The 144,179-nt window shown below is 43.2% G+C and overlaps 2 protein-coding genes across 4 annotated transcripts; both read right to left on the bottom strand.

The window, feature by feature from the left end:
* Window positions 1-15,402: 15,402 nt before the first annotated feature.
* CD101 (CD101 molecule) lies at window positions 15,403-35,983 on the bottom strand. Of its 2 annotated transcripts, none has more exons than XM_082220477.1 (9): window positions 35,858-35,983; window positions 34,004-34,381; window positions 32,809-33,225; window positions 29,775-30,164; window positions 26,884-27,264; window positions 25,647-26,063; window positions 22,419-22,832; window positions 18,625-19,020; window positions 15,403-17,321 (listed from the first exon to the last, which is right to left on the bottom strand). In XM_082220477.1, the coding sequence occupies exons 1-9, from the start codon at window positions 35,916-35,918 to the stop codon at window positions 17,044-17,046; spliced, it is 3,132 nt and encodes a 1,043-aa protein (XP_082076603.1). In that variant the 5' UTR covers window positions 35,919-35,983; the 3' UTR covers window positions 15,403-17,043. The 2 variants fall into 2 exon arrangements, with proteins under 2 accessions (XP_082076603.1, XP_082076604.1); XM_082220478.1 differs by lacking the exon at window positions 35,858-35,983 and adding an exon at window positions 35,305-35,376.
* A 16,516-nt stretch (window positions 35,984-52,499) lies between these two features.
* Window positions 52,500-130,810, bottom strand: PTGFRN (prostaglandin F2 receptor inhibitor). Of its 2 annotated transcripts, XM_082220479.1 has the most exons (9): window positions 130,679-130,810; window positions 103,986-104,363; window positions 102,954-103,373; window positions 101,259-101,642; window positions 96,604-97,029; window positions 73,642-74,061; window positions 62,436-62,543; window positions 56,313-56,618; window positions 52,500-55,544 (listed from the first exon to the last, which is right to left on the bottom strand). In XM_082220479.1, the coding sequence occupies exons 1-9, from the start codon at window positions 130,731-130,733 to the stop codon at window positions 55,378-55,380; spliced, it is 2,664 nt and encodes an 887-aa protein (XP_082076605.1). In that variant the 5' UTR covers window positions 130,734-130,810; the 3' UTR covers window positions 52,500-55,377. The 2 variants fall into 2 exon arrangements, with proteins under 2 accessions (XP_082076605.1, XP_082076606.1); XM_082220480.1 differs by lacking the exon at window positions 73,642-74,061.
* Window positions 130,811-144,179: the final 13,369 nt, after the last annotated feature.

Here is a 144,179-nt window from a genome sequence, read left to right as displayed (position 1 = left end):
CCACTACCTCATCCTGAGCTCTATCGGGGTGAAGGCGGTCCAATCTGATTGCAAGGCGCCGACCCATTAGTAGTTCAGCGGGGCTCCGGCCAGTCGTTGAGCTGGGGGTGCTGTGCTGTGCCAGGAGGAATGTGGCAAGGCGGTACTCCCAATCCCCTTGCGTCATGTGGCGAAGGGTGTCCTTGGTGGTCCGCACCATGCGTTCTGCTTGGCCATTGGTGGCAGGGTGGAATGGCGCCGAACGGATGTGGCGGATGGCGTTCTGCGCTGTGAAGGTTTGGAATTCTCCTGACGTAAATGCAGTCCCGTTGTCTGAGACGAGAGTGTCAGGGAGCCCGTGGGTTGCAAACAGCCTGCGTAGTACCCGGATGGCTGCGGATGTAGAAGTGGACGGTACCAGTGCGACTTCCAGCCATTTGGTGTAGGAGTCCACCACTATGAAGAATGTTTTCCCCTGAAAGGGGCCAGCGAAGTCCACATGCAGGCGTGACCATGGTGCTCGGGCGGACTCCCAGGACTGGACTGGGGCCCTTGGGGGATCTGGGCGGGATTCTTGGCAGGCCTGGCAGTGTTTGACCCAGGCCTCTATCTCTCCGTCGATCCCTGGCCACCAGACATAACTCCTGGCAAGGGCCTTCATTCTTACTACCCCTGGGTGTGTCTCGTGTAGGGCTGTGAGGACCCTTTTGCGGAGGGGCTGGGGAACAACGACCCTGCTTCCCCATAACAGGCACCCCTTGTGGGCCGACAGTTCATGTTTGCGGGTTGTGTAGCCAGCGAATTCTGGCCCAGGGCTGCTGCTGGGCCATCCCCTCCACACCCAGTCCAGGACCCGGGAGATGACCCTATCTTTCTTGGAATGGTGTGCAACTTCTTGTGCCTGGATGGGGCGGTCGGGAAGCAGCTCCAGGCTCATAACCTCTTGTGCAGGTGCTGGGTCAGGGCCTGTTTCCGGTAGTGGTAGCCTGCTGAGGGCGTCCGCATGGCCCATTGCCTTCCCTGGGCGGTGAATCAGTGCATACTGGTAGCTGGCAAGGAAAATTGACCACCTGAGGACGCGAGGAGACAGCACTTGGGGGGTCTGCTTTTCGGGGGCAAACAAGCCAAGCAATGGCTTGTGGTCAGTCACCACGGTGAAGGGCCGCCCGTACAAGAAATCATGGAATTTTTTTACTCCCTTCACGATTGCCAGACCCTCCTTGTCGATTTGCGAGTAGTTCCGCTCGGTTGCATTGAGTGTCTGGGAAAAGTATGCCACTGGTACCTCTCTTCCATCCGGGAGTTGGTGTCCCAGGACAGCGCCAATGCCATAGGGTGAGGCGTCGCATGCTAGCACCACTGGCAGCCTCTCGTCGAAGTGTGCCAAGACTGAGTTTGAGACAAGCAAGTCCTTGACTGCCTGGAATGCAGCCTCCTGGCGCTGGCCCCACACCCAAGTGGCCCGCTTGTCCAGGAGTCTGTGTAGGGGCTCTGCTACCGCTGCCTTGTGGGGAAGGAAGGAATGGTAAAAGTTCAATAGTCCCAAGAAGGCCTGAAGTTCAGTCTTGCTCTTGGGCGCTGGGGCATCACAAATGGCCCGTACCTTGTCCCCAGTCGGGTGGACCCCTTCTGCGTCCACCATAAATCCCAGAAAGTCCACCTGAGGCACTCCTAGTAGACATTTTTCCCGCTTCACCTTGAGACCCGCCGTCTGGAAACGGTGCAGAACGGTGCGGAGGCGGTCCTCAAACTCCTCTGGTGTGGGCCCGGCAATCAACACATCATCGAAGAAGGGGGTGACGCCAGGAATCCCTTTAAGGAGCGAGTCCATTAGATTCTGGAATATGCCTGGTGCCACACTGACACCGAATTGCAGCCGCTTTACCCTGAACGCTCCTCTGTGCGTCACAATCGTCTGTGCCTCTGCTGTGGCCTCGTCTACTGGCAGCTGTTGATATGCTTGGGCCAAGTCCAGCTTGCCAAAAATTTTTGACCCAGCCAGGGTGGCAAGGACATGGCTGACCACTGGCACTGGGTATGCGTGGGCCGTGAGGGCCTTGTTTATGGTACATTTGTAGTCTGCGCAGATGCGGACCGAACCATTAGGCTTGACGGGTGTGACGATTGGGGTTTCCCAGGGGGCATTAGGCACTGGCTCCAGCACTCCTTGCTCCACGAGTCGGTCCAATTCCTCGTCTATACGGGGTTTCAAGGCGAACGGGACTCGGCGGGCCTTGAGCCTGACCGGTCGTACTGCGGGGTCAAGCTGTAGCGCAATGGGGGGGCCCGTATACTGTCCCAATTTCCCGTCGAAAACCCCTGGAAATTCCTTGCATATGGCGTCCACGTCCACTTGTAAGCTAGTGTGGTTCACCCCGGTGACAGCTAGCCCCAGTGGTCCAAACCATGCCAATCCCAGTAAGCTAATGTAGGGGCCCTTGACTACGAGCAAGTCCAGTTGCCGCGTCCGCCCTCGGTATTGCACCCTGAAGGTCCCCACCCCCATTGTGGGGACCTTACGTTTCTGGAAGTCCCGGAGGGTGAATGGGGCCGGCCTGAGTTTGGGACCCCCAGTAGGACACAGTTTCCTTAAGGTCCTTGCCGAGATTATGGATAGAGTTGAACCTGTGTCAAGCTCCATGCGGCATGGGGCCCCCTCTATCTGTACCTCTACATAAATTTTCTCTACGTTGGGGTGGGGCAACTGGTATACCTGGAAGTCCGTGAGCTCCGTAGAGTTGCCTTGGTGCGTTGGGCCCCAGGACCTGGGGCTCTTGGATTGGTCATCTGATGCCTGGCGTCGGGTGGGCCGAGCTCGACACACCCGGGCGATGTGTCCCAATTTTCTGCACTGCCTGCACTCTGCGTTGCGGAAACGGCAGGTCCTCCTCTCGTGACTCTCCCCGCAGCTTGCGCAGTTTCCTCCTTCTCGTCGAGGCAGCTGTGGTCTGTGCGCTGCTTGAGTGCGCTGCTGTACTCGGTGCACCTCCTCCCTGTCAGATCCTGAGTCGTCGGTGAGGTCTTCATGGTGGACCATCGGTTGGGGTGGCAGGCTTGGCCGTGCCTCTTGCGTCGACCTCTCGGCAGCTTCCGTTGCCAGGGCCTCCTCCAGAGCGACCTGGAACGTTAGGTCCTTCTTGGCGTAGAGGCGTCGTTGCAGCTTCTCATCCTTCAGGCCACCGACGAGGCGGTCACGAAGCATGTTCTCCAGCTCTGAGAAGTTGCAGAACCGGGCAGCTTGGCGGAGAGAGGTCACAAACCCAGTTATGGTTTCCCCAGGGGCTTGCCGCTTTGCGTAGAAGGCATTACGACGAGCCACCACTGAGGGCTGTGGCGAAAAGTGCCCCTTCAGCTGTTCCATTATTGTTTTGTATGGAACAGTAGCGACGTCTTCAGGTGCAAGGAGAGCCCGGGCGATTTCAAATGTCTCCTCTCCGCAGATGCTGAAGAATATTGCCCTCTTCTTGGCGTCTTCTTCATCGGTGACCCCTTTGGCTTCTAGAAGGAAGGTGAAACGGGAGGCGTACGCTTCCCAGTCTCCAGATGCTGGGTTGAACGGCGAGAAGCTGCTGTCGGTTGCCATTCTGAGTTCCTTGTGTCCCGGAGCTGAAGCCTGGATACACGGTGCGAGGCAGCGGTGCGTCAGGTGGCGGTGCTGCGGTGCTGTGTGTGGCAGTCAGCTCAGCGGGATCCCACCTTCGTCGCCAGTGAAATATACTCAGAGTCGCAAAGTGATTTCATGCTCTTTATTCAGCTCATAGTGGTGAGGAGGAATGAATGGAAGTCCCCTCAAAGTATCTGCTTATATACATTATTTACACAATGGGCTGCACATGATTGGTTAATTCTGGAATTCTACTGTAAGCCAATCAGGTTGTGGATTCACTTATATCTGGAGCATGATTGGGTGGTTCCTGCCAACCAATCATACTGCTGCATTGTTCTTGGACCAATCAGACTGCTGCATTCTGAATCCTATTGTTCTAGGACCAATCAGACTGCTGCAATTTGGATCCTATTGTTCTAGGACCAATCAGACTGCTGCAGTTTGGATCCTAGTCAACTCAGTACATAACAGAAAGTGTCCATTTTCGGTAATTATTATGTTTATAAATTTCAAAAGCAGACTGCAGAGGAATTTTCAGTGAGCAGCCAAAGCACACAAGATCAATATCCCGAAGTCCCGACTCTCGCATTAACACACTCGATAATCAGCTCTGCTCTCTCTGCTTCTTTGATTATTATTTCAGCATGGAGCAGCTGCCTTGCAAGTGTTATGGCCTCTGATGCACTGAGGGACTTGGTTAAATGCAGATTATTGACCTGTGAGAACACAAGACCGTACTTGAATACACTATCATTTTCTCTCACAAATCCATACCAAGGACATTTCTCGTCCCAAGGGAATGCTCCACATTACTTTTGAAGCTTTGAAAAGCCTTCTCCCCCCCCCGCTCTGTCTGTTTCATCACACACACACATGTCCATTTTTAAAATACATTTTATATCAATAAGTCATTCCTGAGTTTTGGATTTTTTATGTTCTGTCACATTTCCCTGGCTATACATAAGATTATGTAAAGGCAAATTCACCATACTTATGCTTCAGCTCTATCTAACATTTCTGCTCAGTCCTAATGGGTTTATTACAATTTGAAAAATAAATGTAATTTTTTTAAAGCACTCTCTTGCTGTTATTTTGGCTATGGCCCACAGCTTAGATGTTATATTGCATAAATATGTCCTGCTTTTTAAATGGGACCCAGGGCTAAAATATTGGGCCCTCATTCCATTAGTGCAAGGATTTATGTTTGTGGAACAGATCTTCCCCCATTTCCCCCACATGCTCCCCACAACCCCTAAATCTGCTCTGAAGGGTTGGGGGAAACCCTAGAACATATTTTGGAGCCACGCAGGGGGAGGACAGGGGAAGTTCTTTTGTACAAGCATAAATCCTGGCACTACTGGAATGAGTCACTTAGATCACATCCGCACCAGACATTTAAAGCAGTTTTGTCCCACTTTCATAGCCAAGGCTTCCCCTCACAGAGCCACAATTCCCAGCACCGCGTGCCCACAGAATCATAAAATTGTAGCTTTGGAAGGGTTCCTGGTTGCTCTACAGAGCCCTCTGGTGTCACATTTCAAAAAACACATTATGAACATTACAAGCAGAACGTACTGTTTCCCTCTGCATTATGATAACCTTTCCTTAACCTTTCCTTAACGTCACAAACCGCGAGTGTAAATCCGCCCTAAGAAATGTCTCTATTTTCGTCAGAGGAATGTTGGAGGGTATGCCTGCAGATCTTTATTGGTGGCTTAAGTTTATGTAGATCTCAGAGTGATGAATGGTTTAATGATCATGTTGTAAACAAGTCTACCCAGTTGTGTGGAATGTTGACAAGTGTTTTAATCTGTTTTTAGCTTATCATTGGTTTTTTAAGTATTTTTGGATGTTATATATGCTTTAAACTGGTTTATTGTTATCCTTATTGTTTTGTTAAACGGAAATAAACAAATAAACAACATGTGGAGGCCAGGGACACAACATCTTCTCTCTCTACTGCCCTGCAGTGTTTAGAGAGGGGCGGGTCTCTCTTCCAAGACAGGAGCTTAAAAATGCAAGTCTATCCTTCCATGACCTCATCAGGAAAAGTGCATATTCTACATACCACATCCCATATTGCCTATCAGTCAGGAACAGCCTGCCTCCTCCTCCTCCTCCTCCTCCTCCTCCTCCTCCTCCTCCTCCTCCTCTCCCTTTTAAATTGCATGTAAGCAGGACTATCTACATCCCAGAATTTCATTCCATTTAAGCTGGGATTCCTAGACAATCTGTCCTAGTTCTTCATAGGACAAGCCGTTCTATCTCAGTCAAGTCTGCATTCTTTGCCACACATCTCCTCCCGCCTCCAGCATTTAACAACCCATTTAAATCTTATTCTGTAGTACTTATTTTCTTAGCAACACATTCAGGCAGAAATAGATGTCACACCTCCGGATCATTTGAGGGGGTGGAATATAATTAGAAGGGGGAAATGTCTAAGAAGAAGAAGAGATCAATGAAGTCTGAAGGTGTAATATCCTCACGCAAATATTGGGTCTTTTGCATCCAGCACAACCAAGGCTTCTTGGTTAACTACGAAATGTCTACGAAATGAAAGATCACTGAGGTGTGTGTGGAGGGAATGCACAACTGACTCATCCTTGATTGTTGAAACAAAACCTGATCCCCACCAAATGGTGAACTGTTGACACCAGGGGTCTAGGAAAACTGGCCCTTCCATAGACAGCATTCTTGCATGCATCTCAATCTCCAAGCAGCGAGAAAGTCCAGGGATCCCAGGGAATACCCAGGGTTTGGTTTCCTTGAAATGCAGGTAAATAGAGATTGTGGTGTCCTTAGGATATATGAACACAAACAAACAAACAAACAAACACAGCATGGGATGGAGGTGCTCACAACATTAACACACCCCATTAGGATCCCAGGGAGATGTCTAAGCCATAGCTTTGGGTCCAGCACAGAGCAAGGTAAACCTCTGTGTCTCCAGCTTCCAGCATCAGCCAAAACTCACTCCCTCTTGCACACAGCCTATTGTTCTCCATCCTGAGATGACTTTGCCTCCAGCCAGTTGAGATAGGAGAAGCCCACCTGTTTGTCTCTACACCGACAGAGCTCGCTCTTGATGTGCTAGTGACTGGTACCATAATTAGCTGAGTGGATAAGGCCATTGCATTTGCAAAGGATCACAGGCTCGATAGGTATCCTCTTGTCGATTCTAATGTCACAGATAAAGGATCACAGGCTGGAAGGAACCCACGGATATTATCCAGACTGACTCCTTCAAAGGTAGAGAAATATCCATACAGCCTAGCACAGTGCTGGTTTAAATCAGAGGTAAACCACACAGAGTCCAGAGTCTTCAGGTAAATATTGTGATAGCTCCTGCTGGACCAGGTCAGTGGTCCATGTAGTCCAGCATCCTGTTCTCACAGTGGCCAACCAGATGCCTGTGGGAAACAGGATCCAAGCAAGCAGGATCCAAGTACAAGACCACTACCCCCTCCTGTGGCTTCCAGCAACTGCTAAACAGAAGCCTGCAGTGAAGGCAGAACATCTCCATCAGGGCCAGTAGTCAACACCATGAGGGGTAAACTACAGTTCCCAGAATTCTTTGGCAAAATCATTCACTTTAAATGTATAGGAAGAACGCAGCCATTATCTATGGCCTTTGAAACAAAGAAGGCTTAAAGGCTATCTTGAGGAACGAAGATGATGGGGGAACACAACGCATCATCCTTTCCCTGCCCTCCATTTCCCCATTCAAGTGGCTCCCCATCCCCAAGACTGCTTCTAATTATCATTTTTGAAAACCATCAGGCAGAAGCTGCATGCATCAAGGTGCAATGTCAGGTCTGGTTCTCACTGTTGCTCAGCCAAGAATTTCTCATGTCCTTCCTACTACAGTATGGAAATGAAGTGTGCACTTCCTGACATCAAGACCCAAAGGCAATCCTGCAGGAAGGGATGGATAAATTGATTAAAGAAACCATGCAAAACATTTCTCTCCTCATGAATTTCTTAAGCTTCCTGAAGCTGGCAATCTTGCAGGACCCTTTGGGGGATTAGAAAATAAAAGATGGGAGGAGGGAGACTCTGGACTTCTGTTGGTGGAGAAGCCACACACACACACACACACACACACGCATGCACATGCAGGAGGGAACAGAGAAATATTGTCATGCTGCTGGTAGCAGAAGCCCTCCAAACTTGAACAAAGGAAAGATGTCCGCAGTTAAAGCTTCAAGGACAGTATTCTTTTGTTGAGCATCTTGAGCTACTCAGATTGAGGGTCTCTCCCTCCCTTTCTACCCTGGCCCAAACTGGATGCAAATGTGTGCTCACCACTTGGATCACAACCACACATATATTTCAAACATATTTCTAGCACTTTAATGGCTCCCCAGTTTACCCTTCAGGACTCTTTAAAAAAGCTACAGTTACCTGGAGAATTCGGGGGAAGCTATGATCTTTAAATATACAGTATGGATGTGACCTTTGTTCTGTTCTTTAGGAACTGATTTCCCTTCTTTAACCTTTCCCATCATACCACTTTTCATAGTTGGTAAGACTGAGGGAAAGATTCCTTTTTCAGTATTTTTCAAATTGATGTGGGCCTCTTTGGGAGATGTCCTTGTCCCTGAAGCAAATAAGATTGGAGAAGTGCCATTGCCACTTTTGTGAATTTTTTTAGGGTAGGTGTAGCCACTGCATCGTCCTCCACAGGTTATTGGACTCCACCATCCATCTTCTCTGGCCACTGGCTGGTCTGATGTGAACCATAGTACAAGTGAAACAAAAAGTGATTCCCCATACTTGGTTTAAAAATGCAAATATATAACACAAGAGAGAACAGTAGGGTATCTAGCAAACTATGAAACTCAGAATAAGGTAGTCCCCATGCACCTTCAAAAACCTGTCTAGAAATCTGACCTGCCAGGATGCAAGCAAACTGAAAAAGGTTTTAACAATGGAAGATGAAAAATATGACCTTATTTATCTCTATGGCCTGGAAGACATCCAGAATGATCAAATGGCAAAGCTCCCAGTGTTTGACAGATGAAAACAGCGGGATGCGCATGTTACACCGAGCGAATGATTCTAGTGCAGCAGAGAGTAAATATGTTTTTTCAGGGGAGTCTAGCAGCATGAGTCAAAATCTTCATTTTAAAGCATGTCACTTCCTCCAGCACACAAGCTGCCTTTTAACACTGAGAGGCCAGGAAACATATGATTGCTCTAGGATTTTAGACAGAAGGAGCCCCTGCTAGAATTGTGGTAAGAGATTACAAGCATCGCCCCAGTTTTGAGATACTGACCTAAAGCCTCATCTGCACTAGACATTTATATCAATTCTATACCACTTTTGACAGTCATGGTTTCCTCAAAGAACCCTGGGATTCTGCAGCTTTTCAAGAGTGCAGTGAATTCTCAGGAGACTCCTATTCCCCCTCACAGAACTACAGCCCCCAGAGTTCTCTGGGAAGAGGGAATGATTGTTAAACCAGCTTAAGTCTGTGGTGTGGATGTGCCCTTAGAGCAGGGGTCAGCAAGGTTTATCTTGCCTGGGCCAGATCAGTCCCGCAGAGATCCCTTTGTGGCCGGATCGCATGCGCACTCACAATTTTCGGCGTCTGCACATGCGCAGATGCGATTTTCAGCATCTGCATCTGTGTAGATGCAATTTTCAGTGCTGAGGAAGTGAGTCCCCGTGCTGTGCTGCGCTGGTTTAGCGCAGCATGTGAGCAGGCAGCTCGGTTCGGAGGTGGCTCGTTGGCCAGTCAAACGACCTCTGTAGGCCTCTTCCGGCCCATGGGCCTTAGGTTGGTGACCCCTGCCTTAGAGGATACAAGTACCGAGACTGGGCTATGATTTGGAGAAGAGGAGAAGCCTTGCCTGATGTTTGGCTGTTTTGTAAGCATTACAAATTACGCACATTTCAGCAGCCAGCATGCCTAGGCAACAGATGCGACACCTGGAACACAGGAGAGATAAAGGAGAAGTTTGGAAGAGGAATAATCTTTAAATAAGATTATGCCGACATGGGGCTTCTGAGGACAACACAATGAATTTGGATAGTTTCCCCACAGCCACCTTGCTGACATGGTTATCTCCTATTTATCCTTAGTAAGTTTCAAATGATGATGGCCTAGGGCAGCTTTCTGGGGCGATGGGAGTTCTGGTTCCAAACACCTGGGAAGGCATCAGACTGGCAAAGGCTGGCCTAGAAGGATGGCTGCGGCAGCATGATAAGGAAGGGGCAGAGAACCGCTTTTTCCTCAGGCCTGCATGGCAGCTGGTAGCCTTCCTCAAAGGGAAAATTTCCCACTCCCCCCCCCAAGCTTTTGGGCATCACATACCAGTGGTGGGCAGAGCCACAGGCAAAAGTTGAGATGGCTAGTGGTCCAAATGGGCAGAGCAACAGGTAAGAATGTTAGGCTGCATACACACCACAAAGCACCCCCTTCCCAAGAATTCCGAGTTAATGGTTCGAGTTGCGGTGGGGAGCCACAGGCCCCCATGGGCCAGTTGAAAACTGGAGGGCAAAAGAGCAGCGTGGGGCTATTTGAAAGTCCTTTCAGAAATGGCCAGCACTGAATTAGTTGGCACACTGGATGCCAGGCAGAAAAGCCTCATCACATCAATCCTACCTTATGTCCTTTATGTGGATGTGGAGAGTGGGTCTCTCCTCTCCATTTGTGGTGGGAGTGTAAATATGTTGTCAAATTCTGGTCTAAAGTATTCTCCACCATGTGGAGTCTTTTCATTCAAGGTTTCCTGAGAGGCACATGGTTCAAAATGGAGATCCTGTTTTGCAGGAAGGGGTGGGATCTGGACTACAGGACTCTCTCATGAAAATGCATCCGAAATCCAATTTGTTAGCAATAATATGGAGAGTGTGGGAAAAAATCCCTAGAAATATAGGAGCTCTCTGCCAAGTGTGTGTCTTTCATGTCCAGACCCTGGGTGAATACATATGATTGCACCAAATAGCAGCTTCTTACTTCAGAAATCCATCCACATGTACAGTTTCTGCTGATGTGATGATTAGAATTTTACCACACACCATTTAGAAAACAGAGCGTCTGAGGTCTAGTTCAGGCAAACAGCAGGGGTGAGGTGATAAAACTGTTCCTGGATTGTATCCACTTCTGACTGAAGTGTGTGCGCACATTGTTGAGGATGATCATTGAACACTCTTCCATGTCACATGCTCCTTTTGCTTACCAGGTATCACTGAAAAGAGTTCTAGAATCTCTTACTCCGCAAATGTCAGTTTCGCACATGCGATGACCCCACTTTCTGGGAATTTTACCCATGTGGCTCCTCCTATGTGGTCTGAAGCGGAATTGGTTAGGAACAGTTTTACCACCTTGTCTGCAGTTGCACAAAATTGGCCAGTGTGTGCCCTCCACTGCTTGGCCAACATTCAGTTGTATCTATCCAGAGTAGCCACCAAAAGCCATAATAATATCTTCATCCATCATGAATGACCTGGAGGCCATTGGAGTCTGTCAGGATGCCAGATGTGTTGAATAGGTGCGCTTGCACTTTTCTTCCTAGCACCTTGTGCAGATGCATCCAAGGACGATCCATTTGCCTTCTCCCAGCTCTATGATTCTGACATTTTGCTTCATAAGTACAGCTATTTAAAGCAAAATGACTTGACCCTCCAGCCCTGATACAACAACTCAAAGAGGTAAACAACTCTGGCTCCAACCTAATAATCCATGCAAATATTTCAGCCGAGTAGAAACAGTCCAAGAGAGAATCATAAAAAATAAATAAATCCAACATAAAACAGACATAAGCAGATCCAAGAAAAGCAATTATTTACAGGCGCAGAGACCTAGTAAAAGCAATTAGGAGGCTTGATATTAAGAACTGATTCCATCTTTAAAATGTTGGTGGGCTATAAAGAGATGGAAGCAAGAGGGACCCTTTAGGATGGAACCTTGTCTCCTCTTAAGGCTATCAATTCTCCAGTTAATTATCTGATAATCACCACTGCATTCATCTGCAAAATAAATACCCCATGTAAATTTAAATCTGCATGTAAATAGAGTAAGAGTTAATTAACACAACAATAAACTACCCAGCCACCTGAGTATTCCCAGCAACTACACTGGCCATTAATGAGAAGAGTCTATTACCGGTTGGTGCTCGCTGATTGAAATATCCTAGCCTAATGCATTTGTTGCAAAGGAGAAATTATCATCGCCATGATCCAAGGAGCAAGTCGGCCAGTGATCAGGTAACTCAGGCAAATGTAGGTCTTTTTTTCTTTTTAAAAATGAAGTGTGAACCCAAACACTTGGTTAATTTTAAACCTGCGCTTACGTCTGCATTTACTTCAATGAGCTTTATGGATATCCTTAAATATGTTGATATAATTTGCTGCACTAAGGCAAAGAGAGACTCCTCCCCCACCAAAAAAAAAATGTTTGACACTCTGTAGTTCCAACCTAAGAATTGGAAATCGGAGGCCTCATGGCCAAGCTTGGCAAGCCTGAAAAGCACCAACTGGCCTCCAATTGCCAACCCAAAGACAAAGAGGATCAGTAGACAATCCCCAGCTTCATCAGGTAGAGCTGGGAGAGACTCTTGCCTTCTGCCAATCAGGTTAGACAAGGAATGAGGAACTGAATCTGGTCAGCAGGCTGGATCCTCATCTCTCCCATGGCTCAAGTTGGGAGGTGAGCAGAACCGCCTACCTGTCAAGTACCTGAGGTTATAGTCAGCTGGTTTGGACTTGCAAAGCGCCATGCAAAGAGCTATGCAACCCCTGACAATCAGCTGATCGTTGGCATTTATATCACTCTGTAGATCACCTGAAAACTGCATAGTGCCATTCAGAGAGCTGAGCAAGCCCCAACAACCAGCTGATTGCACAGCTCTGTATGTCTGTCCTAGATCCCTTAGACCAATGAGCTGCCCTTGTGTGTGATGGTGTGCCCTGTCACAGCAGGGGTGAAGTAAGAGTCAGTTGACAGCCCAGAGCTGTCTTCTTCTTTGCCTCAGGTAGCAAAATGTATTCAACCTGCCCAGCCTGTGCTTTCTAATTCTCATCAGTCAATGTCCTCTAGGGTCCATTTGTACCTCACTTAGGTTTACTTTCAAGTTCTGGAACCCCAGCTTTAAAAAGTCAGAGAATCATTTGCAAGAGAGAACCTCTGTGCCCTGGAAGGGCTGTGGTTCCCACTTCCATTGCAGATTATAATAATAATAATATATTTATTATTTATACCCCACCCATCTGGCTGGGCTTCCTCAGCCACTCTGGGCGGCTTCCAAAAGAATATTAAAATACTGTGATACATCAAACATTAAAAGCTTCCCGAAACAGGGCTGCCGTCAGATGTCTTCTAAAAGTCTGGTAGTTGTTGTTCTCTTTGACATCTGGTGGGAGGGCGTTCCACAGGGCGGGCGCCACTACCGAGAAGGCCATCTGCCTGGTTCCCTGTAACTTGGCTTCTCGCAATGAGGGAACTGCCAGAAGGCCCTCGGTGCTGGACCTCAGTGTCCGGGCTGAACGATGGGGGTGGAGACGCTCCTTCAGATATATTGGACCGAGGCCGTTTAGGGCTTTAAAGGTCAGCACCAACACTTTGAATTGTGCTCGGAAACGTACTGGGAGCCAATGTAGGTCTTTCAAGACCGGTGTTATTTGGTCTCTGCGGCCGCTCCCAGTCACCAGTCTAGCTGCTGCATTCTGGATTAGTTGTAGTTTCCGGGTCACCTTCAAAGGTAGCCCCCAGTTCCTACTACAAGGTTGGAAATTCCTTCCTGATGCCCATTAGAGCACCCAAGTCGCTTCCTTATTCCAAAAAAGTCTGATATTTGGGGCCGGTGGGTTTCTTTCACAAGAGCTCCAAAGCAGCTTCAATTGCATAGCCTGAATGTGTCAGGATATGATTGAATCCCACCCCAAAATAGTGCCCACTGTCAGGGGCTGAGCATCAGCACATCTAACCCCCCCCCCCGAAGTATCAGTGGGCAGAACTTCTCCTCACCCCAAAAGCATCTCAGGTTGCAGATAAGACTATATACATTGGTACCTCGGGTTAAGTACTTAATTTGTTCCGGAGGTCCGTTCTTAACCTGAAACTGTTCTTAACCTGAAGCACTTTAGCTAATGGGGCCTCCTGCTGCTGCCACACCGCCGGAGCATGATTTCTGTTCTCATCCTGAAGCAAAGTTCTTAACCCGAGGTACTATTTCTGCCTTAGTGGAGTCTGTAACCTGAAGTGTATGTAACCTGAAGCGTATGTAACCCAAGGTACCATTGTACATTGCTCCCCTTTATCTTCACAGGAGATGTTTCTCCCAGTGAACAAGGTGCTTCCAGATGGTTGTAAATTTGGGGTGGGCAATCAGGTTGCCCCAATTCTAGCTGATTGGGTGGGGCGTGTCTTGCACAGCTGCTTCCTCAAAAGATCAGGGTTTTGTTTGCTTGCTTGCTTGCTTGTTGCTTGTTGTTTGGTAATGAAACTGATGGGGAATTCCCTGGATTATCCAGGCTAGCACTTTCACCCAACCTCACCACGAACAAATTAGGATGAATGCTCCTTAAACAGGCAATCGTCTTGTCTCCCTGCAATCAAATCAGGGTGACTGTTCAAGAAATAGGTCCTCCGGAAATCACCCTTTCCCTTGCACCCCTGGTCATCGCCTTGCAAGCGTGGCCTCCGATAAGAACTACCCTGCCCAGTCCTCGCTTTTGCCTCTGCGCCAAAACGCACACCTTATTCCCCGAGTCCTTCCGTAATCCTGCTTCTGAATTCCTGCCTCTCAGAATATTATCTGACTCGAGCGTATGCCCCACTTCATTAAGCCCGTAAGCCACTGGCTGGATGGTATCTTCCTTGTATCCGTTTGCAATTTAAAACAGGCACTCGCTTTAGATCAAAGAAGAGGCAGCAACAGCGGGAAGAGAAATTAGAATCTCATGGCATTTCCCTTCGATTTCATTGCCACTGTGCCGTCTCACTCATTAGCAAGAGAATGAAATCTGTTACAGTTCAGGCTGTCGCTGCCTTTTATCCTGTGGCCGCCGCATGACACATTATTGCCACATTTAACACCGATTGGTCATGGTCCTTCTCTTCCAAATTGGACAGTGCTCCACACGCTGGTATTAAAGCCCCATCAGAGGGGGAACAAAGCAGTCTCGCTGCGACCCCCACCCCCTTTGGGTGTTTTCCCATCCTTCTCTTGTTATTACCAGTTCGTTTTCATGTGCCTTTTTTATTTTTTAAGTAAAATAAGGGAATGCTTTCCCCCTGACTGTGAATTTTCATACCGGATTGACAGCCCCAGAGACTAAGGCTCTCTCTGTCTTTCCCTTTCTTCTTTTTATCTGCACAAATGCACAGCAAAGAAACAAAGCAAAAAAACACACACCCAACCCCATACTCCTATCAGCCCCTTTTTGGCTACTCTGTCTTGCCACTGACCGGGCAGGAATCCCCTTTGATGGGAGGCCATCTGAATCTCCCACTCAGTCATCCATTTAGTCCAGGGTTCACCAGAGTCTAGCCAGAGTTTCCCAAACTTGGGTCTCCAGCTGTTTTTGAAGTACAACTCCCACCATCCCTAGCTAACAGGACTAGTGGTAAGAGATGATGGGAACCGTAGTCCAAAAACAGCTGGAGACCCTGGATAGTGCAAAATCTTGGAGGACCTCCTGACAATAGTACTCCTGGTCAGGGTTCCTGCCTGCCACTGATGTTCTCCTCCAAGATACAATAAACTGGAAGGAGCATGGCTGGCATCTCTCTCTCTCTCTCTCTCTCTCTCTCACACACACACACACACTTTCAGTTTTTCTTTTCCATAACAATGTACAATAAAAATGATTAAAACACCATATAATTACTGAATCATAAAACACAGAACAAATGACCAACACAAATCAAATTAATTCTCTAAAAACACTTGGTGAAACAAATGATTTCAGCAGGAGATGAAATATCAGCATTTGTAGGTGCATGCCTGATTTCAGTAGGATCACTGATCCAAAAGCTTCATGCCACTAGGCTAAAAAGCCTCAGCTCTCATCGAAATCTGCATTGCAAGTACCTTTATATATGCATGTGCGCACATGTGTTTTCTAGGTACTTAATTCCTTGACCGTGTAATGCACATTGCGATTTGATCTATAGTGCCTCTGCTCTTGGGGATGCCACTAGGTGTTTAAAAGGGTGCAGGCCTATGACACAGACTTGCATACAATTTGAACGTGGTAATTTATAGAGAGAAGGGAACTTAGGTCTCTGATCAAATTAAGATAATGGGTGCTTGGGGTCTCAGCAACACTGTGCCTTGAAAATGCTCAGCAGTCCTGTAAGCAAAAAATAAATAAATATTAAGTTTAAATAGAAAAGAAAAACAAGGAGAAGGGGCTGGAAACCTGGGGCAACAGATTCTTAGGGCTACCAGGTAACAGCGCCCCCTGCTGCTTTGCAAATTTTTTTGCATGGAATTGATTCGTTGATCCCCCTTGGGACTAGTCTCAAGATTGTGTTACCTTCTATATAGTTGGCATTTTAAAAAATTAAAATGCATTTTTATCCCACCTTTTTCTCCAAGGAGCTCAAAGTGGTGTGCATTGTTCTCCCCTCCCTCATGTAATTTCCACAACACCCTGTGAGGTGGGTTAGGCTGAGAAGCAGTCAACTGGCCCGGGCCACCAGTGAGCTTCCTCATGACCAAGTGGGAATCTGAGTCATGGTGTCCCAGGCCCTAGTCCAACTCTCTAACCGCGACAAAATGCTGATAAAGTGTGTATTCAGTTCTTCTGGAATATGTCTCAGTGTGTCCATGAAAGAGATTAAGAGGGGATATTTGTGTGTCTCTGCTGTCTTGAGTCTTGTTTAAAAACCCACAGTGAATCACCTTAAATCTGAGCTTCATAAAACTGTGCAGGGTCAGCAGAGAATAGAATTAGAATGGGAGAAAGGCAGCGGGAATTTAAGTGCTAACCATCTTTAAATTTAATGCTGAAATACATCCATGGCATTATTGCTTTATTATGTCTTTTTATGAAAGGTTAAAAGTGCCTCTCTGCATGGTTAAAAAAAGTACCGTGTTGAGTTCGTGCCCCACGAGTAACAATTTCATTTAAAAGAAGCACTGAGCCAGGAATTCATTCCCATGCGCTGCCTGAGAAGGAACAGAGTTCACTTCGCACTATCTAGAGGCAAGTTCTAGATTGTCGAATAAAACTTCCTGCTGCTAAATACTGTACCTGTTTGTGAAGATCTGCAGAGTCAAAAAGTATAGGAAGAAGAAGAAGAAGAAAAGAGGGGAGGGAGCTGTAAGTCAAACCAACAATGAGAATGGTGATAGCCTCCAACATCAGTTGTTGACAACTGTCTGTCTCGGGAGAACCCAAATTGCCATTTGCCCTGATTGAGTGCTAAAGAGAAGTCTCCCCCAAAGTCATCAGAATTCAATGCAGCACAAAATGCCTCTGTTCACTCTTCAACAAATGGTCAATCCTCTTCGTTATCCTTGAGACGATTGGTTTCTTCCTCCGCTATGTCATTGTGGTTTTCGGAACTGAGCTTGGAATGGGATGGTGCCACCATCTCAGCAGCTTCAACAGATGTCTTCTCTTCCCACTGATTCAGTTTGTTCTTCTGAGCACATTTCTTTTTGAAGTGCCAGATGAGGAAGGCAGCCACCAGGATAGCAAACAGGACCAGAGGGTAGAATACAAGGAAACGGAACAGAGGCGGAGAAGAACAGATCTGGGTGGAACTGGGTGACACTGCAGGGAGGGAAACAGGGTGAAAACATAGCTGTTCATTCTTGAATTTCATGCATCTATGCAGGCTGCAAAAAGGTTGAATACATCTTTTAAAAACCATGCATTTTAATATATGTTGAATACATCTTTAAAAAAATATTTTCAGAATCTTCATTATCACCCATTCTAACAGATATGCAAAAGTGAAACGTCTGTGACTGAGTAGTTATATTTAGATCGTGTACATAATACACAGTATGGATTGTCACCTTTCCATTCTCGGAATGTGTCTGCACAGCCATTTTAGCACTGTTTTAGAATTTGCCTTTAACTGCAAGCAATGTGCTTCTCCCATTTTCATAGGCCAGGTAAAAATCTGTGTGAGATCGTATAAACGGAGACACAAACCACTAGGATAGCATTTCAGTCTCCTAAGACATTAATGGGCAGAACTTAAAGTTACCATACTGCACTAAAAATCATGAACTGGAATTTATTAGCCAATTTGACACCATGGGACTGTTATAAGAGGACTCAGCAGAGACTGGAAGCGGCTATAGAAAGGTATTGCCTCTCTTTTGGTATTTATTTACACTGTTCATTTTTCTACATCTATTCATTCTCAGTGTGTGATAGGGGGAAGTTGATTGCTCCAACACTCATTGGATCTTCCACTTATTGATTGCTTGGTCTTTTGGTCTCACTTTATTACAACAATAGTAGCAAAACAAACCTTCTGCCTCCTTTCTGTGCTCCAAATGTGTAAGGCTTGTCTACCTACTATGTTGAGCAATCAAAAGGGGTCACCAAGGGGCACCAGCAGTTACTAAAGTCCCTGCAGAGGCCTTTCCTGACACCCATAGGATCTCTAACCTGCCACTGAAATTCGGCTTAAAAGAAGAGAGTACTGCTGTGCTCAGATTCTGCTGTCTGGCTTCCCTTAGACACCTGATTGGTCACTGTGAGAAAAGAATGCTGGACTAGATGGACCATTGGCCTCACCAGAAGGTTCTTCTAATGTTCTTACAGAAGAACCCATTACTACTACTCTTCTTCCTATTGCCTTGCCACATCCCAACTCCATAATTAAGCCCTCCTGTTCCTTCTTGGTCCCCCGTGTTTGGTGACCCCTTTTTGATTCCACAAGATGGAAAGTGAATGGAATAAGTGTGAAGGGGTGGAGCTAGTGTGCCCAAATGCTTCCTCTTATGTCTTTACTTTCCCCAATCTGAACTGTCTAAAGAGGGTAAGGATCGCCTTTAAACCAGGTATAAGGCTGGAGAGTTCAGCACTGACATGCGCCCAGGAGTCAGCTCAGCATTACCTGAAGGGAGTACAACTAGCTTGCTGAATCCCGATTCACCCCATTCATGTTTTGCTCCTTCAGCACTGCAGTCGACAGCCTTGAACTCTTCCACCCGGCAGTAGAACAGCCCAGCATCATCCTTCTCCACATTCTGCAGGATCAGAAGAAAATCGCCCACAGAAGGGCAGTGGGGGTGCAGCCTCCTTGCCATTGTGCCATTACCGTAGTCAATGATGCCATTGCCTTTCATATGCACCAGGGTTTCCGTATTGGACTGTTCTGACACTCTGAACCAACTGATGGAGAAGTGGGAGGTGGGCTGGAATGGCCTCTGCAGGGTACAGTTCAAGGTCACGTCCTCATTTTCGGTGACAGTGATGCTGTAGTTCGTTCTTTCAACGAGCGGCTTATTTTCTGGGGGAGAACCAAAATAAGAAAGAAAAAGAAAATGTTATTTGGCATATTACGTCACACCTCTAATCACTCTGATTGGCACTATGCATTCCCCAATCCTAGGAATTGTCCCGGGACATACTAGAAATAGCTGGTCCAAGCTACACTTTGTGGGCCCCTCCAGACAGCTTTTTGTGTGTGCATTCATGATGATTTGCACACATGATGCTCTTGGGGCAGTCTTAGGAGCAGCAAGGCAAAACAAGAAGTGCTGCCCTACCCTACCACTGCCGCCAGACCTGGTGCCACCAGTGCTGCTTCTCTGCCTATGCTACCGGCTCAGTCGCTGGTGGAGAAGCAGCATCAGCATCAGCGCCAATTATGAGTGAGACCTTGTCCAAATCCTACACGCCACAAGTTCTCATCACATGATTTTGGCCGATACCAACGCCACTTCTGCCCAGCTGGCAGGGCAGGCAGGATGCCCGTGGGGCTGGCGCCTCAAGAACCTCAGCAACCTCAGTCTGCCCAATTGCTGAGATGGTTCTGGATGGTCTAATGCAATTCCACTATCAATACTGTTTGTCCAGATATCTTGGACTTAGAAGGTTTCAATAACGCATTCGGTTGGCATGCATATTTATGGTATGACAAAATCAAAGTGCATAGTGCCTTTAAAAATCACATTGTAAGGAAAGCGTTGTTCAAGGTTTGGATGAGATATAAAGACTTGTTGGAAAACAAAACCCCTAGATGGTTGTCACCCTTAGAGGCGAAGGCCCATAAGAAAGTTAATATGGAGGTCGGATGGCCAAAGTATTGTGAGATTTTAGAACAGGATGGAGAGAAACTGAAATTAAAGAGCCATGAAAAACTAAAACCCAAAGTACAAGATTGGCTCCACTATTATCAAATAACGGAGGTTTTCAAACAAGACAGGAAAATTGGCTTCCAGGTGGAAAAATCAAAACTCGAGACAGAACTGCTAGAACCCAATACTAAGAATTTGTCAAGAATGTATAACTTGCTGTTGAAATGGAACACACAAGATGAGATAGTTAAATCAGCTATGATTAAGTGGGCACAGGACATTGGTCATAATATTATGTCTGCTGACTGGGAAAGGTTGTGGAACACCGGAATTAAATTTACGGCATGTAGTGCCTTAAAGGAAAATGTGATGAAAATGGTATACAGGTGGTACATGACCCCAGTTAAGCTAGCAAAAATTTACCATTTGCCTGACAATAAATGCTGGAAATGTAAGGAAACTGAAGGTACTTTTTATCATCTTTGGTGGACATGCCCGAAGATTAAGGTCTTCTGGGAGATGATATATAATGAAATGAAAAAGGTATTTAAATATACCTTTCTTAAGAAACCAGAGGCCTTTCTCTTGGGCATTGTCGGCCAATTGGTGCAAAAAAAGGATAGAACTTTCTTTATGTACGCAACAACAGCAGCAAGAATACTGATCGCAAAGTATTGGAAGACACAAGATCTACCCACCGTGGAAGAATGGCAGATGAAAGTGATTGACTATATGACATTGGCGGAAATGACGAGCAGAATTCGAGACCAGGGAAAGGAGACTGCGGAAGAAGATTGGAAGAAATTCAAGATTTATCTTAAGGACTACTATAAACTTGATGAAGTTTAGAATGTCGAGATTCTATAGAGAGAAAGGGTTGCAGTAATATAAGATTAGAATAAGAAAGGACTATGACGAATTAGAGTTGGAAAAAACATTTATAAGTTGCTATAAAATTTGGACATGAGGATGCAGAAAGGGGAGGTATGGGGAAGTCCGAGGAAAGAAGTTTATGAAATGACATTATGAAATTATACTTGTTTGTTTGTTTGTTTTCCTTTTTGTGTTTGTCTGTTATAAAAACTTTTGTAAAACTAATAAAAAATATTATAAAAAAAAAAAGAACCTCAGCAACCTCAGTCTGCCCAATTGCTGAGATGGTTCTGGATGGTCTAATGCAATTCCACTATCAATACTGTTTGCACCTGCAAAAGTTTTGGAGCTTCACTTCCAGTCAGTGGAGATCCTGTAGCTTCCTGCTGAAATCCCACAATTTATTTTTAATATATTACAAATGTTCTGGTTTGTTTTTATCCTGCTTTTGTTGTGCTATAACCTCTCCAGACAGCAATAATGAGGTAGCAATGGTTTGCAGAACAAACCAAAGCAGAATGAATCCACTGCCAATGGACTGGTATTACATCACAAAGATGCTGCAGAATACACACACAATCAAACACCAGTCTGGAAGAGGCCCTGCGTGTCTTGCTGGAGTCAGAGATATTGAGGGGTAAGTCATCACCTTTTTAAAGGGTTCATAACTCCCCTACAATGTCTAGACAAAGATTTGGATGTACTCGTGAATAAGTCTGCTCAAATATTGGAGTGGCTGTTTATAACAACAAATTATTAGGCCATATACCTGGGAGATCTATCATTTCAAAAAGCAGGTGGAGACCTACTTGCAAGCAGGCATCTCAGCATGCTGTTTGTCTGTATCTAACAACAACAATGCCTGGGGCATGCAATGTTAATGCAAAAGGTAGAACAAAGGTGAATGCACTAAATTGGGGGATTTAAGAGTATTGACTTTGGGGATCTTTACTGGAGGCAATTGTGTACACACAAACACAATTGCATTGACGATAGTAATGCCCTGCTTATTTGTGGGATTTGAAACAGACCAATACTGAACCAATGTTACTGTCTCTGCTCCAGAGAGCCGGCGATATCCACATGACTCTTGTGATGGTGATGTTAATTTAAAAAAGAATCAAGTTTTAAAGGCAGTAATGTGCCAAAAAAGACTCAAAAGCAATAAAAATGGCTTTGTAGCTTGGGATACCAGTACAGAGACCAGCAGAGTTGATTAAATGGTTGAAGCAGGCTTCCTCAACCTCGGCCCTCCAGATGTTTGGAGACTACAATTCCCATCATCCCTGACCACTGGTCCTGCTAGCTAGGGATCATGGGAGTTATAGGCCAAAAACATCTGGAGGGCCGAGGCTGAGGAAGCCTGGGTTAAAGTAAATGTTTAAAGCCAGTTTAAAATGCACCTGCTGGTTTCATGGGCAGACACTCTCCATTGTGACCTTATTCCCTGTGCCCTCCTCAGAGAGTGGCACTGAGGTCCCCAGCATGCCACCAAAGAGCTAAGCCAGGAGTAGGCAGAGACAAGCACAGTGATGAGTGGTCTAATCTTCTCAGGCAGCCCAATGTTTTGTGCCAGTCCTCCCATTTCTGCAATGGTGCCCAGCTCAGCTGAACCACCCTGAGGGCGGGGAGAGAGAATGGCAGAATCTCTTGTCATTTTAGTGCGAAAACATCCCAAATGCACCATGTTGGCTACTCTCATCTAAAAGATCCATGAATAAATAAAGTCGGTTACCTGAAAACTTGAAATTTAGCGTGGTTTTTCCAGATTCCATCGTTCCAAGTTTGTACCAGCCCCCATCTGTTAACCAGATCCACTCATCTACTACGCAGTAATATTTGCCATGGGCATCATAACCCCCTGACAGAATAAGCAGCTGGTACAGGTGGTTGGAGACCCTCTTGTTATGAAACCTGGATTTCTGATGCAGAGAACTGAACGCCTCCCCATATTCCAATATGTTAGTGTAATTCGTTCTTATAATCAGCAGTGGAACTGAATTCGTGGGAGAAAATGGGAGAAAATACCAGGCAACTCCTAACCGAGAATTCTCATTGGTCCATGACCTGATTCTGCAATCAATTCTTACATCTTCATTGCTAGTGATTTCCAAAGACTTTACATCCATGCTGAGTCTTAGATTGCTTTCTAGAATAAAAGGCAAAGAATAGTAGTTACTAGCTAATATTGACACCATTATTAAAATATGGAATAATAACAATATAATAAGTAATCATAGCAATTTTGCTTACTTTTGAATGTAGAATTATATCATACTTTTATGCTGTTTTTTTGTTCTAAACCATTTAAAATGTATATTGAAATATGAAATAGTATTTAAATTAACTGAATATATTACAAAAAACAATCTAATCAAATATAAATTTTGTGGAACACAAGCCAAACAATTTTGTTCAAGCTCTTATGAAGACCATGATTCATTCATATCCTAAAAAAAAAAAAAAAAAGAGTGAGTTCCCATCTGGGTTTCAGGATTCCAGCACATTTTAATTTGCTGCACTTCTCTTTACATTTTAGAACCTCTTTTAACACGCATATCTGCTCCACAGAAAGCTTTAGAAATCAGCACTTTATTCAGAGGTACTAGAAAGAAAGTAATGCCCCCCATCCTTAAACCTTTAGCAATGATTATATAATGTGGGCTAGGCTCGCCCAAAAAGTCAAATCATAAAAGGAATTATATGCATATCATAAATTGTTGCAAATTCCTGCTGAATGTAACTCTGCCTCCACTTTAGTTTTTGCTCTGTTGAGATTTTAAAACTATCTGACATAAATGGGAGAGTTCTGACTGGATGGAAAGGAAGATGTTCAGAGAGATCTGGAAAATAACTGAGCACTATCTTCACTATTATCCATTTTACGATCTTCTCTCATTCAGAGCAGCTGCCTGTCCATCTCCTTATTCCTCCTTCCTTCCTGCCTTTCATTTTAATCCTAATCTTGCCCGTCACATTCCTGCAAAAGGATTTACAGCTGCCTAAGTGAAATGACCAGAGAAGGTATGTTGGGTGCTTCCAAGCCTTATGAGAAGTGCTTGAGGGAGGGAGTTGGGTATGTTTAGCCTGGAAAAGAGGAGAGTGAGAGGTGAAATGAGAGCCATCTTCAAATATCTCAAGGGCTTCCACACGGAAGATGATGATTTATTATTTATACCCCGCCCATCTGGCTGGGTTTCCCCAGCCACTCTGGGCGGCTTCCAACAAAAGATTAAAATACAATAATTCATCGAACAAGCTTTCTGCTGCTCCAGAGAGTAGGACCTGAACCAATGGATTCAAACAGCAAAAAATGAGAAACCGATTAAATATTAGGAAGAACTTTTTGACAGTAAGAGCTGATCGATAGTGGAATGGTCTCCCTCAGGAGGTTGTGAACTCTTCTGCCTTGGCTGTTTTAAAGCAGAGATTGAATGGCCATCTGTCATGGATGCTTTAGTTGTGATTCTGGCATTGCAGGGGGTTGGACTAGATGACCCTTGGAGCCCAACTCTACAATTCTATGATTTGGCTTGTTAACCTTTCCAGCAAGTGGAAATAGCATCTTAATGGTTTTCACATTGTGCCTCATCAGCAATGAAGACGTTGTAGACTATAGCAAAAGGAAAACCCACAAGGGATTGTGGAAAGGACTGCACGGGTTGTTGGCTTCTCTCAAGGAAGTATCACGGATAGTGTCTGAATCACTTCCAAGAGAAAGGACTCTTGGAAAAGGCTGTAATAAGGGCATCCTTTCCTGCTTCCAATATTCTCATTAGATCTCAGAGCTCTGTACTTGATTTTCATCCGAAGATGCCGATTACAAAAACCTGCTATAGTTTCCCCCCCAAAGCAGATCTTGCTAAGGATAGCCAAGCTCTTTCTTTTAAGTTTCTTGTCACCCACAGTGGCCTTGCCAAAGACAGATGACTTGAAAGGAGAAATCAGAACCCACTTCAATTTAATTAACTGAGCACAATCTCCAAGTTCCTTCTCTTGCTTTGAACCCGGCTGCTGACAGTGCAGTCTCTTCTCTCTGCGGTGGCAAGTGAAGTATGCAAAAGAACCCAGCAGCTGCTTCCCATTATACGCGCAGGCTGTCAACGGGTGCATTTCTGCAAAAACTATTGTCTACCCACTGTGGGTGCAAAACCCCCAGTATGAGTCATTTCAAAACGTCTCCCCTTTCCACAGCACTGGTCAGACGTATGGTAAGAAGTTATCAGCTTCCTCTAGCATCTTAACTTATTGCCTGTTGTTGGCAAACAGAAGAAAAGGGGGGGGGTTGCTTTCACAAAAGAGGCTTTATTTTATTTTTGTTTATTTTATTAAATGTATATTCTGTCCTTCTTTCTAAAGGAGCCCATGGCGGCAGAACCATCACTGATAGGTGACAATTAAAAACAAAATCAGAACATGTTTAAAGCATTTAAAAACAACTCAAAGTAATCTATAAAAACATTTAAAAACAATAAACACATTTAGCAAATTTGAGAACAGAAGTAACCGAATCACTGAGATGGGAATAGTGGCTTGTTTCCATTACTTGTGCTACTCAGAGTGAAAATGAATAAATAAATAAAAATGAACGTGGCTAACTTTGGTTCATTAGTTTCAATGGGTCTACTCTGAGCTCTTGATACAACCAAGGGTATGTGTTTTATCAGTGCTCCCTTATACATCGTTGGAGGGATTTTAGGGATTATCCATTCATAAAGCTGGTTGGAAATTTAAATAAAATAGAAAAAATTAATACAAATGTCATAAAGTAGGGCAGAGTCTTGGATATGTTTGGGAAAAGACAGTCAACACTATGGGGCAAAATAAAATCTATTGCATTCAACATATTGAACGGTGATCTGAGTCATCCACCAAGACTTATGAGAGACGCTTCCTAGAAGACAGTGGCTAATACTGCTGCAAAAGGAAAAGGTTAGGCTGACAATGGTTTCTAAACGCTTACCTGGTTGGGTGACCTTGATCTCCACAGGATTAGAGGATAGCACAGAAGCTGCTATTGCAGACAAGTTTCTGGCATCCTGTGAGTTTCTCCAGATTTCAACTTCACACTTATACATCCCTCTCTCTTGCCATGTGACACTGTGGATAAGGAGTTGGGATAAAGAAGAGGATTTTGTAATCTTGGTTATCTTCTCAAATTGCATAAACGCCAATCCCCATTCAATGGTGCCTCTTGCGGTGGCTTTGACCACTTGCTGATAGCCACTCAGCTTCAAGTGAGGCTGGAATAGCCAGGTGATGGAGACTGGCACATTGTTGGTGATGTCATCATTACCAGCCACCTTGCAGAACAGTACAAGGTCTTCCTGCAGTTTTACATTTGGAACTCTGCTACTCAGTATAGCTTTCAAATTCTGCCCTGTTAAGCCAGAGAAAATTGAGGACATTACATCAACACCAGAGATACCTTGTCAATCTCTCTCCCAAATGTCATCAAATTTCTATTTGTAGGAAAGTCTTGCTCACCTGACTATTTTGAACATTACACCTGTAGTAGCCAACATACAGTAGTTGCTATCAGAGTCTCAGTTACTTAAAGAGAGACAATATTTTCCCTAACATCTTGTGCTGCAGTGAGTGATCACTACTCACTACTTGTCTAGAAAGTCTCACTGCTGAGGTAAGGACAGATGTCATAAAATATTATATTCTCTATCATATCACACCCATTCTGTTGAATAGATGTTTGCTGACCTGGATTGCTTCCAAGTCAACTGAGTCAAAATCACAAAAGCATTGCCTTGGGCTTAGCAAGAAATAACCCAGCTCAGTTATAGACTGTTCACAGAAGGAGGAATGATGTTCCAGGAGTACTTTATATCTCTGCAGCACAGCATTAGGAAGTCAGACCATTAGGTTCATATACCACCCTTGTCTTGTACTAGGGCTGGGTCAGTTCATCTAATTCAGTCCTGTCCACTCTGGGAGTGGTTCTTTGGGGTCTTAGGCAGAGGCCTGTGATGTGATACCACCTGCTACCTGATCCTTTGAAACAGATGCTCTGATTGATCCTGTGACTGTCTGAATTCAAGGCAAACTTTACCAATGAGCTACGGTCTCTTCCCAAAGACATATATGTGTGCTTAAAGAGTTGTCATGTTGCGTATAACATTTAGCTTGGATAATTAGACAGGATAGCTAGAAGTATGTGAAAGGGAAAGGCTATAGGATGAACTTACCCAGTGGTTCAACTCTTGTTGAGATTTCCTGTGTGCGTTTCCAGCTCCTGCTCCCGGACCACTCTGTCACTTCACAGCGATACAGCCCTGTATCCTTTGTGGCTAAAGTGTTGTAGATGGTCAAGGTAAACGTGGAAGGGTCCCTCTTCTCTAACCTGAGCTCACCATGAGCACTGCGCTCCAAGTAAGAAGCACCTATCTTTAGTCTGCCATTTTGTTCCAGGCTGGCTATGAGCTGTGGAGGATCTCTGTCCCTCTGGATATGCCACCAGTTCACAGACAGCGAATTTGCAGCTATACTCACATTACAGCTGAAAACCAAAGTTTCTCCTTCCATTATTTGTTTCTTATTGACCCACACAAACAGCTGCAAGTGGCTTTCTGTGAACAAAACACAACGGGTTATATAGATGGATAAATCTGAATCAAAGGGAAAGAGGGAAGAAGACACAGAACAGGTTTGCATTTTGACACTATCTGTTTCATAGAAGATCATCTTAGTTTTCTACTGAGCATTCTAACTGGTTAATGGGAAAGTTTCATTGACACATGTCCTCTACGTTTCCCGTCTGATACATGTCCTCTTTTCTGTATAGAGATCATCCATATCTTTATTGCCACTGATGGAGACAGTTTTCTTCTAAATGCCAGTTGCTGGGAATCACTAGTGGAGAGTGTGCTGTTGTGCTCAGGTCCTGCTTTAAGGCCTCTCATAGGTCACTGTGAGAACAGGATGCTGGACTAGATGGGCCACTGGTGTGATCCAGACGACTCATACTATGTTCTTATACACCACCATGTGTTAAGATCTTCTCACACATTTCTCCATAGGACCAAATGCAAGGCATGAAGAGACTAAGTGACTCGCCCTCTCTCACTAGGTGGCTTTTTGGTTCCTGACTTGTTTTCCGTAACACCGAGATCACCAAATTCCTTGGTTTTACCAGATCACCATGGCTGAGAACTCTACTGTCTCCTACAATTTATGCCCTTGCTCTTTGGCAGTAATATAACCATAACAAAGTGTTGCAGAACTGGTCTTCTCCTCATTTTGTGAAGGAGGTCTGAAACAGATGACTTAAAATGGATCCCAAACATCTTGAGCTCCTCATCCAACATGGCCATAATTCAGCTGTGTCTAAACCTCAAACCTGAGATTCCTTTCAATGAGGACCCAAGAGAAGCTGAACCCTCCAGCACATATTCAGTCTGCCAATGATCCTGAGGAATCATCAACTGGACATTCCTGTGCCCAGTGAGCACCTGACCACCAAATTCTGCCCCAGCTGAAGTTTCCGTACCGGCTTCAGAGGCAGCCCTATGTATAATGCAATGCACTAATCTAACTTAGGGGTTAAAAGTGCATAGACAACAATAGCTAGACTATCCCTACCCAGGTAGGGGCACAGCTGAAGCTGATGGAGTGGTTGGATTGGTGGAGAGATTAGAGTTCAAATTCCCACTGGGTGACCTTGAGTCACTCTCCACTTAGCTTACTTTACAGGCCTGCTGTGAATAGAAAGGCGGAGGAAATAGAATCATGTATGCTACCCTGATATTGTTGGAGACATGTGGAATAGCAAAATTAAATAATCAATCAAATAATAGTATTTTAGGAACAGTAGGCAGAATTTAATGAGACAAGAAGAAGAGGAATCTAGACAACCCTTGGTATCCATTTTCATTTGTCAAATGCAAATGCTACTCGTCAAAGAAGGAACTTCACAATTTAAAAAAATGTTCTTTATCACTGAGTTGTAGAGCTATGGAGATGTAGAGTTTTCAGTGATGGGAAGAAAGACTTCATGATCAGACCAGAAGGGTTAGAAAACTAGTATGCTCATGTTTGTTACTCTTTCCCAATTCCTCCATCACAAAACTTAAAAAAAGGAACAGAAGTGTATATGCCCCTGAACACTGAAATATGCTATGGTATACTACATAAATATAACTTGAAGGCAGGGGTGTTCATCAGATTGAAGGGAATGGGAGTTTTATCCTGAATGAAACTTTCATCTATTCCTGGACCACAGACATTCCTGTATAGTTGCCTCATGCAAATTTTCAACAGCAGTTTGCCAGATATTTTTTTCCAAGGAGCACACTTGAAGCTGCATAGCTTTGTAAAAAGGCCCACAGAAATAGGACAGGAAATCATGGAACAAAGAGGTACATAGGGAGAAAAATGGGGAAATAGTGAAAGCATTAGAATGGAATCCTTAACTAATGAAGAAAAACTTGAGAGAGAGTCTGGAGTGGTGATGATGTCACCAGTCTATTCCCACTTTGCAAACTAAGGCTGGATACAGGCAGCAGTCCCCCCCAAAAAAAAGAAATCATTTTTGAAAGTGGGATACTAGTGCACTTGCACATCCAACTATCCCTGATAAGCAGGAATTTGTAGTGTTTCAAAAGCTGTCAAATGTGTTTGTCTAAAGGTAATGTCAGGAAATGGCTTACACCACAGAGGAAGAGATACTGCTCTCAAACCACTTCCTATTTTCTATCTGTAGCCCACAATGGAAAGATGGTATATAGAAAAGGACACATTCAGTGTTCACCATCTTAAGCCTTAAATTGTTATAGTTGCACAATTCACCTCTCCCATAGGATTTTGGAGACTGATATTTGATTGCAAAATTTGGAGTCTCTGGTCAGTTCTGAATGACTTCTTTTAATGTTGGATTGCCTCAGTGCTTTTTTCTGGGGGTATTCAAGGTTACTGGAGCCTTATTTTTAGAAGAGAAGCACTGGACTGCCCTATGCTACAGAATGGTCTAATATACCTGTGAGTTTTGGTTTAGAGTCTGCTAGCAAAGGGCATCAGTGAACCCCAGCCCAGGGGCTATTCCCATATTTTGTTTGGAGGGAAGGTGTTTGGCATGACTGACCTCTAGGCTTCACATCTATATCAATGGCTGATGAAGACTTTTGTTGTGCGATAGCAAAGGAGCCAGTGGGAGTCTGCCCAACTTCAGAAACAAAACAGCTATAGGTGCCTTTGTCCTTCAGTTCCGCCTTGTTGATTCTGAGGATGTACTTATCATTGCTCTGCTTCTTCACTAGGAGATTTCCCACTGTATACCTTTCCTCATTGTCATTTCGAAAAGACAAGGTGCCATAATGATTGAGACTAGCCATCACCATACCGTGATGGCGCCAAACCACCTGGAACCATCTGTTTTGCGTATTCTGGGCTTTCACAGAGCAGTTGATCTGCAAGGCTTCCCCTTCCAGGAGAGACCTCTTAGCAACAGAGATGTCAACATCAAAATTTTGATCTGTGAAAATATAAAGCAACAGAGATAGTTAAGTCCAGATTCAATTTTGCCTTTCAGGTGGTATCTTTAGTGCAATAAGCAGGAGTATACCATACTTGATGTGTGACATATTTTCATGGGTATCTTCCTCCAGCAATTAGATTAAGTCTAAATTTATAAAGGACCTGAATGTCTTTATGGGGAATTGTTGAGGGAGTTTGGTATTTTTAGCCTGGGAAAGAAGAGACTGAGAGGAGCGATGATAGCCATCTTCAAATATGTACATGGAGGATGGAGCAAGCTCTTTTCTCTAGCTCCAGAGGGTAGGGTCCAAACCAATGCCTTCAAGTTACAAGAAAGGAGATTCTGAGTAAACATCAGGAATAACTTTCAGACAGTAAGAGCTGTTTTGACTGTGGAAAAAGATCTTAAGCAGAGGCTGGATGGCCATCTGTCTTGGATGCTTTAGTTGTGATTCCTGCATTGCAAGGGTCCCTTCCAACTCTTAAAATTCTATGATTTCCAGCATGAAAGCAGGAGGCTGAAGGGGGCTAAAATGTGATATGCAAAAATCAGCTCCCCTTGTTAATGCTACAGCCACGAAACCAGGGCAGTTTTGGCAACTTTCCCACCCTGTACACTGCCTTCTTCCTAGGAATACTGACATTCAAAGACCATCTTGGCTGCGAGTCCTGGAGGACCTTCTTCCTGAAAATGTGACTCTCCAATGTTGTTGGACTACAACTTCTATTAGCCCCAGTCAGCATGTGTTGGCTGGGGCTGATGAGAATTGTAGTCCAACAACATCTGGGGGCACCAGGTTGGCAAAGGTTGGCATAGACAATACTGACCAGTGACCTGACTCAGTGCAAGGAAGCTTCTTACATCTGTGCCCCTGTGCTGTGCATTCCCTAATATCAGTGCAGTTTCAGAGCTCTCGCTCCATGCATCCAAAGGCCAAGGCACTGCAGCTAATCATAGCTTGAGCCGCTGGTCTAATTGCTTACTGCGCATAAATTATCCAAGGCATTGAATGCAGGCACATAAATAATTCAGAGCAGAAATCCCGAACAAACGTTTGCCATTCACAAATATTTGCTGAATATCTTATGCCAACAACGTGGCATAACGTGTTTCAGCCTGGAAGTGGGTTAAAAAAGCATCGCTCTTGTTGAGACAGGGTGTGTGCTGTGTGCTCTTCAATTTAGGTTGCAGCTCCCCTGGGGTGAATGAGGATGTGGGAAGGCATCCCATCCCTTTCTCCGTGTTCTTGCAGCACTAATCCCACAGCAGAGCTCAACAGATTGTAATTCGACAAATGGGGAGCTGGCGGAGGGGAGGAGGATATAGAATTTCAATAAATGTTACGTGGAAAGAGGCAATTATAGAATCCATTTGCCTAATGCACTGGTGCTAGGTATGTACCAAGGTGCAGGATTTGGTGTTAAATCCTCTGATTAGCACAAGGGGTGAGCAGGCCTCTATTCCAGCACATGAACATTGTCCTGCTCCCTGTTACATCAATACTTCCCTCCCCGATCCCTACAATACACAGCCGTGCTGCAGAAGAGACCACAATCTGCCTTGGCAGTGACTGGACTAGGAAGCGAGCTGGGTCTCCTGCCACCCTCTTGCTCGAAACGCTACATGATTTCCGTGATCCACAGAAGCTGTTGGTGCTGAGACAAAGAAGAACTAGCCACAACCAAAAGCGAAAAGAAGCAGAACAGAATCAGCCAGCTAGCTTTCAATTCCCTAGTGTAGGAGGATCACATTTCAACAGCAGCACAGCTGTAGCAACTGAGTGAAAAAAATAAATAAACCTAAACTACCACTTTATCATCATCATCATCAGTAGTATTTGCGTTAAGCACCATGTATTATTTAGCCAGTCTCATGGTTTATGTCTGCATGATGTATGGTTCTTGATTCCTCCCCACACTCCAGAATGTTAATAGGACGAGCCACACCTGGATCTGACAGAGCAGACAGTCTCTTTTCTCTTTGCATAGATGGAGTGCTTTTCTCTTTCATTCTTCCATAGCTTTATTACAGTAGCTTAGAGCAGCAAAATGTTAACTTTAAAAAACAACAACAGCAATCCAGAATGGCTGATTATATAAAGAAGCACTGACAAACTGGTAAATGAAAAAGCCAGAGTTGTTTATACATAATGCTACTTTTTGATGCTCCAGCTGGCTCCAAGGAGATCATCAGCTGCAAATTAAATTTTATTTTATTGTGCCCTTCCCAGGAAGGTCTTTAGAGTAAAATATACAGCCTTCCTTCTCACAGATAACACCATCTCACATAACTGAATTAGTTACAAAGTTTGCATTCCAAGCAATAAAGATTCCTAAGCAACTTTTACAAAATGGTGAAGGAGTACTGTTCTAATCTTGCTTACATTTTCAATAATGGAAAATGGCCTCTCTTGCATTTTTGAATTTCTTTCCCCACTTGTTGTATGGAATCAAATATTTGTTTTTGGGATGCGAAGCCTGTCAGAGCTTTGTAGAAGGCTTGGAGTAAAATGGCGAATCAAGTTAATTGTGTGCATTTGCTGGAAAAATATAGACAATTACTCTCCCACGGGCTATCAAGTAGCTCATTGCCTCTTTCAGGAATGGCAGGATATATGACGGGTAGAAAATACAATTCTTACCCAGGCTTCTGATGGTCAGTGATGTTTTGTCTGTCTGTTTCCGGGCAATATCTTTCCAGGTTTCATCGGGATCTTGAATCCACTCCACTGCCTCACAGTACACTTTCCCCTGGTCTGACGGTTGTACGCTGACAATGGAGAGCTTATATTCTCTGCCCCCAATTTTGTCTAGCCTGATATCTCCTGAGGAAAACCTCTGATTGTAAGAGGATCCTGGTAGTAAGACAAAATCTCTGGACAGGGAAAGGATCCTCTGGGCTTGTCCACCGCCTCCTTCTGGAAGAAGGTACCAGCCAACCGAGAGGTGGGTGTGTTGGACTGTAGCTGTTGACACTTCGCAAATGAGTTCTAATGAATCCCCTTGATCTCTAGCGAGAGCCTGTGGCCTCATGGTGGCAGCAAGCAGGTCTGGAATTACTAAAATGAAATGAAGAAATACAAGAAAACACAGATGGAAGGATGTTCACAGATGAATACAGAGCCACACACTTCTTTTAGAAGAGGTTGGACTAGAAGCTACTGACCAGCATCCACTGAGCCCCCTGAAGGGATTGTTTTTTAGGAGGAACTAATCAGTGGTTCTAAGGAATGTTTATACCTTACCAGTGCTGGACTTGGAGCAGGGAGAGCCCCACCCAAGCATGAAGTGTACTAGATGATCTTGGATTAAGTCACTCTCAAGACTAAACTGCCTTGACACAGGATTGTTGTGAGTCATTAGGGGTTCATGTATGCCACCCAGGCTCCTTGAAGGAAGAACAGGATTTTATAAATAAAATTCCCTAACTCTTGGCCACACCTTCCAAGCAAACTAATGGAGCCTCAGAGGTCATAGGCAGAACAGTTCAGCAAAGCACTTGAGCTGTCTCGCATCTCCATTCCAGTGCCTCTTACTTAGCAGCTGTTGCAGAGTGGAGCTCACTCTCCAGCTGAATTCAAAAACATCCACATTTACTGTCTAACACAAGCCTGAACAAACTTTCAATCTCCAATTGGAGCCGAGCCAAGCAGCCATGTATGGCAGCCCTTTTGAACAGCTTCTGTTTTTGCTGCCTCCGTGGAATGGCAAAATCCAGCCGTGCAGTTAAACACCTGACAAGCCATAAGAACTGTCTGGTGGGCTGCACAATCAGTTTTGTGGGCCAAAGACTGTTGAAGGTAACTGCTAAGTGGTCAGTAAATAGTCATATCATACCGAAAAGGTTTGTTTTTGCACCATAATTCCCAAGGTAACCAGCATCTGTGCTGGGTGTGTAACACTCATACTCGCCGGTATCCATGTCTTTGAGCTCTGTGATGTGCAGCAGAACAGAATCTCCTCGGATCCTTTCTATGTAGATCTCTCCACTTCCAACGCGCTGAGAGTAGACAGCATAAGGAAAGGAGGCGTCATTCGTACTGATAATTTGCAGCTTTCTATTTGGGTTCGATGAACGATGAATGGACCATTCGAAATTCTGCTCCATTGGTCCCTGGTAACCACTGACATTACACCAGATGGTGATGTGGTACCCTCTTGCTCGATATAGAAGTCCTTCCTGAATGGATACCATCCTTTCTCCTGCACAGAGATCTGCAAGCAAACCATAACATGGCAGCAGAGGTTGTTTATCAAAATCTAATCAAGTAAAGCTGGCATTCTGAACAAAACGCAATAAGACAAAAGTAATGGTGAAATGCAAAATGGCAAAACTCTGATGTTCAGTAGCCTTACATCAGAATTCACAAATACTACAGGCTTGAGCAAAAGTGAAATGAAAAATAATGCAGTGTTTTTATTTCTTCATTTCCCCCTTTTTCTTTTTAAAAAGGTGCTCTACATATATATTCTATATACACACACGCATCTATATTCAAAGTTTCAAACTTTCTTGCCCAACCAATTAAACTGATTCTATAACATTTGATGCTAGCTACAAGCAACCAGCTGTAGGATTACTAAAATATTTTTTTTCTAAGTCTAAAATTAGCTTACTTAAAAATTAGCTTACTTAAAAATTAGCTTACTTAAAAATTAGCTTACTTAAAAATTGCTACTTTTGTCTGTATATAATTATTATGAGAGCTGATAACTTTAGATCACGGCTGTTAAAGTTTTTGATACCTAAAATGGAGAAAGTGAATACAGTGGTACCTCGGGTTAAGAACTTAATTCATTCTGGAGGTCCATTCTTAACCTGAAACTGTTCTTAACCTGAGGTACCACTTTAGCTAATGGCGCCTCCCGCCACTGCCAAGCGATTTCTGTTCTTGTCCTGAAGCAAAGTTCTTAACCCGAGGTACTATTTCTGGGTTGGTGGAGTCTGTAACCTGAAGCGTCTGTAACCCGAGGTACCATTGTAGAGAAAAGTCCGTCCCCCCCATAGTACTAGAAATTGTGGACATCCACTGAAGCTGAACTTTGGAAGATTCAGGACAGATAAAAGAAAATACTTCATGCAATATATTGTTAAACTATAGAGCTTGCTCCCCCAGGAGGCAGTGATGGCCACCAACGTGGATGGCTTTAAAAGAGGATTATCCAAATTCAAGGAGGACAAGGCTATTTGTTCCCATGATGGCTATGCTGTGCCCCTATGGTTGGAGACAGTAATTATTCTGAACACCAGTTTTTGGAAACCCCAGGAGGGGAACAGTGCTCTTGTGCTCAGGTCCTGCTTATGGGTTTCCTGCAGGCATCTGCAGGCATAGCCATCATGGCAACAAATACAGGCATCTGGTTGGCCACTGCGAAAACTGGCTTGATCCACCAGGTCCTTCTTCTGTTCCATGAAGGAACATCGCGTTCATGTCCTACTTGTGAGCATCCAAAACTTCAGTAGCCAACCAGAACACCGCAGGAGGTCAACATAGTTGTAATACAGCAAGGCATTTCTTGTATTCCAATGGTAGGAAGCTTGTGGCATTCCAGATATCGTTGGACTCCAACTCCCAACAGCCCTAGCCAGCATGATCAATGTGCATGGATGATGAGGCTTGGAGTCCAGTGCATCCTTTCCCTGTCTCTGTTATATTCCCATGAAGGCTAAACACATTACATGAAACTCACCAGACAGCAGGAGGAGCACAGCTGCCAAGCACCGGATAGGTCTTATTAGTAGAAAGAACATACTTTCTTCCTCTTCGGGGATTAGAATTCTCTTCTCTAGTTGAGCTCCAGCAACTAACCTTGCCTCAGTAATGGTGGGGAAGTTGTCTGTCACAATGCTGTTGTGGCTTCCTGTCTTTTCACAGAAGGCAGACTGAAGACGCAATGTTTCTCAGAAACGCAGAGAAGAAGCCGCATACGTTAACTTAGAGCAGGGAGGAAGAACTGATTACCTTGCAGGGACAACAACTCTCACCATTCCTGACTACTAGGCATCCTGTCTGGGGATGGTAAAAGTTATTTTTAAAGAAAATATGTGATCTATTCTACTCAGAATTCTAGTCTACTCAGAAATAAAACCTACTGAGTTCAACAGGACCTGCTTACAGGTGAGTGAGTATAGGATTGCATCATTAGACAACCAAACTCTCTCAACTGTTAGGGAGTGTTTATTCAGGCTATTTTACTGTAACCCCCCCCCATATTTATTGATTGATTGTGGTTTTACTGTGCTCTTCAATAATGATGATGATGAAAACCTCTCAGAATGAGTCACAGGTCAATTAAAAAAAAGACTTTCAGATTGTGAAAAAGATATGGCACAAAGGAGAAAAGGGATGGGGAGAGGAGAAGAAAACAAGCAAAATGGGCACCGATTCTTAAAACTGCATACTTACATACTAAGGCCTATGGACCAGTGAATTTAATTTGCTCTTTTTGTAATTGGTGACCTTCTTCCTTGTTATTGCTTGCATTTTCAACTTCATATGAAAATAGAAATTCATCCAAAGTTTTGCTTGTATCAGTGGTTAGCTAAATGCCTCTGGAAGCTCCCAAGTTGGGGGTGAATGTGATGCCCATTGCCTATTGTATGTCTCTGGCATCTGATTATTGGGGTACCAGTGAGACTCACCATTGAAAGATTCAGTGCATTCTCAGTCCCCAGGAAAAGTGTTCCTGTCCCAGGCTCCAGCTAGCCTGGGAGTGTCGTGACCTCATTGTCCAGCAACAACTTGGACAATGTGTCTCACCAGTTGAATGGTCCAGGGAACACACCAGACAGGAAGCCATGGAAGACAGGAGACATACTTGCCTTCAGTCCAGTGGGGTGGCATTTTAAGAGATTTCAATTCTCCGAAAGTGGGTGGCCTCTGGCAGAGGTGGACTAGATGCAGAGGTTTGAAAGGCATAAATTCATTTCCAACTTTTCTTGGAGCAAGTTGCTCACTAGGAGCTCTCCATGGTCCTGCCTTCCCAAGTCAACTCCTCCAGAACAGACAATGAGTCTTACAGGACTGTTTGGAGCTTGTGGGGGAGTGGGGAGTCTCAAGAAAAAAGGGAAAGGGTACCTCTCCACATACGCAACTTTCTCTATTATGTTATCCAGTACTTGAGGGCTTCCAGTTCCCAACCTAAGCATTTTATAGCTATGGGGCATGCTTGGGTGACTTCAAGGCGTGCACCTCCCCTAAACATATTCCCCCCCTTTTCAGGATATTCGTTATCCTGCCCCTCCTCTTATTTGGAGGCTGGGTCTGCCTAGCAAAAGTATAAATAAAACAGCCATACAATATTTTAAAAATCACAAATTCATTGTAATAAGAACAGCAGCATTAACACCTAGAAAATAAAACAGCAACAATATTAGTACAATAATAACAATAACAAATAAAAACTTCCAACATTCCTGTTCCTATGACAAGGAAGTTCAAGGACTGTGACCAATTTATTTTTGAGTCTAGACATGCTACCACACCACAGCTAATCTGGACACCACCTTAGCAGTTGCAAATAATTCTAAAAGGACTCCAGGTGGGAGAGGCATACTTCTTGCAATGATAATTATATAAATGAATCTAATTTTTTCCCAGTGCAGCCCTATGTACTTCACATTTGAAGACTGCTCTCATTTCAACACAAAAATGCATACAGACCACCTTGGTGTTTACACACTGGTTGAATGCAGAGCCACTTTCATGACATACCACAATCATCTAGTTTTGGTCTTGACACAGACTGGCTTCTAGGGGGCAATGAGAGATTTTTAGGAAGCTTCCCATTTTCTTTCTCTGCCTCTTGTATAGAAAACAACCCTTCTTTTCCCCCTATAGATTCCTTTAACACAAGGAGTCTTAATGGAAGGATTGAGAGCCTGCCCTGCAGTATCTATTACCTCATTAGAGTCTGTGCTCCAGAAATAGGATTTTGATTCAATTAACTTTTATGGCTGTGCCTTATAAATTCCTCAACTGGTTTTTCACTTGATAAGCTTTTGGGATTCCTTTGCTGAAGGAACAGGAGCACTGCAGTGTAGAACCAGAAAGCTCCCCGGCACTAGTTTGTACTAACCCATATATATGAAGAAAGCTAGCCCCACAGGCAACATTGAGTTCCAACTCCCCATGTTCACAAGAGGTTTGTAGGAAAGGATGGTAGGTTGTGATGGATATAGCAACGACTGAATTTTTAAGCTGTCGTTGCAGGGTTGGAATGGCAATTATGGATTCCCTGGGAGTCTAACACTACATTCTCATTAGTTTAATAGGCAAATACAGAATACCTCAGTCTCCGCCTCTCTTTCTCAGTTTCCTGTCCCTCTTAATTACTTCTCCTGGTCACATTTATTTGCTCATACTGAAAGCAATGAATGACACAGGACAGAGTGTTTGGATTTGGGGACTATTACACTTCCCTCCCTAGCCTACCCACCCACTGATTAAAGTGCACTAGCTTTTGTTTGAATTTATGAAAGGAGCATTTTGTTAGAGTAAGGTGATCGCCCCATGAAAGGCTGGCTTCCTTTGTCTGGATAATTCCACACAGGGTTGCAAAACTATGACTTGAAATCAGTACTTATTTAAATAACTCTCTTGCATCTGTGTAATTTAAGTAACTTGAAACTGGAATACAGATTGTAAACCAATCCACGTTCTCTGGATTTCACTTCAAGTCAAAAAGAAAGAAAAAATGATTCACTTAAAGAAATAAGACAGATACTAGCTACTTTTAAAAAATTGTAGTTTACTTGAAATCTGAAATGCAGATTGGGTGGAAGAGACTGCTGTTCGCATGTTTGTTGATCTGTGACATTTCTATCCCACCCTTCCTCCATGAGGCTCAGAGTAACATGCTTGGTCTTCTCCTCAGACGGCCTTGGCCCTGTATGCCTGAAGGAGCATCTCCACTTCCATTGCTCAGCCCAGACACTGAGGTCCAGCTCCGAGGGCCTTCTGGTGATTTCCTCACTGCAAGAAGTGAAGCTACAGGGAACCAGGCAGAAGGCCTACTTGCCAATGGCACCCTGCCTGTTGGAATGCCCTCCCATCAAATGTCAAGATCTTTGCATTTGAAGGAGAAAACCCACAATATTGTACACCAAGCATGAGGAACCTGTGACCCTCCAGTTGTGGCTGGACTTCAATTCCCAATAGCCATTGGCTATGCTGGTGAGGGTTGATGGGACTGTGGGCTGCAAGTTATCCTATCCTGTCCTGTCCAGTACAATGCATGTGCAGACAACTCTCTCAGAAATAGGGACCTGTTTAGGTTTCACAGCGAAGCTTTTTTTTTTTTTTTTGAAAGATATATTTGATTATTATCTTCTTCTTCTTCTTCACCATAAATATGCATGTGTATTCACAAGGAGGCCCATTAACCTAATAAACTCTTACCTGCTCTAGCTAGCCTGTGGTATATATCTCTTGGGTGATTTGCCAACTTCCTTATTCGTAGTGCTTTTTATCTTAAAAAATGTTTAGGGGTACTCTCATTTTGACTCAAGAAAATCACCATTTTATAGTTCAAATCGGGAAAAATAAATACAGTAAGTGGACAAAAGTACAAAGATTCACAAAATGTTTAGGGGTATGAGTACCCCTGTGTCCCCACAGAAAAAAAGCACAGCTTATGCATAAAAATGGGGTCTATGATAGCAGGTAGTAGCAAACCCACCATCCACCCCAATTTTATATCCTGGCTGCACTCTGACACTCCTTAGCTACTCCACAACAAAAGCAGAAGCAAATTAGGATGTAACTCTGCCCCACAGCTAAAACATCTTTAGCAGTTAACACTTCCAGGCCCTAGTGATGGATTTTTGACCCACTGTCTGTCAGACAATATTAACAGATGGCTGAGCTTTGGATCTTTAACTGTAGGAATGCAGAATGGAATTCTGCATTTTCCGTGGGTGGGGGGGACCTAGAACTAATAATCTTGCATGACAGAATCATAAATTTGTTTGGTGCTTTAGGGACATCCACAAATGATGGTTTACTTTGCTGATGATTGTAAAAATCCAGCATCATATTATTTACATCCCCTGGTTTCCTGCATTGCTATTATGAGTTTCACGATGTTTACAGTCATTTTAAAAGCTTCATTGTCAGGCATTCCAAATTTCTGCCATCACTTTCTTTTCTGTGCTCTTTTCTGGGACTGCTCTGACCACAGTGAGAACTGTTTGCTGGAATTAGATAGACCATTGGCCTGATCCAGCAGGCTCTTTATCTACTGTGGGGTTAAAAAAATACTTTCTACCTTTGTGCTGAATTCAGTTTTAAGTCCTCCAGATTAATAATAAATTTCAAGCAGGAATGGGACAGAGTTAGGGTTAAGGTTAAGTGCAGTGATAGACTTTCTAAAAAATCGCTTTGACCATGACACAAATCTTTCCTCCCCCTAATTCTTATATTACTCCTTGATCCTTATGAGGTTTTTTCCTGCTAAAATTACTGCACATTATATACACACTTCAGATTTCCTAAAGTAGCCAGCCCATAAGCAGATGCATGCAAATATTCAGCAGCGCTTGCAAGACCAAGCAGCTGAACAGAAGAGAATCTTATTCTTTACAAAACCCTATATTGCATATTTACATCAGTATCCCCGTTAACAGGACAGGAGAAATTGGGAGATCAGATGAGGAAAAGGACTTGGCACCTGTACCTCTTGGTTACATAAAGGAATCCTGGAAGGTGCTTGTCTTGGAGGAGTAAGAAAAAGCTGCTGGATTTCTCCTTCCAAAACACTATTAAAGTGAACACGAGCCCTGGGGTGTGTGTGTGTGTGTGTTTGCATCTGCGTACACTAGCAGGAAATAAGAGAACAAATAAGACGTATAGAATAGAAATTAAGCAGTCCTAGAAAGAGTACTGCACAAAATTACATAGGCTCCCAAGGCTATTATTTGATGTGTGCCAATATTGATTATTTGAGCTCTTGTTTCCCAAGTTTCTCCCCCCAGCATGACTAGCGATAGATTTCAAGCATTACTTTAGCGCCCTCTAGGGGTACAATAGCTAACTGTGCGTTTCTCGAGGGCAGCTCCCATTCATTAGCGTTACAGTTGTGAAAAAGGAACACTTCGAAGTCTGGTATAGTCTTCTTAATGCATGACTGATTATATAAAGCGTTGTTCCCTACAAACTTCCAGTAAAAATAACTGGCTCATCGGTGTGAAAATTCTGTATGACTGTATGAAAAGATTGCTCAGTCGTGTCCTGGTGGGTTCTCTAAAAGCGGCTTGCACCCGAGGAGCAGGATCCTGCTCCCAGATTTCCTGAGCAGTGCATCAGTTTAAAATTATCTCAGAACATTTACAACCTCATTTGGGGGCTCTTTACATGGGTCACCCGCAGTTAGTCCTTTAAAATCAATCCCACATTTGTTCAGAGTTAGGCAATGGTGGCCTTTGAGACCAGTAGGGCAGAAAGCTGGGAGCTCAACAGTAGGGGGCGCCAGAGCCAATGACAAGCAGAACCAACTAATTCTTGTCTGTCTCCATCTTCCTCCCTGCCAAGTTTTACAAAGGCAACACTGAGACTGAAGAGGAGGAATTTGACAGGCAGTGCCTGCTGGTGAGCAGGCAGACAGGTGCGGGCAGGTGAGGTTTGTGGGGAACTGCTTCATGCACCTTAATGGATCGGTCCTCACTGGAGTTAGATTTAAGAAAGACTGTGATGTTCTGCCCTTTTATATTTCCTACCCCACCTTTTCAAGGCTTAGGGGTGGGTGTGTTAGATGGCCCACTTCAGGAAATGGCTTTTTTGCCATGAGGGAGGGAGCGAGCCAATTGTGTGGCAAAGACTCACGCACATGGCTCAGCGCATGCAGTTATAGGCCTTTAGCATGCCTTCTGAGCATCTGACTTAATGGTTATCGTGGTCCAATTAGTATCTTTGAACCTCCTCATCCATTGGTCCCAGGGCCCTTCCCATATGGTCTGCCCAGTGCTTTTTTCTATTAAAAAATGTTTAGGGGTACTCTCATTTTCCTACTCCTATTGCGTCCCCCTGCATCCCCGAGAAAAAAAGCACTGGTCCTGCCTTAGAGCATTTGGAAAGCCTCGTCGTCTGGTCTGCCCTTAGGGCCAGCCTGAGGGATTTGGGCACCTGAGGTGAATTAGAAAATTGTGCCCCAGAATACACACACGGAAGATTCATGCCAATTTCTTATAGCAAAGGCCACAGCATAAACTGCACTGCTGTTGTATAGGGTGCTTCTCTCATTCAATATAAAGTTCAGGAAGGGGAAAGGAGGTGATGCTGACCACAGTCACCCTCCCAACCTTAGTTTTCTGTGCTTAAGACAGCAGTGGCAGCCTGTACAGAGATGGCTTTCCCCTCCCTGTGCAAAACACCCAAAACTATGGTTTTCTTTGGGGGTGGGGGGACAGCCAGCACCAGCAACTGCCACATGGAGCTGTGAACACTGCACATCTGGGTGAGAAACACATGTTGCACTTGAAAGTAACTCCACCGAAATGCAGGTGGTTTGTTTACAAGCGAAGGGGACTCATGAGCCGGACAGAAGGAGGAAGCAGAAGACCAATGCAAGGCAGTAAATGAAAATGAAGGTTGAAGTCACACTTCCCTGTATGTAAGCATCATTGTTTAAACCCGCAAAGGAATGAAATTGATAAATGCTAATTGCATTTGGGGATTGCAAAACCAGGAAGCAATGCTGGACAGGAATGTCTCCCTTTCCCTGGGATGGGTTTTTAGCAAAAGGGAGGCATTTGCAAGACTTTGCTCGCTGGTCTCTCTCTCTGTCTGCCTTGGGGGCAGTCGTAAGTGGCGGCAACTGGAAGAGAAGCTGTGGCTGCTGTCACAGGTGCTGGATCTGCTGCCCCCTGTGGATCCTGCTGCTGGAAGTGGTGACTTCACCTCACCTCATGTGTAGGCTGGGTCTGTCTGGCCCTAGAGGTGGGAACAGGGAAAAGATAGAGCAGCTTCTATGCTATGGAACTCCTTCATTAGGGAAGATCCAATCGACTTCCTCCTTGATGGCATTTCAACACTAAGCTAAAATGCTCTTGACTTTATTGCTGACCGTTTAGTCTTATTATTGGTTGATTTTTTAAAAGCAACAACAACATTGCATAGTGTTTTAAATACAGTGGTACCTATGGTTGCGAACAGGATCTGTTCCGGAGCCCCATCCGCAACATGAGCCCCGTTCGCAACCCACGTCTGTGCATGCATGGTTCGCGATTCGCCACTTCTGTGCATGCGTGTGATGTCATTTTGAGCAACTGCGCATGCGCAAGCGAAGAAACCCGGAAGTAACCCTTTCCGGTACTTCCGGGTCATCACGGGACGCAACCTGAAAAGATTTAACCTGAAGCAAATGTAACAAGTGGTATGACTGTACGGTAATTGTAGGTTTGCTTCTCACTTACAAGTTTCCGCAGTATGCTCCTGCAATTCACTTACTCCATGTTTATGCCGCTGCCATGAGATGTGGAGGTGGGATCTGTCTAGTCCCAGCCTTGAAACACTGCTGCTTACTCACGTGTTGTTTCTTTCCATAGCATGAAAATGGCTTAGGCACTGTTTGTCAAAGAGCTACTGTCTGTGTTGATATATAATCTATTCCAAGCACTCAGAAAAACCCTTCAAGGCCTTTTTTAAAAATTTACCTCTCTAACATGGGTCTGACCATAGGCTCAGCTCAGCTAAGCTGAGGAAGCCTGTGTTCATCTTGCACTAATAACCGAAGCTATAAATCAGTTTGGGACATTTATTAAACAAAGCAATCAACGATGCTGTAGAACGTACCTTTGGTGCTCCTATTTGCTGACCTTCCTTCTGTGAATGGAAGTGAAAATAAAAGTACTTCAGCAGAAATAAAAGTACAAAAAACTCTCTCGGTGTCAACAATACTTTATTGCTGAACAATCCCAAGAAATTTTGCTGCCATAAGTAAAGGACAATGTAGTGCTCCCCCCCCCCCAATTCCTCATACAGAAGTTGTCAATTCAGTCTTTCTTTGGTGAAGGACTGAAGCTCAGAGATGGCGCATCCACTTTGCACGCACAAGTTCCCAGTTCAGTCTCAGACATCTCTGGGTAGGATTGGAAGAGACCCCTGCCTGAAATCCTAGATAGCTCCAGCCTGTGGGTCCAACATGGCCTGCCAAGGGTTCAAATTTGGCCTGCAAGGCCATTCCTCCAAAATCATGCCCATATGTGGCATCAGGTGCAGGGCAGGCAGAGACACAGCTGCGAGCCTTAAAGTACACTCCCAATCGTGCATTTGAAAGGGAAAGCAGGCCCAGCACCTGTTTGCTGTATTGCAGTGATCTAGCTGTGGTTCCTAAGTGTCTGACAGCCATGTGGCTATCAAGCGGGAACAGCTATGCAAAGTGCTTTGCCGGCCCTATGCTTGGCACTTCCCAAAGAGCCGGCAAAGCCCCAAGTGCTTGAGAGCTGCTGATAAAGAGATTTGGACAGGTGGGTGGGACAAACCGCTCGCCAATCATCTGATGTCATAACTGACAGGTGGGTTGACCCAGCCACCTGCCTACATTGGCATGTGGAGATAGGGCCGGGTAAAGATCTGGCCGGTGGAGCCAAATTGGTTCTCCATCCCTGTTCTAGAACTATAAAGTGGTCGTTCTTTATGGGAGGGATGTTTCTAGGACAATGGTGAAACTGTGAAGCTCCCTTGTTATTTTTGCTATTGAACGTTGCGTGTTGTTTAAGTAATCTTGTTATATTTATAGTATTGAAATGTGGGTTTTTTGTATGTTGTTATATTTGCTATTGTTTTGCTATGTTATGATGAAGTTGTTCTCGTAGAGTTTGAAAATTATTCCTGTTTCCTTTGTTGTAAGTCGCTTTGAACATGACTTTTTGTATGGAAAAATGGCATACAAATAAAATGAATGAGTGAGTGAATTCTTGAACAAAGCAACTTCCAACAGGGCAGCAGCAACATGAAACAGCAATTCAACAAGGGATTCCATTCTATCACCTGTGGCTTGAATAGGGATCAAAGGTTCCTTAAAAATAACAATCATACTACAAGCGTTAATTTGCTTACCAATGCCAGGATGCCTAAGTTAACAAAAACTGTTTGATAATTATGGTATTAATAGAAACCATTCATAATTTCTCCTTTCTGTAATTAATTTTCCCCTGACCTCACTATTTAACAATCTCTCCTACTTCTAACCATGTGTATACAGTGGTGCCCTGCAAGACGAATGCCTCGCAAGACCGAAAACTCGCCAGACGAAAGAGTTTTCCGTTTTGGAGGTGCTTCGCAAATCGATTTTCCTATGGGCTTGCTTTGCAAGACGACAATGTCTTGCGGGTTCCTGCTGGTCCCCCCCCTTCTCTAAGCCGCTAAGCCGCTTATCAGCTGATCCGATCAGCAGATAAGCCGCTAAAAGCCGCTAAAAGCCGCTAATAGCGCTAATCCGTCAATGGGCTTGCTTCGCAAGACGAAAAAACCGCTAGACGAAGAGAATCACAGAACGGATTCTTTTCATCTTGCGAGGCACCACTGTATGTATACCTAACTCAGGATTACACACCTTGTGTCTGATGAAGCAGCCTGTGACCCACAACAATTTATTTTGGCATAAGCTTTTAAGGTGCCATAAGACTCTGTTTTTGCTGTAACATATGAACACAACTACCACTCTGGAAATTGATATTCCTGTCATCCTTGAATGGGTCTTGTTGCTAGTAAGAGATAACCATGATAGGTGAGGATAAATACATTATAAGGATGGATGCATAAACTATGCGAGGCACTTGGATACTAAGGGAATTGACAGTTTCAGGTTTAAGTGCCATTACAAAAGTGTGCACAATATACAACTACAAGGAACAACTCTTGTCTTTCTGAAGAGGGGGAAACATGTTCCTCTTTCTTGTCCAGTGCCTTTGATGACTGCAGAGAGGAAATTTGTAAGCTGATAGCTTCCCAGAAGGTCTTGCTGTCATCAAGGAAAGTGGCATGGCAGACTTGGTAATGCAGCAGGCCAGGCTCTCAATCTTCATGTTCCTCATCCACAAGAGGTCCAGGTGGTGGCAACATGAGAAAGGGCCTTTTCTGTGGTGGCTCCCTGTTTGTGGAAGGGTTTTTCTTTTTTTATGTATTTTATGTTCTCAGTTTTGATTTTTTGTTGCGAGCCACCTTATGATCTTTGGATGAAGAGCAGCATACGAACTTAATAAATAAACAACATAAAATCAGTACTACCACTTGTTACATGAAAGGTAACTCTCTCAAGTTCCTGCAAAAGGAAATATCTCTGATGTCATGGACACTTCCCCCTCCCCCTCAAATAATTTTGTTTCCAGTTAAGAACTTATCTTAATCTGCCTTTTACTTTCAAGCCAAACATGCATTAGCTCTCATATGCCTTTAGCGAAAGACCCTCTCCCAACTCGGAACCTCTCCAGACATCCTTTTTATTGCACATTCATGATTACTTGCGAGCATGATGCTATTTGGGGCAGTCACACACGACCCTGCTTTCAGTAATGATTGTGCCTGCAAAAGGTTTTGTGGTGGTTACATTGCTTCATTTCCAGTAACTGCCTATCATGTCACTTCCTGCTGAAGTCCATTAGGGTTTTTTCTTAACACCACAAGTGCTCTGGTTTATTTTTGTCCCGTTTTCGTTACGCTTTACCTTCTCCAGCAAGCTGAAGCAGAATAAATCCAGCCCTACTGCACTAATACTGTGCAGAGAACACTTTGCAGAATACACCCGTGATAAAAGAAAGGGCCCCTTCAGTGACACCCTGTCTACTCCATGCCTGCAACTGCCTGATATTTAGCAAGTACACTCATACCTTGGGTTGAATGTGCTTCAGGTTGAGCGCTTTCGGGTTGCGCACTGTGGCAACCAGAAGTAACAGAGCGTTACTTCCAGGTTTCACTGCTCGCGCATGTGCAGACACTCAAAATGACGTCAAGCGCATGCACGGAAGCGGCAAAACGCGACCCGTGCATGCGCAGATGTTCCATCGCGCCTTACATTCCATTCAGGATGCGAACAGGGCTCCGGAACGGATCCCGTTTGCATCCCGAGGTATCACTGTATACATAAAGATCTAAAAAACCATGCTTCTCTGGGTCTTGCTAGATTTCAGAGTCATTAGAACACATTTTCTTTCTTGTCGAATATATCACAACTGTAGATGACAAAACTGTGTTGTTTTAAAAGGGAAGCAGAGCATCTCCTGGCCACTTAAAAAACAAAGCGTGTCAAAGAGGGATGCACGATATCAGCTGTTGTTGCTGTTAAAAACTTCATTACAAAAGGACTGCTCGTTTTAGGGTAGCATTTGCCAAAAATAAAAATAAAAAAGATTACTGCCTCACTTTTATCCACTGCTGGACTTGCCTAACTAGGCGTTAGCATGGTATTAGAAAGTATTGCATAACATGTTTAAATCTCGTCTGTATTGGGATTTGCAGCTGCATTAGCATCTTATTAAGAATCATAATCTTTAAAAAGTTCAGCTTCCAGATGGTCAGAGCTGAAGGGGTGTCACAGGTAACTGGCCGCCTTCCTTCTAACCTCATGACATACTATTATGGTCATTTTGCTCTATTTGTCATGGAGGCAGGGGGAATAAGAGTCCTGTTTAACAATAATTCCAGTTTTGCTATAAAAAGTATTAAGTGCTAGGGAAAGAAGCTGGATTTTAATATTAAGCTGCTTATTTAGGTCTCTAAGTTCTGGAGATACTTGCATTTCAAAACTAATTAGATTGACAGAAGCTTGGATTCCATTACAGCATTTCTAGAAGCAGAAGATTTAGAAGGGGAAAATTAAATGACTCTTAAAAAGGCAGGATTTAAAAGTATGCACAGCCACCAATTATTATTCATCTAAAAAAACCCAGCAGAGAACAACAACTTGATAAGGCAAATTTCAGACAGCGACAGCAGCCCCAAAGCAGCAGAATTTCAGGAAGACAGTGATTTCTAGATTTTGGAGGAGCCCAATGAGGAATTCACGTTAACATTGTGGGGACCAATAAAATAACTTTTGTTGTTAGACTGGAGTCATTTTGCAATCCAACATATTTATCTTCAGTCAGCACTTGGAATAAAATTATTATTATTATTATTATTATTATTATTATTATTATTATTAATACCCTACCTATCTGGCTGGGTTTCCGTAGCCACTCTGTGCAGCTTCCAACAAAAGATTAAAAATACATTAAAACACCAGTCATTAAAAACTTGCCTAAACAGGGCTGCCTTCAGAGCAGAGTCTGTTGGAGGGAAAAGATTGCTGCATATATAGCAATTACCAGTGCTTTTTTTTCTTTAAAAAAAATGTTTAGAGGTATTCTCATTTTGACTCAAGAAAATCACCATTTTATAGTTCAAATCGGGGAAAATAAATACAGTAAATGGACAAAAGTGCAAAGATTCACAAAATGTTTAGGGGGTATGCGTACCCTTGCGTCCCCCCAGAAAAAAAGCACTGGCAATGGCTTGTTCACATGATCTTAAGAGAGTGAACATCACCTGTTTTAATGGATGCAGGCAATCAAGTGAGGAATATGCATATACAAAGCAGTCCTATTGCTAGCCTGATTTCAGCAGCTTCTCATCATTCCCATCAGCATTAAGTGATTCTTTTGTTTCAGATTGTTAATAGAGCCCCCCCCACACACACAATATAAACTGGATTCTCTTCCTGCTGCTGCTCTGAATATTTAACTTGCTTAGAAGGGACTACCCACAGGCGTCTGCCTCTATTTCTCAAGGTCCATTAGATTTTGAACAGCTTTGTCTGGAAGCCTGGAGTTCTTTTTTCCTCCCTTTCTAAAAATGCCTCTGATCAGGTCTGAGCTTTTTTATATTCATTCACGTTTGTGCTTTCTGAAAGGGAAGTAGATGGATCAACCAACAGTAAAAAGAAAAGAGAAACCTGAAGCTTTCCGCTGCATAAACTGACCTGTATCTAAACACAGAGATTTAAAACAACTCTGGAACAAAGAAACGTAACAGCTACGGGGCAGATTGCGCATCGTAGTTCAGTGAATCTCATTCACTTCACACGAAGGCTAAGCTTCGTTCAGGAAGAACGATTCAGACCTTCTCAAAAGCTACAAGTGCCTTAAAGAGTTGAACGTTTATTAGAACAAAACTTCATTTGTTCTCTCCTTCCTTGCAAACATTTGACATAGAATTAGACTTGGTCATGTTTTCAAGGTTTCCCCTCAATGCTTTATATTCAGTAGACAAGCAGCTTCAATCAACACCATGCTGAAAGTGTCTAATAACCTATAGTTGCAGTGAGGAGACATGAGGGTCAGCCTCAAATAGCAAACACCTAACTCAGCCCAGTGTTCCTATGGAGAAGCAGATGAAAGAAGCACTTGTATGTCCATCTGTAGGATCTAGTGGATACCGTGAGTCAAGGAAGAAGAAGAAGAAGAGTTTGGATTTGATATCCCGCCTTTCACTCCCCTTCAGGAGTCTCAAAGCGGCTAACATTCTCCTTTCCCTTTCTCCCCCACAACAAACACTCTGTGAGGTGAGTGGGGCTGAGAGACTTCACAGAAGTGTGACTGGCCCAAGGTCACCCAGCAGCTGCATGTGGAGGAGCAGAGACACAAACCCAGTTTCCCAGATTACGTGACTACCGCTCTTAACCACTACACCACACTGGCTCTCTGAGGCTCACACTGAAGGACAGAGTCCCTCAGAGGTTATTTGTCAAATATAGGGATTTTTATGGGCCTGTGACAGAATCTGGATTCCACTATTGGGACTCATTCCAAATTGGATTATGCTATTCACCACCAAAGATTTCTTGATTGCAGTCTTTGTGGCCACACAATTTTACAATTAGGCATATACATCATTTCATTGGTGCCAAAACTAATTTCAAAGACTCTGGAACATGGAAGAGTTCCCATGTTCAGCGCCCAATTGTGCCCATTCAAAAGTGGTCTTCCGTCCCCTAGAACAGAGGGGAGGAAGCGCAGGCCTCCAAGCCTCTTAAGTTGCCCTCAGGACTCTCCAAAGACCACTCCTCCTTCTAGGCCACACGCTTCACTGCTCCTGCTTCACACCCTCCTTGAATGCTTTTGCCCAGCTGGAACTCATCCTTGCATGCCTAGATGGAGGACAGAGAAGGGTGTTCAAATGTAAAATGCACATTAGCTCCTCCAGCCACTTTTGCTTCTCCTCCCTGCCACCAGCACTGGCATTTGGCCACTGGAGGGTTGCCCAGAAGTCAAGGTGCCCTATGGTTGGGGGGGTATTCCCCATTCCTGCCCCACAGCAATTAGGACTTCAGCAAGAGCTACAGCCCATGACAAGTGCAAGCTCTCCAAAAGCAGACAGGAAGGCTTCACATTCCTTAGGCCTCTGGGGGAAGACCATTCCAGTAGGTCCACTGCCCCTAAGGAAGAAAATTGCTGAAGCAAGTCTACATCTCTACAGGAAGTGCGTTGACCAGGCATAGGCAAACTCCAGCCCTCCAGATGTTTGGGACCACAATTCCGATCATCTTTAGCTAACAGGACCAATGGTCAGGGATGATGGGAATTGTAGTCTCAAACATCTGGAGGGCTGGAGTTTGCCTATGCCTGGGTTTGACTATGACGAGGGATTCCACAAAAACCCTCCCAGATCCAGACCATCCCAGCGTAAGAGAGGCAATTTTGTCAGCAGGACTTTGCCGCTCAGGGATGAGAAGAGCTTTATGTGCCCAAGTTTCCTCTTCTACATAATCATCAATAAAACAGCAGCTCTGCCATCCTCTGCATCCAGCCATTCCACTTAATTCATCTGTCAGAGAAAGAAGCAAAGTGAAGCAAAGAAGAACAAAAGCAAGTAAGTGGTACAGAAATTAGGGCTTGAGAGGAGTATTTCTGCAAGGCCTCTTGGCAGATTTTGATACGCAGCTTGAACTGTCAAGATATATAGAGATGCCTTCGCTTGTCTTCATCTTGAGGAGAAAATTGCAAGCAGTTCTGGATAAGAAGGGAAACAGGTCATGACCAGAGTCCCAAAACATGTGCCCACTTAACTGTGGCTTAGCTAATGAGCTTCATTGCCACACAGGCACAGATCTAACTCAATTTCGCCCGTTACCAGCTCATTCAACACATCACTCATTCGTTTTATTTGTATGCCACTTTTCTGCAAAAAAAATAAGATAAAAATCATATTCCAAGCAGCTTACGACAAAGAAAGCAGGAAGACATTTTAAACAATTTCATAATAATGTAGCAAAACAGTGAATATAGTAACATACAAAAAAAAAAAACCACATTACTTAAGCAACAAGCAGCATCCATTAGCAAAGGAGAGTTGCAGTTTCATCTTAGTCCCAGAAACACCTCTCCCATTATATTGCTCAGTGTCCATTTCCTGTAGCTGCTTGCAAAGGCAAGGTGTGGAGTAGCTGGAAACAACCCTCCCATAAAGTTCATCTGATCTGTTCCAAAACTGCAGTCTACATATGGCAGAAAGATCCTGCTGAAGCTCACTGCCCCAGACTCAAAATATACTGAGTATCATTCCCTGAACAAAACTACTACAGTGGTACCTCGGGTTACATACGCTTCAGGTTGCATACGCTTCAGGTTACAGACTCCGCTAACCCATAAATAGTGTTTCAGGTTAAGAACTTTGCTTCAGGATGAGAACAGAAATCGTGCTCTGGCGGCATGGCAGCAGCGGGAGGCCCCAGTAGCTAAAGTGGTGCTTCAGGTTAAGAACAGTTTCAGGTTAAGAACGGACCTCCAGAACGAAATAAGTACTTAACCCGAAGTACCACTGTACCAAAAAAATGAATGAACCTAGCAAATCAACCTAACTATCCTAACTATTCAACTTCGGACTCAGTAGAATTTGAATGTGTATAGTAAAAGAACAAGCATATTAACAAACTTCTGGGACAATTTGTTATTGTTGGCAAATTCAATAATGATAATGGTACAATTGTGGTAATGTGCTAATTATGTAAAGCAAGAGATTGTAAACAAAACAAAAAAACCCTTTCAGAGAAAAACATTACAGGGGCATCTCAAGTCAATATAGAGTGGACCGTAAAGCATCAACTAATGGTGATTTTGAGATATTCAGTGCATCATTTTAGAGCAGGATGCAGCAATATTGACATTCCAAAAAAGGGGACTGTCAAGAATGAAGATCAGGGCTGCTTTTGACAGCATAGACAAGCAACAACATTATTTCATTTTCCTTTGACTAAAATGGGATAATACACCACTCCATGCAGTGGAAACCATAAAGTACACTGAGCACCACATATAAAGGGAGAGAAACATGTAATTTAACACAATGACCACAGAACACGATTTTATAAAAAGACAATTTATTTTCAATGTAAAAAACACATTACACAGCATCGTTTAACTGTTCAACTCATATCTTCCAAAGCCATGCTGAACACATTTCTTTAAAAGCTTCCAGAGCTGTGCCTAAAACCTTTCTTCAAAATCAACCAAAAAGATTTCCTGTCCTTTAAGAAAGATGGTTTTGAAATGTTACCCAATTCGTGTTCCAAATGTCCTGAATTCCCAACTGTGAGCTAGAAGCATGGAAAGAGACAAATCAGGATTGACAGGAGCCCTTAGAATGTTTGACTGTTGATTCCATGACTGCAACTCTGACAAATACTGTTGAACACCTAACTGAATCCCATGCAACTTCTTCTCCACAGAGATACCAGAGAGAGTTAACACAAAACAGAAGCAACAAATATTTTCTGGAGAGACAGAAGAGCTACCTTTTAAAAAGAGGAACAATATAAAATTGGCACAATTGGAAGGAGACTCTGGAGTGGTACTACTTCAAGGTATACTTAAGTACAAGGGAGAAAGCATAATCCCAAATCAAAAGGAGCAGTTGAACCTATCAGCCAGATTTGTTTAGAAGAAAAATCTCTCCCCACCCTCTGGTCTAAGAAGCGTGGACAACAACTTGAGAGAACCTTGCTATGAAAGGCAGGGAATCCCTGAACCAAAATAACCCTGAGTTTCTTTCCATGGAGAGGCAAAGTGTGCAATAAGTGTTCAAAGAAAACTAAACTTTCCTGGGCTAAGCCATTTCATAATTATTGCATTTAAATGTTTTTGTTTATCCCTCAAAATGTGAGAACAGAAAGACTCAAGACACAATGTGCATGGAAGGATAATTTGTGCTTTAGACAACTGCTTCTGCTCCACTTTAAAAAAGAAAGAAATAAGTCTTACAACGTGGAGAATGCAACTAAAACGTTAGCTTGCAATATGAAAGGTTAAGACATAGGATTTGTCTAGATGGGTGGGATGTCGGATTAAATATAAGCCACCTGGGGCAATGTTCTAAATGTCAAGTGCAAAAACGGTTTGCCACAGAGAAGGCCCCAAAGGGGCAGATTACCATGGTCAGCCAACCAGAACTCTCATATTTACTAAGCCTTCTGGAGGACTCTAGCCATGTTGACTCCATACAACTTTAAAGTTTGCAGATTTCCAGTGGGTTCCTGCAGCTCTCAAGGAACCTTTCAGGAATCTGAGTTTGGACACTCCAGAATTAAAGCTTGCAAACCTAGCAATATGCACAATCTTACACTGGAGTCAATGCAAGCTGAAACTGGTGATTTGTGAACACCATCTGTGTCTTCATATGAATGTGCTAAGTTGATGTTCACACACGTAACATCCTGCATGCCTCCTTGTGTATGTGCACAATCTCCATTCAACTTGTATTAACCAGTTTACTCTGCAGGTCAACTTCACCTCCAAGCACAATAGAGTAGAATGACCATTTGCTCTTTGCATGAACGTCCAGTCTTAGGCTTGACTCAAGTCACACATGTTTAATGCCTAGAGTTTTCTGGAAAATGTCTCTGTTCTGAATTCTTATTGCTTAGATATGCTGGCTGTGCTGGAAGATTTAGATGCCTTAAGTCACAGGGGCAGCTCCTTGGATAAGGGATAAAGGTATGTGGAAGACAAGATCTAGGTCCCTCTACTTTAGCACCAGAGATCCCTATCATGATCATTTATCCTAGTGTGTCAGCAAAGGATATGCTGCATTATGCAGCATGCACAAGGGAATCCAGAAAGGGAGCACTATCCCCCAAGTATACCCACTGTATTTCTCCCTCCCTCTTTACCCCTACCCTGAGTTACAACTGCAGACACTGATCAATGCCAAAGTCTACTTGGTGGCTGCAAAACCAATTGTGTAAGTTCCCCAATAACAAGCTGCAGATCTAGACTCTTGTTCACTGATCTGCAGGGGTCTTTGTCATGGTGCACCTTAATCTGTCATGGCACACTGCTCTCTGTGACTTTTTTCTACTTGCCCCGAGTCAGGAATGTTTGTACAAGGAGGATTCTGCCTCAATTTTAGACCTTCTGGTCCTTGAGTTAGGTAAACCTGTGATCCACCTAAGAACATCTAGCAGTCTCCATCCAGTTTCTAGAGGCGACATATTCGTTATGAAAAAAAATCACCAGCACAGTGAGCAGAAGTGGGAAAAGTGGTGGCACTTCATGTTGAGGCTCTTAGGAATATGCAGGGCACAGAAGCTCAAGCCCCTCTTATCAGTATGATAATAGTGGGCACAATATGAAGCACAGTGGGAGGCAGGGCACTGTAAGAAAAGGTTTGTATTGCTGCCTACTTCCTTTGCAGGGCTGCTAAACCAGCACTATTAAAAAAAAAAAGACTTCAGAAACTACAATCCAAGTTTTAGTTTTGGATGAATTCCAATCCCACCAACAGCAGACAAGAGGATTTCCTTGCCAGATTCTGTCCGGAGTAAGGGAACCTGTTCTCTCTTCTCTAGGGATCAGCTAGTTATAAAGGAAGACATTTATTGCCTCTGAGCTCTTCCAATTCCATCTTCCTATTAAACAACAAGGGGAAACGTTTTAAACACAAGCCTTGATAGTGAGTCTTAGCTAAAGGTCTGCAGGAAGCACGCTGTGGAACAGTTTGCCTGTGGGGGGAAAAGAACTATCCCTCAAAAAGTGCCACTTGAAGAAGAGCTCAATGCTGACAAACACTACTTGTGCTCTAAATGTGAAACACTGGTAAAAGGAGAAGTTCTATGTCCAGGAGAGAAGGTCAGACAATTGTTGTCAGGGCATTTTGGCTTGACACACTCAAGTCTGAGTAGCCTCAGGCCTTCCAAAATCCCCTCCCTCCCAAAATCGTGTGCATCCACCTCAACTTTGAAGCTCAGTCCATTTCCATAGACATAAGTCGGCGTCTCTCTCGTCGGGTTTCTTGAACTTCCTTCTTGCAGCACCAACGGGAACTGCAGTAGCCAATCAGACAAGATAAGAGTCCAATGACTGTGGACAGGCCAATGCCAATCAACAATGGGAATTTGAAAGCATTCAGCACTGAGGGTGAGGGAGAAAGAAGAAGAAGAAATGTTATGCACAATCCAGGGAGAGTAAATGTTTCTTGCAAGTTAGAAAACGTATTCCTTTGCCATTTGTTACTTGCACCTGACCTGGACAGAGAAAGTAACATAGATTCATAAGGATGTCAGTGCAGTCCCAGGTCAATTTATAAAGATTAAAAATGTTAAGAGTACTGAAAGAAATATTTGTCAGCTACTGTTATCTATGATTACCTAAACATCCCACCTTCCATTCTAAATTTTAAGAAAAAGAATCAAACACTGAGACTTCCCACCAGCAAATGTCCAGTTCAATCTATATTTAAAAGGCAACCATTTACCATGAAGGGCAGTAATCGAAACAACACTGCAAGCCAGCATAACATGGTGGCTTGGAATGAGCATCTGCCTGTAGAGTAAAATGCATGTTGCTTCAAACAACTCACATTCAACAGAAAAACAGCAGATTTCTGCAGACTAATTATACAAACTAGCCAAATAAAACAAATAGAAAACAGAGCAACTACTACTACAAGAAATCGAATTGCAAGCTATCATATTAGTGCGTTCTAGCAGTTCTGTCTGATTTTCCCTGGATCATCACTTAGTGATGCAAGAACGGGAAAACCCTCATGGGCAGTCATAAAAACCAATAGTGGTAGAAAGCATTATGTTGTTTGCCACTATGCTGATAGACAAAGTATGTCGATTACTTCTCAATGACAACTGATAATGCTATATATAAACAAATTGGAGGCACTCTTACCATCCATTTTCACAGTTACAAGGATTGGCTTGGATTTGACCTCCATCTCCTGTTGCCAGATCCCTGCAGTTGACCGTACCCAGGGGGTTACCAAGCAGTAGTGGTTGCCAAAGTCCTGGTCTTCACAGCCATGAATCCTAAGACGGAATTCCATGGGGCTGATTCTTTCCAAGCTGACATCACTGCTTCCATTTCTTTTGGCCTGGGTGACTATCCCTTTCCGATCTAATGAAGCGAGGAAAACGGGGTCTCTGTCCATTGCGATCGAGTGCATGGCAAACCAAGAGACATCGAAGGACATGTCATCTGAATTGGGAAACACCAATGTAAAGGGTAGGTATCACTAAACACAACAGTCCCAGGTAGGTACAGAGTTTCCTCTTGCCCTTCCCAGAGTCAAGTTTGCTAAACTGAAAAGCCTTAATTGCATCCAACAATGAATGGTGTCCAATTTGTGGGTCCTTCTGAGCAATAGCCTCAACTCTAAGCTTGTCAGGAGCAGAAGGAAGGGCTAATGCAGGGGTCAGCAACCTTTTCCAGCTGTGGGCAGGTCCACCGCGCCTCAGACCATGTGGGGGGCCGGACTATTTGTTTTTTGGGGGGAGAACGAATTCCTATGCCCCCAAATAACCTAGAGATGCATTTTAAATAAAAGGACACATTCTACTCATGTAAAAACACGCTGATTCCCAGACCGCCCACGGGCTGGATTGAGAAGGCGATTGGGCCGCATCCAGCCCCCAGACCTTAGGTTGCCTACCCCTGGGCTAATGTGATTATTAGCAAAATAAACTCCATTTGCAGCAGTACATTTGGGGCAATACTACACAGTTATTCTGCTTCAGATTGATATTCTGCTTCAGACTGATGGGGAAGCAAGAACTCAGGGGGGCTGCATGAGACAGCCCTTCAACCTTTGTTAATCTCCAACTACACTGCATTTAACTCCACTATATTCACTGCAATATCACATAGATATGATCTAAAACTGGTTTTGATGGCATCACCACAGTCCTCTTTTTCCAGTCTCTGTTCTCTAGCTTGAATTAATGCAAAGTTCTTTTTACCACCATCTGGGTAAACTGCATAGTTCAAAAACTGAACCCGATATTCCCGTTATAAAAGGGCTGTTTTAAAGCATAATCCCCAATTCATATGTGATGACAAGATAGATTGCTGTGTATGCTCCTATCTGAGATTTCTGGTTTTGCTTATTACAGGCCAGTATGTGTTCATTCTTGCATCATTTACCATAGTTTTAAGATATGCTTGAACTGTTCTTTATGAGGACATGGGAAGAGAAGAGGAAAATGTAGCATGGCTTTAGGAAAGTATAGTAATGCTCATAGAAATATCCAACCTGTTTAAGGTGGAAGGGCAAGCTATTGCAACCTTCAAAACAAGACATCAAATCATGGGTTATGAAACGATATCAGACAGCAGTATTCCCCTAAAACTGAGGTAATGCGAGTAGAAGCAGGTTGCCTTACAGACAGTAGAAACAAGTTTCTGTGATATTGCAAGGTTTGTTCCCTGTATGCATTGCCCCAATTCAGATCACCTACCTACCTATCTACTTTGCGTGGTGTGCCATTAGGAACAAAGGCCTCCAATTTCACTAACAGACTAATCTCTCTCAAATGTCTTTGCACTGACTTCCACCTCTAACACTGGATGACAGGTAGTCAGAGTCCATCAGTATATCCTGCATTCTTCCCTCCAATGTGCAAGATTATACTAAATCCATTAGCAGATCTGCACTTTTAACCTCATTAGACTGGTAGCTGAGAATGCAGTTTAATCGTTGCAACTGTCTTCTAGTCCTAGTCTTCGGAGAGCTGGAAAGCAAGCGTAAGAACCATCACATACTACAAAGAATATATTTACCGTAACTATGCCTGCTACAATATTGCTTGGGCTGTACCCTCAAAGCCAAAGTTCATTATGACAATCTTTGCATGAAGTGGATGTCAACTGATTACGTTCATGATAACAGAAGGCAGTTGCCTCATCTGAAAAGAAGCATGATGCTTATCCATTTTTACTAGACGTGTGAGAGATGCTTTACACACGAGGCTTAAGTACGTGTACATTTTTATATCTTTGTTAAATTTATATCCCATGTTCCTCTGTGTAATACTCAAGGTGGCTAGCAATAAAATAAATCATCTTAAAATTACACTCACACCACAATCTAAGAAGAGAAGTTGAAAATCATCTATCAGCATCCAGTTACAATAATATCAACATGGAAGATGTACAAGGCTCTAGAAGAGTGTAATGGAAATGTTCCCAAGATTACAAAACCAAAATCAACAAAAGTTTCATTGGAGGAGGGGTGCAATTATGCACATCCTGGGTTTATTTGACTGCAAAACTACGCCTTTGTCTACAGGGAACAGTAGGGAATGCAAATCAAAGCTTCATCAAAAGCATAAAGATTACAGAGGCATTAAGACATAGACTGGGAGCCAGAAGGAGGCTCCCAGTCTATATCTTGTAACTCATGAAAGTTACCCTGCCCATGTGAAATACAAAATGCAGCCTAGAGAACTCTAGAAGTCTCTAGCTTGGTTTTTGCCGCATTAAGATATTTTTTGCTGTTATTAGGTACTGCCATTTGTCATAAGCTGTTTATTGACTGCCCTTGTGGAAATTATGTTATCCTGCCTTCTGTTGCAGATAAAAAGGTACCAGAAACAAGCATTATTCACAAGCTGTGCACCCTAATAGGATCATTTCTATTGGATAACCTGCATCATCTGTGCAGTCCATTCATCCGCTGTAGCTGAAGGGAAGCCAATTAAAAAAACCTTGCATATTTGTAGTTTGTCATGTGGACAGCCAATCCGAGAAACTGCCCAAGACCCAACATTAAGATGTCCAACAGATGGGAACAATCTATCTTCATCCAGATGGGTTATCAGAATCTCTGTCCAGAGGGATGCGAATGTCCCAGATACCTTACTTTCAATCCCTAAAGCCATTCATTACCCACATATCTATCCATCTCATTCCTGGACTTCACATTTCTGACTAACTTGATCCAATTACACTAGAACACGCCAAGAGACTCCTAGGAAGAGGAGCATGTCTTAAGCTACTACCTATCTTTTCCACAATTTCATTTTGCTTTCATCTCTCACGGCCCTGACATTAACCTTTGTAACTTTATAATACATGTGAACAATATTTCAGTAAATCTGGTGAATATTTTGTGAGTTGGGATGATATTGGGGATTGCAGAAGCAGCAATAAAAGCAGAAACAGTGGCAGAAGCAGGAATAAAAATATCAGTCAGAAGCAAGATGCAGTGGAATCTAACAGAAGTCCTGGTCGGATTTAATTTTTATACTAATGGACTTTAAAGAGAGATGGCTGTAGGCAGTTACTATTCTAAGATGTGAATAATATTTGTCACACTTTGGAGAAGCTCTTGTGGCATTTTTGGGGATAGAGAAAGATAGCATTTGGAACTGTGACAAATTAAGCCTTAAAACTGTGCACATGGGGCAAATTACAGTGGTAGCACACTTCCTTCCTGGAAGGAACTTTGAAGTGGATCAGCATGTAAAGCACAGAGTTATATGCACGTTTTGATTTGGCATGCAAATCTAAACTCTCTGACCTTTAGTCAATTCCCTTGGTCAACCAGCCTTCAAGATTCTGAGTCCCATCCCCAGCCTATCCTCTTGGCACTGTGTACATTGGCTTGACAGAATAGAGCTCCTTAAGCCTTGCCAAATCTCAGTGTTGAGACCATTTGTATTTAACAAAAGAAAGCAAGGACATAGAGACTTTTCCTTGATTTTGTAATTCCCACAGTAGTGTTTACAAGTTGTAGTTGCAGCATATTAAAGCCTTCTATTCAAATGCTTGTCCATAAAATATGAACTCTGCACACGGACCTATGGAAAAGCTAACCTAAAAACCTGTGGCCCTCCAGCTGTTGTTTGACTACAACTTCCATCCCCCGCCCCCCGATCATGGGCTATGCCGGCTGAGGGTGAGGAGAGCTGGAGTCTAACAACATCACAACAGCCACAGGTGACTCACTCCTGCTTTCAGGGTGTATCTTCTCTACCAAGGACTTTAAGTCTACTACAGCAAAAATGAAAATAAGAATGATTCTGTTTATCAGAAATCAAGTGCTAATGAAATATCTGTAGAGTTATGGCTCTAGTAATCCAACTTTTGTTGTGAAGTAACAGCAGCAAGTATGTACTGCTGAATGGTGGAAAATACAGGTGAGGCTCCATGCAGCACAACCAAACTATCCGTACCTGTTAACTCTCTGGTGTAACTGAATGGGGTTGGTGATCACACAGACTAGTGACAGAACCAATCCCGAGGGAGTGTGGGGATGGGACATGAGAGACACAAGGACAAGGAAAGGAACCACTTTCCTCTGGCCTGGATAGAAACAGCTGTAAACATGGCAGCTGTACTCCTGGTTCCTTCCGGGAACCTTAAACCAGAAGGCTGAAGAAGACTTATAACAGTAGACACGTTTGGTAGGAATACTTGAAGAATTTGACGTTTGTGAATTCTGATACAAACTGACTGGATCTGTAGTTCTCAGGTCATAAAAATTTCAAAGTATGTTTTGAGAGAAGGCATTTAGAAATATGTATACAAACACAATTCTTCATTATTAACGAGGAAGAAGGATGTACTGGGCTTATGGGTGAACACATGCAAAAGTGACATGGACCAGAAATAGTCCAATTCACCCTTCCTTATTGTGAGAGTGATTAGCAATAAGGGTATAAAGTTGCCTGTCAGATTGTAGGTTTTTGCCTTTTATTGTCTGGACCAGTAGTTAAATGGAGTACTTTTGGCAGTACCATTCACTGGACATTAAGTAACTTATGGTATTGTGTTAACAAATTAAAGGTCCAACACTTATAGTTACTGAACAAATTGATTTTTAAAAAAAAAGTTTTAAGGAAAGGAGCAGGCTGACAAAAGGGCATTTGGCTTCTCAGCTCAGCAAGGTTTTTGAAATACTTCCTGTAAGCACTTTGAACACATCAACACAAATACTAAGGATTAAGGAAAAATGAATTGTTTGCCCTAGATGTGTCCTCAACATACTGCATAAAAAGTATAAACACCCATCAGAATTACATTTGTATAGGTGAGCTGCAAAGCTTAACTGAAAATAGCTAAGCCCAGATTTGTGTGCTGAACACCCACAACGACCAGGCTGCTCAGTCAAATAAGCATATTCTGAAATGTGCTGGATGTAGTGTGTTTTCAAGAGGTATACAGTGATGATTAAACATGCAAGTCTTCCACAGGAGAGAAAAAACAAAAAACACCACAGCAGGATTTTGAGTACAAAAGTAAAATTTTATATTATCTCACGAAGGACTAGGATTCTTTACTATGTGGACACTTTCAGATGTACTGTTTTGCTGAGATTAGTTATTGAAGACCTGCAATTCATCACAGGGTTCCATTCTCAACTGAGACACAGTACTCAGGTAATGAAAGAAAGTCTTAGTTCATTGCTAAACTATTAATTAATAAGCAACCATGTTCAAAATTAGATGGGCAGGCACTACAAATTGGCCTGAAAGATAGCTCCAAAAATCATCTGTCCTCTGGGAACCATCTCCAGTTGTGCACGATAAAACTTCTGTCCACAGTTTTTATTCTGTCTTGACAGCTGGGCAAACAGCTGGCATCTCATAGCATACAGAAAGGGTTTGAGTTAACAGTGGATAATGAAGTGTAGGATTGTGGCAGGTGTGGATCTCTTTCCTCACTTCCACGAATTCTAGGGCTGCATCAACTCCATCTATGCTTTCATGGAAAATTCAGACCCAGAACTCCCTGGTATGACTAAGAAAGTGGGACTCACCCAAGCACAGCTGCAGCTTACAGAAGCACCTCATAATTATAATCCAACTCAGATTATAAGAAGTTAGATAAAGGGTGAAGCTAGCAAGTTATGTAGGTTAAAAGAGTCTTCAAGATTTTCCATGGTATTGTGGAAATGGATCATTTAATTCCAACTTCTACTTGCAAGCATAACACATCCTAAATTGTGAGCATGTTCAAAAATAAACAGGGAAAAAGGAAAAGCCATTATCATTCAAGAGGTTCAAATCATACCTGGACTGATTACTGTCCCTGCAATGGAGATGATGCAATCTAATTTCACCAGCTCTCCTCGATAAACTGTTGTTTTATGCGATTCCACAGAGACGTTGAAAACAGGACCTATGAAGAAAAACACATATTTCTCATGTGTGACCTCATATATTACACACAAACAGAAAACCTTACCTAGTATAAACATATATTCATAAGCTGCATCTGGCCAAAGGTTCATGCCTCTAAAATGTACTTAGGAAAACTGAAGCAAAACAAGAAGTGTTCAGGCCCTGAGAACATTTTATGTGCTCAACACCATCAGAATTAGCTTTTGCACCAGTCGGTAGAGTATCAATCTCAGGGTCGTGGGTTCGAGCCCCACGTTGGGTGAAAGATCCCTGCATTGCAGGGGGTTGGACTAGGTGATCCTCATGGCCCCTTCCAATTCTATGATTCTATGAAAATTCAACAGCACTTCACACATTCTGTTGTCAGTGCTGACATTTATGAGAGCACAAGGAGAGCTCTTAAGGCTACCTGTTAGCTGTACAGTAGTACCTCAGGCTACATATGCTTCAGGTTACATACGCTTCAGGTTACAGACTCTGCTAACCCATAAATAGTACCTCAGGTTAAGAACTTTGCTTCAGGATGAGAACAGAAATCGTGCGGCGGTGGCGCAGCAGCAGTAGGAGGCCCCATTATCTAAAGTGGTGCTTCAGGTTAAGAACGGTTTCAGGTTAAGAACGGACCTCCGGAACGAATTAAGTTCTTAACCCGAATTAAGTTCTTAACCCGAGGTACCACTATACTTGCTTTCGAGCTTGGCACCACTAAAACTAGGATTTTAAAAAGCACTATAAATCCAATGATATTCCGTGCATATTTTGATGGTACCAGGGACATAATTTTTGCTACATTATTATGATTATTTGATGTATTTATATTCTGCCTTTCTCCCAAATTGGGATTAACATTATAAAATACAAAGTAACAAAAGCAAACTAGTTAAAAACAGTAATTAAAATGCAGCGGAACATATTTTAAACCAGCCATTAAAATACAGTTCTTCCTGACAGCATTCCAGTGCAGCATCGCCTGCACTTTAATCTTCAAAGGCCTGTCTGAATATGAAGCTCTTAGCCTGCCGGTGGAAGGTTAACAAAGAGGAAGCCAATCTAACCTCTCTTCAGAGGGAATGGCAGAATATGGGAGCAGCCAAAGAACAGGCTCTCTCTTGTGTTACCACCCACCATGCTTCGGGTGTTGATGGGACCAAGCGAATGTGCTCACGCTCATCCGAAGACCTTAGTACCCAGGCAGATTCGTTATCTTTCAGGTTGCCTGTACTCAAGCCACAGAAAGTTTTACACGTGTTAAGTCCACCCCAATTTTGCTGCCTAAAACAAAGGGCAAGAACACCCTTCCTCTTTATACATACAGGACTGGCAACAGGACAGCATACTCCACTGCAGGGGCCAGGCTGTGAAAGACACACACACAGTTCTGCGCTCGAAATACCTTGCTCCACCTCACTCCCTGCTCTGCAGCACCTGCTCTCTCCCCATTGAAACTGGTGGTGCCAGTGTGCATCATGTGGGCAGAACGATGCACATGTTGGGAATTCCATTCCACTCTTGCTGCAGATATGAGGGATTGTTACATGTCACATGTCTGTTTACATTCTGGCACAGATTGCTGGAGTCCTGTGAGCGGAACATCCGTTCTGTATTGCTTTTGTTTTCTCTCTCTCCGAAAAGAACGTCAAGGAGAGAGGCCATGGTTGTTTTTTGTCCTGATTTATGTGTAATAAATGCGTAGTTTAGTATAGTACCCACGCCTCGAGCCTGATCTGTTGTGTGTTTACTCTGCTGAGTAATGTGTGCTCTTGAATGCACAGCAGCTTGAGTCGCAGACGCACGTCGGAGGATGACAACTGATGGATCTCCGCAGCAGCAAGGCTGAGAAGGGAGATGCTCCGGCTGGGGCCAAGCCAGCTGGTTTCCATCCCACGGTTCCGACAGCACATACAAGTCTGATGCTTACTAAAATGCATGGCCTCGTCTGCCGGCCACTCTGCTTACTTGCCCAATGGCACTGTTTGTAATGTGCCGCGGGAAGCTGACCTGATGAAACAGCATGCCAGCCCAGGCAGCTACAACCAAAGACCATTGCCCAGAATATGGGACTTCCTAGGGGAGCTCAGGAGGAATGTCCATGGAGGGATGCCACCCAGCATCCACACCCAAGCTGCCTTCTTATTCTCCATCTTGGACCTTATACCTATTAAAGCCTACCCTTAACTTCCACGAGCAGAAAGCAGTTATGAGAGAGGGAGAAGAGAGATGCTGAGGGGGGGGGGGAGAGTTAATATCTCTGTTTATTTAAAGCATTTTTACTCCAATCTTTGGCCAAAAAGGCTCCAACAGAATCTTATGAAGATCAACAAAAAGATTAAGAAATATCCCGCTCCCATGGTGTAGAAGATCACAGCCTCCAGGGTTGCTCCTGGCTGGCTAAAAAAGAAAGATGGAGAAAAGATATATGTTCCTGCAACATGGCCTTAGTCTTTGTCGAGATTTTTGCTCTTTCAAAGTGAACCAGTACTCCAATATTTGCTGTTTCTCTTACAGTCAGGCTAGGCCAGTATTCTCAAGGGACACATTCAACAGCAAAGCAAGTTTCTGTTAAGGATGTTAGCAGCTTGCAAACCATGTTATTTTTTTCTTGGTCTATGCTGAATCAGCCATAGAAGTCAAACCTCTGTATTGCAAAGAGAATTTATTTTTATTAAGATAACTTTTTTAAAAGGAAAACCAGATATATAACCACTCTCAAAGACACATTTTACTGTGACCAAATTCAACTGTTAGAAGCAGTTACTACCTCAATGATTACTTCAAAATTAACATGGTACCAAATTTCTCTTCTAAATTACATTTTTGTATCGTACAGCATGAGATTGAATTTATCTCTTGCCCTAATTACTTAGATAAGAAAGATGCCCAACAATAGCAAAAATATTTTTTAAATAAATAAATATTTACATATGAGTACTACAATAACACAGAGGATGTAGTGAACCCACATAATCAAGACCATTCCAATGATTATTCACAAATATAAATATAAGATGGGCACATTTTCTTCCTCGCTGCTGAATTTTTGTACCGATAAAGCAATTCCTACATAAGAAGAGTGCCATAAAAAAAAATCTGTTCTACATGCTTTCCACTTCAGACAAAAATAGTTGCATTAAATTAATCCTGTATCAAGTTAAGAGGGAATTACTGCATTTTCTAGTGCCTTATCAGCCTATAAGAGGAAAACCAAATTTATGTCCCTGATGACAGCTCTTCCCTAGAAATTACTGCCAATCGTTAAAAAATGATGGAAGGCATTCCATATATTCAGTGTCACTTAGAATGGTCTATGCATAAGCAGGCACAATTTTGTGAAGACTGCAGAAAGCAGAAGGAACATGGCTAGAGCAATCCCACCTCACTCAGTAGGGGAGATTCGTAGGAGAGCCACTGCCATATCCAGAAACCTGCTGGCTTGCTACAGAAAGGACAGAGTTGCCATTTTCAGAGTTGGCATATTTCTGTCTGGCAACCCTGGAATGCCAGTTCCTGGTCTCAGGTTGTTCCCAGTACCGGCAGCACGTTAGTGACAGCAGCAGAGCTTTCCACGATCACACTGGCAACCATAACCCAAGAACTACCATACAACCCAATTGGTTTAACAGGCGTTAGTTGCTGACCTCTGCTCCTCATCCAAGTTCCCAAAAGAGAACCCTAACAATTGGGCATCATACAAATCAACAGGCCCATGAGCCATAATCCCTATGCAAGACTTAGATATTGTGCAGATTTTACCTTAAGGAATACACCATCATGTAAAACAGGAGATAATATTGATAATTAGTAACCTCCAAAGAAGATCTTTTAGTTTTCACTCATGTTATCATCACTGGGGAAGCTGCATTATTTTATTAGGATGAAAACAAACTGCTGTGATGAAGTTTTATAGAGAACTATATTCTTATTAGAACTATATTTGTGTGTGTGTTTGTTCTGTTGTGAACCACTTTGGGATCTTCAGATGAAGGATGGTATGCAAATTCAATAAATACTAATAAAAATATTTTGTGACATTTTAACTTGTTCTAGTGTAGGTATTACCCAGGTGTAGCATTAAAAGGCTTCTCTGTGCTACTTATTATCAAAAAGTGTTCATAATCAGGATGTATGTATGTTTGCAGACACACATTTGATAAATGCACTTTAATTCTGTGTTGCTTGTCATTTTATTAAGTATTATGATTCAATGATAAGTGTGTTTTACTTTTAAATGGCACTGAATTTACAAAGGAGGGTTTTAAAAAAAAATATGAACAGTGTAGTAATATGAAAATGGGAACAATTTTTCAATCAGAACTGTTGACAACTCTAAAAAGATTCCTATGGAGACGTTCTCAGCTCTTGCACTGGGTTTAGGAAATATGATTTGCCCCAAAGGTGAGGGGCAGAGTTCTGCTGAAACAATTGTTAGACTATCTAGTCTGTCATGCACCATTATTTGAGGTAGGATAAAAAAGGTAAGAAAAGGTAAAGGACCCTTAGACGGTTAAGTTCAGTCAAAGATGACTATGGGGTTATGGCGCTCATCTCGCTTTTCAGGCCAAGGGAGCCGGCGTTTGTCCACAGACAGTTTTCCAGGTCATGTGGCCAGCATGACTAAACTGCTTCTGGCACAACAGAACACCGTGACGAGTGCCAGAAACGCCATTTACCTTCCTGCCACAGTGGTACCTATTTATCTACTTGCACTGATATGCTTTCAAACTGCTAGGTTGGCAGAAGCTGGGATGAGCATCAGGAGCTAACCACATTGCATGGATTCGAACTGCCGACCTTCCAATCGGCAAGCCCAAGAGGCTCAGTGGTTTAGACCACAGCGCCACCCACACCCCTACTGAGGTGAAGTATGACGTGTCAGTGAGAAACCTGATTTAAATTGGATTCCCCCTCCCTTTTAAAATTTCCTAGATTTACATCAATCCACCCTAAAAAAGGGGGTGGGTGGGAAGAAGGAATATACACATAATCGCTGTGTTGATCCCATCCTAACACAACTAAATATGCATTAAGGATCCCAGTGAAACAACTGTGACCTTCACAGAAATACAGTGCCAAAGAAGCAAATTATATTTAAAATATATCCTCCCTTGGGACAGAAAGAGACACACAAAACTCGATCGAACAGACAGTAGCAGCACGCAGTTGCTGTCTGGCCATCCTAAGTTCATAAGAATGCGACTTTCAATGCTACATTGAACACAGAGCATATAACAGCATGCCCATAGTATGAGATATAGGAAAAACTGATGTCATCCACAAGCCCTTCCTCTTCCAAAATATTACTCACATCTACCCTGGCCTCAGACCTTGCAATATTATTGTGAAGCTGCTATCATCTTGTCATTTAATAGGCCCTTCTCTCACATAATTCTAGTCATAACTGTTTTTTCTGTGTACATTCTTCGACTAGCACTAACCACACAGCAGAAGATATTACAAAAACAAAACGTTGTGTGTTTTAGCTGCGGCTTGTATTTCCAGCCACCAATTGACAAGAAGCCGTACCAGAATTATTAAAGCACTATCCTGGGCCTGTGCAGGGGAGGGAGGCGGACAGTCTCTCTTTTTGCTTCGCCTCAAAAAGAAGGAAAAGGCTAAGTAGGATTGTGTTGTGTGAACATAAAAATAGCCCTGCTGGATCAGACCAAAAAGTTCCATTCATCCAATGTCCTGCCAGTGGTCAACCAGATGTCAGTGCAAAGTCAGCTAGCAGGAGATAAGGCAGGAGCCCCTCCTTCTTCACAGGAACTGGGACTCAAGAAGTCCACTGCTTGGAGCACAGAGTTACATAGCAGCCACTCGCAGCATTCTCCTTCATGAGATTATCCAGTTCCCTTCTAAAGCCATATAAGCTAGCGGCCATCACAACTTACAGCAGCAAACTCCTTGAGTTCACTAAGCACTTTGTGAAGTTGTCCTTAATTTTAGCTGCCTTCAAGCCAGTCAGCTTCTTTGGATGAACCCAAGTTTTAGGGAGTAGGAGAAGAATAACAATACTTCTCTCTAACTACTTTCCCCGTGCCATTCATAATTTTGCAAACCTCCACCCCCTTTCTCCACAAACTTTTCTAAATCTACATCAAGTTTCCCCTTAGCTGCCTTACTATGATTATTTAAGTGAAAAGTGCCGATTATTATACTCTTCTCTCACAGAAAAGTTGAAAGAGGGGAGGGGGCTTTAACAAACACAGTTCCAAAAGGAATTGTTGTGAAAATAAGAATTAATAAATGGGGTGGGGTTTATTTGGTGTTTTGGGTGGGTGTGTGTTTTTGGGGTGTGCCAGCCTTCTTGTTCCTGATAAATTGAGAGGGATTTGGCTGAGAAATACAGTATACTATCTCTCTGGAAGAAACTGCTTTGGCCTACCATGATTCATCCTACCTGGGAATTGTAAGGGTTAACAGTGCTTGTGGAGTCAGCATTACTGAACAGTGAGGGACGCAGCTGCCCTTTCTTACAATACAGTGGGCGCAAGGAAGGGCATAAACAGACTCTCCCCTTCCACTGCAAGCCCCACAGACTGGAGTGACTCGTACCGACTATAAGGGGAAAGGCGGCCTCAAATTCATGACTGGCTCATGGTGGCTTCATTTAGCCAGAGCTGCCTCGAGAATTCTGTAGTGGAACTGGAAGGTGGGATATACATGTTTAAATAAATACTTTGATGGTCTCATTTTGCATGCTGTACAAGCAAGTCCCAGGTACGTGCCCCAAGGGTAAACACCGACAGTGTGCTCACACACAGTTCTAATTGGCCACATGCTGAGTATTAGTGCTGGGCTGTAGGCGGGCAAGTATAGAGACTGCTGAAGACATGGGTCCTCGTTGGGATGAAGCACAAATTTGCAGAAGGGTCTAGGAACAATTTAAGAAGCTGTGCAGGGCTCCATAAGCAAAGCAGAAGGAGGCTGGGATGCTCACTGCCCGGGATATTAAGCAGGAGTAAGCTAAAAATAGTTAACAGCTAGCGTATGGAATAGCACCACCAAGCGCAGAAACTGGGCATCCAGGTCCTGTACAACATTTCAGGATAGGACCTATGTGTGCAGTTCTCGCAACCCTAGTATTGAACATGTTGTTCTTCTCTTGCTAGGGGACATAATAAATGTGATATCACACTACCTAGAGCCCTGAAAGAGCACATACTACTTTGTTACTGAAAAGCCAACCTCTTTTATTAAAAGATATAAAGCAAGTTAGACAAGATGCGTCTGAGGTTTTGCCCTCATGTATTTTCGTTATGCCTCTGGTGCTGAAGTGTTGCCTTGTGCTATCTCTTGCCTTCAGGGAACTCAAGAGTTCACTGGCCAGGTTATGCAGCCATGCTTGCAAAAGGTTTCCTTTTGCAGTTTGCAACCATACAGCTCTCATACATCTAAAGCCCAGAAAAGTAGTGCTGAGCAGCTGAACGGTTAGGACATGTGCTTCAGGAGATGGGAGCCTCTCAAAAGCAAAAAAAAACAAAAAAAAAACCCAAACCAACCCTACCCCTTAGATAATTGGCAGCCTTGTTGACAAGAGCCCAAGAATGCCCTGGAATGTCCTAAGACCAACATGATGTTCCAGAAACAACAATGGATCCATTATAATAAATGAGAGATCTTGCTACCAACCTGAAAGTAATTCCTCGTTCTGCTTAGCAGAAGGATATGCTGAAAGGGAAAAGAAAAGTACAAATGTGCCCAAAACCACCACACTGGCTCACATCATTACGAGCTCCAGGAATTGCAGCACCAAATGTTAAAGAAGGATCAGATATACTATTAACAGTTAAATTTGTATTCTGACCTTCCTCCAAGCTCAGACCTGCTTACCTGTGGTTTCCAAGATCTTGCAGACAAATTGGGGTGCCTGCATCATGCCAAGCCTTGAACAGATTTTGGTGCCTCTTGCCTTTAACACAATTTGAGGTGGGGTATATATATAATTAGCTGAATGGGAAGTAGAATAGGGTTATGACTACAGCTCATGATTAGTGAGGAAAGAGCTGAACCATGAGCCCATGTGTTTGGAGAACACACTAATCCAAACCTTGGTTTAGAGTGGTGAGAGAATAAAAACGACTAGGGAAGAACAAAGCAGCCACAACGCCACACAGTCCTGTTAAGGTACTGTTTGACTTACCAAGTTGCGTGAGTCAGGATTGTAAGTATGAGGTAGAAAAGGAAACTCAAGAGTACCTAAAAGATTACGTCAATTGGGTGAATAGAAAAGGGAAAATTTTCGGCTGGTGAAAATAAAGGATCATTTGCTAGCAATGAGAACTCTTAGACTGTGAAATAGCCTTGAGGAAATTAGTGATAGTTCCTGTTTTAAGAGTCTTAATACAGTAAATTGAACAGAGGTTTTTGTTGCACAGTTGGGAACAACCTTCTATTGATACCGAATGAACGAGAATATAGATTAGAGCTCTTGTGTGTCCTGATTTATGAGCTCCAGGTTAGAAGATGTCCTTGCTTCAGACAAGTGTTTTAAAAATATGTGCATTCATTGCACCACAGCAAAACAATGATCAGTGAGTGAGAGTCGTAAGGAAACTTTCCGCCTCAAGCTGGCAATTCTACTACCCCCGGGATAAACAAGGAAGCTTTGTGGCAACTAGAAGACTAACAAATGGACTAGGGCATAACCTTTCAGGGACTAAAATCCACTTCATCAGATGCAACCAATATCATAATAAATCTGTTTGGCTTTTAAGATCCTCAAGACTCCCTTGGTTTTTCTGCAACTAACATTGCTTCTCCACTGGAAAGAATCTGATACACATTCTTCTATGAGAGTTCATGGAAACCTTTCTAAAGCACATCTGCGTGTCAGGGCTCCTAGGGTAAAAATAAATAAATAACTTGGGTTGGAGTGCAGACACCAATTTACACAGGGGAAAAGAGACAGAGAGACCTCCTACAGTTCAGCTAAATTGCACATTCACATCCTGAAGAGCTTTTCTTGAAACATGAAACCATTCAGACAAAAGTGATGCTCCAAACAGCTCTGGCAGTAAGCCAAACCAGTGGTTGAAAAGTCTTTCGATCCAAATAAGTTCTCCCAGCTTCACGCAAAAAATCAATAAGAACACATACATCTATTGCAACAACCACTAAAAGCTTTTATGTGGAAATCTTTGAGATTTCCTTTAACCGTAGTCCCTATACCCTTTATTAGCTTCTAAGGTTACGCAGGGTATTGCCTGAGTTGGGCATGGTTCAGATTGAAGGTCTTGTTTTAAAATAAAACAAGGGCAACATATTAGAGCCACTTCACACGTTTTGTTTTCACCAAACACTGTCATACTATTGAAGCTGTGTGTAGCGTGAAGGGAAATGACTGAGCATCTTCAAACACTGAAGAGCTACTGTTGGGTATGGCTCCTTTGGCTCATACTTCTTGCTCACACTTTTGGTGTCTACTGCAGCAAACTCTGGTGCACTGTTGAGTGCCACCCCACCGTGTGCTTTCACATTTCGGAAAGGAGCTAGCACACCAGCCACAGTAGCAAAGGAAGGAATAAGCTGCAGCACAACATTCATTTCTGCAATCCTGATTTAAGCCACAGCTACCGACAATTGTTGGTGATTCTTGGGGTGGTGGCAGCAGTGGCACCTCTCCACTGGTGCTGGGAGGATGCACCACTACTGGTACCTAACAGTCCCAGATCTGCAGGCTGCTTTCTAGAAGTCTGCTGCAAGGAAGTTATAGGTATGTTTGACATTTTGCTATTGCTTGGGAAGCTGTAGCCTTTTCTCCTTTCCCAGTACCTTATGAAACATAACCCACCCAGCAGAAACAGTTCATTGAAGGTATGATGAACAAATCTCTTCACACACACAGCTTGATCTCAACACTGCATAATGGTTGTTTTCCTCCCCAGAAAAAAATTGTCAATATTATCCCCTTTTCACACAACACTGACTCTCTAGCTGGCAAGTGAGGCACTACAAAGAAAAGGCATGTGTCCTGACTAGCAATGCTCTGACTCTCTCAGCTGGACAGAGGGCACTATGTAGGTGTACATGTGCCAACCAGTAGGCAGTGGGCCCCAAAGCAGATTTATTTTCTTCCCGTTTTTGTTATTTATTTAATCATTTGACAAATAATCAGTAATCAACAGAACTCTGCTCCAAAAATATTACTTAATATCACAATACTCTGCAAGTAAACACAAATTAACGCAAAATTACAAGATTTATTCTATAAAAAATTCAAACCTGCTTGAATTTGCTTTTGCGGGAGGTAATTATTTCCTTGTACTGGGCAATCAGTTTCCCCCAAATTTATTTCTATATTCACCTACAATTCTCGCTCTTAGGTGTTATTTTTTCTGTTACAGCCAAACTTTGTTAAGCCTTTCTTTGCAGGGAGGGAATACTGTAACTTTATGATTTGTTTATTGCTCCAGTAGTTATGGAAGCAGTCAGATGCCATAACTTTAGAACAATTTCCACTTACATTGGTGTTCAATGAATGATCAATTCCAGAGTTTGGGACAAACCAAGTTAAGAAGCAGGGATGCCAGAAGAAGTATAATGGCAAGTACTGGAAGTCCATGGCTACTTGCTTCTGAATGACCTTATAAAATAGTTGAATGCGCAGCTACTTATGTTCCCTCCTGAAGGGTACCAAGCTAGAGAAGGCTGTCTGATATCTAATATGACTAACCCAAAGAGGATTCTCCGTTCAAGCACATCTGACTTCAGAGAAATTTAAGACTTCAAGTGACCATCTTTAAAGGCTCAACGGGCAACTGGCAAACATACAGATCAATACTCGGATGCCCGAGTACCGGTAACTTTTATCAAATTCATATGGAGAGAAGTAATAGATGTGTTCCTAAGAATGGCATTTCCATCCCAATTTCCTGGATTTCAACCAGCTATAAAGACTACAGAAATATTATTTGACAATACCATGACTGTAGGATTTCTTTGTGGAACAGAACTTCATGAATTTCTTAAATGCATTTAACACAGAAATATAAAGGGGACATTCTGATCCACGGACCACAGCTTTTCTGAATGAATCTCTGGGACAGGCACTATTGTCATGTTCTCTCACTGATTAACATTTTGAGCTTTGCACTGACCTGAGGTCTGGAAGTCTATCTGGATCGGGTTGGATAAACCATTGACTGCCTCTCGCCACATGCCTCCACCCCCTGGTGACCATGCAGTCACCACACAGCGATACAGCCCAGCATCAGAAATCTGTGTCTGGTACATCCTGTAGCGGAACTCGTTCTCCTGAACCTTTTCCAAGACCACACCATCCACCCGTTCCTGGTCTGTCCAATCTTCCCGTCTGACCACTGAATCTTGATTGAGAGAAATTATGCGAGTGGTCCCATTAGGAGTTGACCGATCATTCAGGTGCTTCTCGGCTGTAATGAGGACTGAGTAACGGGGAGTCTTGATGTTCTGGGAAGACACCTTGCATGTCATTTCAAAGGTGTGCCCTGCCATGAAGAATGGCTTCAGTTTCACAGCCTCTACGGTCAGCATATAATCTGAGAAGAGCAAAGGAGGCACAGACATAAGCTACAAGCAAAGGATGGACAAACATATACAGCAAGCAAGGGATTAATGCTGCAATCTAACATTCAGCAGTGCATTTCATGTTAAAAAAACTGAGGAGTGGGCATCATAGTCTGTTAGAGGCAAACACACAAAGAATCTGAGGACAATATGCAAACCTAATAGCATAATTCCCACTGTGTTCAAGTACTGTATGCACAAGACCACAGCCCAAGTGGCACAGCCCTTAGTGGCTACTTAGCAGAATGTTGTGACAATACATGAGGAACAGAAGCAGAAAGGTAGGCATGTAGAATAATTATATACTGAGAATTTAATCTTCATGCTTGGGTGAAGTCCTAATTGAGCCTTAATAAGAAGTTAGAGTTTCAATTTAACACTACGCAGTGGTTGCCTAAATGGGCTCGGGTAAACTTAAGAGTCTGAAAAAATAGCTTTACCAAATTTTGTTTATTTATTCTATTTATTAATTATCTACACCGCCCTTCATCCAAAGATCAGAGTAGTTTACAATATTTTTTTAAAAAACCACAAAAATAAATAACATAGTAGCAAACAAAAACAATATCCCCCACCACAGTTCAAAAACCATACATTGGGTAATTAAACAAAGGTCTGGGAGAAGAATAAAGTTTTTGTCTATTGCCTAAAGATATGTAATGAAGATGCCAGATGAGCCTCCCTGGGGAGAGCATTCCACAAATGGGGAGACATCACAGAAAAGGCCTGTTCCCCTGGCAGCACACAAAGAAGGGCCTCAAATGATGGTCAGTTCATATGGGGAGAGGTGGTCCTTGACATATTGCATACCTCTGTCATTTAAGATTTTACAGGTCAAAGCCAGCACTTTGAATTAGGCCTGGAAACTAATTGGCAACCAGTGCAGTCAGGCCAGGATCAATGTAATATGCTCAAACCGTCTTGCCCCAGTGAGTAACCTGTCCACTGAATTCTGCACCCACTGAAATTTCCAAACCATCTTCAGAAGCAGCCCCAGATATATTGTTTTGCAGGAATATAACCTAGAGGTTAACAGCGCATAGGCGACAGAAGTCATGCTATCCTTGTCCAGATAGGGGCACAGCTGGGCCACCACCCAAAGCTGATGGAAGGCACTCCATGCCACTGAGGCCACCTGAGCCTCAAGCAACAGCAATGGATGCTGAAGTACCTCCAAGCTGCGTACCTGCTCTCTCAGAGAGAATATACCCCCCATCAAAAGAAAGCCATCTCCCATCCATCCGGTCTAGGGAACTGCCCACTAACAGTGCCTCGGTCTTATTGGATTGAGTTTCAGTTTATTGGCTTCCATCCAGTCTATTACCAAGGCAAGACATCAGTCCAGCACATCCACGGCATTATCTGCAAGTAGAGCTGTGTGTCATCAGCATATTGCTGACAGCAATATGCTAACAGTCCAAAGCTCCAGATGACTCCACCCAGCATGTTAAACAGCATGTTAAACAGCATGGGGAAATAAAAATGGAAGCCTGAGGAACCCCACACTGAAGTCTCCATAGGGTCGAAGAACACTCTCTAAGCATTATCATCTGGAATCGACCATCCATGTAGGACCAGAACCACTGCAAAGCAGTGCTACCTACTCACTAACTCGGACAGCCGATCCAGGAACATACTATGGCTGATGGTATCTAAAAGCGCTGAGAGGTCAAGGAGAGTTAACAGGGACACATTTCTCTCCTGACAGGTGTAATTATACAGGGTAACTGAAGCAGTTTCTGTGCCAAAGCTGGCCTAAACACTGACTGTAATGGATCTAGAAAATCAGCTTCCTCCAAGATCACCTGATGCACCCACAGTACCTCCTGTTGCAGATGATTTAGGTGACATTTGAGTGAAACAAGCTTAATTCAGGATACAGCATTCATTTGGTTTTCGGATTAATCTCACAAGAATTGACAATACTTCAAAAAAATCTGTAAACTTTTATCATTCTGCTATTATTATTTTTAAAAAATATCCAAAGTCTTCTATTTGATCTTTGACTTGTTTGCAAGAATATCAGATATGCTTCCACGATTAGGCAGGTTATGTTCCATTATTTCAGAAGTACTTTATCTCAGAAGTTACCTACTTGCAACAATTCAGCATAGTGTCAAGTTCTGGAAAGACACCTATTCACCATCTGCATACTGCCTCACCTCAATTTTTAAGACTAAGGTAAAAAGGTGAAGCTAAAGTACCCCGGATGGTTAAGTCCAGTCAAAGGTGACTATGGGTGTGGCGCTCATCTTGCTTTCAGGCTGAGGGAGCCGACATTTGTCCACAGACAGCTTTCTGGGTCATGTGGCCAGCTACTGGTGCATGGAGGATTGTGACAAGTTCCAGAGTGCACGGAAACACCGTTTACCTTCCCGCCACAGCAGTACATATTTATCTACTTGCACTGGTGTGCTTTCGAACTGCTAGGTTGGCAGAAGCTGGGACAGAGCAACAGGAGCTCAACTCATCACACCAATTCAAACTGCTGACCTTCCAATTGGCAAGCCCAAGAGGCTCAGTGGTTTAGACTACAGCACCACCCACGTCCCTCTTTTAAGACTACTGGACTTCTTAAGGCAGAATTGGGATATAACATGCGCGCAGTCTGAGATGGTGGTGGCAATGCAGTCTCATAGGCCATATGAATACAAGATTGTTGACATTTACATCATATGTATAACGAACAGACAGAGAGAAATATTAAGGGACATATATGTTTGGGAGGCTTGAGCATTTTTTTTTTTTGAAGATATATATATTTGAAAAACAGGTTAGTATCCTTGAGCACATAAGTAATGTGATGTCTCATTTTGTCCCAAAGATGTATAATTTTTTTTTCTTACAGAACTTGCTATTGCTGCATTAAAAATAGTTACACACAAACACACATAGAGAATGTAAGAATTCCAACAGCAGTGAAGGAATTGCTCTATGAATCTGAGGGGGGAAACACTATCAAATAGAAAAATATGTAAGATTTTTAGTGAATGCAAAGTAAAAGTTCCATGAACTACCACAAGAAATTATTAGCAGACCTGCATTTGAATATTTAAGGAGAAATTTGGGGAGGGCTAGGAGAAAAAAAATAGGTAAAACATTAATTACAGCCAACCTTAAGGGGGAGAAAATATAAAACCATGCATCAATGACATCTAAGAAGAAGAAGAGTTTGGATTTGATATCCCGCCTTTCACTCCCCTTCAGGAGTCTCAAAGCGGCTAACAATCTCCTTTCCCTTCCTCCCCCACAACAAACACTCTGTGAGGTGAGTGGGGCTGAGAGACTTCACAGAAGTGTGACTGGCCCAAGGTCACCCAGCAGCTGCATGTGGAGGAGCGGAGACGCGAACCCGGTTACCCAGATTACGTGACTACCGCTCTTAACCACTACACCACACTGGCTCTCTGACATCATATAAACTGAACCTGATTTATAAATCTCTCTGAGGATAACTGCTGGGAAAACCTCATGCAGATTATATGCCACATATTTTGGAGACGAAATAAAATTAAAAGTTTTTGACAGTTAGTGCTGTTTTATAATCAATCACAATATACAATATTCCAAATAAGATGGCTTAGCCTCTAAACCATTTTGAAGGCTGCATTGAATGCCAAAAAAACCAATAAATCTGTCAACAGCAGCTAAAATATCAATTGCCATGTATTGAAAAAAGAAAGAAGTTCCAGCTCTACTTGATTGATACTGTAGGATTCAGGTTAGACCATTAATGCAGAAATTATAAATATAATATAGCATAATATAAATTATTATATTTAGGCCCATTAAAATAATCAAAGATCAACATTTATCAATGATAAGGTTGGTGATGATGTATGGCTGTTTATGCTGTTTACGTTGTTGTAATGAATCATCTTGCTTTTGCTTTATGCTACTTATTACCAAACTTTAAAGGACTTTATTTATATTTGTAGGTATTAATGCTTGCTTGTTTTGTGTGTTAATGAAAGTATTAAAACTTCTCATGGTAACCTGAGAGTTTAAATAAACAAAACAATTTGAATCAATAATACTGTTTCTATACTACTAAGACACATCCTGCAGTGACATGGAATACAGTGCCAAAATAAACATTTTTCACTAAACAGAAGTTAATATCATGCAGAACTGAGCCACATTCTGAAGGTGCACAAATGTAAATAAGACGAACTGTAAAAACCGTATAGCTTACTGCTCATTTCCTACCATACAACCTGAGAAGAAGTTTACCAGTACTGGTAGTTATCACGGAGAGCTGCGATAAAAAGGTATTAAATGCAAACATGTTCGAAAGTATTGTTACACACTTCTCATCTACCAATCTGGGCATGATAAAAAAAAGCTTAATATATTATGAAGAATGAAATCAGTATCCAGATTTATAAGATGGATTCATACCTACATTGGAGGGATTTCTTTTTGCCTGATCCTGCAAAAGTTTTGTTACAAAGTAGGGCAGCTTAGTTCAGATAAAGGCACTTTGCCAAAACTGGTCATATGTAAAAGCAGCAACAAACATTACATCTAGGCTTTGTGATCAGTTCACAACAAATCATCAGGACTACAGCTCACAGGGCCCTTCATAAGAATATCAAATTTACTGCTTCCATCACCATCCTATTTTAGCAGGCGGAAGCTGACAATTCATGAAATACAGCATTTTAGTCATATTTTTGTGACTAGTAGATCAATCTAAAAAAAAAAAAATAGCCTGTTGCTGCTATCTGAAAAGGGCTTGGAATTACACCAGGAAATGCAATTTGGTGGTGCCAAACACTGGTTTTCCCTCAACCTGCTCCCTCATTTGGCCTCTACATGTTTCTACAGGTACATCACATACATTTTAGCTTTTCGGTATGAAAGAGGCAGGTCACGTACCATGAAAGCAGGGCTTTTATTTATAGATTTGAACTAGCTTGGCATTTAGACTGTTTGAACAACAATCCATTTTCTTCCAATAAAAAAGCTGGCTGAATATTAAACACAAGGTGAATCTTTTACAAGGCAACAGGGAAATAAGATATACCAAGCTCGCAACACACTTCACAAAATTAAAACTACATACAATAATACTTTTGTCCTCCCCCAAGAGATCCGCAAGGTACTTGTTTGTGATTACATTTTGCAGTGCTTTTGCCTTCAAGCAGCAGTTTTCACAATGAGTAAACACTGGCTAGAAGATGAAAAAACTGGGTATGACAATCAGCCCTGTACAAAGGAGATCACAGTACAATGCTATCTAAAGGAAACAGCAAAAGGTGGGGGAAGCTCAGTGCGCAAACTGCTAAGCACCAAACTGCTCAATTGCTCACATTAAAAATAGTTTGATGCTGCAGACTCAATTCCTCAAAGGTGAAGATCATTTTCTTGAATGGAAAGCTCTCAACTTCCTACCCCCAAGAAAGCATGCAAGAGTGTCTCCCGTCCCAACAATAATTAGCACAGATACATAGTGTTATGCCTGGAAAAGGGGTGGTTTACTTGGGCAAGGAATGTGGCAATGTAGAACATACTTTTAAAGTCTCTATGCTGCCCTGCTGAGTGGCGTCGTTGTCCTCAAGCTATGAAACCTGAAACAGCTGAAAAGGGGCAGAAAACTAGAAAAGGGCACAAAGAAAGAACAGTGATGTGTTTTGGGTATGGAATGAATAAATAATAGAATCCTGGAATTGTAGACTTGGGAGGGACCGTGAGGGTCATGTAGACCAACCCATGCAACACAGGAATCACAAATAAAGCATCCCTGATATATAGCCATCCAATCTCTGCTTAAAAACCTCCAATGAAGGAGAGTCCACCAACTCCCGAGGAAGTCTGTTCCACTGTTGAACAGCTCTTACTGTCAGAAAGTTCTTCCTAATGTTTGGAATCCATTGGTTTGGGTCCTATCCTCCAGAGCAGGAGAAAACTAGCTTGCTCCATCTTCCATGTGGAAGCCCTTTAGATATTTAAAGATGACTATCACATCTGCTCTCAGTCTCCTCTTTTCCAGGATAAACAACCCAACCATTCCTCATAAGGCTTGGTTTCCAGACCCTTTATCATCTTGGTCACCCTCCTCTGCACACATCCTAATTTGTCAAAACTCCAAATGTGGCCTGACCAAGCTAGAATAGAGCAGTACTATTACTTCTAGAAGTATAGTCTCCAGATCAAGATATTAGCACTAGCTTCTCTTTCCTTTTTCTTTTCTTTTTTTTTTTTTTTTTGCTGCTGTATCACCCTTTTTTGCCTCCAGTTAAGCCTGTGGTCCACCAAGAACCATAGATCTTTTTCACATGTACTGCTGGCAATCCCACATGGCATCGTAATTTAAAGTTGTCAGCCTACTCTTTCACATTTTCTCCTCAACCTCCATGTTTAATATATTAATAAGATGCCAATCACTTTTGTAGAAGACAATTAAGCTACTGTACTCAGGGATACAGAGAGATAAAAACCAGGTCCCTTACCCAGACACTTTTGCCAGTAGTGTCACAAGCGATGGCACGTTTGACCCCTGCGTCACTGATATCATGGACTGTAGCCATTTGCAAGAAGGTAAAGACAGGCACAACACTTCTACATCAGTGGTTCACAGCCTGACTAAAGAAGCTATTTGGGGGGCGTGGGGGATGGGACAGGATAACAGCTTTGCTGATCATTTATTAACAAAACAGAGAGAGCAGTCAACTGATTCCCCTCCTAAGGCCTTATAGGTAAGTATCTGCATGCTAATCTGAGCCAATGAACTGTCCTCACAGCACTTGGGAATGAAAGCAGGCAATCATTGGCCATTGGTATTCCCTTAAATTCTGCATCTAGCCAATAAATGTCTAATACTAATAAATGTCTGAGAATGATCAGCATCACTGCCACAAACTCTTTCAACTTGTGAATTCTCAACTGAGGGGATTTGCACTTGATCCCTTGGAGGCTCAGTGGAGATCTATAAGGAAAGCTGCAAAGAAAGGGGGGGGGAATTTCCATTCCTCATTGTGTCCAGACCCTTCCCTTACTGGCACTATTCCATGTCTACATTTGTTGAATAAAGTAAAGAATAAAATACTGCCTTCAGGCTTTCTAATGACACCTTGTTGCCACAAATCACTGAGTAGTTTTATAAACTTCCTAAGAACAGTTCATTGGCCACATGAATGACAACAAATGCTGGTTACAAACAGGAAATTTTAAGCCAAACATATTACAGTATGCATAGTATAGTATTATAAGCATGCATGAAGAATGTTCTTTTAGTTAAAAGTATCATCTTCATTTACAAGAGGATTATCCAGTGGCTATTACATAGATTGCCTTAAATGCTTAGTAGTAGTAATGTTGGTCATCAGTTACAAGCTCAATTACTACTGCATTATTTGCATTAAATAGAACAGTTACATTTCTTATTACAAGAGAGGGTCTCATACACAGTTTTAACACAGGCATTTCAGAACAGTTATGTATGCAAGTCAGTCCAATGAACACCATGTAATATTTGCTGCACCAGAGGACTTGTGACTGTGCAGTACACTGCTCAAACAAATGCCTCTAAATATTCACCCTAATTCCAGGCACAAAATGCATCACACACTGGATAAGCAACGTTCTGGCCAGATGCCTGCCAGAGAGGCAGTAAATGATTATGCCTTTTTTCGTTTCAGCAAGAGTTTACCACTGACTTCAGGAGGCAGCCTCAAAGGCAATGTGAGTACTGCAATAAATGCCTAAATTTGCAAGATTCTTCTTAAGGGGTAACATCCAATCTGTGCAACAGACAGCTCAAACATTAATGGTCTTAGCTGTCCTTTGAAGACAGAGTCAATTCTCTCCAAAGATGTCTCATATGACTCATATGATTGGGCCCAAACATGCTGTTCTTGGTGCCTTCAGAGGTCTCCTCTCTCTCTGGTTCCTGTGCCTGTGCCTTCCCAAATTCTCTTCTACTAATTTCTTAAGAACTACAAATCAACTGCAATGTGCAGCAACAAACTCTCCAACAAGTACATTTCTTTGTGACAATATTTTGACTAATCACTTAAGTAAGAATACATTCTCCTAATGTGCTTTCCCTATGAACTGCCCTTGACTATTTTCATTTTATAATAAAAACAGACTTAAAAAAAAAAAAAACTGGAGGCAGTTCAAGCTATTAAACTCTCCAGAAGCTCCAAGCTGTTTACACAGCTTTTACTTGCTCAGTGTTGATTTTATATTTCCAATTACGCACAAGCAAGGCAAAAAGCCGAAACATTCCATAAACCAATGTTAAGATGTGCTAGTAGTTAAATGAAGAGTATTTGATTGTACTTAGCGCTAATAGTGTGGATTTACAATGATGTATAATAATGAGAAAACTATTAAGAGTAGTTCCTGAAAATCATTACCATTATAATTAAATTCTGCAAGGAAGCAACAGTAGGCAAGTTGATTGTGAAGGTTGTAAATGACGTTGCCTTGATTTTACATCTCAAATCTATGCACAACAAAACATATTAGGAAAGAATATGACCACTCCAGAGCCTCCTTCCTCTAGGCTTCATTGAGATGAACAGCAGTAAACTCGCTGCCACATATTGCAATATTCTGCATGCTTTACTACCAGCAAAATCATTTCATTTCCCCCCCCCCCACCCTTCACTCTAAGATCCCAGGGCAGGTTACAATTTTAAATACAGCATGAAAAACCATTTAAAACAGCTTACGAACACAAAAACAGAGTGGGCCCTAAGAAATATGCCCCTAAAGTGTCAAAGGCCAGGTTTGTCTCCAGCATTTGCTGAAAGCTATATAGTGAAGCTGTCAGGTGCACCTCTGTGGGTAGAGTTTCACTACTTAAGAGGCTGCAGCACAGGATGTCTCCAACCTTAAAGCAAGGTTAAAGCAGATTCCTCTCCTCTCCTCTGAACTTCATTTTGTGGCATTTCGGAATCCAACACGGCCTTTGGCTCCTGGGTCCCAGGAAGCAGCTTACCATCACACCTAAGAACGAAGACTATGCTAAGCATCAATACAATAACAATCTATGTGGGTCTGTCCTTCTGCTTGGTCTGTAATCTGCAGTCAGTGCAGAATTATGCAGAGCAATTGTTGACAGGAGTGAGACCCTGTCACAATATTACCACTCTGTTCAGAGATCCACACTGGCTGCCTGTTTGTTACCAGACCAAATGCAAGGGGCAACAGTTGGTACAGTGTTACCCCGCAAGACAAACGCCTCGCAAGACGGAAACCCGCTAGACGAAAGGGTTTTCCGTTTTGGAGGCGCTTCGCAAAACGAATTTCCCTATGGGCTTGCTTCGCAAGACGAAAACCCATAGGGAAATCTCCGGGACAGCGGGGAAGCGCAGCGCGTCTTCCCCACTGTCCTCAGACCTCCTCCGAAGGCTGGTGGTGGGAGGAGGGCTCTCCTCCCGCCGCCAGCCTTCGGGGCAGCCTTCCGAAGGCTGGTGGTGGGGCGGGGAGTTCTCCTCCCGCCGCCAGCCTTCGGGGCAGCCTTCTGAAGGCTGGCGGTGGGAAGGAAAACCCTCCTCCCGCCGCCAGCCTTCGGGGCAGCCTTCCGAAGGCTGGCGGGGGGGCGGGGAGCTCTCCTCCCGCCGCCAGCCTTCGGGGCAGCCTTCTGAAGGCTGGCGGTGGGAAGGAAAACCCTCCTCCCGCCGCCAGCCTTCAGAGCAGCCTTCCGAAGGCTGGCGGTGGGGCGGAGAGAGCTTCTCCCCGCGCCAGCCTTCGGATGGCTGTCCTGAAGACTTGCGGTGGGAGGAGGGTTTTCCTTCCCACCGCCAACATTCAGAATGCTGTTCTGAATTTTGGCGGTGGGGAGGAAAAACCCTCCTCCCACCGCAAGCCCCGGGAACAGAGGAGAAGCGCTGCGCCCCTTCCCCTCTGTTCCCGTACCTGTCCTGAAGGCTTGCGGTGGGGAGAAAAGCCCTTCTCCGCACCGCCAGCCTGGCAAGCGGTTTCCAAAGGAACGCATTAATTGATTTTCAATGCATTCCTATGAGAAACCGTGCTTCGCAAGACGAAAAACTCGCAAGAAGAAAAAACTTGCGGAACGAATTAATTTCGTCTTGCGAGGCACCACTGTATTGTTGTGAATTTGCACGAAGGGGAAGGGGGCAGGCTCCTCATCAGAGGCACCAACTTCTCGAGATGATTGAGGGGGCCCAACACAATGTCCTGATGTCACACACGCAACGTCACCAGGGGGTGGAACCGAATGCCCTTTGAACATTGAGGTATGGTGGCTGCAAAGGGGAGATCACCTTTTCAGCTGTGTCATCTTCTCCTTGGGATTTCCCTCCCCTTATATATTAACCAAACGCCCTCATGGATGGTGCTCAGAAAACAGACAAAATATGCTTTATTCTCTCACTGGCTTTTAATAGTATTTTATTTTAATGCAGTTGCTGATGGGCTGTTTTAACCCCCTTAAGGTTCTTTTACATTTTACCATGGTTTTTATTAGGTGATCGTTATTAGCCATCTTGGCAGAGGTGGGACATAAATATTTTAACAAGGAATAACTAGGCAAACACTTCGTCAACTTACTATTATGCAATTGCTATACAGAAAAGTAGAACAGTACTTCAAGACCAATTCTGTCTTTATAAAAAGCATTTCAAGTGTGGTATTTCACATTTCATGCCTATGTTATCAAGTTGAAGCTGGTGTTAAGTGCTGCAATTATGATCCTGAGACTAGGAAGTAAATGTCTAAGATTGACTTGGTGTTTTTTCCCCCTTAATGCCCACATTCCTGAATAATAATGTACACTGAAAATAAATTGTTTGTGTTTCCATGTTTTATCACCTCAACTAAGCTATTGTGTAGAATAACTGCAGCACATTTTTGCTGGTGCACTTAGGCCACTGAATATTGACTCAGGAGGTGGAACTAATTGCAAGTATCAGATTGCAGTGCTCTGGGTTTTGGATAAAGCTTCAAGGCCCTCCCCCCCCACCCCAGAAATCCCCACTTATTTCACTAGAACTGCTGCATAGTACAAAGTTTAAGGGTAGCAGCCTCCGTAGCATAATTGCTTTCTTTTCATATAAATTGCTTCCATGATCTCCAAAACGAGTGCACTGTTAGCATCTTTTCATAGTCCTTTTCTGTACTGCATTTCAGAAATACAAAGGCAAGGGATCATTTAATTTCAGACTGAAGACAAGGAGACAGAACAAGTTACATTATCACCACCTCTCTCTCATTTTCCTTGTCTTAATCTAGTGCTCAAAACCAATGATTGCAAGAACACTGAGGCTGTATACTTCTTTTCAAATAGTTTAACAGATGCCCCTAATATACCACTGCTTTCCTCTCCCGGAGAGGAAAAAAAATGGGCATGTTTTGCAGAATTCATGAGGCAGCAGCGTTCTCTGTATCCAGACTCTCTAGGAGGAAGTAAATAATCGTGGGACAGAAAACAGGGTTCTCATTACAAGGTTTCCACCCAAGTAACTTTCAAAATGTACTTAAATACCACAGGGATACTAAATGGTGTTTGGGAGAGCAAGTATACTGGGACCTGCAAGCGAAAACAGATTAAAAGAAAACCCCCATGTTCACACATTTGTCTTCCAGATGCTTCTCTGCAGACTGGAGAGTAAGGCACACGGTAAGTGGATCCAAGGCCAGAGATAGTGATTTACAAAAGGGCTATTGCTGTATATAGCATTTTGTCTTAAGCTTATCTGTAGTCACAGGGTGTATGGGGTGTTAGGGGGAGGGGTAGTTCCTCTGGTGAGGGACACACTGTGCTCCTTCTGGGGTAGTCTGTCCATCTTTGGTCCCCACTCTGAACTCATCTCTCACCTGTGGCTCATGGGAACTGTCAGCATGTGACAGTGGCCACACCTTGGGAACGGCTTCGACTGGCTGATTAAACCAGGGGAGGGTAGCCAAAGGGTCTCAAACCCTCAGTGTACGAAAGATCTGCATTGTGTGTGAGAGGGTAGGGAACCCAAGATGCACTGCTACAAGTATGTACCAAAGCCTCCAACTTGGAAAGCCCAACAACCTAGTTTTAAACACGTCCATTTGCTCACTTATCCCCTGGGTAAATTTGAATTTGACACCTTTCCAAATCCTGCCCTTCTGTTTTCCCGTGGGCTAATGTTAAGTACTTTAATAATGAGAGAGGTAGCCTGGCCTTCTGCCCTCGACTGCCCAGACAAATGCCTGCCTTCCTGTAATCACAGGGCAACAATCCAACTCCCTATTCACATTTCCTCCCTTCTTCTAGGTAAACTGTTTTTGCTATAATAAGATGCAAGTTTGTTCAGTTAATTCCCTCTCCTCTCCCTCACCCCCCATCCCACCTCGAGTATACTCAAGACAGTCTATACGGAAACCAAGAAACACTCCTCCTACATCTCCTGGTATCTCCCTTGTTCCCTGAAAGACAAGACATGCCAGAAACAATTTCCCCTTTTTAAAAAAGTCTAGGATTTTGGACAGAATTTTTAAACAACTAAGAACCAATGCCTTCTTTCCCAGTAACAGAAGGGAGCAATAAATACATTTATTTTGTTTGATTTTCTCTGTAATGATTTATTTTATTTTATTTTTATTTATTTATTTGCCAGAAGCAGGTTTCAAGGATGTTGATTTCACAATTCAGTGCCATGCCTGGCCCATATTAGAAACTCCCCTAGTTATATGGTGTTCCCTTTAAAGTGTTCGTAATTACTCCACAAATATTAGGGTCAGTTGTATACGGTTTCCAACCAGCCTAAATTGGTAGGCGGTAGCACCAAGCTTGAGGTACCAGGAGACTTTTGAGTACCAGGGAAGAGACTGTCCCAAAGTAGTTCAGCCCAGCTTTGTACAGTACTGAGTGTATGGCTCAGTTATGATACATAGGACATCTTAAAGATAGATCTTGAGAAAGCCAATTCTGCTGACCCTTTAGACCTTGTTCGCTCCCCAAAATATGTTCTTTTTTGCGCGGGGGGGGGGGGAGTTGCTGTCTAGGGAATTTATATTTGATACACAAGATCTAAGATTGTGTTACTGAATTAATTTTGAATTAGCATCTCTAGCATGGATCAGATTATCAGTGTTTAGCCGAACTGAACTGGCATTAGGTTTTCTTCAGCAAAGCTATACCCAAGGAATGATGAGTTCTTATGGCTACCTCTATACATCTAATTTTAAGCTGGGAATTGAATTTGGCTGATGAGCCACATACTTATTCCCCTGAACTCCTGTGGGTCAAGTTCTGACAGGTGGGTAGCATTGTCAGTCACCTGACATCACAATGATATCAGGTGAGCCACTTTACCAAAACAATCAGTTGACTATCCATACTTACAAAGCACTGTGTACAGGGAATTGCACGTGGCTTTGAAGATGCTGTCACTCAGCTGATCAGTAACCCCAACAAAGCCCCTTTAGGCTCAGATACATCTTTATCTGACCCGCACCTGGCATCATATATGAATAGTTTATTTTTAATGTGATGTGTAAATTGGGCCAATGGCAGGAAGAAGTTTAAATTAGAGATCCGCGGAGCTCCCTGAAGATTCCATATGTCATATATGATGTCAGGCCTAGGGCAGATGGACATGGCTTGGTCAAATAACCTAGTGAGACAAACTGGGATGTCTTGAGGACCAAATTATGTCTGTGGTCTGCAGCTTCTTCACTGCTGTTTTAAATGAACTGATGAAGTAGAAGGGGACTTACAGAAACTGATTGACTTTGGTAAACATTTGTTTTCATAAAGCTTGAATCCTGTGTCAGTGTCGGTTTATACTGTCCATTTATGACTATGCGATTTTAAAAGTGAAGTGGGCAGGGGATGTATGTTGATTTTGCTCACTGATGTTTAACCAATTTAATGCTTCTTTAATTTAATAGTTTATGGTATTGTAAATTTTAGTTTCAGGCACCGATCTCTATAATTTGCTATCTTCCTTTATCTGTTCTAAGCTGAAAATCAAACCAGTTTCCCTACTCCTTTACAGGATAAAATTTCAGCTTCAAAAAGAAAATCAGATTAGCAACAAGGGAAGTAGTTTATAGTGGCTTGACTGGTATATTGAACTCCTTCCGAACCCAGACGTAATTTCTATTCCTCCTCCTCTGCCTCTAAAAACTTGCCTTTGATGATCAAGAGATATTAAATATGAATAAGAGATAGGAGAAGCTTGTCAGTAAAAAGCTACTGATTCTTGTCTCAGAAAGGCAGGCCTGTTCTTAAGAAGTACTCCTTGATTTGCCACTTAGCTCTCAGTTTCCGTTTGTGATCGATCTTACAAGGACTAAGTATCTATCTTAGACTTGTCAGTGGAGCACAGTATTTTGCATTTAATGCAATCCACAGTGCTCTAGATACAGTAGAGTTAACCTTCAAAAACACCAAGTGCCTACACTCTTATCAAGTGCATAGTGGCGAAATGAAAAGAGGAAAAATTTTAAAGGCTGAGAGAGCCTTACTAGTTTTGTGGCATGGCCACATACATACTTACACTCTGTGTGTGTGTGTGTGTGTGTGTGTGTGTGTGTGTGGTATTGTTGTTTTTTAAGTACCATAGGTCAGTCCCAAATATGATGCTCACTTAGGATAGCTATTATGTCTTGCTTTGCTTTACTTTGAAGTCATCCTCTGGTTGAAGGGCTGATCAGTCCAAGTCCAGTTTCAAATGAAAGAACTATAAGGAGGAAGAGCAGAGGCCAGTGGCGTAGCGTGGGGGGTGCAGGGGGGGCCGGCTGCACCGGGCGCAACATCTGGGGGTTAGGGTTAGGGGGCGCAAATCCACGGGTTAGGAGGCACAAATTACTTGCCTTGCCCCGGGTGCCGACAACCCACGCTACGCCACTGGCAGAGGCTGCCCATCAGCAGTTAGCTCCTGGATGGCAGATTGAATAGGCACACAGGTCAACTGGGCCAGCCTTGCCCTTGACAGTGAGAGATGTATTGCACTTCTATTTCTACTACAGTCATTGGGTCAGATTCACCTTACAAACCCTGTCAGCAGAAGGCTTCACAATAGGATTCTGCTCCCCTCCCCTGTGCCTCCTTAAATTGGTTTGGGGTGGGTGGGTTGGGAGAACAGTAGCGAAAGGAGAGGGGAGCTGATATGCTTGTGCTGATGAAACATTTGTAACAGTGTGACGTCAAATTCCACCCACTATTACTAAGTTTGCATATTATATAAACACATGCAAATTTATGCAAATCTGTGCCCTCTTTTTGGCAATATGTAAGCTTACCCAGCACGCTATTTATTTATTGGAAAACATGTAAGGGACCCTCACCGGCAGGCAATTATTCTCAAGCAATGTTTTAACATCCTACAACTACTGAAAGCATGTTTTTGAAAAGGGATGGATTTGTTATAATTCTGCTCTGGCAGCATACAATCAGATAAATGCCAGATTTAGTTTTCTATTCTAGATGCAAATCTTCAGATTAAAAGGAAAATGTCTGGTCAAGATTTGCATTTTAACTAGTTGGCTGTTAAGTCTTTTTTAACACTAGGTACATTGTCTCAGTATCTTCAATATCCCCCACAAGCATCCCTTGAAAGCGCAGGGGATATTACAGACTCAGATTAAGTTACCTATAATTATTGTTGTATCAGCATGACATATTGAGAGAACGCCATTAAAATAAGTTTAGAAAATAGTATGTTAAAGGATCCAGGAGTACAGATATCAGGTACAATGTAAGGTGGGGGGAGAGAGAGAAGGTCAGTGGATATTATTAAAAATAAGAGTTTAGTGGAATAGTTATGGAGTATTTCAGATTGAATATTCCCTTTCCCCTTAGCCTCCTACCTGTTTATTCTGCCCATCTTTCACATTTTAGGACTGGCCAGTGTAGCACATTGACCTTTTCTTAAGGTCACTACAGTGGTACCTTGGGTTACAGATGCTTCAGGTTACAGACGCTTCAGGTTACAGACTCCGCTAACCCAGAACTAGTACCTCAGGTTAAGAACTTTGCTTCAAGATGAGAACAGAAATCGTGTGGCGGCGGCATGGCAGCAGCAGGAGGCCCCATTAGCTAAAGTGGTGCTTCAGGTTAAGAACAGTTTCAGGTTAAGAACGGACCTCCAGAATGAATTAAGTTCTTAACTCGAGGTACCACTGTAATGCCACTGCCCAATCTTCCTCCCCAGATATTCAGGTTTGTAGACATAGTGAAGGGAGTCCTATAGCTTCCTTAATATTTCCAAAAACTGGAATGTTCAGAGTGAACTCTACAGATCTCTAGTTCAAGTATTTCTGCTTCTTCAAGCCATTGGGCCAATTCACGTTGCCTGGGAAAGTTTTGCCTATAGTAACAACTCGTGGTTAAAAACAATAGGCAAAACGTTCCTAGGTCTCAATGCTTCTCATAAAACAAAATTTAAAATAAGTAATAAAAATAGATATCCCACAAACAAGAGCTGTGTGTAATCCACAGAGACTTAAATCCAACACAGAGAACCTCCAGCCTATGAACAGCAGTGGGCCTGAGGTACTTCCATCATTTCCTGGCATGTAATCTTAACAAAGTTCAGATTGCCACAAACTCTAGAATGCAATGCTGAAGGCTAAATCAAGAGATAGTGTTACAGAGATGGTGGCAGACAATGGTGAGGAAGTTGTGAACACAGGACCTCAAATACTACATGACCTACCTGGGTCAACAGGAGGTCAGGACTATCGCAAATGTGGAGCTAAGCCACATATTCTGACTGGTTTTATGTCCAAATCATCTGCCTGAGGCTAGGACCACCAATGTTCAGTCCCTGCAGAGAGCCATTCCACTGCAGATCATAATCAACAACCCTCAGGTCAAGTGCTTTAAGGAGCTGCAAAGTCTAGTAAAAACATATGCACAGACCTATGTAATTCAGTTAACATAGTTTAGTTTTAATGTTATTTGGTTTACACAGAGCAACTCAAAATTAAGTTAAGCACATGAGACCCAAACTCATCACTTGGTAAGAAGAAAAGGGATTTGAAAAGCAAAGGGGGGGGGAGGGGGGAGAAACCAGCATCAGAAACAAAGATGAACTGTCAAAATACTGTTTTGCACATCTGGCAAGAAATGGAACTTGCTAAAATATCAAGGAAAACTGTGTTTACTTTAAAATAAATAAAAAAGAAGGGAGAGAGAATGCCACACATGCAGCCACCACATTTCAGATCACTCAAAGCACATCCAAAAGAGTATAAACAGATTTCCACAGTCTAACAAAAATGGGATAAACCTGTCTTTCACAAACAAGGCTACATTTTAAAGTCTGAGCAGCTATTATACTGTTTATGCTACATTTCTCTCAAGAGACACAGCAGCTAAAAAGCCTCGTATGAGTGACAAGCAATTTGGATACTGTACTTTACAAAGAAAAGCTTCCATTTCAGTCCAGGAGGAGGAAAACATTCTTAGCCCAAGTATGTCACACAAATTTTAAAATGTCACATTTTTATCAGCCACCAGAGAAATCCATACATTTGGTGCATGTATATAAACCAATCTGCAGACTTGTTTCACACAAACTAACTTCAGGTCACATCTGAAAACCATGTGCAATACCGCACAGCAAGCCCACATGCTCCCCCCCCAATCCCACACTGCCTGTTCTATATTTTGCTTTAGATGTTAGTCAGATCAGGGCTTGAGTTAACTAAGATTGCCCTGAAACCATGGTTTGCAGTCTACCAAAACTACTTTTTAAATTTTACTTTACAAAACATAGGAATTGCAGAGTTCTGTTTTTAAAATCAGATTTGGGTATTTCGTATGGATGTGGTATACACTTAGCACCCCTCAATGAACTGAAGACATAGAGAGGCTTTTGCCTTTGCTGAAGCCATCTCTTATTTTCCCGCAGGATTCTGGGTCCCAAATATGCTAAGAATAAATTGTACTAAGGAAGGAAAACTATTATCTGAGCCACTGCAGGTATATTAGGTCAAAGTCGCCTCCCAAATGCACCCTTGATAAGCCAGAGGCCCTGCTCCATGCTCTTCTGCCAACAGGAACATAGCAGGGGCCTATAAAAGACAGGGCCTTCTCTGCTGTGGTGCCTAACGCCTGAGAAACAGCTGATCAGCTTCCAGCAGGCAGCAGAAACTGCCCTGTTTCACAATGTTTTTCTGGATGCTGCTTTAAAGCAAGATCCTATCTGATACTGTGATGCTTTTTGTTACTTTAATATTAATTTATTGATGCGTATGGGTTGTTGTGTATTTCTATTGACCAATGTAAGCTATCTTGATTATTATAGGAAGGCAGGGTACAAATGATGGAAATAGATAATGCCACTAAGCAAATGGGAACAGGTCGCTCATTATAATAAAAGAGGAAGGAGGAATAGATCACAAGCAGAAGGACTAGATCACAGATATTGTTGGCAATTTGCCGCCCAAGTCATAATCTAGAAAAGGTCAGAATTTTTAAAAAGGTCAAGCTCTCTTGGAACAGCAATATATATGATAAAGACTGCACTGCATCAAATGTATGAGAAAAGGCGTTTTGTTTTTCAAAGGTCTTATTTTTCATGCAACGCTTTTGAATTTGGACACATATACAAGGCACTGATCTCTCAGTCTTGCTCTGCTTGCCTGCACTGTTGCTGCTGCCTCCCTTCTGATCCCCTTCCTCCCTGTACTGCAGCAGCCACACAACCATCCCCGCCTTGTAAACCATTTGGAGACAATTATAGCTTTGCAGTATATAAATTGCTTAAATAATAATAATAATAATAAAAACAAATCAACAAACAAACATTAGTTTAAGGTTGGAAAACAGACCACAAATGCATCTGCAAGACTATAATCCATTAGATAAATTTTGGACTCTAGACCTAATGGTATGAAAAGTGGAGGTGGGGTTCTTTAGATGGTAATGGACATTATTCCAGACAATCTTACAGGGACCCCTCTTTAATTCTTGCTTTGAAATGTGGCAAGCCAGTCCTGCTGCATCTAGGGGAACCCCCTGTCCAGAGGGGCCCAGGACTTCTGTCCCAATTCTACCCCTGACGGCAGCAACAGTGATGGCCCAGTGCTAAACATGACAGCTGTAGGCATGACTCTCCTCTCCTTTTTAGCCACAAAGGGCTACTAGCTCCATGTATGCAGCTGGTGCTGCAGTGGACCAGCACTGCTCACCTAGCTCTCTGGTGAGCAGCAGCAAGTACGTGGAGAGCACAGGGTGAATGTGTTGTTTGCCACTCGAGTGCTTGCCCATGGGCAATACCTGCTTGGCCCAATGGAGCAAAAAATTGCAGAGCAGCTTGGCGGTCATCAGGCAGCCAATAAGCTGCTTTTAAAACACAACAAAACTTAATTCTATGACCCAGAAGGATAGCCCAAGAGAATGAGTTTTAGTGTTTGCGATGGAAGTCTGGGCTGCTAATTTAAGCATTCCTGCCTGACGATAGTGAGTTGTGCAATGCATACGTGTAGTTAGTTCTTCATCCTTTGAAAGATATTACTGTATTAGATAGAAGCCCATGGCCAAGGAACATTCTCCTAGTCCCGTCCCACAGCTGAAGTGCACACTTGCTCTCAAAAGGTTTGCCAGTGTGGTGTTAGCGCCAGAAACTTCAGCTCCAAGCTTGGATGTTTCAATAAGCATCTAGTTACTAAAATAATCACTGCATGCCCATAAATAAAGTGAGCTACAGATCTTTCCTCCTGATCCACTAATTTATTCCTTTTGCACTGAACCTTTTGCACTGAGCTGCAAGCTGTCCATTCACAATGTGACACTCTTAGCCAGGATTTCCCTGCTGACTTGGACCCTTCTTTATCAGTTAGTTAACTTTTCGTTACCAAGCAAGAGGAAGAAGGAAGATACCTATCTTGAAAAGCATGCCTCAACCAATGAACGGCACAGCAGAAACTAGTTCAGATTTTCTGGTGCCAGATTAAGTTTTCCCCCAGGCCTTTTAAGGTTGCTGCAGCCTTTTAAATCTGTTTTAGATTTTCGGTTTCATTCTTTGCTCTTTTAGTTTTTGTTTTAAAGTCTTGATTTTTACCTCCTCCCATACTTTTATAGTACTCATTGTATGACTAATTTAAGCACAAAGCTTAAGTTTTTATTTATTTTATTTTAATTTTGTAAATGCCAAGAATGTTTATTATAGAGTGGCTTGTAAATGCCGTAAAAAAAAAACCCTCCTGGTTGGCAGTGGGGCTTCAGTGCTCTGCATACCTCTTTGCACCACATCATTAAAAGAAACCAAAATAAAATTATGTAAACTAATGAAATTTGCAGAATAAGGGAAATTGTACAAAAAATGTGCTTTTTTGCACTGTTAATAGAAAACACAGGGGTATTTTTATTTATTTATTTATTTTTACTTTCTTGTAATGCAGGGCTTTGACAATGAGCCTGTCTGCCATGACCCTGGGATCATGACATCCTTCTCCAGGGTGGATGAGACCAGGAACTTAGGGTGGAAGATGGTCAGCCTCAAATTTACACTTGGGGAAAAAGAAGCCCATTGTGTCAGTACCTCTCCAGCTGCTGGATGCTGCACCGCCTTCCTCTGAGAACTTCAGCTCAGAAGCCTTAGAAGAACCACAGCCTTGCCTGCTCTGCCAGAGTCAGTGAATAATAAAGCAAGCAGAGTTTAAATGAACTGCTCCCATGAAAGACAGAGCTAGCAACTCTGATAAATTGCAGCTCTGAGACCTAGTCTGGGGATGACTGCTGCTGAATACAACCTCCAACCTGGGCCACACACAGAACTGTCCAAAGTACCACCGAAGCCTTGCCTTTGTATTGCTGAGACCATCACTCAAGAAGGAATAATAGCATGAATTGTTTCAATCGAACACTTTAAGCCCAGATTCAGTGCTTTAATTGGATACCTGGTGCAGCATACTGTGCACTATCTAGCCTCATGGCAAAACTGCTTCTCGACTGGTTCAGTAAACACATACTCAAAGCAAGTTGACAGAAAAAGAACACAGCAACTCTTACAAACACCTTGTGGCAGATCCCCGCATGTAAAAATGGAGACAGAAAAACTCTGGTTCAGAAGTAGCAACTTGTCCCGGGCATTCAACAAGAATTGAAGCCATTGATCACATGAACTTTCAAGTCAGCCCTTAGTGCAGAGTATGACACAGTAGTGTAGCTGCCGCCGACAAATAATTACATTCTGAAAAATCTTCATGAAGGTGACTGTTGACAGCTCTGAAGCATGTGGATTTGGAAATGCTGTTTCTGTTTCTTCCACCCTTTACAGCCCAGACTTCGAGGCTACTTTGGTCTGTTCTTGAATATCACAGGGCCAGATCACAGGGCTTTCGGGAACTAATGCAAGTTTATGCTTGTGCTTTCTACAGGCAATGAACACAAGGTGTTCCAAGGAAAAGGGCAGTTTGCCTTTTTAAAGCATGTTTCCCACACTCAAGTTAAGTTATGTGCAGGAGTGCCCAATCAGGACTGTTGGCTGCTGTCTAGACACAACTTTCCATCAGATAAAAGCTCTAACCAAAAACAGCTGTTAGTTTACTGTATTAAAAGAACAGGAATCTGATAATGATCCAAGTCAATTACTTTCCTTCATTCTAATCATGATCCCGAGGGGGCTGGATATCCAAGGCCACCGTGACAACCAGCATTGTGGTCCATCTTCCATGTCCCCACCTCCCACATCTACTTAAGAGTAGAGAGTTGTGAATAAATGGTCTGCAAATCGTTCTAAACAAAACAAACGTAATATCATTTTTCAATTTTTTCTCTTGTTGCCTAGGTGTGAAAAAATATCCTGACTGTGTAGTCTGCATCTGATGAACTCTAACAATTCCAAATATACCTTCAATCTCTTGCACAACTCCTTGCACCAATTCCCTGCGGCTGCTATTTCCTCAGGACTCCACCTTCACATACATTTCAAGCTGCTTCCTGGTACATTGCCAGAAGGAGTTTGGACAAGAGTTTGTGATGGTGTGGGTGATATTCAATTACGCTTTACTAAAAGCAGACTTGCTGAAATTAATTGACCTAACCTAGCCATGTTCATTCATTTCAGTGGGACCACTCTGAGGAAATTTTAGTTGAATAACACCCCGTGGAAGGAATTCAGCATTGCCAGAGTGCTTGCTGGATGGAATGATTTTCCCTCTTCTCCCTCCACACATTGTTTTGGGTGTTCTCCTGATGCCTCCAAGTCAATTGGGGGGGGGGTAGAGCTGGAGCTGGGGGACAGGAAAGTGGGGAAGCCCCAATGCATTAGTGGAAGTCCTTATGTAGACTCCTCCAAGTGAAGCACATTAGTTAAATCCAGCCCTGTGTACGCTGTCCTAAAATATTTCTAGCACAGGGCTCTTAGCAACCTTAGCCTGGAATTATTGTGTATTGTGCTGAACATTCCTAAATGATACTTTGCTCTTTGATCTCATCATTAGCCACTTTCATCCACTTTCCCATCCAAAGATGGCAATGGCAGATGTATATACATCTATCAAAACCCTTTAGAAATTTTCCATCTCGGAGTCTCTAAAGGCAAGCCACTGAGTCACCAACAATTTGCATCACAAGTTTTTAAAGTCAGGCTGTACAAGATTCCTACCTTGTGTAGACCATAAAATGCTTACAGGCACAGAAGCCACATCCTTGATCTTTATCCAGCTGTTATTTCGTTGCCTGCTCCATGAAGAAATTACACAATAATAATCTCCTCTGTCTGCTTCAGAGGTCCACTGGATTCGTAAGCGGAAGGTGTCCACAGTTGGTTTAGAGAAAATAATTTCCCCATTCTGGGCCCGTTGTTTGCTTCTGTCCCCAACTACCAGCGTCCAGTCTGCATCCATGGTGGCAAGAAGTTCATCTTTCACTACTTCATCACTGCGAATAGGTAATCGGTAGTACCATGAGACAGTGAAACGCACATTTGTTTCAGTGTTCTGCGCCTCTGTGATCCTACATTCCAATTCTGTGGGATCTTCTGCATACTTAGGTGTTTTAGTCGCATTCAGAAACACATGGTAAGTTGGCTCTGCAGAGCATTTTGAAAAGCAGGGAGACAGATAAGGAAACAAAAGTATGAAATAAAGACCAATTCAGAATATAGGCTACATTTTCACATTTATAATTTCAGAACGGCAACATTCTTTTGGCATCTTGCAAGTCATGGCATAGGATGGGGCATTTACTACTTAGCTGGTGACAGTGGACCATGTAATTCCCAGAAATGGAGTATCTTCATGGCATGCAGCCCCAAGTCAAACAAAAGGCAGATTCTAAAGCCAACATTTAGTAAGTCACACTATACTGTAGGAATTTCATAATACAACATTCTGGTTACAGAACACTGCATTGCAATTGCAAAGTCTGCCTCTCAGGGAAATGTTTCATTTTAATGAACATGCTCCCCATTTTGGAAGGGTATGCCAAGAGCGTGTCAGGTTTCTGTACACTGCTTTACCATTCATTTTATTGCCCACTTCAGCGACCTTGGCAGAGGAAAGCTGGCACTAGAGCAAGCCAATATTGGAGAGCATCCCACATTTACTTGTTCCTGGTGTTGAATGCCAATGCTAGAAACTGAATATACCCTTCAAGTTAACTTTACTGGGGTTTTTTAAATACAACTTCTGACAGTTTCATAATCACAAGTCTGAAAGAACTCTGAAGGGCCTACTCTCTGCTCTTAGCAACCATATTTAGGATCCCAGAAAAGAAGGAATACAATGCACTACCAATATTTATAAAGGTCGTGGAGGGAAAGGTAGTTAACGAGCCACAAAAAGGGTTGGGTTGGCCAATCATACCTCACCTTAATAAGTCAAGATCTGAATGAGCCTTATGGATGCACACACAGTGCCCTTGCTCCCCGCTTTGCTACAGTTTACTATTTTGTCCAAAGAAGGAAACTATGGTTAACAGTTTCTGAACAAGCCAGGATATGAAAACTTAGTTTGAAGTTGGATTGATACCTTTACTTGTTCCACAACAATTAATTTCCTGGTTTGGCTGATACAGGAAGAAATAGTTAATCAACGTCTCCCTGGTTTGTTAGCGGGAAGGGAGGAGCAAAAGAGCTGCTCATGTGCGGCCAAAAGGCTTGATCTTGGCTCAGCATAATGGTATATGATAATCTGAACCAGCCCACATAATTCACTGGAGCAGCTTGCTTCCAAACAGAAGCACCAACAACATTTTTATGTCCTCATTAGGAAATAGAAGAAAGTTGAAGGTAAATGGGATGTCAGCTAATCATACCCAGCATTTGGAAGACCTATAGGGAATAGGATGGCTGGGGCAAGTTTTGGCTTTGACAGGAGTGCTCCAGCTAGTCTCTTCACACTGACTCTCAGACAGAGGATTTAGCAGGAAGGAATAAAAGGCTTGCTGGATAAGCCTCATTCCTGCACTCTTGTCAGCTGTCAAAGAACAGCCTTGCTGACAGTTCAACGACTTAATACCCTGCCAAGCTCTCAAACTTCAATCAAGGAGGAGGGGGCTGCTGTTGAATTTTGGATGCAGTTTATGTACTACAGATGAGAATTCCTCTCCTGCTTTTCCCACCCGCAGGCAATGTAAGATCATTTGAAAAACATTTTGCTCCTCCCCCTTAACTGGGATCAAAATAATTACTAATTTGGGATGCAAAGGCAAAGAAATTCCCACTGACCAACAGAATACTTTCAATGCAGAAAAGAGGCACCCTATTCAAGGCAGCTTTTAAAGCTATGGATGCTTTCCAGATAATATTGGTAACAGAATACACTGAGTGTACAGAATCAGTGGCACCTCTCTGTTTAGTTGCATTCGATGGGATGTCTGATGGATGAGAAGAATGAGAGACAAGCTCACTCTCATAATTAGGCCTACAGCAAGCAGGATGGAAATCATTAGGCCATCTTGAGATTTCCTTTCCTTTCCTTTAAAAACTTGCACAGCTTATTCTCATTCCTCTAGGGCTATAATTCTAAACTACAGTGGTACCTCAAGTTACATACGCTTCAGGTTACATACGCTTCAGGTTACAGACTCAGTCAACCCAGAAATAGTGCTTCAGGTTAAGAACTTTGCTTCAGGATAAGAACAGAAATCGTGCTCCAGCGGCGCAGCGGCAGCAGGAGGCTAAAGTGGTGCTTCAGGTTAAGAACAGTTTCAGGTTAAGAACGGACCTCTGGAACGAATTAAGTACTTAACCCAAGGTACCACTGTAACCTATTAGCCTATTGAACTCAATGGCTGTATTTTCACATAGCGCTAAATACTAACTGAAGTTTCATAAACCATGCTAGGTAGTGCACAAGGGCTGTTTCACTATTCTAGTCCTTGAGAGCAGAGAAACAAATAATAAAAAGGCAGCTGGCTTAGTTTCATCCAAATCCAAGGCTGTGGTTTGCATTGCCTAAACAAACCAACATCACTAGCCAGGCTTACACTATTATCTCTTATCAGCTTATACTCCTGGGCTTGCTATTAAACGGTAACGCAGCCAAAGAGATTTACTTGCAGATAAACATGTTTAAAATTGGATTGTACAAATACTGCAGGAGTGGATTTTCAGCTGTCTTGGCTCTCTGAAGTACAAGAGATGCTGTGGCTGTCAGGACTGGGTTACCATCAACCAGATCTCCGATTGTGCTATGATAACATTCAGAAGTGTATATGCACAATGCTTGAATTTCAGCAGAGTATAAGTAGAAATGCTTGCTCCCACTGCTTGAAAGGCTGTCAAGAATCATCTGGCTCCTAATTGCAAAGTCAAAAGCCAGAAACTTGATTTTTTTAATTATCCTCTAAGAGATGCTGACACGTCAAGGCAAACTCTACAGAACAACATGGTTCTTTAGAAATTTGTGCTAGGGTTTCAGTTTTCCATATCTCTCCTGCCTGGATGCTCATTTCCTAGAACATCTGCATAAAAAGCAGATCTCAGTAGCTTAAGAGTTCAGCCAGGAAAACAGAGTTACTGAAAACACAGTTCTCCATAAAGTCAAAGCAGAATATTGGGGTAAGGAAAAGTGAAAAACAATGTTTTTGTCTAGACAAACTTCTGGGTAACCTCCTAATCTTTCCATATGATATAATGTCCATTAAATAACAGAAAGTGATCTATATTATTCTTAGGATTTCCCCAAGGAAATCTGGCAGATCTGACAATGGGTCTCAAAGAACCATAATAGTAGTGACTGTGGGATTAGTCCAGTCATCCAAGCCACACTCAAGAACAACAAATCAAAGCACAAGAAGGTGTCTAGATGAGTCGCTGGACCACCTGAGACCAGATTCTACTATGCAGCTTTGCCAGACTACAGTCTTCCTGATAGAAACTACAGATGTGGCCTTCAGAACAAGTGTGCATTTGACTATATTTTTTATTTATCAGTTGTTTATCTTCCTGTCTCTTGTCTTTGGAGCAAACACATTTTATTTTGTTTTGTTTTTAAAGAAGAACTTAAACAGTGTGGATCATTCCCAGCTAAAAAAACTGAACAATTTTGAATTTTCTCTTTGGATGACTAATGGGAAAAATTACATTGCTACAGAGGATGGCAGCCCATGTATTTTCAGACAGGCTGCTAAAGAAGACCGAAACTTAACAACAACCAGCACTGCATAAGTCTGTTTTATGTCACGGCAGGTCCTGTGGGGATCTCCAGCTTATATATCCCACCAACACCACCTTTGGGCTTGTTGAAAGCTTTTGAATGTCCCCTCTCTCTTCCAAGACAGGGATCACTTTAAATATTAAGACTATCCCATCTTTGTGTTCTTTTAAGTCAAGTTAAAAAGCCACATTTGATCAGAACAAACGTTTCATTTTAAAATGTTTTCTCAGGACTGACACATTAGACACAAAAAGGCACCCATGACTAGTCATGAAAAAAGCTCAGGATGGCTGGTATAGTTAAGAGGCCATGTTGGACACACCACCAATGAGCATGAACTGGTAAGCCTTAAAGGGTTTAGCATTTTTAAGAACTACATAATTTTCTTCCAACATGGAGTCCAGGGCAGGAGGGATCACTCCTATTGAATGCCACTTTCTGTTCACTTCCATATTGTGGTATAAACCCAGGATAGAAAACTTGTGGACCTCCAGAGGTTGTTGGGACTACAACTGCCATTATCACTTTGCCACTGGGTCATACTGGCAGGGACTGACGCAAGTTCAAAGCACACCACCTCTAGAGGGCCACAGGTTCCCTATCATTACACAAGAAAAATTATCCACCAACTTTATAGCATCACCACCCAGCTACTCACCTAATGCCAACACCTCCACAGTGACAGGCACAGATGTCCTCTCTGCTACCTTGTGCCAGCTACCATTGTGCTGTGGCACCCAGAGAGTTGCTTGGCAGTAGTAGTAACCGGAATCTTCAGTGCTCACATCACGTACCAATAGGTGGTAAGAACTCCGATCCACATGGCTGAGGCTGATGAGGGTAGAATCACTAACAACAGAATCACGGTCTGCACTTAGCAAAACCTGAGCTTCTGCCATGGTGCTATCAGGTGATTCACTGAAGTACCACCTGACCTCTGCTTGGAAAATACCACTTCTGTCTGTTGTGAAGTTGCAGGTAAGGTCAAGGGAGTCCCCCTCTGTCACAGATACATTGCTTCTGGTGATAAACACACCTAAAGCTTTTGGCAGGAGGGAAGCAAGACAAAAAAGTGTTATTTTCAACTCTTTAATACAGCAGGTAGCCTAACTGTTGGCTTCTACTACCTGCTTTTTTAATTAGTGGCCTACATATTTACAGGCAAAGCTCACATATATTATTGTTGAACTATAGAAAAACAGGCAGTGAACTCCCCCCCCCCAAGTTTCACTACTTATTTAATTCTATGTTCTGAAGCAAATCATTGTGCAATTTCAGTTTTCTTAGAATAAAAAACCAGCTAGCTTTGCCTTGTGCATGGATATTGCAAGGACACAACAAATTTTTCTAATCAAATTCACTGTCAATCCAGCTTCACACAATTTACGTCTAGCTATGACATCGTTCCAACAGAAGGAGTTCCAAATGGCTCTACATTTTGCTACGTACAATTAATCCTCCCGGGGGGGAAAAACACCTCATATGCCTACCTACTCCAACATAACAAGCATTATAGCTTCAAGCACAGGGAAGATCAAGGGGGTCTCTCACCATCACAGAGATGTTGTTTCTCATAATGAATACACCTAAAGCCAAGACACACTCCCAAAGGAATACAAATCAGACTTTACAAGCTAACTACTATGAAGAACTGAACCACATCTGAATGATTGTTGTGGCATTTTCAAATTCTCTGTCTGGTGATTAAAGGATTGCAAGTCCAGTATGAGCATACTTGCAAAAACATATAATTTCATTTTGCTGCCAAGTGCCAACTTGTTTATTCTTCCTTCTCCAGAATTACCATTGTACACATTTTGCAGCCTGGCATGATCCATCAAAGCACATGCATTGCACACAGGTATATTTAAACAAAGGAAGGGGAACAGTCATTTAAAGACTACTGTCTAGTAGCTAAGCTATTGGGGGGAAAGTTGCGAACTTAAAACAACTGTAGATTTAAATTCTCCTTTAGCCCTAGGCAATCCCTAAAGCCAGGTAACAAGACCTTTTACACAAATATCCTATACAAACTACTGAAAAAGAAAAGAGTCCTCTGTTATGAAGCCTAGGTTTTAAATAGATTCCAAACACAACTATGCAGTAGGTATTCAAAGAAAATACAAATATCTAAGTTCTTATTTGCAGTGCCTTCACAACGTATCTAACACATGTACTGAGGAAAGTACGCACTGTTACTATATTATATACTGTGCTGAGATACTTAAGGGAGCAGCCACTATGGCTTTACACCAAATGTTGGTGGCCTGCACATTCTGTCCCACAGCCACAATGGTGTTACAACATAGATGCTGATACAGGCAACATCATTTCATGAATACCGCAGGCTCACCTGTTGGCTGCACCACAACATTTGCTATATCCACAGCCTTCTCTTGGATCTTCTGCCATGAAGCATCTGCACCTTTAACCCATTCACTCACTCGACACCTATAGGCACCTTCATCTGTTGGAAGAGCTTGGGACACAGACAAGCGGTAAATGTCACTGGCCATGGCATCTAAACGCACATCTCCACTGATATAGCGCTCGTTATACTCTGAACCAGGCTGGAACTTGCCCTCATGCGTCAAGGAGAGAATTTCTTGCCAGGCAAACCCGTTTCTGAATTCCCAAGACACATGCAGATGTGTATGTTCTGAAGAATTGGTGGACGCTGAGCAGCGCAACTGAAACGCATCTCCTTCCGATAAGTTCCAAGTAGATGTGGAGCGGGCTGTTGACCTACCAACGGTTAAGCCATCCGCAATCACTATTCGGAGAAAAGAAAGTTATCAAGCGTGTGGGTTATAATAAATGGCTTTACATAAAGCAACGATGAAACAGAGTCAAGCTGTGGTAGATTGTCATGAAAGAGATGACTAATTATGCAGCATAATGAGTACGCTGAGCCAAAACAAATCACTCACATTGGAAAACATGAGCAAAAAAGTGTTTTCATACACCACACTTTCTCCCTTAACTCAATCAATTATTCAGCTTCAGAAAGACCTCCACCCACAATTACCTCTTCAAGTAAATCTATTAGCAGAGAAACTTCCCCTTCCAATATGCTTTGTTTAGAAAGAAATGTCAGCAAAGAAGGGTGGGGGAGACTGGAATATAACAGGAGCTATTCTGAGCAATTTGCTTTGTTTTATAAATTAAAGTGATCCTGTTGAGATAGTCACCAACCCACTGCTTCAGTTAAGCAAACACAGGACAGTGCTATGGCACCAATGGGACATGGGGCACTGTCTACCTTCACGTTATACAAAAGTGTATTTGGCTAGATTGCATCTACTCCAGCCATTTCACGTATCGCTTGCAAAATTACACTAAGACCCAATACCAATTGTAAATACCCCTCACCCTTTAGAAGTACCTTTGACTTCGACTACAGCATTGTAATTTCCCTGAACGACAGAATCTGTGCTGGGCGTTGTGCATCGGTACATCCCTTGGTCAGTGGGGCGGATGTTTCCAATCACGAGTTCCACAGAGTTGTTGCTGTTTCGCCTCAATGTGATCTCTTTACCGTCAACCCGATCTTTATACTCCTGAGACGTGAACCAAGGGTCCCAAGTACTCACTACTTGTACAAATCTAGAGTCCGGAGCAGAGATTCTAGAGAACTCCCAGTCAAAGTTCTGCTCGCTGGGTCCTTCATATTGACTAACGTTGCACGGAATCACCACCTCTGTGCTCTCAACTCGCACTAGAGGACCTGCAGGCACCTTCACAATACGCCCGTGGCAGGAAGCTGGGGGGGGGGGGACAAAGGATTGTAAGTTAAAATTGCAAGAGAGAGAGAGAGAGAGAGTGTAACACACACACACACACACACACACACACACACATAAAGGGAGCCGTGGGGAGGCAGGAAAGTAAAAAGGACACTATGGTTTGCTGTTTAATTGATGGTATATTGGAATGTTTTAGATGAAAATGTTTGTCAGTGAATTAGGAGAGTGCGCAGTGGGTTGAAATGGCAGAAGGCAAGATCAAATCCTTGCTTAGTTGTGAAATGCAATGGGTGGCCTTTGGGACATTGCTCCTCTTCACTACATCCATATTCGACTTGTCATTGGATGCCATCTGGGATTGTGAATACTGTCAGCCACAATTTAAGAATTCTTGTTCTTTCCACAAACATGATTTCCTTGATCCTCCCTTTCATCTGCACTATGTACAGCTCCACTTTAGAAGAGTTAACAAAACTGAGTCAAGAATTTAAAAGAGTCCAATTACCACCTCATCTAGTTTGCAGATGAAATGGTGTGTCTTGTTTCAGAAACAGAAGTAATTTGAAATGAGCTGCCTGGCCATGACTGAAAAGAGAGTCACCAATTCTGGTGATATTCTGGTGTCTGGATATTCTGAAGGTTTTAATCATTTTGGTTAAAGAGGCATGCCACCAAGGGTTTGTTTCCTTTGCAGCATTGTAATGTTTTAGACATCTCTCATCAGTTAATGCTATTAACATTTTCATTGCTGTGATAAGTTATGGACTTAAGTGATTATTTAATGGTAACAGAAGAGGAAGTTCAAAACTGCAACTTTGAATCAAATTACGAAGTATGCCTTGTGCTTTTCTTCTATAAATAGCAATCAAAGGTTTTCTCCTGCTTCTCTTTTATTCATAGTAAACAAAACATCCTGGAATCCTATAGACACAAAAGTATCATCTATCGAACTTCAGCAGTGTTGCAATTTGAATGATTTCACAATGCTTGTGTTTTTGATGCATGATCATGTAAATATATATGAAAGACAACAGCATGGAGTGGGAGAGATCTCTGCCCCCTACAGCCCTTGAGCTTTTATTGTAAGAATGACACCCACATTTTGGGGGTTCAAATATTTCAAATGGAAAACACAAAAGAAATGCAACCCTTATTCCCCATCTCAGTGTTCACTGGTGTCAAGCATCTAGAGCTGCTGCTGGAGAGACAAGGAGCAAGACGACATACAGGGCACTAAGCATATCCTACATAATCCATTGTCTGTACCCATGCCCCATGGCAGAACTGCATCTGTTTCTGATTGACAAAGACTCACAAGTTAGGGATTTACATCAGGACAAGAAGACCTGACTGATAACTCAGGAACAACCTACAGTGGTACCTCAAGTTACAAATGCCTCAGGTTACAAATGCTTCAGGTTACAAACTCCGCTAACCTGGAAGAGTTACCTCGAGTTGAGAACTTTGCCCCAGGATGAGAATGGAAATCATGTGCCGGCGGCGCAGTGGCAGCAAGAGGCCCCATTAGTGAAAGCACGCCTCTAGTTAAGAACAGTTTCAGGTTAAGAACAGACCTCCAGAACAAATTAAGTTCGTAACTAGAGGCACCACTGTATTACAGGACAGCCCTAGAAGAGAAAGTGACTGAGCCATTTGTTGTCCATCTAAATCACCCCAATGTATCAATGATCAACAGCTTATCCTGGGTAATTATATCTTCTTCACCCAGGCCTTTGGTGGTAGGGAAGCATTTTCTTAGAGACAGCCCCCACCCCACCCTAAAACAGCTGCTTACCAGCTACAATAGACACAAACATAGGGATCAGACCCTGGAGCAAGCACAGATATGTCCACATATCTACTCAGGCAACACTATTACTGGACCAAATAATGTCAGCCATGTCGTGATCTTTCACATACAAGATGTGTACAGTGTGAAAAATGCTAAGGTGCTGTTCTAAGAATGAAACAGTGTAAATAATTCTCTAGTTGTAAATTAACACTGTATAGTGACCAGTTCTGAAGCCCAATTTAGGAAATATATGAAGGAGCATCAACAGGAAATTCAATTTAAAATCAATGATAATTAGCCTTATATCTTGCTGATTTAAATCACTTTGGGCTGAATCAATTCACCCTACATAGAAGAACACTGAGCCTCATTAAATACGTTAGCTGCTCCTCACAAGTCCTAAGTGTTTCAGTCAGCCATGTGGAAAGCCAAAACCTCTTCTGCCTTGCAGTGGGCTTGTTTTGAAGCCCAAAAATCTCCAAGAGCTACAAATGGGCTTTGGTAGGATCTCTCATTTCCTAAGAATGCTAAGCAAGCACTGCTTTTATTTGCAGCTCAAGACTTTCCATAAAAGGAATAACCATTTCAGCTGCAGAGATGCTTCAATTTCAGCCTCCAAACAAAATCACTTTAAGGATGTCTAATCCCACACTGTCATGTGCATGCTTGGTTTCTTGCAGGACTGTCACAGTAGCACCCCAAAATGCTGCAACAGCTCAACAGCAATTCTCAATACCATAACAGCCTTAAACATAGACACACTTTCCCTAGACAATTAGGGCTGGGGAAAGCCGTAGGATAAAGGTGTGGAAGCCAGTATTGCATCAGCTTTCTTCACCCAGGAAGCTGGCAGCTGAGGAGGAAGCGTTTCAGCAGCCTTCAAGGAAGGCAGGGTGGGTCTGGGAAGGCCCATGGCAGCACATGAATGGACAAGATAGCACTACTGTCACCACCTGGATTGGACCGAATTAACTTTACTCTCCCTGATTACTTCACAATATTGTGGTGAGCACATGAGTCCTTTATTCCCTGTCTCCTGTTTCCTTTTCTTTCCCTTTTGCCCCCCCCCCTTCTTCTTGAGTGTGTGGTTTCCGTGTCTGTGCTTTCTTTGAGCGTGTGGCTCCTTTGGCTGTTTTATTGGTGGCAGTTAGCTGAGAGGCAGCAGCATAAACCGGCTCCTGACTCCTCAGCACTTCCATTGAGCAGCCGTGGTTCTGGCCCACTCCCTGGTACTTCCAACAGTAGATCTGACTATGCAGTTACCTATCCCCCGCCCTGCCAGCTCAGTCTCACAGCAAGCTCAGTAGCAGACAGTGATCTTTCGTTTGCCCCCAACATGCTGCCATGCCAAGCGGCAGCTGTCAGCAACTCTAGCCATCTTGTAGCCTTGTCACCGACCAGCAGGCCTTTCCAGCACCCTCTCTTTCTCTCGCCTTGTCCTACCCACCCCTCCCTCTCAGACAACTGCAGCAGGCCATTTTGGGCCAGACCTTAGGAGCTGCCACCACTGCTACTGCCCTGCTTCCCTCCCCCTCACTCCTTTCCCCTTATCCCCAAGATGGGCCAGGTTGGGCAGGGAGAGATGAAAGAATGGAGGAGAGAGAGGTCCCCACAGGAAGTCACCCCCACGCTGTTCAGTCCCACTTCCTGTATTCTTAAAAAAAAAAAAAAACCTACAATTCCCAGGAGTCTGACATTTCCTTATTTACCTCAGGTAGGAAAATGTATTTGGCTGGCCCTGACTCTAAGACAGGCATCCCCAACCTGCAGCCCTCCAGATGTTTTGGCCTACAACTCCCATGATCCCTAGCTAACAAGACCAGTGGTCAGGGATGATGGGAATTCTAGTCCAAAACATCTGGAGGGCCGAAGAGAACTTCTTAGGCCAGAGATGGGATGGCCCTCCAGATGTCTATGGACCACATCCCTGGCCATTGGTCATGGAGTCTAAGAACACCTGAGAACAGCAGGTTCCCTATCCATGAGTTAAGCCCTGCTCAGTCACCAAGGTCTTCCTAAGCTCTGGCATGTTTCTATATATTTTCATTGTTCCCTTTGGGCCTGATTTGCTCTTCAGCCCAGACTCCTGTTTCCTTCCCATGAATGCTGGTTCCCAGTGCCCAGCTCACATCAGACTGCTGAACCCTGGCCCTGAACCAAGGTTCTTTCTTTTACCCGGTATCCTTATAGTTTGAAATGCAAGAGACTGAACTTGGGAGCTTCTACACAGAAAGGGTCTCTATATAAAATTACGAATGGTGTGGTGCCATCCAGTGAAACTGAATGGTGGGAGATTCAGGACAAACAAATACTCCACAGAGTACACAGTTAGAATTATGGGATTTGCTTCCACAAGATGTAGCAATGGTGATCAACATGGATGGCTTTAAAAGGGGAGGAGACAGATTCATGGGCAACAAGACTATCAATGGGCTGTAGTTATGATGGCTGTATATCATCTCCAGTATCAGAGGCAAAGCCAGCTGCTATGAGAAATGAGTGGTAGGGGTCTATTGTATTCATGTGCTGCTTGTGGGTTTCCCTTAAGCATCTGGTTGGCCAATGTGGGAACATACTGCTGAACTAGATAGGACTTTTGTCTGGTCCAGCAGAGTTCATCTCGTGTTATGATTAAAGCATATGTTTTTAGCAGTGAGCTATGGCCCCTTGCTGCCAATAATTATTTGACAGTGACAATAATTATTTCTCTCCATTCTATGAAGCATATGCTACACAATCCATTCCTGTCGATAATGGCCTCTGTTTCACTGAACTGATTATTCCAGTGTTACCTCTGACAACTACGATTCAAGTCACATATGATCAGGATCCCATTCTGCAGGCCATCAGGAACATTAGCCAATATTAAAAGCAGGCACGCAACCCATGAGAGTTTTCTGTAACAGCCCAGCCAACCAATAAAACAGATTATTACATCACCTTCACCACAGCATTTCTTGTAATGCACTTTCCTCAGGGCATATCTAGCCAGACACAGAAATACATTTTGCAAGGACATTTATTTCTACTGTACATCTGCATAATGCAGCAGGGTTAATGCTGTGGGAACCAGAGATAACTTCACAGTTCATATGCCATAACATTTTTAACCTTGGTGATGTAATAATCCCAAGTACTTTGCATGTGCTTAAATAGAAATCTAATGATGCAAACTGCTAAAAGGGGAACATTTTAACTTTGAAAAAAGTAGAAGGGGTACAAATAAGGCAGGGGAGATACAGGCCTTTGGAGGATTTGCCGAGTACCACACATCAATAATTTTAGTCTCCAATTTGAGCCACATCTCAAACAATTATAGCATTAAACTATAGCATTAAAACTACTGTATAGGGAAGCTGACAGGAAAGTCCACATTTTACCTATCAGCCATCCTTTAGCTGACACTGTCCTCATAAAACCTGTTCAGTCAAGTGTGTTCTCACTAGTAAAGAATCTAGATGCTTGCCGACAGCTTGCACCAAATCAACATTTAGTGCAGAGATGTTCAATGTTGAGGCTAAGGAGAAAGATTCACACACACACACCCTACCACCACCAGATAACCAGGCACAATCCAAATATTCTGGGGTTGACAATAGGTTTTTTTAAAAAAAAATCAAGTTATTGCAGAAAAACATAGTGTTCCGTGCTTCTCACAGAAGATGCTCACATTTCTAACAAACAGGAAGTTGCATTTTTCTTTGGGCTGAAGACTGTAGTTGCTCATCCCCAAAAACAGCAACATTCCAAAATGGAGACATCAAAGGAATTATTTCTAACAAGGCCTGCATATTTATACAAGGATTAGCGGGTTCTGTTCAACCTACCATCCTTGCAAAGGTCACTAAGGCTCTCTTCTATGTCAACTAAAGCACTGAATCTTGAAGCACTTGGTGAGGAGGGGGAAGCAAAAGGTTATTCTGCCTTCAAAAGGAAAAGAGGAGGAAAAGAACACTGCTTATAAGAATTTTCTGAAGGGTTTTAAGAAAATTGAATCTGGCATAAGAAAAGGAATTAGCTGCTGTCTATAAATGATTCAAACCTTCAGGGTTCTGTCTGATTTAACTCAGATTTATCCACAGTACTAACAAAACAACTTCAGGTATATTACACAGCCAATATACTATGTTGCAGAGTCTGACTAAGTCAAAGACAACATCCCCCCTCCTTTTCCCTCCTGTCACCTATGCCCCCCCCTTAAAAAAAACACCCCTGGAACAAAATGTGAACCATTATTGCAAAATTTGTTGAACCTGAATACCAATGCCCCAATACGTAAAGCACACAAATTAATTATAAAAGCTACTTCTTCAGAATAAGGGTTCAATTAAAGTGATAGTGGTACATACACTGGCACAAACACAATTTTATAAATAAGCATCCAGTATGTTTTAAAAGCATATTATACTATAACATGAAAAATAAAATACAAAGTGATTCTCTCTCCCCCCCCCCCTCCGCCATGACCCACTTAATAAGCCTGAGGGCCACACATACTGCCTTCCCCTGCATTAGTGATTTTTATCCTTCCCAACTCTGGATATGTTAAAGCAGCAGCACATTCTAAGGTTTGCATAAAAATCTCCATAAAGGTTACGGGGTGTTCCTTTTTCTGTTGCTGAGTGAGCTCTGTTCCCCTCAATTGTATTCCCTCAAAATCACACACACACTGCCTTCAGATTTAAAACTATCCTATCTACCTCCCCCGTCACCGAGCCAAGTGGACTATCCTCTTTTGTGGTTTCCCCCCAAATGCATTGTAGGTTCATCTGCTCAAGCGTTCGTTCAGCAGGGCTTTGGGGTTTTTTTAAGCCCCCTTTTAACCTTTTTTTAAACCCAGGGCCTATAAAGGGGAGAGATGTTTTCTGCCGCTTGTGTGAGATGGGAAGCAAATTCTGTATTGGGGGGCGGGGGCGAGGTTGACTATAATGATACAAGGTGATGTGCAGGAGCTCCTCAAATTCAGCCTCCTTTTATAAAAAGCAGAGGCAGTGGCAGAAATGCAATCAACAGCTGCACCCTCAAGAATATCTGATTAGGAACAATGCTATATCAAAGGGGCATTGTTGGGGGGAAATGATGGTTGCCCCCATGGGCTAACTACCTCCCAATAATGCCAGTATTCAGCAGTGGCATGCAGACAGACACACACACACTTTCTGAAAGAGTCTAGGCCAAATACTCAGCCTAACTCTTATTAAAAACTGCTTTGAGGCATCTCCATGACTGATGCCAAGGGTTGGCTAATCAGTGCTTTGCAAATCCTGCTCCTTCTGAAAACAAGAACAGTCTGCAATGTGGGGGTGGGGGGGGGAAGGGTGCATATATGCACAAGATGCATCAAGTATCGTTCCAAAGCAGGCTCACTGCTAAAGTTATATACATCTGTATACACCTTAAAATGCATGCACTCACCTGGTCACCCACTGCTTCCGAGATACAACGATGGCTACTAACCAAGAATCTGAACACGATGCATTTTGTATTTAAATTACAACCCTCCATTTCATTTTGTTATAGCATGTTTTCGTAATAGCCTCCTCTGTACCAATTATCTAGAGTACATTGCTTTCTTGGGCTCATAATTTTTTAGCCATGCTATCTATCCTTTAGGTCATTTGCAAATATGATAAAAGCCAATCTCTTATGCTCTTCCATCATGGTGAAAATAAATTCGGAAAAAACTTTCTGACAGGAAGAGCTGTTTGGCAGTGGAACAGACTTCCACAAGAGGTGGTAGACTCTCCTTCCTTGGAGGTTTTTAAGCAGAGGTTGGATGGCCATCTGTCAGGGGTGCTTTAGCTGAGATTCCTGCATTGAAGGTTGCACTAGATAACCCTTGGATCCTTTCCAACTCTGAGTTTCTATGATTCTATATGAAAGGCACTATGGCTACAACTGGCTTCTTTGGGGGCCAAATGAAAAATACCTTCAGCAGGATCCTATATATGTTTATTCAGATGCAAGTTTCATTTGACCCTACTCCCACATAAGTATAGGATAGCAGTCTTAAATTACTTTTCTCAGTAATTTTCAACTTCACCCCACTAACCATTCCCAGCACTTCATTTAGATACTCCCCAGAGATTTGCTTTCCATGTCCTTCTGATATGTCACAATGCACAGTTTTCTCTATACTTCTGTGCATGGTACCATATTCCTAGATGATTATTTAGACTACTTGTTTTGTTATCTGTCACAACGCGTTTCTTAATAACACCAGAGCAGGTGGCTCCTTCTTCAGTAAGTTGCGATCAAAAATTGCACTGCCATGAATATCCAAAAACACACAATTTAGATGTGCACTTGTACGCATAGTGTTAACTTGTGCACACAGAGGAAACAGTGGTCCCCGGTGTGTCAAAAGCACATGCAAAGCGATGTGATAAACTCAAATGTAATTCATCAGCTCTTCTGTGGCATTGCAATCCTGTTTCTAAACTTGTTAAGAACTGACCTCAGCAACTATTTCCCACCAACCTTCCCCACAAACTAAAGAAGAAGAAAAAGCTTATGAACACTACTATTTAGAGTTATAAAACTGCTGAATATAGTGGGGTTATCCCTACGGTACCATTTATGAAGAGAATCTATCCAATAACAACCTTTACTATATACTGTGCTTGCAGTCGGACAAAAGCATATAGAATGGTTGGAAGTCAGAACAGAATTTCAGAGAGTCAAAATTCTACTAGCCATTTGAAATACAATTGCATAAACCTACTTTAAGGAAGTATGCCTTGCCCTAACCCCACAGATTCCTCCCACTTTGACCTTTAGATTTTTAATCCCTTCTTTTTGGCAGACCATTACAGCATGTGGCACAGTGTCTATCCTTAAAAAAGGTCATACTCTTTCCTTGCAATGGCGTTCAGATTGCCTTGTCCAGCACAGAAATCTGCCATCTTACTAGGCGCTGTGCAGCAAAAGCAGTACAAGCTCCGTTAGAAGAGCCCAAACTGGAAGCTTTATGGCTAAGCTATAATCAGCCTAGAAGTGGTTAAATGCCATGCTCCAAACGTCACTTGCATACAATACAGTTTTGCTGCAGTCTTCAAGCAGGATTTTATGTCCCAGAAGATCTAAAGAATTACTATCCCATGGTATTTGGGAAAGGTGAACAAGAGAAGCCATCTGAGATACGCATGCATTGCTCGTCCCTTGTCGACTGACTTTTCTTTTAATGGATAATGCAAAGTGCTTATCAAAGGAATTAGCCTGGGTATAATTGCTTAAAACCTATTATCTCCATCAGGCTGAAATAAAGCATATTGCATCTTAAGCAAAGCCTCAGAAATGTGATCAGATGCTAATAGTGCTAGATTCTGCTAATCCAAGTACAACTTCAATTAAGAAAAAACAGATTCCCCACTCTACCCATCCCTAATCATGTTCCACCACCAGGATAAGTTTTGGTTATTCAAACATGTTCAAAGCCCTTGCGAAGTGTGCTTTTCTCAGCATCTATCCTTGCAATATGGAGATAATTACCAGGGGACTTTACTAGACTGTTGCATGGCTTGAATACATAATGGGTGATGTTTGATTGTGGCATCCCACTTGCACAAATGCGACTTTCCCCTCATATCCCCCTAGTAAAGGTAAAGGGACCCCTGACCATTAGGTCTAATCGTGGCCAACTCTGGGGTTGCGGCGCTCATCTCACTTTACTGGCCGAGGGAGCCGGTGTACAGCTTCCGGGTCATGTGGCCAGCATGACTAAGCCGCTTCTGGCAAACCAGAGCAGTGCACGAAAACGCTGTTTACCTTCCCGCTGGAGCGGTATCTATTTATCTACTTGCACTTTGATGTGCTTTCAAACTGCTAGGTTGGCAGGAACAGGGACCGAGCAACGGGAGCTCATCCCTTCATGGGGATTCGAACCGCAGGCCTTCTGATCGGCAAGCCCTAGGCTCTGTGGTTTAGACCACAGCGCCACCCGCGTCCCCATGCCCCCCTACATACCCCTAAAATATACTATGGTGAGTTGATGGGACTGCAGATGCTATATCACTGGCTAATATGCATTAACATTTACCAGAATATCTAGAATTAGTGTGCTCTTCTAATAACTTGTAACTATGTTTAGCTCCTCCTTTGGTTTCCAAAACTGATCATGCAAAACTAGTAAGAGAAAGAAGAGCTCTTCTCTAATCATGCCACATGTATGATTCTTCCTTGCCAAGGGTAACAAGCTTGCTCTCAACATCTAGAGATAAATGTGCTTTAAAAGTGCCACTTGGTGATGAAGGACCTGAAACAGACTCCCTGTGACCTAATAGCAAATTGGCTCATTGCAGGGCCAGCAAAAAGTTACTTGGGTGGGGGGGAATCCACTGTGTAGAATCAGTAGTTGTTTGCCTCCCTAGTTCCCTTCCAGAAAAGTGTGCTTTCCCAATAACTATTGTTAACTATGTTTAGCTCCTTCTTTGGTTTGCAAAACCGAACATGCAAAATAGTAAGAGACGAGCCCTTCTCTAATCATGCCACGTGTATGATTCTTCCTTGCCAAGGACAGCAAGCTTGCTCTCAACGTCTAGAGATAAATGTGCTTTAAAAGTGCCACTTGGTGCTGAAGGACCTGAAACAGACTCCCCGAATTGGCTCATTGCAAGGCACTTCATAAAAAGCCAGCAAAAAGTTACTCTGCGGAAAACAATCCACTGAGTAGAAGAAGCAGCAGTTTGCCTCCCCAGTTTCCTTAGATGTCATGGAAAGAGTGTGTTCAATAAGAGCTGTCATAAAAGCAAAAGAAATACCATGAAGTCAGAATTCAGTGCTTCTTCCAACTACTGTGCCCAGGTGACCAGCACAAAGTATACGCCTTATGAAGTTTGTGCCTTGTGTTCTTCAATCACATCTGTAAGCCAGCAACAGGTCTCTTCACCCAACCATCTCCCCATCTTTTTGCTTGCTGGATAATTGCTGCTAATTCTGCAAGCATTTATTCTGCATTTGATATATCTCCTTGTTAAAGGTAGCAATATTCTAGTTCAGGGGCAGTCATCACAGGACTCTCTTAACATTACTGGATTCCAGCCCCCACCAGCCCCAGCCTGCATGGTCAATGGTCAGGGATGATGTCACTCAGAGCTGTCCATGGGTTTTCTAATCTCCAAGGCTGATTTATGGCAAGAACCTTCCTTCATTCTCTTATGCAGAGTCTTGAACTTGTGCTTGCACAAATTTAAAGACCTTGTTTCAGGGTCTAAGGGCCTATATTTTAAGCTCTGAAGCTACATCTATTGATAGCATTATTCATTTTTAAAATTTATGTCCTATAATTTTTTTGTCAAAGGGAACTCAAGGCAGATAACAAATAAACCTTAAAACATGGTCACATCAATGATTATTAACTCCAACTTGGGGGGGGGGCAGAATCAGCACTCAAACAGGCCTGAATGCATTCTACAACAAAAACTGGATAAATATGTTTAAGAAAGATGGAATGCACATAAGTACTGAGTTCGGGTGGTAGTGATCTTCCCAGTAAGATACTGATCTTGTGGAATTTCCCAATATTACAAAACTAATCAGGTTTAGCTTTGCATTATGCTCAAGTTGTGAAAGCACCCAGAAAGGATTTTTAATTCTTATGAATAAAGAATTTAAAAGGTCATCCTTGCCACAAGACCTATCAAATATTTAAGCTAGAATTTATAAGCTACTCACAACAGGCTATAGTCAGAATTTCTGGGATAGTTATCTAGACATAATGTCACATGCAGACTACAACAAATCTGTTTGCAGTGATGAGTGTGATGACATCGTCTGATGAGGATGACAAGGTACCAGCTTCCCTTCATCAGGACAAGCAATTATTAGTATCTCCTTTCTATCTCTTTCTCATTGCCCTAATCTTGCTGTCTCTGAAACCTCATGCCAGCCCAAACTGCAGTCATTTGTATTCAAGATTTTTCTTCCTGGCGCACTTAGGTATCTTCCGCTGCAATTTGCTTGGCTCTCTAGTGCTTACCTCATTTAATATAAAACAATATCCCCACCTCTCTCAGTCTCTGTGATAGAAACCATTCAAGCTTATGGGCAAGGCCAAATGGGTTTGGGTTGCCTGTGCAATTTGTAGCAATGGACCATCTTGCTATCCCCGCCCCCCCCCCCTGAACTGACACTTCAAGCCACAAAGCCATTTTATTAACCGTCCACCATTTTGGGTAAATATATATTCTATATATGTTTGTATTGGCATTTGTTGGCATTTGCTAATTCCCACCAAGCCAGCAAAACAACGTTAGTATTTTAAAAGTAATTGAGTCCTTTTCTATTACTGTATGTGGTACATAATCACCTCCAAGTAACATCCAGGCAGAGGGCCTTCTCTCTAGTTGCACCACTCTGTGGAACACCCTCCCATCAGATGTCAAGGAAATAAACAACTATCTGACTTTTAGAAGACATCTGAAGACAACCCTGTATAGGGAAGTTTTTAATGTTTGATGTTTTATCGTGCTTTTAATATTCTCTTGGGAGATGCCCAGAGTGCTGGGAAACCCAGCCAGATGGGCAGGGTATAAATACATTATTATCCCCCAAAGTGATACAGTGCTTCTGTGAACACGCACGTAAAAGATGGGTTCAGGCATACACGTGTAAACATGCTAGGAGATCCATTCGTTATATTCACCTGTGAATAAGCCCCATTCAACTCAGCGAGGCCTACCTCTGAGTAGACATTTGTAAGATTGTGTTACAATCCATTTAAATAAAGCAGTCTATTCAAATAAGTCTTCGACAAAATGGAACAGAGGGATGAGATCAAATTAAACTTCTTTTACTTAAGAGACTCTACTAAGCAAACTATAGTAACACATGCCAACCCTAAATTATAGTTCTCAGAAAATCGCTACTCTTCCATTTATGCTAATAAATGTCCCCAAAACTAATAAATAAGACCATTATCACAATACAAGCAAAGCAATATTTCAAACACTTTGTGAACAGGGACTACTTTCTTCTGACTCAGTCCTCAAGTGCCTGATCTCTGAAACCTTACGCAAGTTTTATTTCACAGAGAACAGATGGCCTGCACTTCTCAACAGCCGGGTCCATTTACAGCTCATCTCTCAAGTTGAGCCCACCATGCTACTTTCCACTAAGAAAATCTTAGTGCATTTACATGTCTAGGTGGAACAACAGAACTCAAATCAAGAGATTAGCACTAAACTGCAGGCTTAATTCATTTCCCCATCTCTTCCAGGAGGTGCTACAGTGCTCGTTAAACTGCATCAAAAGTGAACAAAATGAACAAAGAATAAAGCAGAAGAGCAAAACAAGAACATTAAAATGCTAATAGAAATCAGCAGATTTATTTACACAGGGGGTGCATAATTCCTCCCCCCCCTCCATTTGGCAGTTATACAGTGTGAACACACCTAGTCATCTTGAGCTAAACAGCAGTGCTTCTAAGCTAAGAGCAAGAAAGCAGCTGTAGGCCTGACCCTGCAAACAAAAGCCTCTGTACTACACCCCATATAGCCTGTGCTTCCATGTAGAGTTGCCAGGTGTGTATCATTCTCATTTTGCAGCTGCAGGGAGATCTGCTGTGTTGTCGTAAGGAAGGGCCATCCTTTGTTGGAATAAGCTGCAACATTTTGAATGCAAACTTCATCCGTGTGAGAAATAAAGACACTGAATTTATACAGGATCATGCCAACAGAAGTTACCTTAGTACCAATGATTAATTGCCAACCCCCACTCCAACAGTAGCACAATTTCCAATCAAAAATGCAAAATCACTGTTTTCCAAATGATTTGGGGAAACATTTTATGAGCAAATATGCACAGCAAAGCCCTGGTACTTGCTTTTCTTTCTGTGCTTTTCTTAAAGAAAAGCAAATTGGGGAAGGGGTGAATTGAGCATCCTGTTTTCTCTGGGACCAATGGGCTAAAGTAAACATTAAGGGCAAACGTTATAAAAAAGAAAGGCAACCTTGAAGATTGGGATTTTGAGTGACAATGGAGATCCTTAACCCTTTCCTTTTATCTGCTCCAAGTCCACCCCCATAATGCCACACATAGTTTTAACCCCACGTTTCAAAGGTGATTTTGAATTCCATGGAGTTAAAGCTGTATGGAAGAGATCGATTTGGAGCAGACCAACAATGGATAGGGTGTTCACCACCTCTGCCCCACCTCTTCTCTACTCAAGATCCCCACACTCAACACTGCTTACACTTCAACTGAAGGAAGAAAATATGACACAGACCAGGAGTCATCTAAGTGTTCCTAATCACTCGAACCCAATTGCATTAGAAAATGTGTGTTATGGGAAGCCAGCACACAATTTAAAATTAGCATCACACCTTTGCTGCTTCTGTCAGTTGCGATTCCCTGGAACCCACTCCCCCTTTTAAAACTCAGAACGAACTGATAAAAGCCACTTGTTTCACAGTTCTGCCAAGACTATCTAGGGAAGCGCTCCAGTTAATAATGGCAGACAGAGTTCAAACTGCAAGTCAAACTACAAGTCAAATCATAGTCAGGAAATGCAATTGTTTATCATGAGCTCCAACTGAAAGCCATGACAGACTTCTTTCTTTCTGAAGCTTAAAAAATGAGAGTCCTTTCTAAGAGTACTATATATAGACACAGAGGAGCTGTATGCCTGCAGTAAGCCACCCTTTATTTACTCAACCATATATTTAATTCACATTAACCGTTTTCTGAAGCAAAACTGCACCATCAGCCAAATGAAACAAAAGATCCCATATAACGCAACACCAGAGTTAGCGTTCTGTAACTCCCTCCGATCACCCGCATGGTTCTTTGGAGTCGTGGCCTAACCACAACCTCTGCAACCACCTGATGATGCATGGCAAATTGCTTTTAAAACTGAGAGGAGGTTCAAAAGCAGCTTGCAGTTAGAATTGAGGTCAGCTGTTTCAAGCCAAAAATCCCATTAAACTAGCCCAAACTCCCTGCCAGAGCTGAAGTAGCTGTTTTGACTCAAGCCATAGTTGTTACTGCTGGTATGCCAAGCAAAGTTAACCATCACAATGCAAGATGGTTAATAGTAGAGATGGGGAATCTGCCATTATGTGTCCTTCCCAGAAGCCCTTGGTGAAACCTGCACAGCACCTAAAGAGCCTCATTTGAATGTCTGCTACCTCCTCCCACACTCCGCTTTAAGACGTTTACAAGACTCGGATAACTTGGACACCAGCCAATTTTTCTCTTCCCCTTGGACCATTAACCATCTGGCCTTATGCAGAGTTCTGGAGAATGCAAAAGCTTGTGCCCCATTTTGTGATGTTGGTTAGCTGAATAAATGTATTGGCATAATACACAGAGAGAGGAAGGTTGCCTTTCCAGGACCTGGGGTAGCAAGAAGGTACACACACCCATCTGTGCACTTGGTTATTACCAAGGTGCAACCTTTCCTGCCTTTCTTGATGTCTTCCACTGCCCAAGAAAAAAAAAAACTTAGCTGAGAGCTACCAATTTTCTTCCTTTCCCCTTCCTATTCCCTCCCACTCAAGTGGAGGAGGAGAAAATAGTGTTATTTACTTAGTTAGCAACTGACGTTAACTGGGGAATGGTACTACATCTGCCACCTGGGCTTGTCTTGGGGTAAAAAGGTGTGTAGTAATCCTGCCCCTCTTAGCTCTTTGAATATTCTAATGGTGTTGAAGGAAATATGGGGGAGACAATGGATAAGGTAAAGAAGAGATCTTTGTAAACACCCCTTCTTCCATAATACAGTGGTACCTTGGTTCTTGAACTTAATCCATTCCGGGAATCTGTTCAACTCCTAAAACCGTTCAAAAACCAAGGCACAGCTTCCGATTGGCTGCAAGAACTTCCTGCACTCAAGTGGAAGCAGTGTCGGAAGTTCAGCTTCTGAAAAATGTTCACAAACTGGAACACTTACTTCTGGGTTTGCCATTCGATAACCAAGGTGTTTCTTGGCTGAACTGCTTTAGAACCATGTACCAAAAGTGCAATGTCCTTGACACACACACAACAGCAGTATCCCACTGATGCTCTCTCCCCATTTTGCCCTTAGAGTGCTATCAGAAGCTGCTCTGCCAGCTCACACCTCACTGAGCTTAATGGGCCTTATGCCAGCCAAATGCTTAAGCATCCACTGTGCATAATACTTTGCTGTATCCAAGTGAGATATGCCTGCACTTGCCCCGTCCCGTCCCTGCCATTACGGAAGTTTACAAAGCAAGTTATCATGAGCAAAACTGAAGTGAGAGCACACAACATTTGTCAACACTTGCTGCAATCTACCATTAAGTCAGATTACTGGAATACCAGCTTTCCTCCAACTGTTACATGGATACAAACCGTAATATCGCCTTTCAAGTTGCATTTGAGGAAAAATTGTTTTAGGTACTCTATACAGATTCAAGTCTTGAAATTTGAATGCAATTCAGATTTTGAAACAGAGGTTGTAAATTCAAAATAAGACTCCAGAAACTCAGCACCATCTACTTGTTGACCCTCTTAATAGTTTAAATGTTTTTTTAAAAAAACAGTTCTTTTCTTTCTCCATTAGCTTTCCTACCCCCTTTTTCGTGTTTCCATTTAGACTGCAAGCTTGCAGATATAGTTTTGTGGTTAATTCTGTGTTTTGCACCATTTTGGGGTTCTTGTCTTCCTCTTCACCACATAGACCCTCTTCTGCTTTGCATTCTCCACCCAGAACATTAGTTACAGCAAGCAGGGCCACCTCCCTCACTCTCCCTGGACTCTAGCAAGAGTAAGGTAAAGGTAAAGGGACACCTGACCATTAGGTCCAGTCGTGACCAACTCTGGGGTTGTGGTGCTCATCTCGCTCTATAGGCCGAGGGAGCCAGCATTTGTCTGCAGACAGCTTCCAGGTCATGTGGCCAGCATGACTAAGCCGCTTCTGGCGAACCAGAGCAGCGCACAGAAACACCGTTTACCTTCCTGCCAGAGCAGTACCTATTTATCTACTTGCACTTTTTGGCATGCTTTGGAACTGCTGGGTTGGCAGGAGCAGGGACCAAGCAACGGGAGCTCACCCCATTGCGGGGATTCAAACCACCGACCCTTCTGATCAGCAACTCCTAGGCTCTGTGGTTTAACCCACAGCGCCACCCGCGTCCCCAGATATAAGAGTAGGAATGATACAGTCCAGAAAGGGAGCAGATAAAAGATAAGAGAAGAGATTGGCTTGACCACTACTGGCTTTTGCCACACCCATGTCTGGCATGCACACCCTGACATATTGCAGCCCTTGACAGTGACAACAAAAGGTTTTGCACTTCTGTTATAAATAGAGTGCCAAGACCAATTTTAAATATGCAAGTTAGTGCCTCATATGATGGCAATTCAGACAGAATGTTCACTCCTTTGGGACCAGTTCATATGACAGTTTTGTTCTACGCAAGCAGTCTCAACCATCCGCAGCAAGTATTCATGTGAAGAGTGTTCATCTGGGTCCTTATGGATACGCAGTTAACAGCAATTCCACCTACCGAGATAACAGGAATTGTTCCACCTGGATCTGTCAACTCTCACACTACGTTTATGCTTACATAAAGGGTCAGAAGTTGGGACTGCTGACATATATAAAAAGAGTGTTTAATTGAGATGGTCCTTTGAAGCACGGCTCTCAAAGAACATACACTACTGGACTGCACTGCAGCAGCAAAAGTTTCTAAAGGTGGCCTAAGCAGAGAATAACAGAAGAGGTGCAGGTGAAGGAGGATGGAAAGAATGTCACATAGCAATAAATCCTTCCGTGGCACAGAATTGTCATTCCCAGTTATGAGCATACTTCAGTATTAAGATCTAGTCAAAAACTCAAGTTTGACAGGCAGGCAAATAATACTTCACTACCATTTCTCTACTTCTTCTTCCTCACACTGTTCACCTCCCATTGTCTCAAAGAGAAAAGAAGTGAGGAGGCTAGCCTATTTCCCCAAACCTGACCATGCTACTTGCTCCCCCCAAATCCTTCAGGAAGTAAAAGGAGTTAAGTGGCATTTTAGACATTCGTATATCCATCAGTTACTCCTTCTCTTGAACCTGTCTCCTAAAGGAGGCTTAGAAGACAAAGCAGAAGAGGAAGCAGCAGAGTCCTATTGCGCACACACACATATTACCCCAGAACTGCTTCAGGAAAGATAGCAGAAGCAGAGGCATTGTTCCTCCTGTTCATGAAGGCTAAGTCACTAATGCCACAGACTCTGGTGGCATCTTCCCCCCACCTCCCATGTAAAGCTGACTTGCATCCATTGCTCCCCAAGCACCTTGCAAGGGCACTCCTCTACCCAGTAATAACAATTCCAGTTACACGTTTAACTCCTTTGTTTTGGTTTGTGTTATATCATAACCAGTATCTGGCAAATTGCCACCTGGTAGAGCAGGACCAAGATTGCAATAGGATGAGTTTCTCCTACCACACCATTTGAGCATCCCCACAAATACTCAGCTTCAACAAGAGCTTATTCCTTGAGCACCAACTAAGTAGTAGTCAGACATGTTTAGAGTCACATGCCTGTCAAGTGTGTCAATAGTGGCTGAATAACCTGGCTTGTCATCTTTCAAACTCTACCCTACATTGCAGCCCATTTACTTTGCCTCAGAGAAGTCTACCTTTACAGTACGTTTATTTTTAAAATGTGATAAACCACCACAAAATATTAATTTTCTGTTCATGGAAACTCAGCACTGTGTTGTGATCACAGAGTCCTACTACAAAGCTGACTGTGCAAACCCCAAAATTAGAACCGTCAGCCCATCCTGGCCATTTACTGCATTTCAGCGCAGATTCACACCTCCAAGATAGAATTCCCTGTTCAAACAAGCAGCTCTCAATTATTTCCTCATTCTCAGCTCTAAAGAACTATGCAATCTCTTTAGACTCACTCGCAATACCATTTTCATTTTATAAAAGTGTCTAACATTGCAGTAAACTGTAAATCAAACCTGAGCTTCAATGATTCACAGAACCTGAAGTTCATTTGTATTGGGAAATCTACCCTTTATCTGCTGTCAAAACATAAGAACAGCTATATTCATGCAATAACTTGTGCCGAAAAGCCCACCTAAGATTTGGTGGCCTCCACCTTATGCCCTCCCAGAAACATGAGCAGTTTTACTCTTGCCTTCCTATATAGTATTCTTCATTTTTTCTCCAATTTACAAAGATTCTTACATGGAGAAACACATTATTAAAACCTCCCACTTTACTGAAACAGTACAGGGCCAGTTAATATTGCAGATTGTGCAAATGAACAACAAGCACAAGAAAAGAAACCCGATACACAGATCAGGTGGACAACGCACAGGTTAATTTCCTTTTGCACTACAAGTCCACAATGAATATTAAAACATGCATCAAGAAGAGTAAAAGTGAGAGTACATGGTCAGACTAGTTCAAGTCCCAGATCACAACATTGATGGCAATACACAGAGTGGCATTTCTCCCCCCAGACACAAGGATGCTAAATTTCATGCAGCAAGCCAAGTATTATCAGAGAAATGTGATCCTCTTTAGATTTTCAGATGTTTTCAGCATAGGCACTGTGAGAAGGTCAAAGACAAAATTCAGTTTCAACTTAGTATTGGGTGAACCAATAGTGTAAGTAAATCCATTGATTATAATTAAACCTAGTACATTCTCCATCAAGTATCTTCCCCTCTCACACACATACCCTGTATCTGCTTTCCTTGATTATTAGCACTTTGCATCCTATATCCGCAACACATTTTTTATCAGTTCTTCACTTGCCAGATGTGCATAAAAGTTGTTATTAGCTTTAGACTTGTCTATGTTTTGCATGAGTCTTTGTTCCAATACATAGTTTTAGAAGAGATATGCTCTCCACATCTGTATCCATCATTTCTCATTCATTAGCATTTTCCCAACTTCTTATTTAACAAACTGCCTCAGCTGCTTTCACTATAGCAATATGAAACTATTAAGGGCACTGTGTCCTTGGAGATATTAGCATGGAGTCACACTGGCATTTTATTTAATTTAAATCAATAATCAACTGAACCCACAAGGGCTCAGCAAAGATAGTGTTTAAGACAAACGATGATATCAACAAGGATATAGAAAATACAGAAAATTATATACTGCTAAATTAAGAATTTCCCCCCCTCTGTGGGAGTTCCAAGTACTTTTTGCAAACCACTTTGATGTGGTGGTGGTTGATTTTTACAATCAAGCAGTATACATTTTATGAATGAATGAATGAATGCTTTTCCATAAGAAGCTGTCTTACTAGATGAGACCAAAATTCCTTCGAGACCAAAATTCCACTACCGGTACCTCCAATACTGGTGAGCTATATATCTCCAGAAACTCACAGACAGGGAATGGAGATAATTGTCTTCTCTTGCTTGCACCAGCATCTAATACTCAAAGAAGCACACACCCTCTCAGAGTAATGGCTCTCTCAAGGCTAACAGCCATTAAGAGGCCAATCCTTCATAAATGTGTTTAATTGTCTAAAGCCATGTAAGCTAGTAGCCATTGTTGCATCTCATGGGAGAAAACGTATTTTGTTAAATACTCGTAGAAGTACTTTTGGCAAGTGTTTCAATTCAACTTCAACTGGCAACCCCAAGGTTACAGAATAGAGGAAGAACACTATCCATCATCTTGCCAACACAATTTTGTAAACCTCCATCATGTCCAACCATCTACAAAGTCCAGAAAAAGGAGTCTAAAACACTTTAATCACTCTACAAATTTGTAGGCATTCTTTTCTTGAATGCTTCAGAATAGTAAACAGTATCCAAAAGTGGCACCATAGACAGCAGTCAGCCACCAACAATTCTCTCTACGCTCTTAGTATTCAAGCTCATCTTGTGAACTGTACAGTCAAAAGTGTATTTGTTGCTCAAATGAGATAGGACTATTTTATCTGCTTCATGTGCATAAATAAATTCTATAATTTGCAGCCTCGATATATATATTTTAAATATCAAAACAGAAATCCCGTGTGTATTCTGCTCAGACAGTTGTTACAAGCAGCAAGAAGGGACTACATCAATTTATCTGAAGTATGGATTTCACCTGCGTTTGGGAAGTTAGGGGAGGGGTAGTACTTCTGGTGGGGGACATGTCATGCTCCTTCTGAAGTAGTCTGTTCACTTTGGGTCCCCACACTGTGCTCAGCTCTCAGATGGGGCTCCTAGAAGCTGTCAGCATGCAACAGTGGCCACACCCCAGGAAATGGTTTCAGCTGGCTAACTGATGGGCAGCTGATAGGTTTCAAACCCTCTGCGAGTTAGAAACTTCCCCTGCATGTGAAGACAAGCTCCAGCAGACTGAGCAGACAAGAGCAATAATGGGTGCAATGGCCAAGAGGGCGGTTTCTGCATGTGCTATAGAGGGAAGTGAGGGGCTGATGGGGTTCATCAACCTGGGAAGACAGCCTATTTAGGAGAAGGAAAATTCTTATCCTAAACCTCTGCTGGCTTGCAAGATATTTCAGGAGAAGAAAAGGCTACACAAATCCCGAGCTGAGTCCCTAAGGTGGTTGGACAGCACCTTGTACATCTCCTTCTGGCAACCCCTGTGGCCAAGCTGGTGCCAAACATGTTGCTCTGCTCTCCACACATCAGAGTGGCCAAGAAAGAGGGTATTGTTGTCTGGGTAGCCCAGGACCTCCATACACCCTGCCTAGGCTTGCACCCCAGGGAGATCACATCGGTGCTGCTAACACAGTGGTTTGACTCTGCCCCTGGAGGCATACTCCATTCCCTCTTGAGACAGATGGATGCCAACAACAGTAATGGTCAATAATGGGAAATAATTAGTGTGAAAAATATCTGCACCATCCACCTGGATGCAATCACTTTGCAGAGCCTTAAATTCTTCTGAAATTTAGGAACAGAGGAGAAGAGCAAGAGCATGCAAAAAGTGGTTGATCTCAGTGAAGCAAAGCCACACTGGAACTCTCTCTTTTCATACCAAGTTGGGCAAACCCTACTCTTAAAAGTGCTGGATGACAGAGCAGAATTGTTTTTATTCTTTACCACAGAGGAATGAGGAAAATGTAATATCAGGTTGCTGGCAGTTGGAAAAGAACAGGTAACTCAGCACATATTAATTTCACCCTTTAATCCTTTCAAGCATCAGGACTTCCCCATATCTTTCCTCTGCATACTCATTTCTAGTATTGATCAGTGAAATAGCATATCTAATGGGCAAAGCCCTTTACACTCTCTCTTGCTTTGACTTTTTACTATAATTGCATTGCAAAGAACACTGTTTCATGAGGTTCATGATTACAAGCAGACAAGCAACTAATTACTGGAAGCCTTTAACTGCAGGGTTTTGAATTAAACCTTGATTCAAATTACTAACTGTTGTAGCATCAAAGAAATCAAACAGCTGGAAATGCAAGCCATTGCAAACAATGGACATGAAATGAAGCTCTCTGAAAGATCCCTAATGCTAGCCAGGAACTGGAGATTAGACAGAAAAAGCAATGCAAGAACTTCTGAGGCATGGAAGACAAATATTGATTACCTGGGGATTTTGAATGTTGATTGGGAATGTTCTTGCTGTGGTACAACATGAGTCACCTGCTTTCCCTCAAGCCCTTTCCCACCAAAAGAAAGAAGCAGTTTTTTAATTAAATGGAACAGTTATCTTAATTAGGACTGGAAAGGCTGACATTTGCTCAGGTTACAGATCAAATACACACAACTTGCATAAGAACTTGCAAGGTGGCTTTCCATGTGGTTTGGCAAAACAGACCTACTTGTGGGTATTTAATTTTTTTCTTGCAGTTCTCATGCTGTTAAAAGGTAAACTAAAGACTGAAGCGCTCATGCTCAGAATGCAATGCCACATGCCATCAGCAGGTTCAGCCACCTTCCCAAGACATGTACCTCAGCTGTTTCCCTATGAAACCATAGTTAGAAGACACGCTCTGTTGAAGGCAGAAATAGCAACGCGTTTCCTTGTACACTTACTTGGTTTGGTAAATATATAACTACGGTAGGTAATTACCCCGATAGCAGGAAAGACCTTTGGTCATGTCCCCTATACATGCCATACCAAACCTCTCCAAATATATCAGCAAATTATTTCCCTAAACTTCAACCTTCATAGACACAAGGCCTAACTAAATATGCTTGACATTTTCTGATACAGGCAACCTCCCATTTACACATGTTCTGAGGCACTGCACGCATCAGTGAAATTGTGTATTTTTGAAACACCACAAGAAAAACCTACAAACACCCTGTTACACCCCTGCCCTACCCCCTTTTTGTGACATTTTGGTGACTTTTTGCAACACTTCCAGGTTCGGTGCAATGCATGCATGCACGGTCGTGCACATAATTGAACGCGCATAAATGGCAGGTTGCCTGTACCCTATTTACTTATATGAGGGAGACAGAATCAAACTCCCAACAAACTTGCCTCTCATTAGTAAAGGTAAAGGTACCCCTGCCCGAACGGGCCAGTCTTGACATACTCTGGGGTTTGTGCGCCCATCTCACATCTATTGGCCGGGGGCCAGCGCTGTCCGGGGACACTTCCGGGTCACGTGGCCAGCGTGACAACGCTGCTCTGGCGAGCCAGAGCTGCACACGGAACGCCGTTTACCTTCCCGCTGGTAAGCGGTACCTATTTATCTACTTGCCCCCGGGGGTGCTTTCGAACTGCTAGGTGGGCAGGCGCTGGGACCGAGCAGCGGGAGCGCACCCCGCCGCGGGGATTCGAACCGCCGACCTTTCGATCGGCAAGCCCTAGGCGTTGAGGCTTTAGCCCACAGCGCCACCCGCGTCATTACCACTGTACAATCATGCAAAAATGAGAGAAATAATTTTAAAAATATTTGTCTACAGCCTTCTCTCTGTAGCCAACGTTAATACAAGGGCACTTTAAAACAAGTGATCTTCCATCAGCATTGCGGGCAGTGAAAAGGTAAAAAAAAAAAAAGAGAAGAGGACCCCTGGACAGTTAAGTCCAGTCAAAAGTGACCATGGGGTTGCGGCGCTCATCTCAATTTCAGGCCGAGGGAGAAGGCATTTGTCCACAGACAGCTTTCCGGGTTATGTGGCCAGCATGACTAAACTGCTTCTGGCGCAAAAGAAACACTGTGATGGAAACAATAGTGCACTGAAATGCTGTTTACCTTCCTGCCACAGTGATACCTATTTATCTACTTGCACTGGTGTGCTTTCAAACTGCTAGGTTGGCAGAAGGTGGGAGCTCACCCCGTCGCGTGGATTTGAACTGCTGACCTTCTGATCAGCAAGCCCAAGAGGCTCAGTGGTTTAGACCACAGCGCCACCTACGTCTCTACTGGGCAGTACCACATGCACAACTGAATGTTGGAACTAGCATTTTTATTATCACACTATATGTGATGATACCCAGGTCTGTTCACATCAGGACTAGTCTTATCTTTAGATCAAGAGGGACACACAGATTAAGGAAAAATGAACCTTCCTATAACTGCAATTTACCTGTCTGTAGTCTCTTCCCTCTACCACCTCCGCCTTGTGAGTCTCACATAGCCCCTCTCACTTCCACTATTGGAGGCCAGCTGGCGGAGTGAAATGGGGAGGGGGAAATAAACTGCAAGGAAGTAAGTTTAGCACTCAGATATGCATCCACGTGTCCCCTTTTCTCTAAAAAGGCAACAAACCATTGGGCCCAACACCATTACTTTTTATTTTATTCGGACAAACTTGGGTCAACAAGCAAGTCTGCCACAAAACTAGTATATGTACACAGCCCTAGGCCATGAAGGGCAGATCTGTCTTCTTTGAACTAAACAGACATGAACACCAGGTCCACTAAATATTTTAAGTGAAGGAATTATTTAAACCATTTCATTTTAGAGGAGGAGGATGGAGACATGAAACATGGTGTGTCCAGATTATAATAAATCCAATATTTTGCATATGAAAATACCAAGAACTTCAGTTTTGATGAAGATCTAAGTACTGAAGAAATGATTTTAGATAACGAATAATCTTTAAGAGAAATGGTTCTTCCATTATGCACCCCAAGGCCTGCATTCCCATTACCCTCTGCTTAAGCCAATAAAATTATTGTAAATCTTGACATGTTAAACACTAAAGCTTTTCTATAAAACTTTACTGCGTTGTATAACCAATATCTTAATAGGTTAATTACAGAAGCTCTGAAATATCTTTTCTTTAAGCTGTGATGCACTAGCAGTCTCATTTAAAAATCCCTCTACATTCTATATTTTCTAGGTTTTTTCACTCTCTCACACATGGTTCTTATTTTAAAATGTGTTGTTCTGAAGTGCTCCAAACACTAGAGCCCAAAAGCCAAGTATGGAACACTCCTAGTCTAGCACCGGAAAACACACCAGGGCAGCTGTTCCAGAGAGTCTACAAACTTTTAGCAATTATAGATGTGCCATGCATTAATTAGTATGGTATATTCAGAACTCAAATTAACAACACTAAAATTAGCGCCAGAGCACTTCTGAACACCAGAACACCTCTGAACACCAGAGCACACACACTCTCTCTCTCACACACACCCAATGCATGCAAAACTCTTTAATGCTAGTTCTTTAATGCTGCAAAGCTATGTGGGCAAATTTCAGCAGAAGCATGTTTCCATTAAACTAGGTGTCATAGAAAGAACTAGGAAGTGAAATCAACTGCTGGAGGCACTGGCATGGCAACTTCCAAAATAAGAAGTGAATAAAATATACTGAAGGAAACTGTGAAAGGTTTAATCTAAGCACCGTATATGAACAATGTAAGAAGACGCCTTTCCCCCAAATCATTAAAAGTACCAAAGCTTTAGACAGAGAAGTTCACAATGATTTAATGAACTCACACCTTAAAGGGCAGCCGCTAAAGCCAGCCATCCTATCCCCCCAAAGGTGACCATTCTCTATTCATGAGACTAGACAAAAAACTAGACCTCCCGCTACATTTAGGAAGGAATTAGACACAGAGTTTAGTTACCTCTGCTATGACAGAGATATGAAGAAGAATACAAGAGTGGATCTGTTTCCAGTCTTTTAACACCCGCTTATAAAGTGGAGATTAAAGCTGCATTAATGTTTTTTGGGGACATAAGAGGAATATGGCACTGGGGAGGAGGGGGTCTCATTTTTGGTCACGGAGTAGGGCTGCCTCCTCCAGTCAGATAAATCACTTGGGACTCTAAAAGTGTGCCGGGTCACTTCACTGGAGAGCTGGGTCCTGCACAGGGGGGTGAGAGACCTGCAAGCATGGGCAGAGTGCCTTCCTCCACTAACAACTTGCGCGGGTATATTTTTCCAGGCTACAAAGGGTCACAACATGGCTCTCGAGCAGACAACCCTACAGTTCAACCCTTGATGATTTGATTTTAAAAAAGACAAAGACCAAAAAAACAACAACCCAAGGCACTGCTCATATCCCGCAACAGAGCTAGGTCGGGTCAGGATCCCCACCACCCGAGTCGCGCTAACATCGCCCTCACGTCGTCTAGTGTCTCCCTCCCTTGCTCTCGCCCCCCACCCCCACTCGCACATCCCACCCCTCTTTTTGCCACCCACCCCGCTCTCTCCCCAGGTTCCAAGGACTCACCAAAGAGCGACAGGAGAAGCAGCAGCAGGGGCGCGTCCTCCCCTCGGTGCCCCATGCCTCTGCGTCCAGAATTGGGGGCGGGCAAGAAGCGCGCCGAGAGCCAGCCAGCCGGAGCCCCCCCAAGTCGGTCAGCGAGCCAGCAGCCCCTCAGCTCAAGCGGAGCCTCCAACAGGGGTTGGGGCCACAAAGCAATAATAACCCGAGCGCGAGACAGAGCAGCGAGCAGCCCTCGCCCGCCTCTTCCCCGCTGGCTGGCTTGCCCTGGGAGCCGGCAGGAGCGAGGGAGCCGCCCGCCTCAGTCTCCGCCGTCGCCGCCGTCCCCCTCCTCAGCCCGGCCGCGCAGCCAACCACAGGGACAAACTTTCCCTGCCCCCGCCCCGCTCCCCCTCCCACAGGTGCCGAGGGAAGGCCGGCCCGGCCCCCACCCCCTTAAAGGGGAGGAAGAGGAGGAGGAGGTGAAGCGGCTGCGCTCCCCGCCAGCCGGCAGCAGCGGCTTGTCCTCCGACGGCGCTGCCGAGGGATTCCCCGCGCCGCCTCAGCCCGGCCGAGGGAAGCCATCCACTAGTTCCATTGCATTGAACAAGCGAGCAACCTCCGCACCTCGCTCGGCACGCCCCGCACCCGGCGCGCGCTCTCGGCCGGTGCGCGGCGCTCGCCGCCAAATCCCGCCCCTTCCACTCTCCGTCTCGGCGCTGGGATCCCGAAAGGGGGAACAAAGTGCCGGCAACTAGAAAGCGAAGCCCTTCAAACCAGGCGGGAAGAAGAAAGAAGGCGGGGAGGAAGGAAGGGAGGAAGGAAGTTGGCCGCTCAGGCGGATAAAGCGCGCAAAGAGGCTCAAAATCGAGTAGCCCGAAATAGTCCCACACATTGGAAGTGAGAGAGGCGAAGGGTCCTGTCTCGCCTGTCAGCGTCGCGCGGAGGGCTTTATGGCTCGCAGCGCAATCCTAAAGCATGTTGACTCCGGAGTCAGACTGACTCCCAGCAGTGGCGTAGCGTGGGTTGTCAGCACCCGGGGCAAGGCAAGTACTTTGCACCCCCTAACCCGTGGATTTGCGCCCCCTAACCCTAACCCCCAGGTGTTGCGCCCGGTGCGGCCCCCCCCTGCACCCTTCACGCTACGCCACTGGTTCCCAGGAAACGTGGGTTAGGTTTGCAGCCTTAACGCACTCTCGTTTGCAAAGTAAATTCAGTTGAAATGTAGGGGGCAAGGAAGTGAGATGGGGAACGTCTTTGGGCGCACGAGTGCCCCCCCCCCCCCGCTTCTCCGCTTCAGGGGCCGTGTTTGGGCAATATGGGATTATGGGACACGCTGGGGATTACTGGTCAGAGAGGCAGACTCCACGGGAAGCGCTTCCCACTTGAGAAAGGGTGGGTTCTCGGCGCCACCTGCTTCCCAGTCGCAGCAAGAACGGCGAAACGTCCTCCGCACCTTTTGCTCTGACGGCTTTAAATCCCTTCCCCTGGCGATGAAAGACAGAAAACAATAAAACTGATTTCTTCACAGCAAGACACACACCTATCAGGGAAAAGGGTTGATCACATAGGTGTTGGTATCCTTCAGTCCCGAGAGACAATGGAGTGCGCCTCCGGGGGTGAAGTCAAACCACTGCGTTAGTAGCACCAAAGTGGCCTCCCGGGATGCAAGAAACATCTTCGATTTTTAAAGGAAATCCTTTCCTCAAATCACAAACATGCCTCGCAATATTTCAGTGGTGCTTTATGTTATCTATTATAGTATCCTTCTGGGCTGGCTTCCTGGGTTATGATCTGGAAAGATGGGACTGGTCGTCTTATTAGGTGGTGCTGAGTTACTGCTATTCTGTCCCATGGTCACCAGCCACCAGGAATGCTGAGAAGTTCTGTCTTGTCCCCATTTCTGTTTAATTCCTACATTGAAATTCAATGTCAACCATACGTTGCTGGTTAAGTGTGGATAGTGTAATTATACAATGAAGTCAGTAGGTGGCACTAGACTTTGATACAGTGGTACCTCGGGTTACATACGCTTCAGGTTACAGACTCCGCTAACCCAGAAATAGTACCTCGGGTTAAGAACTTTGCTTCAGGATGAGAACAGAAATCGTGCTCCGGCAGCAGGAGACCCCATTAGCTAAAGTGGTGCTTCAGGTTAAGAACAGTTTCAGGTTAAGAACGGACCTCCGGAACGAATTAAGTACTTAACCCAAGGTACCACTGTACAGCGTATGGGTGGAATCAGGAGGATCCCAATGCTGTTCTTTGTTTGGACAGAGACAATAAAGTTATTGTCTAGTTTCTTTACTAGTGTGGCCTCTAAGCCTTCCATGACATTCTCTATGTCTTTTTAAAAAATGAAACCGGAGTGTTAATCTACAAGTGTTATCAATGTAATGGACAAAATGTCACTCCATTTAAGGAAAGTCAATTCTATTACCACCACATCTTCACAGGCCTTCCAAAACACCTCCAGTACCATAAACATTAACAACCACTGGGAATGATAATTCACAATAAGGTACTTTTTACATCTAAAAGCTAGAGTCATTGCTCTTTCTATTTGAATGAGAAGGTGGGCTATGAAGAACCCTCATGAGGAATTTATGAAAACAGACCCAGAGCCAATATATGTTAAGAGTATGTCCTCTATTGTGTGACACTGTGCTTTCCTTTGTTATAAAATATATTGGTATAATAACTGCCTTATGCAATGCTCTTCAGCTGTTTAGATATTGATCTCCTCTTACCACACAATAAATGAGAGTTGTAGGTTTTGGCCTACAGCCTCAAACATTCTTGAATTCTAGGCGAGGCTATTTGCTTTTCAGATCAGGCAACTGATGCCGTTGATTTAATTACTGTGGGTGGTTGTTTGCTGTTTGAGTTTCATTTTTAATCCACAGGTTTGATGAAGGAAAGGTATGCTGGTTTAACACCACCTGGGGTCATCTGGAAAATAATTGTTACTGCTTCCTTGTTTCCCTGAACGGCTGTAAAAATACAAACCACAGCCCAAAAAAGAATTCAATTTCAATATATTTCTGTTTTCCAGGGCATTTATATGGCAAAACCTGCATGCTACTGCCTACATGTGAGCTGAGCTAGCCTTTGGAAGATAAAAATGGAGGCACATACATTCAGAAGATGGATCTCAATGCATATAATTAAGGAGGTGAGAGCTCTCTGTGTGTAGCAAGCATTGGTGGGCCATTTCTAACTTAATTTCATTTTTGCCATCCTGGTGCCCTCCCAGGGACGCGGACTTATAAAAAATATTGGGGGGGGGCTGGGAAAGCTCATGAATAATAAATAAGCTCATGAATATGCAAATAAAGTGGCGACGCCTCCTCGTGAGCGAATAGGGGAGAGCGTGCTGCACCTATTAATCAGCTCCAAAGGAAATTGGGTGGAGCTTTTGCTCGGGAGGGAGGGTAGGAGGCATGCAGCCCGACCCTGTGCATTTTGGGCTGGGGGAGGGGTGGCGATGGCGCTCTGCTGGAGGGGCGCCGGATATTATTGGGGGGGCGGAGCCCCCCAAACGAATTTTTGAGGGGGCTCGGGCCCCCTCAAGCCCCATGGAGTCGGCGCCTATGTGCCCTCCAGATGTTTTGAACTACAGCTCCAGCCAGCATGGCCATTGAAGGCTTCTCTACCTGGTTATTTTGAGGGTAAGAATTTATTGTGGGGGCAGGATGTTCTAAAACTTTTTAAATTACAGTTCCCTGAACCTGACACAACTTTCACGGGAACGAAGTCTGAGGAACTGAGACAAACAGGGGTGAAAAGAGGTGCAGTTCTAGATCGCAATGACAAAATAGAAACAGACAAATCACCAGGTGCAGATGGCATCCACCTGAAAGTTCTTAAAGAATTCAAATGTAAAACTGCTGGTTTTCTAACAATAAAAAAAAAACCTTGTCCCTAAGACTAGCCTCCATACCTGAGGATAGAAAAGTGGCCAATGTAAGTCCAATTTTTAAAAAGGTATCCAGGGATGGGATCCTGAAAATTGCAGGCAGTTTAGGAAAACAAATGGGCTGGCTGATGCGAGCTATTTTCCGAAACTTATGGACAATACCAGGTTGGTGAGGACTGCTGTTTTATGTGGCTAATTCATGGACGAGAGTTTGGGTATGTAATTCTAATACAGTGAAACCTTGGTTCTCGAACGCCTTGGTACTCAAACATTTCAGCCGAAACCCCAGAAGTAACTGTACCGTTTTTTTAATCTTTTCCAGAAGCCGAACGTCCGATGCGGCTGCCGGCTGTTGTTTCCAGGGCGCCTGCACCAAATGGAAGCCGTGCCTTGGTTTTCGAACATTTTGGAAGTCGAACGAACTTACATTCAAGAACCAAGGTATGTCTTAAATGTACTGGTATCTTGATATATGGCGGGAAAGCATATGGAATTTACATCCAGATAGGAATGTGCCAATCCCCTTTGAGAAATTGTGTTGCTCCTATTTAAATTGTTTTCCTGGTTTCACTTGGATGTTCTGCCTGCGGCGGAATCTTTGAATTCGCTTCCAATGTGACTTCATGGAACTACAATTACAACCTAGGACATTGGAAATCACTATCTCTCACACACCAATCCCAGAAGTGTCATTTGGAGGGGGGGGGAACGTCAAGTCAAGACAGTCCAATATTAAATTTTAATTTTAATTCAAAAGGAATCCCAGCTGTCCTGAAAATACAAAGTTGGTGAGCATACCAGAAACTCTCTCTTTATTCTCAGTCTCAACTTTCTTTCCATGCTAGGGTGGCCAACAAGGAGCCCTACATATATTGCTGGACAACAACTCCCATCAGCCATGACCATTGGCCATGCCGGTTGGGATTGATGGGAGTTGGAGTCCAAAGGCATCTGGAGGGCATATTAGCTATTCCTGCTCTCTACACATTAGTGCTCAGCTCAGCAGCTCCCTCCATCACAAAGGTTGGCTCTCATTGCACAGCAAGCAGCGCTGTGTCAGTGGCTGCTGAATCCTAAGCAAGAGGGATGTACCTCCCTTTGTTAATTAGCCATAACTTCAACAGCAGTCTATATTTTGCCTGATCATGCCTGAGTAATGTTAGAGTTTTGTCACACTACTCTTCTGGATGGTAGTAGTTCTTGCTCAGCCCTCCCACTCCTGCCCAAGCAAATGCTGTTTCTTTCATCAAAACTCTGTGCCCTTCTCTGCAAACTGGCTAGCACATACTCCGTCCGCAGAACAGCTATTCTTCTCTACCTGCAGCAGAACAGCAATTCCACAGAAAACAAAACTTTTGCTCTATTGCTGTATCAGTTCCTGACCAGCCACCACTACCAACTTCTTTTTATTATTACTAGTAGTAGTAATAAAGGGGGGGAGGATTTGGGTAACTACCAACTGATGAGCTTGGCACTGATAGCAAGAAACGTCCTAGAACAGATAATTCGGTATGTCTGTGAACACTTGGAAAAGGATACTATGATTACTAAGACCCAACATGTATTTCTCAAAAACAAGTCATGCCAGACAAACCTCTCTCTTTTATATATATAGAGAGAGAGTTACAAGCTTGGTGGATCAGGGGAACGCTGTGAGCATAGTGTATCTTGATTTCATAAGGCTTTTGAGAAAGTCCCCCATGATATTCTTGTGAGGAAGCTGGTAAAATGCAGGTTGGACAAGGTAACTGTTAGGTGGATTTGTAGCCACCCAATAGGATCAAAAGTCAGAAAATCAAGCCTTATGAAGAATACTTGAAGGAGCTAGGTATGTTTCACCTGGAAAAGAGGAGAGAGAGAGGAGATATGATAGACATCTTCAAATATCTTAAGGGCTGTCGCATGGAAGATGGAGCAAACTTGTTTTCTCCTGCTCTGGAGGGTAGGACTTGATCCAATAGCTTCAAGTTACAAGAAAGGAGATTCCGACTAAACCTCAGGAAGAGCTGTCTGACAATAAGAGCTGTTCAACAGTCATTGGAGGTTTTTAAGTTGGATGGCCATCTGTCATGTATGCTTTAGTTGAGATTCCTACATTGCAGAGGGTTGGACTAGATTACCCTTGGGGTCCCTTCCAACTCTACAATTCTATGATTCTGTAGTAGTAGCAGAAATTATTTGTCGCTTTCCACAAATAAGCCTCAAATCCATAAAACAAACGGAACTTTTCATCATCAGAAAAAGGTGCCCCAGAAGGTAATTTAAACTACTATTAGATATATTCAGAGTTCATAGATATGTAGCTGTAAAACAGAGGTACTTTATAGCTACAACACAATGGCACTGCACTCAGTTTACACAAAAGTCAATTACTTTTCCAGATACTAAACAGTGAAAAATCAAGCCTATTGTGTTCTTTCTCTCTCACTTTATTTGAAAGATGCTGAAATCAGAGGCTGTTTCACAGATCATGCAGATATAGCTATTGAAGAGACGGGTTTTCTTTTGCAGTTTTGCTCCTTTTTGCATGCTTCAAGTCCTCCATTTGCATGTTGCTTATTCTTGCCTTATTTTTGATGGACTGATACACCGATTGATTTAGGCCATTTTCCCCACAATTTCCATTTTGTAGCAATTTAAGCTTTCATCTGAGGTGTCAGATTTAAGTCAAAGACTTCCTAAAAAAAACCATAAAGCAGTCAAGTACCTTTTCCCATTAAAAAAAACACCACTATATTTATTTATGAGGTTCACAGTAAATGTGTGATCAATGGTTTGTTTCAATGGGGAGTATCCAATTTGACTTTCATGTATGATAGTTAGATACTGTTTTATTGTTTTGTTGCTGCTGCAGCAGATTTATTTAGTTACATTTCCACGAGCACCTCTGTTAATTGCTGGCCCAAAGAAATCTCCCGTTTTCTGCACCGGGATAATGAGTTACTTCAGGCATAACTCAGGAGAGTGTCCAGAATAAAGAATTAGCTGAAAGGATGTGTGTGTGCACTCACAGTTTATGACCCTGAAATTTAGATATAAACAGGATCCCCAAAGCACTTCCCAGAGAAACATTTCACCCACACCCCTAAGTTTTCTTTGGATGCAGGCCTGGCCCCAGCTGTCAGCCAGGTTGGGCACTGACTGAGGGCTCCAGGGGCTTGGCGTGGCTCAATACTGGTCCAGCCTGGCGGCTTCATCATTCACCTTCCTCTGGATGCTTTTCAGTAGTGGGCAGCAGTGCCACTTTGGAACAGCAGCCAAGCTGAACTCCTATCTGCGGTGGCCTCCCATCACTCTAAGGTGACCCAAATGTGATTCCCTGTCCCTTTAGATCTATGACATGTATCCAGGTAGTGAAGGAGCACGGATGAATCAGACCAAAGACCTATCTAGTCCAGCATTCTGCTTTTACAGAACAGATGCCTATCAGAACCCTGCAAGCAGGAAATGAGCACAATAGCCCTCGCCCCACTCATGTTCCCCACAGCTGCCCTTGGGCCTGGTTCGGAAGCGCCATCTGGTGCAAAATGCAATGGGCCAGACTGCTGATGGGGGCATCTGGCAAGAACATGTGACACAATTGTTAAAGCAGCTGCCACTGGCTGCCCATCCTCTACTGAGCAAGGTTCAAGGTCTTTGTATTTATTTGCGAAGCCCTGAACTACTTAGGTCCAGGGTACCTTAAGGACAGCTTGAACCTTATATCCCAAGTCAGTCCCTGAGATCTTCTGCAGGAGCATCACTGGTCATTCTCCAAGCTGGCAAGGCTCGCCTGGTAGCCACAAGAAATAGATCCTTTCATGTCATCAGCCCAATATTGTGGAACACCCTCGCCAACAAAGATTCAGTGGGTGCCTTCTGTTTCCATTTTTAAGCTCCTGCTGGAAACTTTTCTCTTCCATCAGGACTATGCAGGCAATTTGGAATGTACGTTTCCACAATAGCTGGTGCCTGTTTTTAACTTTTTATATGGATTTAATTGTATGGCTTTATGTACTGTCCTTGTAAACCACTTTGCTATTCTTTATGAATAGCTGTATATAATAATAAATAAATGAATGAACTTGTGTCCAGAGGCATATCACATTCAATACTCCACCACTGTGCATACTTTTAAAAACCTCTGTCATGGCCTTGTTTTTCATATTGTTCTAAATTAAAAAGCTCCAGATATTATAAGAGAGTTAGTTGTTCCAGCCCCACCATCGTTTTGGTTGCCTTCTTCTGGATGTTATTCAGCTCTACAGTGTTTATTTTGGCCACAACCAGAACTTCACACGATCTTCCAATTGTGTGCGCATCATATATTTATATAAGAGCATTGTGAAATTGAGAGTTTTATTTTCAGTCCTGCTCCTAATGAACCCTAACATAGCATTCACCTTGATCCTAAGATCCCTTTCCTTGTCATTCACTGTCAGTTCAGAACCTATTAGCATTTATGTGCAATTATTATAGCAAGGTTCCTGAACGTGTCCAACTGGCTGAACTACCGAAGGAGGAATGAGCCATATTTAAATCACAGCCAGACAATTTCATGTGTTACTATTACCTCCATGGAAATTAATCGAGTACATGCAACATCTTCCCAGCTTGTGTGCTTGCAAAAGGAAGAACACTTTTATCACACTTCATATATTTTTATATATTTACTTCCTTAGTATATTTATTTATATAAGGCCACCCAATAACACTGCTCTTCAGGCACATCACAAACAGAAAATGCTAAAATGCAGTTAAAGCAAGAATGGCATAAAATTGCAACCTAAAAATGTGCAGCAGAAAGAAAAATAAAACCAGATAACTGAAAAACGAGGCAGCACATAAATACTGGCGGAAAATGGTAAATCACAGCTTAAACAAAGGCTGAGAGAATAAAAGGGCTTTCTTGGTGTGGGAATGGTGATAAGGAACACAGCAGATAAGCTGCTCTGGGGAGGACATTTCATAAACAGGGTGTCACTGGTTAAAAGGCCTTTTCCCAAAAAGCCAGCCATCTCCCTTCACTTGGTGGGGCACCCAAATCAAGGCATCTGAATACGGTACAGTGGTACCTCGGGTTACATATGCTTCAGGTTACATACGCTTCAGGTTACAGACGCCACTAACCCAGAAATAGTGCTTCAGGTTAAGAACTTTGCTTCAGGATGAGAACAGAAATTGTGCTCTGGTGGCGCGGCAGCAGCAGGAGGCCCCATTAGCTAAAGTGCTTCAGGTTAAGAACAGTTTCAGGTTAAGAATGGACCTCCGGAACGAATTAAGTACTTAACCCGAGGTACCACTGTACTTCAAGAATCCTGGTCCCAAGTTGTTTAGAAATTTAACAGTTAAAATCTTGACTTGAAATCATAAATGGATTGGAGACCGGTGCAGTAGATTAAGCAAAGGAATGAAATTATTAAATCATCCAGTCAGCAGTCTTAATGCTCAGTTTTGGATCCCCTATGTTTCTAGCCTATTCTCAAAGGCAGCCGTGCATACTTGCCTGGACTACTGGATCAGGGCACTGCCCTTGAAGACTGCCTAGAAACTGCACTTAGTGCATAACATGGGGCAGCCCAAAGCAAGCATCTGTTGCCATTCCTAAAAATGCTACACTGACTGCCAGCCAAGTACTGGGCCCAATTCAAGGTGCTAGTAAAGGTAAAGGGACCCCTGACCATTAGGTCCAGTCGTGACCAACTTTGGTGTTGTGGTGCTCATCTCGCTTTGTTGGCTGAGGGAGCCGGTGTACAGCTTCCAGGTCATGTGGCCAGCATGACTAAGCCGCTTCTGGTGAACCAGAGCAGCACACACAAACGCCGTTTACCTTCCCACTGGAGCGGTACCTATTAACCTACTTGCACTTGATGTGCTTTTGAACTGCTAGGTTGGCAGGAGCAGGGACCGAGCAACGGGAGCTTACCCCGTCGTGGGGATTCAAACCGCCGACCTTCTGATCAGCAAGTCCTAGGCTCTGTGGTTTAACCCACAGCACCACCTGCGTCCCAATGTGCTAGTATTAGTATACAAAGTTCTAAATGACTTGGGGCCCAGCTACATAAAAAGCTTCCCCAATACTGACTATCTCATGCACTAAATCCACAGAAGAAGCCCTCTATGGTGAAGTGTGTCTGCCTCCCTCATTATTAACATTCAAGAGGAATTTGAAAACATTCCTGTTCACACAGGTATCTGATGGTTGAATGCTACTGCCCCTGGCAACCTTGAAGTTATTGGCTGTAGGTGTGCGTGACTGGTTCTTGTTTTTTTAAAAAATGTTCTTTTTTAATTTTTTTGCTATTTTGTTGTTTGCAATTCCTCCCAGAGGAGGAGCAGAAAAGAAATTTTTAATAATAATAATAATAACAATAACCACATTGCCATAATTTCTTACGTGCAGATTGATTTCCATGTAGGGAATTGTTATTATTAAGAAGCTGCCGCCATGCATCACAAGAACTGTGCTCCTAAGTTGCAAAGTGCCCAGCGCAGCACAGAGGGTAAGTCTGGATGATTATTATGCTGCCATCACAAAACTTCTCCTTTATACTCCGGCAGCCCTGGGGACCTGGGGGAAAGGAGTGGGCAAAGTTTATTAGAATCTGTGAACAGCCCACTGACTTTGCAAAGCCAGCCTAAAGCTCCTTTGAAGCATAAATCAAGAGAAAAGACGGCCTCTTAAGAGGATGGATGTTGAACTTGGAATAACGAAATATTTATTTAAAGATTCAGCCTCGCTGTAGAAAATAAAAGAGGACATAAACACTGAACACTCTATACGCACTGTCTCTAGCAAAGCAGATACTTTCAGCTAGGTTGTCACTCCTTTAATTTATGTCCAAGTAGTTACATTCTCACACTAAAAAGTCATGGGTATTTTTTTGTCATCCCTGAAAGCAAGACAGATGCTAAAACCAATATGGATCTGCCACACTGACTGGGCCAACTTTTCCGCTTTTCCGCTTGAAATGGCTTTAAAGTATAGATCAGATTTACTTCTAGACTCCTGCTGCTGTTTTGCATTTTATAACTGATGTTTGCTCAGACATTTTCCCAGGTTAATGACCCCAGCTTTGCAAAATCTAAGCCCTCCTGTAGACAGCCACCCCAGCATGAGTTGGAAAGCTGGAAGGAATTGATTTTTCATGCCTGTGGCCTTCATTCCCCAAAACGGGATAAGCTCCTATAAGGAGAAAAAAGAAATGAGGTTCACATTTATATTGCAGATATCATCAGAGTATCTGGGAGAAGCAGGGCCAGCCCTGCCATTAAGCAGAGTGAGAAAGTTGCCTCAGGCAACAGATGCTGCAGGGTGGGAAGTAATGCCAAGGTGTCCGAAGACAGAGCTGTGGGTGCCATGTGACTTGCTCTGTGCCCCTAACCTAGCCTACCACCCTCAGCTGTGGTCAATGACTCTGTCCCGTTTCCACTGCTGAAGGACAATTCCACAACCAATCCTGCCAGCTTCTGCACATGAAATTGGTGGTGGGGTAGGGAAAAATCTTGCCCTTCACCTCAGACAACAAAATGCCTTGGACATCCCCCAAGGAGAGGATTTCCACAAACGTGCCAGAGACGAAAGATTTGCATTTGAAAGACCAATGCCAGGCATTGGTCCACAGCCTGTGAGATCTCAAACAAGTTTATAAAAGTGTATGTAGTTTCATATATCTTTCAAAAACAAAACATTTTAAACTGAGGTGACTTACAGATTTGTCATATTAATGTGTGAAGCTCCCCTCAGAGAGAAAGGCCAGGTGAGCTGCCAAGTAAAACAATTTGCAAGTTCCCTCTCTCCAGCGGCGGCCCATCCTGTTTAGCTGTCTGTACGGAAAGATTTCTCTGGGACTCAATCCTGCTCAAATGTCCTCATTCCTCCTGAGAATCATGATATGCATTGAAGCGATCTTGGGCTGTGAGTTCCACATTATTCTTCCAGAATGCCACCTCCAGTGGGTTTATCATTCTTATCAACTCTGGTTGTTTTGTCCAATGTTTGGGGTGGGGTGATATCAGGTCAGTCATTCCCTGCACTAGGCTCCCTAATGGCCTCTGGCTCTGGGAAGCCTCTGTGGCAACCATCAAACAAAGAAGAGTCCACTCAGCAGGGTCTTGCTTGGTTCCGACAGCTACCCACTTTCTTCATGCTGGAGCTGTCCATACAATCATTCCTGGTAAGGAAGCTACAAAAGTGTAGAGAGAGCTCTTGATCTAGGGAGCTGGACAACGGTGGTGTGCCTTGTCAACACTCATCTAGCACCCACACTCATGTATGCAAGTCCTGCACCTGTATATTCTGTACCCGAATCTGATTTTCTCTCTTTCTCAGACTGCTTCAGTTCTGAGGCTGATCCTAAATATGCCTACCTGGAACAACCAATGTTGAGTTCATTGTGAATTACTTCCTAGAAAGCTAGTGTTAGGAGGTGGGTTTTTTGGGGTGGTGTGGGGTGGAAATAGGCTGTATGAAAGATCCTTCTAACCCCTGGATCCAGCAAGCATTGAAATATAAGCCAGGCTACTTCCCGATTTTGAGCCGAACGCCTGGGTGGCAGGTCGTTATGGAGAACAAAGGAAGATGCTCTGTGTGAGATCATACGTCTGTGTCAGGTGGGGCTCCTCCCTCAACAGATAAAGCGGAGTTTAGAGTAGAGTTTGCAGTGATGTGAGCTAGAAGCAATGCAGCAATCTGGAGAGAGAGAGCAACACTTGAGGGCAGCGTTTGATTTCCCTGGTTAAGTGGCATGGACCTCTGGAATTTCATACCGCTTGGAGACTGAGGTGGCATGCAACCATACATATGGCAACTCTAATTCCATTTTTGCATTCCCCAGTTGTGATTTAGCCAAGCAATACCTGATACAGAAATGTACTGCTATACTGCAATGCCTTTTTAAATGGGAAGCGTAGGAAGCTGCCTTGGTTCCCCTAGCTCAGTATTGTGTCTCCATTTACCGACAATATTTCTCCAGGGGTCTTTCCCAACCATGCCCAGAGATGCTGGAGATTAGACCTAGGACTTTTGCATGCAAAGCAGAGCCTCTACTGCTGAGCTATAACCCATCTCCGAATCTGTTCATTGTTTTTATACTGCCAGTTCTGTGAAGAATTTAGTGATTCGTTTAGGTAAGAGGCCAGTAGGACAGAAAGAGGCACAGTAGAGACCATGCAAGGAACTAACAGCTTGCCATCATCATAGCTAAGCTTGTCATCATTATAGACATGGAGCATTCAAACATATCTCTCCTGAACTGTCCAAGATAAGGCTATCTTGGAATTTGATGAAAAGAGTGAGGGATTCCTGTGGTTTTTCTTGCCGAGAATTTGCTTGGCCAGTTAACGTGAAAGAAAAATGCAATTAGATGGACTCCAGTAAATGATGTGTGGTATATTACTGAGACACTTTCCCAGAGGTATCCAGATCATGGAATGAAAATACATTTATAGGAAAATACCCATTGAAAATTGCCAGTTACATTGTTTAGCCAGAGACTGAAGCTCCTATCATTCACAGCTGTAATTTACTAAACCAGATTTATGCCCACAGTGAGGATGTATATGTATATGTATACACATAACTGCATTTGGTAATGTAGGGTGCATTTTGTTGTGTATGTCACAAGCCAC

The sequence above is a fragment of the Podarcis vaucheri genome, assembly GCF_965113315.1.
Source record: "Podarcis vaucheri genome assembly, chromosome: 4".
NCBI classification, from domain to species: Eukaryota; Metazoa; Chordata; class Lepidosauria; order Squamata; family Lacertidae; genus Podarcis; species Podarcis vaucheri.
This window is presented reverse-complemented; position numbering and strand designations above follow the sequence as displayed.

Excerpts from the sequence above, each read along its gene's own strand:
- CD101 (XM_082220477.1), bottom strand. The coding sequence starts at position 35,918 with ATGTTCTTTCTACTAATAAGACCTATCCGGTGCTTGGCAGCTGTGCTC. Across the intron at positions 22,833-25,646 it reads GATCAAGGTCACCCAACCAG|AAAGCAATCTAAGACTCAGC; the intron begins GTAAGCGTTTAG and ends CTTTTATTCTAG. Across the intron at positions 17,322-18,624 it reads GCTAGTTGTACTCCCTTCAG|TGTCACCCAGTTCCACCCAG; the intron begins GTAATGCTGAGC and ends CCCTCCCTGCAG.
- PTGFRN (XM_082220479.1), bottom strand. The coding sequence starts at position 130,733 with ATGGGGCACCGAGGGGAGGACGCGCCCCTGCTGCTGCTTCTCCTGTCG. Across the intron at positions 74,062-96,603 it reads CATTTTATGGTCTACACAAG|ATTATATGCTGACCGTAGAG; the intron begins GTAGGAATCTTG and ends TGCTCTTCTCAG. Across the intron at positions 56,619-62,435 it reads AGGGACAGTAATCAGTCCAG|ATGACATGTCCTTCGATGTC; the intron begins GTATGATTTGAA and ends TTCCCAATTCAG.